This window comes from Erigeron canadensis, chromosome 9, assembly GCF_010389155.1.
Source record: "Erigeron canadensis isolate Cc75 chromosome 9, C_canadensis_v1, whole genome shotgun sequence".
Classification (NCBI taxonomy): domain Eukaryota; kingdom Viridiplantae; phylum Streptophyta; class Magnoliopsida; order Asterales; family Asteraceae; genus Erigeron; species Erigeron canadensis.
Genome location: NC_057769.1, coordinates 6,719,361 through 6,863,539, shown reverse-complemented (window position 1 = coordinate 6,863,539; position 144,179 = coordinate 6,719,361). Strand labels below are relative to the sequence as shown.

The window sequence follows — 144,179 nt, the reverse complement described above, 5'->3', positions numbered from 1 at the left end:
TTTTAGGGTTTGGATTTTGTTAATCTTATATGTAATGATTTGGGTATTTTTGTTTATCATGTTTACAGCCTTGACCCCTTTTTGCCCATTAATGGTATTTGATTTATAAAGGTACATATACACACACACACATATATATATCTATTTGTATATATGTATATATTTCAAGAAAGTGAATCTTGATGTGTCCAATAAGAAAAAGATACCATTTTTAGGGTGAAGTGTTTGGCTTGGTTTGGGAATGCAATCATGGCTGCAACAAATGAATTTATGCATCATTTATCGATGGCGTGTTGCGAATGGTTTTTGATGTTTTTAATGTTTATGGATGGTGCATTGGGATTTATTGCCTCGAAATTTGCTCATCGTTGTGAATTACAAAAACCATGTATGTTTTGCTCAAGAATTGATCATGTTTTTGGTGAAAAGCCTGGATCTTTTTTGAATTTGTTTTGTGATAAGCATCGGGCAGAAGTTTCTTGTTTGATATCTTGTGAACTTCATGATAAGCTTGCTGATGTTAAGGAAATGTGTGATGCGTGTTTTATGTCGGCAATGAAACAAAAACAAATTATGGAAGGGAAATTGGGATACCCTAAAGGTTATTTAAATAAAAATTTTGTTCGTGTACCTTCAAGTATGGGGACGTGTTCGTGTTGTAAAAAACAATGGAAACCAAAACCTAGAGGTGGAGTAAAATTGGGAGTTTCTAAAGTAACCATGAAACCTCCAATGCCGCGAGTTGGTGCTCGTGGGCGTGGCCAGTATCGTCGTCGGAATGATTTTAGAAGGGTCCGGGGTAGGATTTCTGGGACTTCGACTCCTTGCCTTGTTGAGAATAGTATAGGTATGGATGTGAATGCGGATTTGGACATGGATGCCTTATCTGATTCAGGTTGTCCTAATGTTGGGTTCAATTCCTTTTATGATTTTGACTCTGAATCTGACTCCGAAGACTCATTTTTTGAGGTTGATTGTGGTGCAACTGAGTGTTTAATGGATGATTCTTGGGTCATAAACAAAATGGGTATACAGAATCAAGATCACGTTCGACCTGAGAAATTTCACAGTTTCTCTAATCCCGAGTTTTCACTTCCCAATGGGACCAACAATGAAACTGACACGAGTCCTCTATCTTTGACATCCACTGGTTCGATAGGGCATGATGCAAAAGAAAACGGGCATCTAGAAGTCAGTAAGGAAACAAGGGTTCCTAATCAAAATATTCATACAATCAATGACTGTCAGGTGTCCACTTCCTCAGATAAACACGAAGGTTTTGAATCTCCGAGATCAACAGGTTTGAGTGAAATTGAGGGTGAAAGTTATGTGGAAAAGCTCAAGCGGCAGGTGGAGCATGATCAAGAACAGTTACGTTTATTGCACAAGGAATTAGAGGAAGAAAGAAATGCTGCTGCAATAGCTGCAGATGAGACAATGGCCATGATTACAAGGCTACAAGAAGAGAAAGCAGCTCTCCATATGGAGGCGTCACAATATTTGAGAATGATGGACGAGCAGGCAGAGTATGATATGGAAGCTCTTGATAAGGCTAATGATCTCATTGCCGAGAAAGAAAAAGAAATTCAAGATATGGAAGCTGAGCTGGAATATTTCAGAAACCGATATGAAGATGAATTGTTCATGGGGAATGCAACTGATACATCAAAAGAAAATCATATGGAAAACGGGATAATTGATGTTACTTCTTCTGACTCAAAATCGACGAAGGAATTGAAATCAACGGCTATCAGTCATCCTGATTTAGGACTTGAGGATGAAAAGGAATACATTTTGCATTCTCTATCAGAGTTAGAGAAGAAGTTTCACCAAGCTTCTAATGGTAATATAGCGAACAACGGTTTTTCCAGACATGATGAAATTGATGTTGGTACCCTTGAAAACGAAATTTCGGATCTTAATGAGAGGTTAAAAGCATTTGAGGCTGATCGACAGTTCCTTGAGCATGCTTGTAATATGCTTCAGAGTAACGGGGGATTAGAATTTATTCAAGAAATAGCTCATCACCTACATGATTTGAGAAAGGATAGGTTTGATAGAAGATGTCAATCAGTCACTTGAAGCTACATCCTTCAACAAAATTAAGGTATGTGACATTTTTGTAGAATAATATGTTTGGTATGGAAATAGATTTTTATTATGCGACAATTGGTAAATGTTCTTTGTTAACAATTGATCATTTTACTTCGATCATACTCGGATGCAATTTTTATGATAATCTTGATTGAATTCTTCTATAAGGGTCCTATGAACCAATTACCTTATCATGGATCGATGTCTGCTCCTTGCTTTATTATTTGTTTTTTAACATATATTTGTTGGTGGCACTTATATGATGCAAGAGTACAAGGATGTGTATGATAAGAGTCCCAATGTCCTGTTAACTTGGTGATATATTAGTCATAAAATGAAGCATGGATTATTAAACAGAAAGTGTATAAAAGAATGGAACCTAATCCTCAAGTAATATTACATTTAGGAGTCGACTGGCGTATGTGCTTACTATAAAAAACTTCTGTAGGGTAATGCCTTTTTTTGTTTTTTTTTTAATTAAATGTTTTTATTAAAAATCGTAGTGTATTACACTATTACTTGAAAACAGTTTTGTGTAATTCACTTCCGGGTCAGATATCTTCTAGACACCATGTATGCATGCGGTTGCCCATGTTAATGTGTCCTTTTTTGCGTTTTCTCTAGAATTTTAGGGTTCATGGCAGAAGATCATGACACCGGATCTTTGCTCTTAGTTCTTCATGTTCACTATGTTGCCATGATAAAAGTTGTTATCGTTTAACTAATATGGAGTTCTTAATGTCAAAGTTGAATCCTGGAACCATTATCTTATCTTCCAAATTAACTAGTCTGACCAAGGACTTTATTAAAAACTACCCCTAACATGTCATTTTTTCAAGAAATTATATGCTCACATCAGCCCGAAACTCTTCAAACTACTACTCGTATGATTTTTCTTCTCTTGACACATTAACTGATGTTTCAGATGTATGCTGAGGTGGACATGGATATAATCGCCATATTGCTTATGATTCTTGACGCAATGATCTTGTTTCATAAAAAGATCGTTGCTTTTTTGATCAAGAAGAAGTTAGGATCAAGTAGGGAAAAGACTCTACATTGTTTTTGATCCGTTGCAGCTGTTATACACTTATACACTCCAAAATGGTTATTTAAGTATATACATCATTTGAAAGATAGTTGTGTAATTTTTGTGATATCAAGTGTTCTCCATATTTTAGTACCAGGCTTCTGTCATATTTGAGAATGATATGCACGCGGGTGCATATACGATGTATCTATATACAAATTTTTTCTTTTTCGTCAAGAATCAAAAGTCTTCTTGAGTGAAACATATGTTATACATTTGATATGCTTGTTGGCACCAGATTTAGTTTTTCATTTACAAGGCTTATGATTACTTAATGTAACTCAATTATAGAATGATCATTATGAAGATGTCCTCCTTTGGAAAGTCAAAAAACTGGTGGGAGTGCTCAGTTTTCAATTTTAGAAAGTCAACAATTGTGGCAATTCTGATTTTTGCCAACCCATATGGAAGTTGGGAACTGTTGAAAAAGCTCAAATGTGAAAGCACAACCCTTGAAGCAAACCGTACAACCTTTACTCTATCCCTTTTTTAAGCCTTTACATCTATAAATAGCCCACATTGTTCATGTTAATCAGCACTCATACAAGAATGTCAGACTGCAAAGGTAAATCTAGTTTCTTTCTTCTATTTTGTTAATATTTGTGGTTTAGAGTATGAACTAAACAAAGTTGTATTTGGATATTTGATTCAGGAAAGAGTTCATGGCCAGAGCTGGTTGGGGAGACTGGAGAAGCTGCAGCCGCCAAGATCGAGAAAGAGAATCCATTGGTTGATGCCATGGTGATACTCGATGGAACTCCAACGCCTAGGGATTTTAGGTGCGACCGTGTTTGGGTGTGGGTGGACTCTCATGGGGTTGTCATTCGAACTCCTATTATTACTTAAGCTCAATATGAAGCCAGGGGCTATCTATCTATATAAATAATGTACCTCTTGTAAATGTGTTTTCTGGCTATACGGTTGTTTAAGTTTCTTGTGTTGTTTCGAGACACGATGTATACATAAATAAATGAATAAATGTGTGATTAAAACATGATATTCTTTACCAGTTATGTAATAAATCCAGAATGGTAGCAAGTTTAGGCACATCTATTTATTTGGTTCATTCTTGTTGTATGACGGCTGTTATTAGTCCCAGTAAGATATCCGAAACAGCAGTAAATTTCAGCTGGGTTAATCCAGTCAATATCCAACGCGTCTTGTTGAAGCTCGATAACCTTGTATGATCCAAGCTTGCATGTATCACAACTTTCAATAACTCTATAAACTTTGGAACTGACGGTTATGCAGATGACGTTAGGCCATGAGTCCATGACAGAACCAACTGACCCATGCTCGGTCCGAAAGAAAGTGTCAACCTAGTAATGGTCTTATATAATTGGGATCCCAACAAATTAAGGTGAATATCACTTGGGTTGTATAATTCATCTTTCATAATCTTTAACTCTATATTAGATGCCAGAAAGTGAAATAATAGCCACATGGTAGCTTTGATATAGGAAGACAATAGAAGACATTTTAAAACAAAGAGACTTGTTTTATCTTCCGATACAAAGATTTCTCTTGGTTGATTTGAGCACGTGTGACATGTGTAAAATTTCTTTTTTAAGAAGTCTTAACAGGTATGTAGCTATCACCGGGTCAATGGATGGGTGGCAATGTTGCAATACTCCGTCCGAAATAAACTCGACTCCCCACTTTGACGAGTCGAGTCCAAATTCCGAATTCTCCAAACTTTGATAGAGACACAGTGATGGAGAAGTGTAAATCTATCCACTATCAATTAATATCATGTTTAATTTTCGAGGTTAACTTAAAATATTATGTTATTGTTTTTAAAAAAAATATGTTTAAGTTTGAAGCTTCCTAATATATTTTTAAAATTCTATTGCATATAATTTCAAAAATAATTATGTTTATGTAGAAAAATATTCGAGTACTTCCGAGTCGAGTCCGAGTCTTCATAATCTCCCGACTACCCTCGTCTAGCCAAACCCGAATCATGATTTTTCCAACCTTAAAGAGTGGTGAGTTTTATGTCTTATTTTCGTTTGTTATGATTGAGTATTATTAAGATGATAGGATATTAAAATAGGGATTAGTATCATGGAATGTAACAATCTTTGGACGATTATCTATAATGGAAAATAACTAAAGTCGTGTGTATTATATGTAAACAACCCGAAATTATATTTATTGTATGTAAGAGAACATACGTGGCAACCATGTATAGCTGCCACTTGTCAGATTATGATTGGCCGGATACATTTTCTTACATACAATAAACATAATTTCGAGTTGTGTACCTACAATACACACGACTTTAATTATTTCGTACTATAGACATTTATCCAAAGTTTGTTACATTTTAGGATACTTATCCCTAATAAAATATGTAAATTTAATAATGATTGGGTTTAACTTGAGGGTAGTGAATTGAGAGTAAAAAAGGGTGGTACGATTTGAAGGTGGTGGTGACATGATAATACATTTGGGGTAATGAATTAGGAACGATGTTTTTAAACCGTTTAAATTACGATTAAATCAGGTGTTTAAGAAAATATAAGCTCAATAACTATTGTTTTGTTCATTGTAGCTGAACCATATTGAACCATTTGAATTGATATGGTCGCATTTGGTTCAATTCATTTTTGGACCATTGAAAGCTAGTCAAATGTTTTATTTATATATCCTTATTTTTTTAAATGTATTTAGTTAGTAAATGTTGTTTTAGTTGTTATATTTAAGTTGTTGTTTAGTTTATTGAGTAAAAATTTGGTTTTATTTTTAGATGATTGATGCTAAACTTTGATATAAATGAACTTATTTTATGTATTTATATATGCTTAATTTAAAATCTTTCTTATATATTTAATTTAATTAATAGACCTGAATCCCTGATCCAATAAATTAAAGAATGTATCGGTCGAGAATGATCTCTCTTTCTTCACAAACTCCCCCTTTATAAAAATGTATTTGACTATTTTTTTAAACCCGTTTTTTTGTGATGATTTTAAGATTAGAACGATATATCCTAATTTAAAATGTCAAATATTGGTGGATTATCCAAAGTTTACAAATATCAAAAGTCAATAGACGTAGCAATTTTGATTCGTGCCAAACCTAAACGGGGAATTGTTGAAAAAAGCTTATAGGTGAAAATTCAACTATTGATAAAGTGATAAGATAAAATGTACAGCCCGTACTTTAGAGTTTAGACTTCACATCTATCTATAGCCCATGTTGTCCAGCAAATGTACAACCAATTCAAGAATGTCATACTGCAAAGGTATATCTTGTGTTATGTCTTTTACTTACGTTAACATTTTTTATTAGTGTTAGCTAACTTTTGTCATCCCACAACTTTCTAAGACTATGAGGAGGGGGGACTTTGAGGCTCTCTAGGTGAATTCTGCCATGTAGCGGGAGTTCCCTTAAATAAATGTCCTTCTTTTTTTTTAGAGTGAGACTTCTCTTTTGGGGAACCTCATTTAATTTTTTTTCTTAATAAATTTAAATAATATATAAGTTAACAAATTTTATCAAAAATGAAACCCAACACATGCTCTCATATTTTATTTTCCCTTTCACTCCCTACCACTCAGTTTTCGAGTTCAATTTTTAAAGAAAGGAGAAGAAAAGAAGAAGGGTGAATGAAAAAGAAGTGGATTTTCCATCCTTTAATTCCCAATCATCTCAAAAATAGGAAGAAAGTTTCCTACCTAAAATCTATTGTATTCTCCTTTTAAATCTTTTCTTTTCTTTTCTCTTCTTCTCATAAATGAAACTTAAGAACACAAATATTTTTAAGATTCTTCACGATCTTTTGCATTCCTTCCAACAAAAAAACTCTAGAACTTAGTGTACATGTTCTCTCCACCGCCACCTAACCACCGCCACACCTAACCGGAACCACCACGAAATCAAGTATGTGTGTATATCACCTGTCGATTGAAACCAACACATCTTTGCCCATTGAAAACACACACACATCTCTATTCTCTCTACCTCTCTCTACCGATTGAAAAACTAAAAACACACAAACACATCTCTATTCTCTCTCTCTCTATTGAAAAACTAAACACACACATCTCTATTCTATACACACATCTTTATTCTATCCATCGATATCTATCTCGATCTGCTAAAGAAAGCTTCGTCGAAAAGCTCGTCGGAAAGGGGTTTCAAGTATGTGTATATGGATATATATATGTGTGTGTGTGTGTGTGGACGATCAATTTCTGCCGGGGTTTTTTTTATATAGCTTTGTTGCACCTCGGGCCGGTGTGCTGGGCGGAAGTCGGGCGGCGTCGGGGCAAGTTCCGCCTCACTCTTGACAGTCTAACAACTCCTCTTATATCAATTCATTTATCCATTATTTATACTACCAGAATTTATTATTTTGATGGCAACCTATTACTTCACAACTCACATCACACTATATCGTATAATAGAGGTGAACATGAGTCGTTTTGGTCGGTTTTTTGCCTAAAACCGAAACTCGAACTGATCCGTTCGGTTTAAAAAACCAAAAGCGTTGGATTCGGTTTTAATTGGGTTCATTTTTTGGTTCGGTTTAGATCGGTTTCGGTTTTGTTTTTTTTTTACAATTTCTATTTATTTTCTTATAAATTTAACTTTTAATTGTTAAGGAAAAATATGATATAGAAACTAAAATATACAGATACTTCTATTAATTAATTATCTTTTCTAGATGTTAATCTTGGTATAATTTTTTATAAAATGAATTGATTTTGTTGTGCGTTTTTCATTTAAAAAATACAATTTCTATCGGTTTGTACATTAAAAAGACGAAACGTATAAATATATTACCATATTTACTAATATAAGTAACAGATATAAATGCAATATGATATACAAAATAAAAAAAATAAAAATATATTTGATTCGGTTCAGTTCGGTTTTTGATCAGTGTTTTGCATATGAAACCAAAATCCGAACCGATCCGTTCGATTTTCAGTTTTTTTTTTCGGTTTTTGGTTTTCCAGTTCGGTTTTTGCTCACCCCTACCTTATGTTTCAAATGAATGGTTCTTCTTTTTGTTGGCAGTGTTGTTCAAAGTGTGGCACCACACCCACCACTCACCTATAATCCATACGTTGTCAACCCTTTAGGGTGATGGCAACCGATTCACTCACCACTCACTTCCAACCAATCACCTTATGACACCTTAAATCCACCACTCACTCACCACTCACCCAAATTTCGTTGGTATTGCGACCACTCACCCACCACTCACTACAACTTTATTTTTATTTTAAAACTAAAGTTACATTAAACATAAAAAACATTACATAATTCACTAAAACCAATAAAATACCTTACATAATACTAAAAAAATCATTAAAAAACTTACATAATACTTAAAGAAACATAAAAAAAATCGTACCTAATACTAAAAAAAATAAAAATAAAAACATTACATAATACTAACATTCGGAATAGTTCGATTCTACAATACTGTCGTCGTCGTTGCGATAAATGTACCGATACGGTTCAACAGACTTGGCAGCGTCGCCGGGTTGAGGAGATACACACTCCTCCCCTGGATTAGTATGATAATCTACATACCGATCACCACTGACACTGCCTTGCCAGAATACCGCGTGGTCTAGCGTGGCTTTTAACGTGGTAGAGGCAACGGTAAGGTTGAAAATAGTTTGATCCAGCCAATCGATCTTCTGTCGAAGATATACAACATGCTCATTTTTGGCGGCGCTACGAATCCGACATGTACCTTTAATTCGTTCATTTTTGACTATGAAAGCCGCCTTGTTGTCGGTTATGCTTTGGATCACGTTGTTCACTTTAGTTCTATGTCGGGCATCGTTATTCATGTGGGTTTGCATCTCCATTTTAACATCAAAAAAGGTCATATTTTGCTTGTTGTGTGCCATGATTTGAAGTATAGAAAGTGTGTCTGTGTTGATTTTTTAGAAAGGAAAGTGTGTTTGTGTACGTGTGTTTGAACTATGTGTGTGTAGTACGTTTGTGTGTAACCATTGGGTAATAACCATTGGGTAATAGCCCAGTAGCCACAAGCCGCCACTTTCCAGGGGAGATCTTGGGTTCGAGTCTTTTCAAAGGCAAACTTGAGATAATCAGGGGATTATTAAGTGGTTGAGAATCACCTGGACACTAGCCTTGCTGGAGGATTAGTGGGTACCATATGGTACATGGGATCAAGGGGTTTCCATCCAATTACTCTTTTTCTGGGAAAAAAAAGAAGCAAATAGCCGTTGCACACCTTGAACTTTGCACCACTCATTTCTTCCACTGAGTGCTCCCACCACTCAATTTCCACCACTCACGAGTGGTTAGGTGTCGGCGGCGGTGTTCAACCAAGGGGCCGCACCACTCACTCACTCTCTTCTCCACGCCTCAATGCCATCGCCCTAAACGAGTTTAGTTATAGTTGGATATTTGATAGAAATTAGAGTTTATGCCATGAGCTAGTAGGGGCGACTAGAGAAGCCGCAGAGGCTAAGATAGAGAAAGAGATTCCATGGGTGGATGTGATCGTGTTATTGGATAGAAGGGATAAAACAACTGCGGAATTCTGGTGTGACCGTGTGTGGGTGTGGTTGGATCTCATCATGTTGTTCTTTGAACTCCTTTCATTAGCTAAGCTTGTGATATGAAGCCAAGGGTTGTTCTATATGATGGACCTCTTGTAAAATGTTTGTAGCTCTACTATACTACGGATTTTATTTTTTTTTATCAAGTTGTTTTGTTTTGTTTAAAGAACATATATAATGTGATGCACAAAAAGAATTTTATAATGTACACTGCAAAAGTAAATAAATGGGGCATATTATACTAATACTCTGCAAAAATATATAATGTAGTTTTTTCAATCCGTATGGTATTTTAGTATTTTGGTTATAAAATTTTGCAAAACTAGTAGTTAAATTTGATGTTTAAAAAGCCAGAGTTCTTCAAGTCAACCAAAAGTGGCGTACCCAATGCCTCGCTTCACTTCAAAAAGTTTAATGTTAGTAGTTGCATTAAATACATAAGTTGAAGGACGTGGAAAAAGACGATATATTTGAAGTCCGGCATTTGGAATGCCATTCTTGGCTGATTTGAAGGACTCCGACGTTTAGAACACCGGATTTACTAGTTTACAAAAACTTTTTGGCCAAAACATTAAAAACAACATATAATTTGAAAAAGTTACTATCCATACAATTTATTCAGTAATCTTGTAGTTATGAACATGGCTTGAGAGCGGTTATTCACGTCACAGTCATGGACTTGGGTCGAATATGGTTATTGATTTTTGTTGTGACAAAACTATTGCAAGGTATGTCATCATTAAAGACTTATTGCAAGGACATTTAGATCAATTGTACAGATATGTGCCCTCACAAAAATGATTTTCTTTTGTACGATTACATGATAGTATCGGAAATTCTAAGAAATATTTACGAAGTCTCAAAACAATTTAACAAAGAGATCTTATTATTTGTAGTTAGTAGGTTTATCTTATATTAAACAAAACACAGGAATACAGGATCATATCATTGGCTCCTCGCAAAGCCATCAGCCTTACCCCCTTACCCATAACCCATGCTAATATGCTATCATACATATAGGCCCAGACCCAACTCTGATACAGGACCACCAGGTCACCAGGGTTAGCCCAGGCCCCAGGGTAGCAACATATGTTAGGTCATCGAATTTTAATTTAGTCCTATTAATATATACTAGTCCTAGTTTAACTTTTGAATATCTATTAGCCCATTAAAACCTTAGATAACATAAAAACACAAGCCAAATTCGACCGAATTTCTTTGCATGTTTAAAAGATATGTTAAGTAATTTTATATTAAGAATTCTATTGGATATTGGTTCACTCTAATTTTTTTTGTAAACTTTTGAAAAATTAAGAGTTGAAACTTTGTTATATGTGTGACTAATTTAACTTTTACATTCATATTCGTATATAAGCTATATAGCAATTGGATTAGTAGTTAGTTGTTGGTGAGAAACTATAAATTACATTTTCTATTAATTTTATATATTTAGCTAAAAGTTCTTTTAATTATTCTATCTATTGTTTATTATATATATATTTTTTAAAATAACCTGTACACATTCAAAATATATTTGTTGCTCGGTTTAGATGTACATGTTTCTAGAAGTCCGAGGTAGGGGTGTAAGAAATGAACCGGAAAACCGAAAAACCGATCCGAACCGTGTGATCCGAAACCGAAAAAACCAAAACCCGAAAAAACCAATGTGTAACGGTTCGGTGACGGTTTTCAATATTTATTACCCGCGGTTAACCGAACCGAACCGAATTTTGATATATACCTACATATAATCATATATATTTATATTTACTCATATATGTATTACATGAATACATCACTTACATATCTATTTAGTTAAATTTTTGTATTTGTTGCCTAAAATATTAACAATTTTATTAACTTTCTTTCACAATCTATGATTAGTTTTGGATATTCTAAGTAATTTTCTTATATATATACTCTTTTTAAGAAAAGTTGTTAACTTTGTTTAAAATATTTATAAAAAATATTAGTAACATCATATATATAGAAAACATTTTAAGTAATAAATCATGATACTCTTAAATATAAACTTGCATTCCATAAATATAACGTTAGAAAAAAGTAATTCAAAATTAAATGTAATGTATATTTATTTATAAAATAAAGTATTAATGTAGTTAAATACCTATTGTACATTGAAAAATCAATTAATACAATGTAAATTGACTATTATAATTGAAAACTTAAACTTTATATTAGCATAACTTTAATAAATGGTTAACCGAAAATAAAACCGAAATAAACCGATTTCCGGGTAACCGAAAGTAACGGTTCAAAATTTTTAGCTAACCGAACCGAACCATAACCCGAAAAACGGTTCAGAATTTCTAGCTAACCGAACCGTTTACAGCCCTAGTCCGAGGTCCTTAAAATGACACTACCAATACTTCGGCGATAAAGAAGATTTTCGGAAATCAAACAGCCTAGGAATCTAGGATGTTAGAAGATTAAGCCATGACAAAAATAGTGACTAAAAACACTTGCCTAAAAAAAGCACACTTTATAATGTATAAATAAATACTACTCTAGTAAAGAAAACTTGGTCGTATTGAAGTATGAAAAACCACACTTTCATAGTTTCGTGAATAATTATTAAAGTGTAAGTAGATTAATGTCTTTATTAAGTACAAAGTCAATTATGACAACTTCTTGATTGTTAACATGATTATTGCCTTTCCTTGATTTTAACGGGAAACCCATCTTTCATTTTCGACGTAAGTGCTGACATAAAAACAGGTGAATCACCATCGTCATTCAACACCGGAACAATTTTAAAATGTTGTAAAACACCTGACACCACCCTTTTCATTTGTAAAAACGCCATATCTTTGCCTAAACAAATCCTCGGACCAGCCTGAAACACCGGATATATATATGGATCTTTTGCCACAAACCTCAATTTCTTTGTTGTTTCATCCTTCTCCATCCACCGCTCTGGTCGAAACTCCCTCCAATCTGCACCCCAAAGCTTTTCTGCCCTTCCCATTGCATACGGATGGTAATTCACCATCATACCTGCAATTTGGTATACATCCTCATGGTAATTGTAATTGAAAAAATATTTATTGGTTAAGTATATACATAACATTTTAGATGATGAAAAAAATAAATGCTATGTCTAAAAAATACTAATAAGGAAATCTTTTTATATATCTATAACTCCTTATAAAGTACATTGACCTCTTCTATTTTAGAAAATTAAACATTTTTTTATACCCAAAATACTAGGGGTGAGTATGGATCGGTTTGGTTCGGTTTTTGCCTAAAACCGAAACCAAAACCATTTGGTTTTTTGAAAACCAAAACCATTGGATTCGGTTTTTGTTCGGTTCGGTTTCTCAGTTTTCCGGTTCGGTTTGGATCGGTTTCGGTTTTTTTTCCGTTTTTTTAATAAATTTTGTTTTTTAAGTTTTTTTTTTTAAATATTATGTTACAAATTTAACTTTCAATTGTTAAGAAAAAAATATGATATAAAAATTCAAATATAGAGAAACTTTTTATTAAGTATTATATTTTTTAGGTGTTAAAATTTGTATAACTTTTATAAAACGAATTGTTTTTACTGCACGTTTTTATTAAAAATGTACAATTTGTATTGATTTGTACAATAAAAAGATAAAATTATTAACATATTTATAAATTATAAGTAGTAAATATAAATGTAATATGATATAAAAATAAAATAAATTAAAATATATTTAGTTCGGTTCAGTTTTGATCGGTTTTTTTGGCATATGAAACCGAAAACCGAACCGATCCGTTCGGTTTTTAGAAAACGAAAACCAAACCAATGGATTTCGTTCGGTTTTTGGTTTTTTCGGTTTGGTTTTGTCGGTTTTTTTCGGTTTTTGGTTTTCCGGTTCGGTTTTTGCTCACCCCTACAAAATACCCTTATTTCTTAATCTTTATTCCCCTATACACCTAATCTATATTTGTATATTATTTAATAATTAAAAACCACCTTCTATTTAAAAGTTATGGAGAAATTATCTAAAATACCATTAATGATTAAATTACATTATCAATCATTTATCCAAAATATTTCTATTAACCTTTTACATCAATTACATTTACATCAATTATCTACACCACTCGACGCCACATCCATCACCAACAGTCACCTCCACCACCACACCGTTACCGCCACAACCACCGCCACATTGTGCGGGTACCGTGCTAGTCATTCAAAGGCAACTTGAGGTTTACTAAAATCATGATAATCGATTGTTTTAATGATTTAATCAAATCTATATCACGTTCTCGTTGAATAGGCATACAAGGAGAAGACCCACAGCTCTTATTAAATAACATTAACTAGGATCGAATTTTCAAAATAAGGTATTAAAGTAGTTGAGCTAGAGCATTGACTATATATATGGTTATTATTAATTAAGATGGTGATTTATACACTACTATCGCAGTGGTCGACGACTTGGCTGGGGTAGATCTTCACTCATTATCCTTTTTCGAACCTTTTGAGATGTAGTTTAGTTATTGGTGTCCACGCAATGCAAAGACGATAATGGTGACGATGATGGTGTGGTTGTTGACGTAAAAATAATTTCATTGTCGTCGGAGATGTGAAGAAAGGGGGGAGGAGGGTGACTAATTTTGAGTTAGGGTTTTTGCTATGTGTTTCTGTGTGAGGAAGAGATAAATGTTGAATTTTTTTGAAGGGCATTTTAGTCACAGTCTATAAAATAGAAAATAAAGATGTATTAAGATGGAGGGTAAATGTGTCATTTCATGTTCTTAAAATTAAGGAGAGAGAAGGGAAGTTTGTTTTATAAAGGAGTATAGATATTTGGTGATGGAGCAATTTAAATTAAAGAAAATTATTGACAGAGCAAAACCATATATGAACCTAAATATATGCCTAATATTTTAGATGTTTGATACATGTCAAATGAGTTTTTTCTCTTTGAATTGTTACCAATTCATCATGCAAGGTGTCATTATCTTATTATTAAGTCTATCTATACTTTTCTATAAAGCATATTGTTTTTTTTATTTTTGGAAATTCAGCATTTTTTCAGTATTCTCATAATACCCTTACACCCCTACCTTCTTTCTAATCATTACACTCATTGGTCTTCTATCACCCTCCGCCGCCGCCCTCCTTCTTCACCACCGTCATCGATCTCCACCACCGCCTCCCTTTTATATTGTCCTCGCCTTCTAGTCGCTGTAACGCGCGGGCACTATGCTCGTCTTTAATCATATTAATTAAGCCTATTAATCATTATCCTTAAATTAAACGAACACTTGTCGTTTAAACATTTAATATTGGACGTTTGAATTCGGATTACTAGAAAAAAGGTTTTAATTAATAATTAATAGGAACCAAATTCAAATTAACACAATACCTTTCTTTACGACCGTCCCATCCGGCAAGACATCGTCCTCATTAGCCATCTTCGAGTCAACCGGAACCGGTGGGTATAACCTCATACTTTCACAAAGAGCAGCATGAGTATAAACCATGTCTTTCACTTCATCATAAATCGGGGAATCCGATTTCCCTTTAACTTCTTTCACAACTTCATTTTCAACATCCGGATTCTTGTAAAGCAACCAAAAAAACCATGTCAACGCGGCCGAGGTTGAATCCTTCCCCGCGAGTATAAAACTAATCACAATATCCGTCACAAATTTTTCATCCAAGTGACCCAAACTTATAAACCTTGACAACAAATCAACCGATTGCATAGATGGTGAATTGTGAGCAAGCTCCTGTTTCTTTTCGTTCATAATTTTTGTAGCAAATTCACGAATTTCATAAACAGCTTCCTTTAGTCTTTTCTCTGACCCGATATTTAAAAACCTTTTTACTTTCCATAACAAAGGCGTAATCATACGAAACCTTGTGCTACTAATACGAACCGCATCTTCAAATGCAACCGCGAATTTAGATTGGGGTAAAGAAGGTGTTAAATATTTAGGATCGTAACCGAAAGCTATTCTACAAATATTATCAAACGCAAATCTTTGTAATAAATCTTGGAGATCAAGAATAGTATCATTAGTAGCCGCGATACGTAATATAGGAATTAAACGTTCGTTAAGTTCATTATCTACAACATTTTCCACAAAATGTCGTAAAGACTTTGTATTAAATTCATGACTAGAAAGTTGTCTTTGAAATTTCCATTCATCCCCATCAACGTTAAATATTCCGTCTCCTAGTAAATCATAAAGAGTTGAATGAAAAATATCACCTTTTCCGTATGATGAAAACTTTGTCTTGAGAATGTGTTGAACGATATCAGGGTTACCGGTTATGACACGGGTCTGCCCAAATGGACGTTTGAGTAGGAAGGTCAAGGAGGGTGAGTTGTTGACGCATTCTGATGTCCATTGAGTAAGACGGTGGCGATTGGTGTAGATTGAGAGATAGTTTCCGATAAAAGGATATGACTTGAGTGATGATTTTGAGCTGAATGTGGGTTTTATGAAGATGAATATGATCGAAAGAACACAAATGAGAAGTGAAACTTCAACTAACATTTTTTTTTTTTATGTTTGATCACACATACCATATACTATGATTGAATGAATAATTGTGCAAAGCTGATATATATATATATATTTATGGAGACTAGAAAGTGAATCCCTTTGTTTTTGACTTTTAATCTGTGGTCTATTCAGGATTAGATATTTTTTGACAATGAATTAAGTAAAGTATGACATATATATGGCCATGGACACAAGAAAGTGAGCCAGTATATTTGTCAACTTTTTATTTATATTCAGGACACAAAAAAGCCTTTTAGAAAAAATAAAAAAATAAATAAATTAATGTATGATTTTAACCAAAAGAAAAAAAAAAAGAAGAAAACCAACTCGGTTGGATAAGTGATTGGAGCTGTTGCCTCTGAAAACAGAGGTCATGAGTTTGATCCTCATGCCCAGTAATGCTGGAGATCCTTTTCTACCTTTGGTAGAATTGAAAGCAGCCTCTCTACCTTTGGATATCAACCTCCTCCATACACCGTCGAATACGGTATTGGAACCTTAAACCCGTGAAAGACGTCTTTTACTTTACTTTAAAAAAAAACACACTAAATAGACATCTTTTAGTCACATCCTTTACGATCTTTCTATGTATAATATAAACAATCTTACAATTACGGGAAAAGTGCTATCATATATAATAGAACCAAGATTTTGTTTCTCTATAAGACTATAAGTCTATAACAAACGATAAAAAGCCTACTGATCAATTCAAAAGTATCACTCAACTCACTAAGCAAATCTATGTTCACGGTTATATTTAATTTAGAAAATATCTTTGATCCCTAACAATCAAAACTAAAGCTACCTTTAACTTCCGAAATCTAATGGTTTTTGGTGACCCACAATCTAACAAGCAACTTCGATAATATACTATTCAAGCTAGGAATTTTATGTAAGTATATAACGATTTGATGTAATGAGTTAATTATGTGTGTGTAAAATGAGAATCAAACTTTCAAATTAAGATATCTAATTTAAATACCACCATCATCTTTTGCATGGCGGATTACGATCCTTTAAAGTTCAAATAAACTTTATAGGTGAAATTGATAAATTGTAACCATTAAATTAAAGTCAATAGTTAAGATTAAAAGATCATCCACTAAAAACAATATTGCATTTGTTCACACTTTTAGGTGAGTGTGAACAAATTAAAAATTTTGTCACGCTTTTTAGTGTATAGAAATATATTGAGTTAAAAGTGTATGGACATTTCTACATACTAAAAAGTGTGTTGAAATAAAAGTTCACACTTTTTAGTGTGAACTTTTATTTGTACACACTTTTTAGTATGGAGAAATTTTCACACACTTTTTTTTCAATATATTTCTATACACTAAAAAGCGTGTCAAAAATTTTAATTTCACACTTACCTAAAAGTGTAAACAAATGTAATATAATTTATAGTGATCTTTTGAATTTTAACTATTCATTTTAATGTAATAATCAAAATTCTCTTAATTTCACTTATAAAATTATTGGAACTTTAAAAGATCTTTAATCATACCGTTGACTTATTATTTGTTACTCCTCCTCGTATGGGCATTCATACCCTGGATCTATGTTTTAATTAATGCCAATTATACAAGTTTGAGAACTAACTTCAAGACCACATCAACTAGATTAATATCTGGTCAGTGACCGGGTTTTTCAATAAACTTAAAAACCTTTTACTCAAAAATAAAGTTTATTATAAATTTGATCGAACATAATGTTAAAATAAAGTCTTAAATCTTGTATAGTTAACATATATAGAGTCAGTTTTGATATATATTATGATTGTCAATAATCGACCTTACCCGAAATTCGACTTGAAATCGACTCGAAAAACTGGGTGAGGGTTGTAAAGTCTTGACTGATAACCCGTCAACTTATTTTATTGGGTCGGGTCGGGTGACCTCTTGCGTTAATAGGTCAACCCGTCAACCCAAATATATTTAAATTTAATTTATATGATACTTTTAATTAGGCCGACACACTAACTCAAATGATCTGACAAGTGACAACTCACAACCCATGTGACTTGAAATCAACCCGCCAACTATATGGCCTGAGATCAACCCACCAACTCATTTAACGCGTCTGTAACATCCGTGAATTTTGACCCTTTGACTTCTATGAAAATTGCTTATTAAATTCAATTAATGATGGATTTAGCTCCTTTGAGATTATATGATGGGCAAAACGCTTAACGGGTCACATGACTACTTGTTGGACAATACGGTATTAGATGACTTACGACGACGATTTAATTAAGCTAGTAATGTGTGAAGCGGGTCAACCCATGACCCATGACCCAACCCCACCCCCTTATCCTCCCTCCCATCCATTCATTCTCCATTTTCTCCCCCTCTCTTGAATTCTTACAAGAACACACACACACACACACACACACACACACACTTCTCTCTCTCTCTAGATTTCTATCACCTTTAATGAAGCTTAAGCAAGATTAAAAACAAGAATAATAATCCTCATCATCTTCTTATCATCATATCAAAAAGTCGGGTTTCGAAGTGTAGGAAATCGCCCACTTTCGGGTCAAATTCGGGTTTGAGCACTTGGTGAAGGTTTAGGTAAGTTAAATTCATCCCATAATTATCATTTCATGTTTATTTACATGTTTCTAGTTGATTGCAAACGAATTCGGGTCACAAATCGGGCAAAATCGAATTAGGGTTCAATTAGGGTTTGAAATGGGTCAAAATGAATTTGGAACTAGATTTGATGTTTTGAGAGAAGATTATGAGATGGGTTATGTTGGTTTATATTTATATATGTGTATTTATGCTTAAAAACGAGTTGGAAAGGTCCTTGGGTCGATCTTGGGTCAAAAATGGGGTTTTGGGATGTTTTGGATCGTTTTTGGCCAAGTTTCTGCTGCAGATTAGGCTCACTGCGGCGCAGTGGGAGGTGCCAGACCCCACTGCGGCGCAGTGAAAAGTTGCTGAACCAGCGATTCTTCGTCAACTTCAAACGCTTATAACTTTTGATCCGTAAGTTCAATCGAGTCATATGACCTATCGTTGGAACCGTATAAGAGTCTACTTTCTTGTAGTAACATTAATTTTTCATGAATCTTTCTCCATATTTAAAAATGTCAAGTCGAATGTGTCTTGTTCTTACGCGGGAAAGCGGTTAGACGTCTAAGAGTTGTGACTCGACCCTAATCTTACTAAACCAACTTGTTTAGGATTATAGAAGTTGACTTTGATGATAATATGATATTTATTGCTAGGTTGCGGACTCGTAGCGGTTGTTGAGCATTTATAACTCGTTATTAACTCGTAATCGTAGCTTGGAAGCCAAGGTGAGTTCCGTAGTTCCTTACTCGCTTGAGATTTAGGCTGGAAAGTGCACCCTTACGTGTTTAATTGTTTGATTGATTTATTGATGGTTGATGATTTTATTTAATTTATTTTCACTTGTTATGATTAAATATTGTGTGATCGAATGTTGATTGAATTGTGGATTGATTGATGGATTGTTTGATGAATTGTTAGATGGATTATGCATATGTTTGGAATATTGTGGTTATTTAGGATAGATGTACATACATGGAAGTCAACTTTGCTCTCAAAAGGTTTGAGATGTGGTGGGAAGGCTGTGGGTGACCCTGTATACAAGCATCAAGGACTCTTTGAAAGCAAGCCCTCTTAAGTGTATATATGTATACTTCGGTTAGATGGTTGGATTGATGGATGATTATTGATGAAATTGTGATAGAGGCAACACACTTAAGCTTGGATATGGATATTGGCTAGTTTGTTGGTCTTTGTGGTAAACTAAGGCTTGGGGCGGTTCGGGGAAATGCATTTGGGATTGCATTGGTTGGTTATTGTTGAGATGTACGTAGCCCCACTTGTATGGGAAACGTGAGCGAGAATGTTCGCACCCCTGCGGGGAATCGTGTGCGAGGCCGTTCGCTACCCGGGGTATGTAAGCATGCATTTGATGAGATGATTGTCTGTTGAGACAAATGTTTATCCGGGGAATAGACGTATGCACCGGTGTTGATCGGGTATATAGACGTATATACGCCGAAGCATTTTTGAGATACCACATTGGTCATGATGACATGTGGGTATCGTTACATAGATGGCCATACATATCATACGCATCACGACATTGGCATGCATATCATACGCATTATGACTTTGACATGCATACGATTCCTATTTGGCATTGGCATTATATATGTTTACCATTACACGCTTGTTTATATTGTGAAATCTTGATGTGTTGTTAGTGCGGCACGTGAAGGCTACTGGTATGTTTGATCTTCCTCATATGTATTGTGATTATTGGCGATGGCTTCATGTGATCCATCACTACGAACTTACCAACTTAGTGTTGACCTTGTTTAGTGCACTTTTTAGGTATCCATGTGAAGTTGGAGTATTGATTGGCTACGTGTCGTTTCTGCTAGAGCTTGGACTGGGACTTTCATGGATCCGTGATCCGTTGTCCATTTAGGGTTCATGTTTAGCACTTATGAAATTAGTTGTAATGACCCGTTTCATTTCTCATTCATGGCTTCTTGTTTACTTTGTATCTTACACCTTAAATGTTGGTTTGGAATCTCCGAATCCTTTATTTTCATGTAGTATATATTCTACGATAATTCTACTGTATGCTATATAATTTCAGTGATATTTCGGGTTCTAGCCCGGGGTGTTACAGCGTCAACCTACTAGCTCATGTGACCTGAAATTAACTCACCAACCCATTTAACTTGCTGGTCCGAATTTTTGGGGGTTAGTGGTTGAGTTCGGGTTGACGGGTTGGAAATTGTTAGCCTAAACCCGTTATAGTTATATTATAATAATATTATAATTATACTAATTATATGTATTTAATTTTATGTTCCAGGGTTGTATTCATATGAATCCTTAAAAAATGGTGGAAACCAAGGGATTAATCCCAGCCCTTGGATCAACCATCATCAAAATCCCATCAAACATGATTGGTTACTCCGGTGAATTACTCCGGCGACTGTGCAATCATATTTGATTGGTCTAGCCAATCAAGCTTGATTGGTTACTCCGGCGACATTGTCCAATCATATTTGATTGGTCAAGCCAATCAAGCTTGATTGGTAATTACTAAGACACTAACGCCGTCGAATCTTCTTCGGCGACTTCTCCGGTTAATCAATTTCGTTCTCGGGTGGATACGGAACGGGCCAGAGGCCCTTATCCGTTCTAAACTGACCGTCAAGGGATGCATATGGGAATGGTATGGATTTGATGGGCGGCGATCCAAGAGATGGTGGATTGTGATTTTTCTGGCGACACTGTGATTTTTCCGGCGAGTTCGAAAACAGTGTTTATTGGCTAGGGTTTGTGCGGAATTCGAAGAAACACTGAGTGATTTGGCACAAGTTTCATGCATTAATTCGAAGAAACAACAAAGATATAGTGTTTTTTAATTTTTCCGGTGAGTTTTTCAAGTTTTCCGGCGAGTATAGATCGGATTAATTTTTGGTCAGGGTTTGTTCGCGGTGTGATTGTGAGTGTTTTGGTGTAAGTTTGATGTTCTAATTCGAAGGAACGAAGGTTTTATCGGCGTTTGAAGTTTTTCCGGCGAAGTTGTTGCATTTTCCGGCGGTTGTCTTGCCGGAGAAGAAGGAGAAGGAGTTGGTCGTCGTCGTCGTCATCGTCGCCGGTCAGAGATAAAGGTGGAGATGGCGGTGGTTCAAGATTCCGTCGCCGATCAGATTGTGTGTGTGTTTGTGTGTGTGTGTGTGTGTGTGGTGGCCTGGTGGGGGGAAAGAGACGAGAGGAAGGGGAAGGGAAGGATAAAGGGTTGAGATTTATTTTTGAGAGGATAATCTAATGGCTAGGATTTGTCCCCTAGTTTCCAAAGAAAATTTAAGACTCAAATAAACAAAGTTCTTATGTTCCATATGAAAGTTATTTAAAGTTAACTGTATTATAATTAACTTTGGAAAAGGTGATTATAACAATGATATTAGTTTTTTGTCAACTCGAACCCACTAACTCGAAATCGAACCATTGATAGCCTTATTCAAAAGCAATACAATATTTAGCTTATTTATTCGATTGGTAAATGAGTATATTTATGTAGTTGTATATTTACATTTTATAGTATAACCACTATATAAACGAATATAAAACTGATATATATTGAAATAAAAAAAGGAGCATCATCACAGTACACAATAATCTATTAGCAATATATTACTTTGAAACATAAAAACTATATATGTTTATGCCTCCATATTACGTAAAGGATAATATTAATAAGATATACTACAAACTATGGTTGTACATTAATTAACAAATATCAATATAAAATCAGTTAAAAACCAGAATCAGACATCCACTGCATGCCGCATTACACAATGACAGTGGTTTTTATGTATAAACTGGAATAACAATGAGACTGGTTCTTACGTAATACAATTTCGATCCACATCTCACTTAATTAAGATTGCATTGTCTAAATATATACAACCTTTTAGTATTAGAAATTTGACTTTTTTTTTTTTATTAATGTGACTTTGATTTTAAAAGGCCATGATTAATTTTAAATAGTTACCATAATTGTAAAAGTAAACATTAAATAAGATAAAAGGGTTACCATATTTAAAATAATCAAAGTTGACTTCAATTTCAATGGCGAAGATTATTTTGCTTATGAATTTCAATGGTCAAGATCAAAACTTAGGCTTAATTTTTTTCTCTCTGCCGACAATATATATATATATATGCCACCAATATATATATATGTATATAATATCTATATCTACACTAGTTTTTAACATTAATAATTAAATTACACTATCAATCATTGATCTTTTAAAATATCTCTATTAACCTTTTACATCAATAATTATCACCACTCGACAACGCATCCGCCACAAACAATCGCTCCACCATCACACATTCGTCGCAACAACCACCGCCGCTTTGCGTGAGTACTGTGCTAGCATGTGTGTGTTATATTGAAATAAAAAATGGTATATTTATATACTATATTATAAAAAGAATATTTTTTAATTTTTTTTTTTGGAAATGATGAAATTTGTATAATATTTAGACATAATCTTCCTTAAAAATTAAAATATTCAGACATACTCCTTGAAATTTGGCGAATAAAGGAATTGACATCTCTTCGGTTCTTTGTCCTCTATGTGCGTCCGAGACTGAAACTGCTTGTCATCTATTTTCAAATTGTAAGATTGGAGATAAGCTTTGGAGATTAGTGGCTATTTGGCTAGATATTCCATCCATTCGACAACAGACATTGGATGAAGTTTTCTTACGACTTGATAGACATGAATATTAAAATGAACAAGAAGCATTGCATTGGGGCTATTATCTTTTGTTTTATATGGGTTGTTTGGAAACATCGCAATGATAAGGTGTTCTTTATGGGTCATAACAAATCGGATCTCCTTTTTGATGTCATCGTCTCTCAATTGCATCTATGGGTTACTAGCAGATGCAAGAAAAATTGCTGTTTCGCGGGTAGTGGTTTCAAAATCCATTTATGTTTTTGCACTGATTGGTTGTTGTGTTTGGTATATATGCTCATGGTTGTTGGTTTGCTTGCTTCATATTTTCGTTTGTTCCCTTGAGACTTATTTGGGTTTGCATCAAAAACATGGATGAAAACCAGTGGCTCGGCCCCTGTTGGTGAGGATTTTTTCTCGTGTCTTGTAATTGGCACGAGTTTTTACCCTTTTTGCATTCCTCACAGTTCAAGTCTCAAAATGTATCTAGGATATTATTTGTCGTCTATCCTTGATACTTGTAATTGTAACTATACCTTTGTTCACGGTATCTAATGCTTTGCTGGATACCGTTCGTTCTATTGTATAATATAATGTTTTTCTAAAAAAAAACTCCTTTAACATTAATAACTAATTACACTAATAATTATATAGCAATTATTATATCTATGCAATCTAATCAAAAGAAATAAACCCCGTTGAAAGTGATGTGAAAATTATTTAAAACACAATTAATGATTAAATATATAATCTACTTATTTATCTTATAAAATATCTTGATTAACCATTACATCACTTATTTACGTTATTTCAATGTCGCCTCCACCACCAACAATTGTCTCCATCACTAAACTGTCACTGCCAAAACTATCACCATTTACACGGATCCATGCTAGTATCAATTATATTTTTTCCATGTTTATTATTTTTGAATTTGGTAAGCAAAACATTTTTAAATCACAATTGTTAAACGGTCGTGTATGGTTTTATACATTAATTAAATTAAGGGAAATGATAATCATAGCCTCAGGGGCTATGTTTAATACGTTATTACATGCATCAAAGGTTATACATTGGATATCAATCTGTAAATATAGGAGGTGGTTACGTTCAATGTACAAGTCTTTTATACATGTAATAACATATTAAACGTAGCCCCTAGGCCTATGTTTATCATTTCAAATTAGCATTAGAACATATTTAAAACCAACATTACAACATCTATACTTTTCTTTATATTTATATTGAAGACTTTCAAATTTAAAACTTAAATAACGTAATTTTTATATTTACTATTAATAAATGATTTTACCTTAGATCTCTGACGAATATCTACATATAACAATAAACATGTTAATAATAATAATCAAAATACAAAAAATATATATATAAAAAAAGCAATTAGGTATATTAAAATAAACTTTATCATTTTTACAAACCAATATTAAAGCATCCATATTTTACTTTTTATTTATGTTGAAGACTTTTTTAAATATAGAAGTTAAATAACGTTATGTTTATATTGACCATTGATAAAAACACAAATATTAACAAATTCATTTAAAAGAATTAAGGAAAAAAATTAATTAACAAATTCATTTAAAAGAATTAAGGAAAAAAATTAAGTAACAAATTCATTTAAAAGCCATAATTATTACTCGTTTTGCTCAGCAAGATCATAAAGAGCAATAAAGTAAGAGAGAATCAAGTCAAATTTAAAAAATTTGACTTTACAAGGTTGACTTTTAGTTTAGATGGTTAAGATTGAAAGTTAATCTTATTTTTAATGGTTAAGATTATAAGTTCATTTTATTTTTTTATCTCAATGAAAAATTATTTTGAAAACCATTTTTTTGCGAGAACCTTTGAGAACTTATCAAATCAAGTCCAACCGATAATTATTCTTTACATGAAAATTGTTTTTTGATTATACTCTGAATAACTTATGTGTAATTTTGAAGTTTATAATTGTGTGGAGGCATGGATTATCATCCGTTATACAATTATGTAGAGATTTAGATTATTGATCACATGTGCACGAATATTGCTATGATTACATGTGATCGACTTGCATATATATGATCATAGCAATATTCGAGCACATGTGATCAAGAATCCAAATCTCCACATAATTATATAACGGATGATAATCCATGTCTCCACACAATTATAAACTTCAAAATTACACAAGTTATTCAGAAAACAATCAAAAAACAATTTTCATGTAAAGAACAATCATCGGTTAGGCTTGATTTGAAAAGTTCTCAAAGGTTCTCGCAAAAAAAATAGTTCTTAAAATAACTTTACCCTATATAAAAGTAACTCCCAATGCCGTCTTCCACGGGTTTTGGGTCCCAATATCGTTTTCGACGGTGTATGGGGGAGGTTGATATGTAGACAGCCTTACCCCTACCAAAGGTAGAGAGGCTGCTTCTAGGTTCTACCATAGTCCATAGGTAGAAAAGGACCTCCAGCCTTGCTGGGTATGAGGATCGAATCCATGACCTTTGTTTCCAGAGGCATGAGCTCCAACCACTGATCCAACTCAGTTTGTTTTAACTTTACCCTATATATATATATATATATATATATATATATATATATATATATATATATATATATATATTAAAATAGTAGGAATCATAGCCTTTTTAAATCATCCTCAACTTTAAACTATCTTAAAACATTGCCATGTAGGATTTTATCCCACGTGGCATCTCCATGTTTTTTTACAACATTTATAATACATAAATAAATAAAATTAGATTAAGAAATTTGGCAACAAAATTTTAATCCCAATTAAGTATAACAACATATTAAAAATAAATTAAAGATATTATCTAATCTTATATTAAATTACGTACTAACTGTAAAAAATCATAGAAAAGAATATTTATTTTTATATCCATAATTACATATGAATTGTTGCTTAAATAATATTACAAAACTATAAAAATAAAAGCATCTACCGCAATTTCGTTTCCTGTGCTTACATATCTAACTTCACAGATAAATCACTTTTTAATATCTTTATTAATTATGTTTTCTAATAATTTTGATGTTGCATTTTTTTATACATATACATATACATATTTATCTATATGTAGAGATATAAAACGATTACGAGATGATGTATTTGGTAGTAATTATTATTGTTATTTTTTTTTAACGGCATTCTAATCTACTCCTACTTCTAAATCACACGTATGCTTGGGATGAAACCTAGGACTCTCAAAAAATCCCTATTAATCCACCCCACAAATGTGAGAAGTGAGATTCGAACTCAGGTGGATCCCCCCAAGGTCAAAGACCTCACCAATGGACCACCAACCCCCTATTATTATTGCAATTATTATGTTACTATTATTATTACTATAGTTTATTTTCATACGTATACATCATAAAAAAATATTTAAAGTAGTTTTTTTCTCAATTTTGTCGATATTCTTTTTGTTCCCTTACAATATGAAAGGTAATTGTTCATCATGCGTTACATTTTTTTTCTCTTACTTTTCTTAATTGATTAGCCATGGGCATGTAATCTGGTTTTACATATTGTATAATCACTTATATATTTAGAGCTTGCTTCTAAATATAATATTTTCATCAGTTACACTTTGGTTCAACATAATTATAATAGACATCGTTATATATATTTCAATTGTGGAATAAACTACACAATAAAATTATGCTAACTAAACTAATTTTTTGGTTATCAGTATCAGTATTACAAACTTTAAAAAATTAATTCAATAACCGCACAACATGCGGGTAAGAAATCTAGTATATTTATATATATATATACATATAATATAATTCGTAATATCAAGCTTTTCGTGGATCACCTTATCATTACCCATCGATTAAAAAAAATTTCTTTTTTTTTTCAATTTGGATTACATAAACCATATGGTCATCTCTTGCTACTTGAAGAAGCATTTTCAACTCTCATATTACCCAAGCCTAGTAAATATCTAAAATCAAATTGTATTTGGATATTGGCATGACTTTTTTTAAAATGCAATTTTCTCTAATCTATAATATAACTAAGAGAGTGGTTAGGGGTACACTACCCCTAATTTCCCTGCTTTAGCCTAATACCCCCTCTTTATTAATCCTCTAATTTTTAATATTTATCTAATAAAAAATGGCCAACCTTTAATAACAAAAATCTTTATTATTAAAAAACCTACGACAAAAAAAAAGAGGAAGCTATCATCGACTACCAAAAAGGTTTTTGTTTATCTTTTTATTTAACTAAAGTTGAAAAAATAAGATAAACTGAAATCAATATTTATATGAAGTTAATTTTCATATGTTTGTTATTTAGCTTTCGTATTCATTAAGTTGTGATATTGATTATACACTTTTTATTTCACAATTATTATAAGATTTATATGGCTTGAGACTACCCGTCCAATAAACGGCCTGAGAACTAGTATAATATAAATCTTGAACCAATGATGACACGTGACTATATTATGTGATCCATTTCTCACCTTAAAGTCACAAAGTGTTGTTAACTTGAACATGTCTACATTATGTATATCATGACCCCGCTCTACATAATGATCTATTAATTTTCTCGCAATTATGGCCTTTACTACACAAGATTGCGAAATCATATAAGGCGTTAGTAGGCGAATTGGTTAGTTTCCAATAAAACTAGACAAGAGAAGTGACAAGCTTTTGGGGAATATTCTATATATTATCCTTTCGTTTTATTCTAGTATTTCACTAAACTTCATGAAATGAAAAAACGCGAACAAAGTGGAATGCAGGGAAAACGGGATAAGGGGAACATGGTGAAAAAAGAAAAAAAGTGGCACAATCAGTTATAAAACTTGTACATTATGATACATATATCAAAAATTGTGATATCGTTTCGCATTTCTCAATCCTCCTATCACTTGGGCAGTTGGGCTTCTTGATGATTCTTGCCTTCTCGGCTTTCTTGCAAGTTTTGTTGATGGGCCTAGGTCAATTCCAATTTCATCTGGGCTTGGACTGGTACCTAAAGTGTCCAAAATTCGTGACTCGTGAGCACTTTAGCAACATGGGCCTCGGTTTGCGTAGACAGTTGTGTTCATTTTGAATTGAGATCGTTGAAAAATTTAAACCAATAATTGCTTATTAAGGGGTTCAACTGGGGCTGTAAAAGACCGAACAAACACAAATGTGGTCTTGTTCATGTTTTTTTTTTTTAATTTTAATCTGAATGAATTGTTCATGAACAGATAAACAAACATAATGTTGTGTTCACAAACGGAAAAACGAATATAATAGCTTGTTCATCAGTTCATGTTCGTTTGATAGATTAATGAACGAACGAACGGAATATTTATAAACAAAGTATTTTTACATATATAAACGTAATTAAATTCAATACCGAATATATCAACTTTTTTACAAAAGTTTGCAGTATTTAATAGAAAACTATGTGGGTCAGGTGACCACAGGATCACTTTCCAACCAATATATTCTTAGGGAAGAAGAAAACAAACGCTGCCATTGTGGCAAACAATTGTTATTTTGGTATTTTTAATTCAACAAAATTGTTTGACTTTGACAGTTTCTTGATCTTTGTCTTCGATCGATATTAAAAAAAAAATATATGTGACTTGACTGACGCGTTTGATAATTCATATAGAGAGACATGATTACTATTACAGTATTACTGCATATTGTTTATGTTTTTTTTTTAGTTTGGTAAACGAGCCAATATGACTTCCGGTTATGTAATTTGAATAGTATGCAAGTTATACTTATACTTGTTCTTGCTGGAAATGAAGTATAATTAATTTTTCAAAAATGCGATAATAGGTTTTTGACCATTATGTATATAGAAATAGGAACCAGTGACGCTCAGTCCAAGCATTATAGGAGATGGGTTGAAGTCTCACATGTGACCAAAATATAGGTTACGTGTACAAAGACGGTACCAAAAAAAAATCTTAAAGGAGGCAAAATTAAAAAACTCATGAAAAACAAATCAAAAAGAGGCAAAATTAAAAAACTCATGAAAAACAAATTCAAAAAAGGGCAAAATATGAAAAACCTATAAGAAAATTTAAAAAATCCATGACATTTTTTATTTTTTTGAGGGGGGCATTAGCCCCCTTTGCCCCCCCTCTTAGTACCGCCCTTGTACGTGTCAGAACAGATTTTTCTCACCACTAACGAGTTTCCTACTGTGAAGATTATAGGAGAAGCTAATAGTCCATCAATGATCTCAATTTGTTATTAAACGAAAAATATACCGAAATCATATAGTGTCTGAGTTTTATGCAGAATTTATTATAACAAATGAATTATAAAAACAACTATAGTGAAGTTATTTTTTTTAAGACAAATTTACTTTGATTTTAATTTATTCTAAATAATACTAAAATCTGTTGGAATATGATCACGTAAAATGAACGTATGTCCGAAAAGTATTTAAGCCTACGGGGTCACACCTCAACGTGAATATAACTATAAATTGATTAATATATTAAATGTAATTTATTAATTAATTTGATCACGAAAAACTAACGGAGGTTCGTTAAAAGAGTTAAAAGTTAACGGTACTTAATTAACGGACTTAACGGAGAAGAGTTGGAATTAGGAAACAATTAGGAAACCCCTCTAGAATGTTCTAAGGGGGGGACGGTCGACCAAAGGGTTCCAAAACCCTCAAGACTTGGCCATTAAGTTTCCTAAGCCTATAAATAGAAGCCTAGGTTAATTGTTTTTCATATACAATTAATTAGGTTTTCTAAAACCCTAAAAATCTCTTCTCTCTTCCTCTCTCTTGTTTCGGTCGACTAGCACAAGAAAAACAAAGGGTTTTGGGTTTTGTTTGGGTCGAAATTCAAGAGCAAAAACAAAGGGTTGTTCGGTTCGTGATCAAGTACTAGCATACATACGTTCCAACGTTGAGTGTGCAATCGTAGAGAGGTTAAGTTAAACCTTATTCTTATCTTCAATCTCTCCATTATAAGATACAAATTCTATACTTTGGTTAATTAATTAAACTACATAGATCTTGTCTTCCGTTGCGTGCTTTGTGATTTGTTGTGATAATTAGTTATATAACCCAACGGTGGTATCACGAGCCTAGTATGTATGTTTTTTGATTACCAAAAGATCAAAACTTGAAGGGGGGTTAGGGTTCTTGATCTTCAAATTTTCGAATATATATATATATATATATATATATAGTTAAATTGTTTTTGCAATTTAATTACATTATTTAATTAGAAAAAGGTTTTATTTAATATATATATATATATATGGTTCGAAATTTTTTTTCAGAAAATAAAAAAAAAAGTTTTTTTTAAGGGTTCTTAATCCAAGTTTTGATTAAATTACATGTTTATGTGATAAATTGTATGTAATTATGTGTTGTACCTTTAATTTTAATTGATAAAAAGAAGTAAAAATCATGAATTTTTCATGTAAATCATTCATGATTCTTACTTAGATATATTGATAGGAAATCTTGATCATTAGGGTTAATTATGCTAGATAATTGTATAATTAATTGTGTGACAATGTGAATTTTTCGTATAAACTTTCTGTTTTGCGACAGTGTACTAAAAAATTCATATCTTTTAATCCATAATGCGTTAGAGGTCGTGCTTTGAACTGTAGATTCTCAACACATAGTTCTAAAACTTTGTAGTTCTGGTTGAAATCTGAATCGGACCAGAAACAGGTCTAAACAGGTCAACTGGAATTTCCAGAAAGCAAACTATGTGGTTATATGATAATTGTTTTTGATATACATGTTTAAGGCTTACACAATCAAGGCAACTTGATGTATGTGGTCCTCTTCTTTGAAGGGGAGCTAGATTAGACATGAATAAACCATAGTGACATGTTTAGGTGGCCTACCATAACTCGTTGCATGCTTAATAGTTATAGTTTATAATTTTGCATATTTATTGAGATATAAATTGTGATGTAAAATTGTTTTGAGAAAATATAAACTTTTGAGTCGATTGGTGGTAGTTTCAAGTCTTAATTCAAATAAACAACAAAGTTATCGCGATTTTAATTTTTCCGACGAGTGTTGGACTAGTGAGGATGATGATGATGATGATGGAAACCCGATAGAAACCTATTGTAGCAGGTTGCTTGCGTTGAATAACTCAAAAAACGTAGTTGGTTACACTGAATAGCAAGTCGAGTAATAGGGTACATTACATAGCCTTTTTGCCATAGTTGGGTACATTCCCATGCTTTTATCCCTATAGTTAATGGCTAACAGTTGAAATACTATAAGGTACAGATAGTTCATTTTGAAGGAGGGTGTCCTCTTTGATATCGACCATGATTCGTGTTTTCATCTTGATATGTCCATTTATATATGTAACAGCTGTGACTTTGACCATTTGACCCCTCGTACCATTTGAATAATTATTGAGTTGGCCAATATAGTTCAAGTGCAATTTGGAGTTCATGTAAGTGCAATGTGTCCAAATAGATCAATTTATCGTTTAATTTAGGACTCATGTGCTAGTCGATATCATCGTTGGTGCAAATCAAACCTAAACCTTGAGATGACATTTATATCTAATTGGCTTTACGGTACTAGATGACATTAAATCTAGTTAGCAACATGAAATGGATCCTCCATGGGTCAAACCCATGACCCATCACCCAACTAACTTTCTTATTTTTCCACCCATCCGTTCATTCCTTCCCTTATCTTTTCTTCCTTCCTTTCTTCTTACAAGAACAAAACACACACACACAAATGTCTTTCTCTCTCTCTAAGATTCTTACACCAAGATTATGGTTTCAAATTGGATTAGTGCTAGAAACATCATTTATTACATCTCATTTGCATCATCGTGTCAAAATTTAGGTTTCTCAAAGTGCAAGACTTCTCCTTTTAGGTTCAAATTCGGGTTCATTGTTTGGTGGAAGTTTTGGTAAGTAATTTCTAACTCAAAATCACTATTTTATATTGTTAATCATGTTTCTTAGTCCAATCTAAGTGTTCTTGGTAAAATTTGGGTTCAAAATGGAATTGGGTCAAAATTAGGGTTTGGATGGATTTTGGTGTAATTTGAGTCAAGATTGATGTTATGAATCAAGATTATGATGTGGGTTATGTTTAATGATGTTAAAATATGTTGATTTATGCATAAAAATGTGTCTTGGAGCTTCCTTAGTCGATCTTGAAGTCAAAAATCTGCCCAGTCGGAGCACGACCGCTCAGACAGCCGCGTTGTGCTTGTGGCCGTACTACGTGCCCAGTTACTGCAGACGCTCACACGGCCGACCGTGCGAGCGGCCGCACTCTTTCTGTCATTTCCTCAAGTTTTTCGTTCGGTTATTGGTCGACTTTTAATGATCCAAAACTTGTTTATTAGTCTTATATTATCATTTTAAGGTCAACAAAATTGATTAAACACATTCCTAAACACTTTGATTTTTACGTCAAATTTTGGTGCTAAGTCATTGGACCTTATTTAGCCAAAACTCTTCAAGTATTGTTTAAACGTTCTTAAGTCACTTCTAATGCCTTTGGGGATTGTGTCATAATATAGAAAGTTAGGCCTCATTGTTGGAATGCATGTGTGATGATGTGATGTTGTAAAGTAGGTTGAGATCATTGTTGAAGTTTCGGTTGTGAACATTTGACGCTCGTTGGACATTTATAGCTCGATATTAACTTGTCGTTTTGCTTGGAAGTCAAGGTGAGTTCGTAGCTCCCTACTCGTTTGAGATTCGGGCTGAAAAGTGTACCACCTTTGTGTGTTAACTTGTTTGTTTGTGCAATTATGTGTTGCCTTGATTGATGACATAGTTCAATTGTACATACGTTTGATTTCCTTGATGATGGCATGACTTGATTGTGCATATGTTTGAGTGTTTTGAGTGATGACATTGTCTGATTGATGGATTTATTGACGTGTAAATACGTGGTTGTTACATGATTATTGTATGTGCATTTTTGGTTGATTATTAGGTTAGTTGTGCATACATGGAAGACGGTAATACTTTCGAAAGGTTGGAAATGTGGTGGGAAGGCTGCGGGTGACCCTATATATAAGCATCAAAGGCCTTTCAAAAGTAGTATCGTACGAAGTATATACACATAGTTTTTGTTTCTGGGTGGACATTGATGGTCATGGTGCAATTGAGTACAATGAATTACATTACGCGCAATTGAGTACAATCAGGTACATTACGTGAAATTGAGTGCAATTGAGGGACATTGATAGACATGTTGGGCATTATAGAACTTGTTAGATACTTCCTGATATCATTATTACTTGTTCTTGTTTACTATGCGTATTCTAAATACCTTGCGTAGTTCATTATGTGAGTACATATGTGAGGGTCATTGATGGACATTGATTGATTATGTATTGTTTGAGTATGATTGATTTATTTATGATTAGGATAGTTGTACATACATGGAAGACGATGATACATTTAATGAGTTGGAGATGTGGTGGGAGGGCTGCGGGTGACCCTGTATACAAACATCTAAGATTCCTTAAATGTAAAGTCGTATGAAATGTATGTGCATTGTGCATGGTTGAGTTGATGGACATGATGACATTAAACGGGTACTTACGTACTTGATGACATTAAACGGGTACTTACATACTTGATGACATTAAACGGGTACTTACGTACTTGATGACATTAAACGGGTACTTACATACTTGATGACATTTAACGGGTACTTACGTACTTGATGACATTAAACGGGTACTTACGTACTTGATGACATTAAACGGGTACTTACGTACTTGATGACATTAAGCGGGTACTTATGTACTTGATGACATTAAACGGGTACTTATGTACTTTATGACAATATCGATGACAATAGAGGGACAATGTGTGCATGTGCAATAAACGGGTGCTATACGTACTTGATGACAATTGGATGACATGAGAACAATCGAGGGACATTGATGAACATGTTTGACATTTTAGAACTTGATGGATATTTGTTGATGTCGACATTCAGTGTTCTTGTGCATTATGTGCGTTCTAGCTATGGTATAATTGTGAAATGGATACGTGTGGGTCTAGGTTGCGCTACGAGCTAACCTAATTTGAGTACTTGTGCCTTTTAAGGACTTACTGTAAGTGTGTTCTTGCTCATTATCTTTGTTCATATTGTGAATGGCTTTGGCATTAGATCCTTGTCATTCGCTCCTACGAACTCACCAACCTAGTGTTGACCTTGTTTAGTACACTTTTCAGGTAACCTTGTGAATCCAAGATGTAATGTTTGATGGATGCTTGCGCTAGAGTTTGGGCTTGGTCTTATATGGATCAAGGATTCATTTGCCCCTATTTTCATTATGCCTTATGTACTTGTTTGTTGATGATGGATTCACCGAATTCCTTTATTTTCATATAGTTCATGTTCTACGATAATCCCATGCATACGCTATATCCTTTGAGTAGTATTTCGAGCCTAGCTCGGGGTATTACAATATATACATTCCCATATCGTTTCTAAGTAGTTTTAAGCTTAATTATGTGCAAATTACATATATATTCGATGCTTTGATGATATTGTTAGTGATTGCAGGCTTAGAACAAGTAAAATGGTTAGAAACAGCTTTCAGATGATTAAAAGATGCATTAGGATGGTTCGTAGACGTGTAGTACAAGTTTTGGTTGAAAACAGAGCTGGTGCGTCGCACCTGAAAAGCTGGTGCGGAGCATTTTTTGATCAGAGAGTTAGAAGATATGAGAAAACAGGGAGGTGCGTCGCATAACGGGCAGAGATATTTTTGGAAACAAGGCCAGGTGCGTCGCACCTGATGCTTGGTGCATCGCACCTGTAGGTCGGTTTGTGAAGACTTTTGCAAAGCACTATAAATACAAGACCAAAACCCTCCCATTCACCACACATTCACTTCCAGTCGATTTTAGGGTTCTTTGAGGCAATATTCAGCAGCTTTTCCGTCCACCAAGATCTAAGGGTTGCTCGTGAGTTTCAAAGCATTCAAACGTCGATTTTCTTAGCTTTTCATTCTCTTTCGCACTTTGGTACAAGATGTTTACTCTTTCTTTTACTATTTGTGACTTAATTATGATTATGTCTAGCTAAATAACTTCATTATCCACTGAGATGAAGTGACACATTGAATAATGGTTGCATAATCTTTTGAATTAAAGTTGATTGTTAAACGTTTTGTTGTAATCTTAATGTTTTGAGTTCTTGTGCTCTTATCTACTGTTTTGTTGATAATGAATGAATGATTTAGAGGTATCTAAGTTTAGGAGTACATTGTTTTAGTTAATTGGGTACAATTAATAGGTGTTGACTTGTGGTAACAAGACAATAAACGGCAATAGATAATAGAATTCGAAGTGTTAACGGTTTGGTAAAATCGATAGACAAGATTGTTTACAATAACAATACAAATTCGTCAATTTAGTAGGTCTTGATAGTGAAGGTGGTCACCGGAACTTAAGGGTCGAAAGATTGGTTAATGGGTTGGATAGGGTAATAAGCTAGGTGTACAACTAGTGAGTTCTTTATTTAACCTCGTTATAAAATCAACAAGTTGAATTGGTTTTAATATAGATGCAACCTAAATAATGTGTGTCATGGAGTCGAAGTAGATGATCTTTTAATTCTATTTGATATACAACAATTCTCTTTTCGATAAATTCTTCGGAATTTCTAACTCTTTCAATCAAATAACTTTTCAACATAAAAATCAAGATGACGTCCAAACTCTTTTAGCTACTTAAAACTCGCTAGCTCTTTGTAGTCTTTGTGGAACGAACCTGGACTTACTTTAGTCTATATTGCTTACGGACGGGTCCACTGCCCGATTGTGTGTGGTATTTGATTTGGAGTATTTCTAGTATTTGAATTTAACTCGATTTTTCACACATCACATCTCATCTTTGGTGAGACGAGGTCGGTGAACGTTCTTCTTTGATGATGATGAAGCCATTTGGAATATTGAGTGAGTTAGCAGTTGAAACAAGTTTGTAGATTAAACAGAAGTGGTATGGTGATGAAACTGGTAAATGCTCTGGGTAGCTATTTATAGATTGATAATGTAGCTAGCCGTTAAGGCACTGTAAATGTAAATTTTTTTGAATTTTTGGCCGTTTAAGGGACCGTAATTGTAAATCTTTTGAAGTGAACGTTGGAGGGGGTGTAATTGTAAATATTTTGAATTTTGAATGTTAGAGGAGCGTCTTTGACTTCAGCTATAAATACTGCCTCCTTACCAGATATTTCATTTTAAAACTCAAACTTTTATACATCTGCAATGGCTTCTTCATCAAATGCCCCTTACCGAAAACGACCAATGACTGTCGATCAATTGAATGACAGTATTATGGCTGATATCCTCGACCACCAAATGTTCAAAGACCAACTTGTTGAAATTGGTATAAAACTTCAAGCGAAAAAGAAATGGTGTCAAGATCAAATCAATTATATACAAACGGGACATTGTACTGAGCTTGAGTGTCAATACTTTACTTATTTGCAGGGGAAGTTTGACAAGATTCAAGAAACTGTGGAAGAAATTGCTTGTGCGATCATCACCTTGAATGAGTTCATCAACACTGCCAAAGCAGTTTATGCCCAAAAGAAATAAGTAGCCTCTTTTAATATTATGTTGTATGTTTTATGCCATAAGTTTGTAATGTTTTTAAAATTATGAATAAATTTATGTTCTTAAAGTAGACTTATTTATTAAAATACTTAAAAACATTACAATTGTAAAAGACAACACATAATTTAAACTGCTAAATCACACTTAAAAAAAAAACAAAAGCACACTTAATCAAACTAAAAAGTCTACTTCATAATCCATAACAATTAAAAAGGAACAAAGATAAGCTGCCTGAAGCAGTGCTTGTATCTGAAGCCCCTGCCATGCTTCTCCCGATATATCTGATGCGCCGTTGCATAATATTGCTCATCATCATTGCCGGCCATCTCCTGTGCATTCAACTGCGAGCAAATTGCCTAAAACTGTTTGCATTCATTCTGAATCCTAGTCCAGTGACCTTGCAGTTGAGTCTTGCTTCGTGGTCCTCCGGTAGTCTCCGTGTTGAACATTTCGGTAACGTCGTCCCAAAAGGATACGCCGGGATTATTCATTTCACACCTACCCGTAACAGGGTCCGGTGTCCTCATCACCCAACACCGACAAACAAAGATCTTTTGATTGAGTCCATACACTTCTAGACATTGTGAATGGAATGGTTTATGAAAAATGGTATATGAAATGGTTTATGGAAGATGAAAAAGAGTAGAAAGAAGTAATGTGTGAAATGATAATGTGAAGTTAGGAATAAATAAAGGTTTGAAAAAAAAAATTAAAAAGTAGCCGTTTGATTTTGAAATGGGAATAAAAAAATGTTTTTTTTTAATTTGGGCCCCACATCACTCCCTTAACGCGCATCTGATTTTGGAAGTGGGCTCCCGGACGCACCAAAAACGCAACCCGTGCTAATAGGTTCTTCCACCCTGCCGGCGTCTGATGCAGCCAGACGCAGAGGGAAGAAGCCTATAAGCACCGGTCTTAGTATCACAAACATTGATTTATTACCACACTGTATAACTTTTCTAAGAGACTGTAAAAGTCAGTAAAACATATATATGGTAAATATATCAATTTTTATGTTACGAATATCACTTCTCGTATAATATATCTTTTATCAATTATCTATAAATAAATGTGAAAAATCTTTAGTGAAATTCATGATGTAATATGATTTTCAGTAGCTAGCAAGTACCAAATTCGTTCTGCGTTAACAACTTTTTGTAGTTGTATGGTCGGTGTGATTGTTCATTCTAACATTTTGGCTAAAGAATCATGTGGCATGTATTTTTATTCATGAAATTCAACTTCTCCGTATAAACGATGACCCAAACTAAAAGATTCACTTTTGTTTCCATATAATCCTAGTACGACCTATTCATATTACAAATTCCAAACTTCAATTAACTTAAAGAATAGAAATATAATTTTCAAAGTCTAAGCCATAACATGCGGTGTCTAATTAACTTGCCTATAAATAACACTCTTTTCTTCATCCAAAATTTGTCATCAATACCCTTAACACTTTTACCACCTTATCCTATTATCAACTCCCTTAATTTGTTCATTCTTTTTAATTGTGCTTTCAAATTAAAGCAACTTAACACACAACATGAAACAAGAAGCCAAGAAGTTAGCCGTAATCGCAGTGTTTTTACTGCTTTTCATGAGTTTCCAACTAAATGGAGCATGTAGATTACTAGATGGAGAGTTTGAAGAACCGTGGATGAAGAGAGGAAACCTTCTTTTATCATCTTTACAACGAGGCCAGGTTCCACCACCAGGAAACGGATGTTGTAAAACAGGTGGTTGTGGCAATCCTTGTGTCGGTTCCAAGAAGTTCGCCGGCCATCCAGGTCGTAGCGTTGATCCATCAGCGACATTTATTGTAACTTCAATGGATCATTAGTGAATATACCAAGACAGTGTATATTGTCAATGCAGATATAAGATTAACAACCTTAAAATAACATTTATTGTACTTTTTATTGTTTGAACAAATTGTAGTCATATACGATCCGAATATATATACATTCATTATTTTTATCATGATTTCATCAATTGTCTTATTTTTTTTATAAACAATCAATAAACATTGTATATGGTTCCAGTATTAATTTATAATGGCTATTATACATGCTTCAAGAATATCCTAATTAACTCACACATGGACAACAAAAATCTCTCTAAGACACACTATATGGAATGATAAATATACATGAAAATGTAAAATAAGCATGTATATAATCCAATAAAATTTTCTATATACTTAATTGTGTAATTCCTCTAGACCTATGATTTACGGTCAAATCGAATTGAATGGTGATCACGCAATCCATCTTGGAAAGAAAATCTGATATTTGAAGTGATTTGTTGGATTCCGATATTGCTAAATGCAATGCAACTCTAAATTGCCAATGATGACTAGACCAACTGGTGAGAGACATCCCAGGTTTTACTCAAGATCTTGAGTTTGATCTTTAGCGATAGCAAGTTTTAGGGTTTTTTTCCTCCGAATACTTGTAACGGCCCATAGTCAACATCTCGTTGTCTAGGATACGTGCAAGATTTCACCATTATACAATAAAGTTTCCCTGATATCACATACCGACTATATGTTAAAAAAAAAATTGTAAATGTAACATCTAATGTTATTGTTATGGGTTTTGGGTCTTAATTCTCGATGTTATATAGGGGGATTTAGACAGTTTTACTTTTATTTTAGCAAAAAAAAAATGTTTTCGAGTTCTATTTAAATGATAGAAAAATACCTCTTGATTTTTATGTTCGGTTAGTCTGCTTCCACGTCAAAAACTAATTTCCACAAAGAGATATAATTAGGACTTTGAGATTAAAATTCTATCTTTACCTTAGACTACTTGTCTACTTTTACTCCTTCAAACCTCGGATAACATCGGTTTTTGCCCGCTTTGACCAACACTTAATTTCTTGATGTTCTACCTTCTTTTATGCATGGAATTTAATAACTAAGTCCTGACACACGCCCTTTAGTTTCTTTATTCAATATATTTGACATTGACATATATGCGGCTTTCATAATTCTTCACACACATATTTATAGAATACAGTATTTACAACAAGACTGTGTAGAGTCCTCCGTGAAAAGGGAATTAATATTGTACCAGAGAATTTCATAAATTTACCATACTTATACTTGTACATTATAAATTTTTACCATACTTATACTTGTATAATATGTTATAAAACATATAAAATGTAGTAAATGCAGCAAAATATGTGGTACGGTTCTCACTTTCTCTGTAAAAAGAAATAATTACTGATATTTTGAGGTATTAGATCGATCTGTTGAATTCGGTATGGCATTTTTCAAATTTACAGTAATAATAATATTTCTCTGGTTTTGTCCCTATCTTTACTGATAATATTTCTCTGATATATTTTGAGATTGTGATTTAATTTGTGAGTAATTATATACACATACCACACAAGGACTTATCAACCTATCTATGAGTATCAAGTCATGTATATATTTGACATACATGTAGCCATCAATAAAAACGGCCATGTCATCTATGTAATCGGCCACGTCATCCATTAATAAAAAAGGTCATGTCATCCACGTAATAAAAAACGGCTTCGTCATCTATGTTATCCTCCATGTCATCCATGTTGTTATTTTGTAACAATAAATCGGAGTTGATTCCTACTATCATTGGTAGATCTTTTTATAAGTGGTTACCAAAATTCATCCGATTTTACTGATCATTTATCTCTACTTTTTCATATATGAAACCAATGATTTAAATTTGGTCACATTATGTAGGTAATAGTATTACTATTTGACACTAGATATACCCCTGTGATTTCGATTCCTTCATTAGTACTGATCAATACCAGCCAAAAGATTATTGAAGACATTATAGTGAGCCATTTCTTAATTTCTTCTATTGGTTAGAATTAGCTTAATTTCTGTTAATTTAACTGCTGAGAAACAATATACATACTTGCATACACTTTGCAACAATTTGTAAAGAATGCATATTTGTTACTTTCTTTTTTAATTTCATATCTCTTTTATGATGAATGTTTCTAACATGCAAACAGAACTCAAAGTCGCTAATCTATCTATCTGCTGGGTGATACACCGCCAATAGGTTTGGCCACCTGGCCAGGCTGATCTTGCAGATCGAAGGAGTACCAAATACGTGATACAAATAAATATTGATGTTTCAATTCGTCTCTTTACATATTCACGAACATAATGATGTCTTATTCGTTTTTGATTTACATTATATATACTCTCTCTGTCCCACTGAAAATATGTAGTTTTGAATTTTTAAAGTCTTTATATTGAAAATTCGACCTTAAATATATTTGTTTATGTTATAGGGATTAGTTTCCTGAAATGTAAGAAACTTTGAACGAATGTCTACAGTAGGAAATAACTAAAGTTGTGTGTATTGTATGTAAACAATTCGAAAATAACGTTTATTGTATGTAAGAATTTCGTTTCAACCAATTAAAATCTGACAAGTGGCACCTGTATATGGTTGCCACGTATGTTTTCTTACATACAATAAATATTTTTTCGAGTTGCTTACATACAATATACACAACTTTATTTTTTTCCTAATATAGACATTCGGTCAAAGATAGTTACATTCCAGGAAACTAATCTCTATGTTATATAATACTTATAAAAATTATAGGGATTAGTTTCCGGTAATGTAAGAAACTTTGAACAAATGTCTATAGTAGGAAATAACTAAAGTTGTGTATATTGTATGTAAGCAACTCGAAAAAATGTTTATTGTATGTAAGAATTTTGTTTCAACCAATTAAAATCTGACAAGTGGTACCTGTAGATGGTTGCCACATATGTTTTTTTACATACAATAAATATTTTTTTAAGTTGCTTACATACAATACACACAACTTTAGTTATTTTCTACTATAGACATTTGGTCAAAGATAATTACATTTCAAGAAACTAATCTCTTAGTTATATGAAGTTTTCAATGGGTAAAGTTTTCATCAAACACCATATAATACAATTAAAATTATTTAAGGTCATAGTTATAAATAAAAAACTTTAAAAATTCAAAGCTAGACATTTTCAATGGAATGGATGAGAATATCACTATCATATATTTTTGTATGTCTTTATGGCATAAATGCTTATACTTTATAATGGTTATAACCATTAAACAGTTATTTTTGTATTTGAAAGAAAAAATGCAAACATTAATAATTGTTTATTTAACAGTGAGTTAAAATGTTCTTTTTATAATATAGAAATAAAATAAAAAGAAACACATCATATTTTGCGTGTTTAATTATATAATTTTTTAAAGGTTAATATGAACATGAACATATAGAGATATAGAGATATATTTACTCATGAAATGGAATAGTATCAATGTTCATATACAATGAGTATGACCATCAGACTAAAACGTTCACATTTATATATTATTTTATTTCATAAAATATATATAATTAATTCTACTACATGTACGACCTATTCATATTCCAAAGCGCGCCCAAATAAACATTACTTGACATGTTCAAGCTAAAAGTCATAACATGCGGTTTGTAACTAATTGCTATAAATAACCATCATCTACTCTATCTTCAAACATAATTTTCATATATCATAGTGATCTACTTACACAATTTTATTCCTTCATCAACTTTCTTTATTCATACTTTATATTATTTATTCAATTCATTCTTTTTGTTCTAAAATTAATTAACTTGAAGCAAACATCATAATTAAGAAACATGAGAACAACAGAAACCAAAAAATTAGCCACAAGTGCATTATTTATAATGCTAATTTTCATAAGCTTGGAACTGAATGGAGCATGTCGACTACTTAATGGAGAGTTCGAAGAAACGTGGATGATGAAGAGATCAGAAAACCTTTTATTGTCGTCTCTACAACGAGGCCCGGTTCGACCACCAGGAAATGGATGCAATGCGACAGGTAATGGAGGTAATCCTTGTGTCGGTTCCAGGAAGTTCGCCGGCCGCCATCATAGTGCTGCTGCTGCTCCACCACCACCACCATTGACCATTCCTACTTCAACTGATCATTAAGATACTAGCTGGCACATGATCATAGCACGCATATACATACATATAGGATTAACAGCTACAACCTTACAAGAACTTTTATTATTATTTATGTTTTTTTTATTACTTAATGTAATTATTTCTTAATTAGTAATCATTCTTTTATTTATTATTTTGATTGTAATTGTAACTTTTAACTTAATTTAGATGTAATTTGACATAGAATTATGGAGTAATACATATATGCATGGTTTCGTTTAATAAATGTTCTTAATATTGTCTTTATGCATATCCCACAACAAAGACTTCTTCAAAAGTGGGGGGAAAAACAACTATGCATAATCATGTACAAATAACTTTTGGACGAAATAAACATGACAAGGATATATATTTATATCACCGGCTAAGTATATCTCACTTTTTCATATCTCGTCTTATTTGACATAATTGGGTACTGTTGTTATTATTTTTCGGTAAAAGGCCATCACCCCTGTTAACTTTTTATATCCTTCACAAAATAAAACAGACAACTTGGCTGAAATACCAAGCTGGCTTTACAAATTGTCCATGCTAATCAAGCTAGCAACATCACTTGGGGGCGACAAACCACCCCCAAGTGATGTTATTGTTAAGTTATTTTTAGAACTTAATTAACGGAAGATTTGAAGGTAAGTGTAGTTTGTTTATTTAGAATCTTATCATATCAACATTGATTGATATTAACTTACGGGTTTTGCTAAACGAAACTCTAAGGGCTTTCGTTAATGTACATTAAATAGTTGTACACTTACCATAAAAATCAGCAGGCCGGTGGACTTTTGATATGGAAACGTATAACTTTTTTATGCACGTTAAGTGAAGCCCTGAGGGGTTCATTTAGCATTTTCCTTAACTTAATTACGAACACGCTGTGTTTGAATATGAATATAGCATTTTAAGAATTAATCTTGAAAATACATATAAGTATATGAAAATATTTTGAAATGGCTAAATGCATAATTAATGAAGTCAGTCAAAAACCATTTCCCATGCATTGAAAAGATTAATTACTTTCAACTTTTAGTTACGAAAGACGACGATCATCAGATATGATTCTTTTCAAACTGCATGTAAAAATTTAGTCTATCATTAAACAATTAATTTCAACATATTTAGTCTAAAACCACTGGATTTTCGAAAGAAACTTGTTCATGAGGTTTTTTTTTTCATGATTTTTCTAAATTGTTTATAAGAATGCATGCCTAAAGAATTTTAATTTAGCATAAATAACTGATAAAGAACGTACTATTAATACCGAGTATGTAATTATATCATTCAAGGATAATCGTACAATCGTCATCATTAAAAATAAGATTGACCAATTATAAATTTAATGGTCAAACGTATCATGCATCTTACAAGAAAAAAATGAATCAATTAATGACTACTTATACATATGAAGAATTAAAGAATGGTCATGTGTAACATAAATCTACAATTTTAATTTGTTGGAAATTAAGGTGTTAATTAGCTGATGCTATATATTGATGCATGCCATTAATTAATCGTTGGCATGATCGAGCTTCCTTTATTTTACGCATCAGTAGTAGAAGAAAAAGTACTACTAGTCTTGAACAGTTGTGGAGGTGGTGGAGGCGATGACGCAGTTACATGACCTCTACGATGACCGGCTATCTTCCTGGATCCGACACAAGGATTACCTCCATTACCTGTCGCATTGCATCCATTTCCAGGCGGTCTAACAGGACCTCGAGGTAGAAATGGTAATAAAAGGTTTGATCCCTTCTTTATCATCAAGCTTGTGTCTTCAATCTCTCCGTTTAAAAGCCTAGATGCATCATTCGGTTCAAAACTCATGAACAAAAAAGCCATCGCTACGAGTATGGCTAAAATTTTGGTTTCTCTTCTCATTTCTCTCGCGAACCTAGCTTGATCAAAGCAAGTTCAATAAAACGACGAAAATTAAATAGGCCGGGTTAATGTACGTAGGTAAAAAAAGATTGTAATATATTTGGTTTCGAATGAATGAATTATATATTTGCATGATGAATAAGGGGGAGGGGGTTATTTATAGGCTAAGTTGATGACCAGATGGTTTAATGTTGACTTGAAATGTTCTTTGTCTTTTAGGGTGGCTAATAGTATTACATTGTAAGCGAATGATATTTGAAGATTGAATAATAAAATATGGACTCAAGTCTGGTCAACATATATTCGTTTGACTTTTACTATTAAAAAAAAAGAGGATGTGCAACTCATTAAAGTGATGATTACATATGTTAATATCCGAGATTACATAATAGCTTATGCCATAATTAGTTTAATTTAATCTTGTTTCCCAAGTACTCGTATTTAATTACGCCACGTAATACTCGCTGTCTTGACCTTGATGATCAAGGTCGTATGTTTTTTTTTTGTTTGTTTCTTTTTCATCAACGACTAATATTTGCTTAAAACTTCAAGTCTCTATAAGCGTTTAACATGATGTGAAATCAACCTTAGTTCCATTACTACTTCAAACGCACATGTACACACTTTTCATTTCATGTTTAATTAAAGTTTGAAAATGTATTTGATTATTATAGTATAAAACTAGATTTGTAGACTCCTTCATAAGTGCTTGATAAATATGTATTATATATTTATATTTTATATATCAAAAAATTGGATTAGTTCCCTTACAAAGTACAAAATACAGGGTTAATAGTTCAATCCTTATTCTTATATGGATAAACATCTCACCTCCATATACCTTATGTGAGTAACTCTAACTCTTGACATATATTTTATATATTTTAGTTAATTTTCTTTAGTTAATTATATGTATTATATTTGTGATAATATCTTGTAAGTCTCCGAAAAAATTGAATGAGACTATTTTCGGATCACGTGGTGTTTCCAGGAACTTCTTCCAAAACATTTGTAAACATAAAAAGTCCTATATTTTAGATACCGGTCTTAAAGAAAAACAAGCAAAGCTGGCAACTCCATCAGTCTTCAACGTAGCATGGTGGCAAGCTAAACCTGGTGTTTAAGACACCGGTCTTAGTTCCTTACATCAATATTGCAATTTTTGAGTAGCTTATACTTATAAATCTCGTGGGAAGTTATATCTTTTCAGAAGGCCGGTGATGAAGTCACCGGTCTTGGTGTACTTTATGGCAGAAACAGTGTCGGCTTTACTATATAAGAAGGTTAGGCATGGACCTAAGACCCCCAAAATACAAAGACCTCTATTTTTATATTTTGGGTTTAATGTTTTAAACTTTAAACTTTTGGGTTTAATTGTGTAAATGTGAATACAAATCTGTAAATGTGGAATAAAATTCATTCATAGACTAATTAATCATAGGTTGCAAGGTCATCTAAAGAAGTGTTTCAAGCTACATGATCATGTTAAAGAATTTACCAACATAAACATGAAAACGTAAAATTAGATTCAATATTACTAATTTTATACCAAATTGAGGAGCTGAAATATATAAAGCCAAGCAACGATTTCGTTCACTTTTTATTCTTCAAGATAGGGTTGGTCCTAGAGTAAAATGCAACACAGATGAAAAACTGAGTAATAACTAAAATACATAGAACACGGAACACACATACACACATATATATAACATTCTGGAAAAGGGAGTGTGGGGTTGTCACACACCCAACTTAGATGAAAAACTCCCTCGCATACTCTATTTTAAATATATTTTTGTATAATTAATAAATGATTGGGATCAATCAAGCACTCCCTAGCCCCCCTAGCTCCACCCTGTGGGGGAAGCTTCTGTGTGAAAACGAGTTTCTATAGGGAGGTTTTATTCACTTTTTTACTGTTGTATGCTTTCTTCTGTTTTCAAGCTATAAACAATTTGGTTTGAAGTTTTTTTTTTAAATTTATGAACAATTTATTTTGAAGTTTAAGGTTAGAATGGTTTACAGGTTTTGAATGGTATTTGGTCATTTGAATGTCATTTGGTTTTTTCTACCTAAGACTAAACGGTACAAGGCTTTATAGGGCGCTATTGTTCCAACTTTTTGCTACAAGAAGCCATAAGAAGCCCAAGAAAACTATGTATATTGCCCCAAAGGGTGCTATTGGACAAAAAAAGCTAGTAGGCTCCTTTCAATGCTCCAAAAATATTCGTTGTCAAATGAACCCCACACCAAAGGCCCAAGTTTGGCCCACAAGAAGGGCTTCCTTTGAGAAGTTTTGCTCCAAAATAAAATGAGAGGAAACGCCACTTTTCAAAAGATGCCCCTATGAGGGGCTTCCTCATAAAGCCTTGCTCCCATTAGCCCAAGTGCACTTTTTTTCCCTGGGTCCGCGCAACATCCAGCCTGGCGCAATTAGAGGCATTTGAACATTGAGAGTGCTTGCACCTCTGAAACTGGGCTATTCAGTTATTATATAGGGGCTATTCAATAATTTCTAAAGGTATCCGTTTTTGTTATTATATGAAAAAACGGATGATAAGTAGTTGAAAATATTAGTTTGTTGTTTTGGAGTTAAAACTGTTACTACTAAATAACCAATTGATTAATGATGGAAAAGAAAATAGGCGGTGTACCGGATTGAAAAAGTGGTGCCCGGAAGAGACGGAATCCAGGGGGTGCACAAATCTGCAACTCCAACAAAAATAAAAAATAAAAACAACGTCGAACGAAGTCGGAGTTAAAGGGTTTTTTTTTCCTTTTATAATCGACAGAAGTTAAGGTTTATCGGTTTGCAAGACTAACAAACAAGCCTTATCAAGTACAATCTCTATCACGATCACCTCTATATATTTATATATATATATTTTTTAAATCAATTTTTAATAGTCGATTGAGTCTTAATCTTAATCTTAGTCGAAGGGAAAATAATAATTGGGCCTGGAACTGGATACGAACCTTATAGGACTGATCGCGAAAATGAAATGCTTACACGTACAGTTGATTGTTGACATAATAGTTTGCAAACGAGATGGAACAAACTTGTTCCTAAGAAGATGAACCTCTTTCATATGGAGACTTAGAAGAGATTGTCTTCCTACCAATATTAATAATAATCTTTTTGCCAAAGGAATACGAGTAGATGATAATTCCTTTAATTGCCAGCTTTGTAATGATGGGGCTGAGTTTAATGATCACATTTTTTTTTATAGACATCTCATTTCATCTTGATTGAGGTGTTCCATCCCCAATGCGCCACCTGAAGGTATTTTTGGTGTTACACTTTAGATAAGCCAGTCAAAGTTTGATACAGGATAGCTATCATCGGTATATTTCAAAGGCAAAAAGCGACGTGATACGTAAGGATATTTTAAAGTGGTATTATCGGGGTTGGGCTACTTTTACCACGTCACGCCATATGACATTGTAGGTTGTTGCGGGTTGCCTGGGAAAAAAAAGGAGAGTGGAGTTGCCTGGAAGATGGGGCAGCCTTTTATGACATGTGACAATTAAATTATTAATATTAATAATTAAACCCACTAAAATTCAAAAAAATGTGGTAGTAAATGTGGACTTTGGTGGGTGTGTCAGATCAAAATGAATTTTGCAAGCGGGATATGTGGGAATTGCTCATTTTATGTATTGCCTGGGTGGAATGGTGTGGGTAACAACTTGGGGGCGACGAGAGGTGGATTGCCGGGGAAAGTTGCTCACTACTTGCTCCACTCCGGATAACCTAATGATGCTTGAGAAAGCATTCGTAACATCTTTAATTCTATTGTCACGTGCTCGCATCTTTGGATTGATATTGGAGATAGAAAATCTCACTTTTCTTGGTAAAGTGAGGGATATTTGTTTTTTAACCATTAAATGATATGATTAAGTTAAAAGGCAACGGAAGAGATAAATATTTATATTTATATAAATTAAATTAATACAGTTATTTTTTATTTATTATGTTATTTATTTTTAAGTTAGATTCGATTCAGAAGTGTTGGGGGCTATTTTAACCAGCGATTTGCCGGACAAGACTTTCAAGCCTAATGATGAAGATACAGAATGTCAAATACACAATGTGTATTATATATATACTAGAAGGTTGTCCGCACGTTACAGCGGGGTTTATAACGAGTGAGATGTCGTAACGGTAATACAAGTTGTTTAGGTTACTTTCATGATATGCGACGATGAGACATCTAACTATGGTTATCATTCTAAAATCTAAATATAAGTAGATGATTAAATGCAAAAAATAATAAGGTGCAAAAATTAACCATTTTAAAAATATTTATTAGGGTTATTTAGGGATAGTTTGGGGATATTGAAAAAAGTGATGAATTCCTAATATATGGAGGTCTGTTTGTTTTATAAGAGATTATAAATTATAGATTATATATATTTTAGGGATGGATACACACATAGTTAGGATTAGGAAAAAAGAAAAATGTCGGACATTCTGTCTTTTGGTATATATACTAGATTATAACCCGCGTGAAACGTGGAAAAAATTTATGAAAAAATCTATATAAAGTTAACATAATGGTATAATAAATACTTAAAAGCTATTAAAATTTACAAAACAATAAATAAAATAAGAATAATGAAAATAAACCGTTTGATTTTTTCATAAATCAACTATACTGTAAATATAATTTCAAAGACTAAGGTTTGACATTGGTTTCCCATCTACCTGACAAGTGTTTTTTAGTTTTATGTAGTATCACAAATGATTATATTTTTAAATATTACAACACACGTTTTTTTCCAGAGAATTAAAAGCTAAAACGGTTGGTCCAATGCATGGAGGTAGTTAACTATGTATAGTATAAAAAGTTCTAAGAATTAACGGTATCCACAAAATAATTGAATACACAAATAGTAGTGGTTTTGTAGAAGCTGATTTTATGTCTATGATCCATAAGCATGTAATCTCTTTCATTGAAGCTATAACGAAGATATTGATTTCCCTAACGCCTCCTTCATTAAATAGGGGCTAGAATGGGACAATTTTTTGGTTGTACGTATACGCTTGCTTCCAAAGTAAGACAATTTTAACGAATGCATCGATGTCAACCATCCTATTGCACAAAACTTGATCAGCTATGATATTGTATATAGTGATATGGAAGCAACTATGAAATCTTTATTATGCTAATGTATAGTTGATGTATAATACTCATACATTTTTCATATCACGGTAATGACTGTTTGTCACAATATTTCAATTCCTACCAGCTCATTCAAATGATTCACTATAAACAATAACAACCTTATATTTCAACCTTAATCATATATTATCAAGTGTTTAGTTATACTTCATAACATAAGGTTAATTTAAACCATACAATACAAAATTATTTGCTATTAATTATTTGTAAGTAAATCAAATACGAAAAATAAACTATAATGGAAGGATCATAATATTACTTGACACAAGTTAAGCAACTGCAAATATAAATGCTAATACTTATTAAAAAATCAATTATCCAAAAAGTTATAACATGGATCGACATAGCTTTTTGAAACAATCATTATTTGTTAACAAATCAAAAAAACGTATTATTTTTATAAATAATATTAATCTATAAGAAGATTTATAAAAAAATCAATAATAAAATTAAAATAAAATTAAAAGAAAGATAGATGATGATGTGAATCAAAAAGGGTATCTAAAATGTTAGACATATTAAAATTGATATGATTAGTAGAATATTAATTATTAATATGTATTGTTAGAACATTTTATTCATAGTTGAAGGATTAAAAGAATATTTGATTATATGTTGAGTCAATGATGATGTCATCATTTTGATCTAAGAGTAGAAAAATAAGAAATAAATTGTATAAAGGGTCTAGATTACTCCATTTTTAATTTAAGGGTTCTCTTTTAGTATTTATTAAAGTTTTTTACTTAAGTAGATTTTTATACAATTTTTAATTTAAATATTTAGTATTCACTAGAGAGAATCTAAATATTTTAGAGATAAATACATACATAGTTAGAATTAAGAAAAAAGAAAAAACTAGCCATTGTCAACCGCTACTCCCCTTTTCTTTCTTTTTCTTTCTTTTTTTCCTAATCCTTACACTTTTATCACCATTTGTACACATTCCTCCGTAAGCTAAAAGCCTCACCTTATTTGGCATGTTATCTTTTTTACTTTCTTCTTCGTTCTACAAAATAAAAACATAAGAATAAAAAGTAACTTATTAGTACTAGAGCCGGTAAGGAAAAAAAAAACAAACATGCCCGCCATGTTGCTCTTTTTGTTGCTCATTACAGCAAATTTTTTATGAACTCAATATAAGGTATCTTTGGCACATTTATACTAGTAGTATGCCTATACTATTGAAGATCATAACCTAACTATATTTAAAATTTTAAATATTGATTAAAGTAGATTAAAATACTTAACAAACAAGTAACCAACATAAATATAATAATTAAATTAATACATAACCTAAATTAATTAGTAAAGCAACAATATCAATTTCAGTCGACTTGATTATTCAACATATGAAGTCCAAACCGAAAACTACGTGTAATCCTTTTAAATACTAGTAACTCTAATTGGGACGGGCCAGATCGCATGTATTTTCACACGACTAAATTCTTAGTCGAAGAATCTTTCATTAATTTTTTTTTTTAAATAGATTTGACCGTTTCACATTCAATTAAACATCTAATAAAGAAGAAAGCATTACCATATGTAATTCAACCTGTTTGTTACCATCAGGTTGTGCCTTTAAGGTATGCTTGACATACGGTCGTTGGTTCGAGATACAACGAACGTGTCGTGAATACTTGACCGACGACTTATTTGGGTAGCCTACCAATGGTGGTGAAACCAAAGGACTCGATGAACGAGGAAGAAAATCGCAGCTTGCTAACATGTTTGCGATCAAACAAAGAGAGGGAATAGGTAAAAAGCTTGGTGAACCGGCCAATTTAAGCTAGATATATAGGTGTGGATTGTTGACTGGCTTAGTAGTTTTGTTGGGCCGGATAAATGGGCCTTCAATGGGCCCTAATTTTGCGATCAAACTATACATGTATTATTTCATGCAATATTAATGAAGAAACGGAGTTTGAATCGTTGACGTCGCCAAATGCCGTATTTCGGATTCTTATTGTTGTTACTTTTTTTTTTTTTTTTTTTGGCTTGTTATCTATATCAGTATATGCATCATTTCAAACTGACTAAAATCTGTTCAATAAAAAATAACTAGCTAAAATATTGTTGGTCAAATATAACAGGCTACATACATAATATCAAAATCAAAATTAAGGTAATTAATTAATCTATATCATATTCATCTTAAGTAATCTATATCATAATTGGTTATGAAAGATTGAAAAGTTACACAATATATTGTACGTACTCGATCATAATTGGTATTGGATCGGAATAAATAATCAATTAATTAAATTGTGAACCAATAATTAGTATTATTTCATTTATAATGTGTCTTCACGCATATATGCAATGCAGGGCATGCACGACTATTATCTTAGGCATCGTATGATGTGGCAGGCTCCATATCAACTAGAACCCTTGGCCGGTCCAACTTCATCAACATTATTCTCTTGAGGGTATGCACGAGTCAACGGTGGTGGTAATGCATTAGCAACATCACCATGTCGAGCCACGAACTTCTTCGAACCAACACAATGGTTACCACCATTATCAGTGGCACCACAACCATTTCCCGGTGGCCTAACAGGGCCTCGTTGTAGAGACGACAAAAGAAGATTTCCGGTATTCATCCATGGCTCTTCGAATCCTCCATCGAGAAGTCTACAACCTTCACTCATTTCAAGACTTGTGAATATCAAGAGTAAAGTTGCAATTGCGGCTAAAGTTCTGATTATTTGTGTGCTCCTCATGTTTTGTTGCATTAAGGTAGAAAGAAAGACAGAAAGTATATAAATGGAGATTTGGTGGTCTTGCATAAAGGAGTGCATACATATTTATAGGGACATTAAGGTTGGTCAAAATATGGATGACTTTAATTTTGACTTGAATTTTTCTTGCGAATAAGGATGGCTACTATAATACATGTGTATAAATATTGAATATTTCTAGTGAACAAATATGATACATGTTCCGACTTGAATAGTCGAATAGAATTTATTTATTTTTTTATTTGAAAGATGTGAATGACTTGTGAAAGTTTAGCATATGTTGTATTAATCTGGCTTGCGGTAGAGAACCCCTCGTAAATAAATCTGTATTTTAAATCTTTTGATAAGAAAGTCATATTATTTACCGATATAGAGGAACTCACTCAGACCCATCATAAGTAGAAATTAAATACACCTTTGACCTATCTATACTCCCTTATAAAATGAACTAACTTTAAGTAATTAAAAATCTAATAAGTCTAAAATGCTCATTTAACTTACTATATTTTTCTATACTCATCTCTGCAGTTGGACTAAACTACCCTTACAAAAACTTTACACCCGTAATTTTTATCCTCCAAATCTATCTCTCTATCACACACACACACAAAAAAAACCTAGCTTTCTCAGACGATCATTTTCCCTCAAACTGTAGCAACGTGCGGACACAAGGCTAGTTGTGACAAAAGAAACGTTCTTACCGCTAGACAATTTGAAGATGATTAGTCAAATAGATAGTATATGTGATTGTGTATTATTAATACTTTATTATAAAACAAATAACTTTATTTAATATTTTAAGTTTTAACATTTCATCAAGACTAAATTAAATTAATAACCCACATTACTCATCGTCGTCGTCGCTGGCACCAATCTCCATCGTCGCCACCACCACCCGTCACCGCCACCACTACCATCGCCGTTACACCACTACCAACGACGCCAACTCCATGGTCGTCACAACATGCGGGTACCGTTCTCGTCGTATTATATAGCGGAATCATATGCTCGTAGTTGAGTTATAAAACATATTGAATTCTTTTATTTTAAGAAATTCAACACTTTTTTATACCTTTCAGCACTATTATATACCCAAAATACCCTATTTCTTAATCATAAATCCCTTATACATTTAATCTATACTTTTATACTACCTAATAAAAAAAACAACTCTCTCTTTAAATGTTACTTAAGGAAATAATCTAAAATAACATTAATGATTAAATTACACTACCAGTTCTTTATCTTTTAAAATATTTTCATTAACCTTTTAAATCAATTACTTTTACATCAATTATATACACCACTTGACGCCGCCTCCACCACCAACAGTCGCTCCCGTCACCACACCGTCACCGTCACGACCACCGCTGCATTGCGTAAGTACCGTGCTAATAACATATTTAGTCTTATTCTCAATGTAAAACTTAACTAAGTATTTGACTTTCGTAAATAAAGTATTATTATTCACATTATATATTTGGTTGAATAGGACGTGTACATACATCAATTAGCGTGTTGATGACTTGATGGATTTTCGATTTAAAATTAAGTAATACTCGTAAGTATTATACTTTTCTTCTAATTTCAAAGACTTGGTAAATACACAAACTTGGTAAAGTACACGAAGAGTCACTATTTCTAGCTTAAAAAACTTCGAAAAACAGTTACGCATTGCTTATTATTATTATTATTATTATTATTATTATTATATTATTATTATTATTATTATTATTATTATTATTATTATTATTATTATTATTATTATTATTATTCAATATATATGTGGAAACATTTGTAAATCTTAACATATTATAATATGATATTTTGTAACGTTAAGTTAGTTATCCGATGATTCAAAAATCCAGATGACATCCAAAGAGATAGACCTCGAACCCACACTCCATACCATATGTTATACTCGTTACTACTGTCAAAAGCTACCATTGAGGACTGACATTATTAAGAGGAAAAAAAACCTTTGATGTAAAGTTTAATGGTATAATTTCAAAGACTTGTAATAAAAAGAAAGAAGAAAAAACACTCCATGACGTCTTTCTAACTGATATATCTTCGAAATCACTAAGAAGATAAAAACATCTGAATGGGACTTAGAAGCAATTTGACACACACACAAAATACAAACCTAGTGATAGTCAATAATATTATATTTAAATTATAATTAGGCAGCCTATTTTCCTTCGGGTGTGGTATGACAAAATAAAGTGTGATTGTTATCCATTAGGTAGCTTACACCTTAAAGTTTGAACATTAAGTAAACGAACATAATACCCGCACGTTGTTGCGGAATTTTATAACTACTTTTTTGGATGAATACATTAGTTACAGAGTGTGTCAAAAATATAAATTATGAGATTCTGTCAATTGTTTTAAAACCATATAAAAAGATCAATGTTAATTAAATGAGAATCAATTACAATTAATAATAAAAATAGTAAACTAATATAATAAAGTAAAAAACAAACCAATATAATATTTATACATATACTAAATAGTGTTGTGTATGGAGAAGCATTTTAGAAACCATAAAGATGTTGAAAGGGACATTTGGAGGGAAAAATAAGAATTAAAGAAGTATAGATATATATAGATATAGATAGATATAGAAGAGTTGGGGAGGAGTATTTTAGGAATATTAAGAAAAATGCTTAATTACATAATATAGGAATCCAATATCTCTACTCTTTTATAAAGTAAAAGGGTCCTTTTTATTTTTAGTAATTTCTGTCTTTGAATTACCAGAATTGCATTTGACATTTATTTTAATAATTAACACTTTAAGCCTTAATTTTTTTAAATATTCCACTATCACCTTTACATCAACCTACACCATTTGAGACTTGACACCGCCACCACCAAAAATAATACCGTTACCGACAATACTAGACCGTCGTGCCCACTACCGTCGTCACATTGCGCGGATACCATGTTCGTGCATTATAAATGAGTTTAACTAGAAAATTTGTAACTAAAATGTATTTATTTTTTTGTGCAATTTCTTTTCTCGAATTTATATATATTTAACATGAAAACAACAACCAAAAAAAAAAAGTTCAACAAGTTACGTTGTTAACGTTTATATCAGAACCAAAACATTATAATGATATCATAACTTTACTGTATATGACCCATTGAACTAAAAAGTATTATTTGATTATTGTTGGAGTTCAAATTTTACGTGCTCTACAAGTATAAAGATAAGAAGGCGAGTAGAAGTTTAAAACGTAGCCACTTAAAAAAAAAAAGTTGTTTAAAACGTAAAGTTGTTGATTTTAATTTTGAATATAGTTTAATCAGAAAGTGATATAACTATCCCAAACGTAATGACAATATTAGATTAATAAAAAGGTAACTTCGTCATATGCAACAAATAATTAAATACTCACATTTGCACCATTACCATATACGAGTACTAATATTTACGATGACATATTCCATTACCAAATCAAACCACCAACTAAAACCACAATTCTTATATGCAGTTTTTTTAGATTAGCAATGCTTGGTCACGGTGGGAATGGTTGAGCATGAAACCCATGTTACCATTTTTTCTGCTATATATAAAAAAAAAATGATTCGTACTGTAAACTTTACCTAAGTTTATGTATTGTCACATTGAAAAAAGATACATGTTACACTTTTAAATTTGATAAACATACATCACCCCTTCTGAATTTTACATAAACCTCCCCTTAATTTTACATAATCCCCCCTGCTTTACCTAAGATAGGTACTGCATGCTTTACCTAATTTTTCTCCATATAAAAATTATCTTATCATTCCGTTTTTATAAATAGTTATAACAAAATTAAGTTAGACATGACCCAATTGTCTTTAATGGAACTTCTATTTTGAAATTAGTTATAAGAAAATTACCGAATTTGCTTTTAATGAACTAATTTATAGAGTTAAACTATTATCTTATTAATTTACATCATAAACTCTTACCTTTTAAATATCTCAATCATCTTTTTTACATCAACCTACACCACTCGATGCAGTCATTACCAATATTGCCGTCACCACCAGACTGTTGTCATTATCACTGTTGCCACATTATATAAGTACCGTGCTAGTTGGAAAAAAAATAGTTTAAGCTAGGTATATAAATTTGTTGCTTACTCTTCTTATCATTAATAATTGGTTTAGCATAGATCTATATCAATTTAATATTAGCGTTGATGATTTAGAATGAAAAAGGTCTCAAAATATAATATCAAGGCTACTAGGCTAGTAGGCTACGGTTGTAGCCCAGTGCTAATCTAAATGGGATCCTTGATAATTTTCAGTTCCGTATATAATGTGTTATATAGCTTATCTTGTTTCGATACTAGAATTATAGAGTTCAATCTAAAGAGGTTTTACATCATTAAATGGTGGGCCAATATGATATTTGGGTTTTAGATAATTCTTTGGGTATATAACCAGATTCTCACGGTAAAAACTCTTAGCAATTTTTAAATGAGTAGCAATTCGTTTAAAACTAGATATTAGACCCGTGTCCAACACTGGACACGAGATTTACGATATTATTAATATTAGATTTTTATATATTCAATCTATAAAAACTTATAATTTCGAAGATATATTGTTCTAAGTATTGTTATACTTTGCAAATTATAGTACAATAATCACAAGTTCGTCATTTGATCATGATGCAACCCATAACATGAATATGTTTATTATCAATCACTTGTCCTATGATAATTAAACAACAATTCGGATTAATATAAATATAATATAATAATATATTTGGAAAACAAAAAAATATAAATTAATGATATTTTTTTTACAAATTAATATATATACTAATATAATAATATATTTGGATAATGATTATTAGGATTTTTTAATTTATAGTTTATCTAAATGATGACATAAACAAGAGACAATTTGATAAAATTAAACGATTTGATTGGTTAATAAGTCATTAGTTTAACTGTCTTATAGTATATATTAGTATAGTATTAGTATATATTAAAATTAAGATACTCCATAACATTGTATATTTACTTACACTGAATTGAAATTGATAAGCGGAGCTTGATAAAGAATACAAACATGATTATTGATAATTTAAGTTTAATTATTTTCCATAATATCTTTGATTATAAAAGAACTTAATAAATGATTTATTGGTGGGTCACAGAGGTCAAGACACAAAATTGGGTGGTGCCAAGCTTCCTCAATTGGCGCAAATACAACTATAGTTTGGTTGGAAATTTTCGAGGTCTATAGTATAACTTCTTCCAATGAATCAAAAAATTATATTCTGCTTTCATCACTGGTTGGTTATAACTATATTTCTTCCATGATCTCAAAATTGTTTAAAAATTATTTTATTTTCACTTATATTATAAGACAATTAAAAATTTGATAAAACCAAAACTTTTATGTCATATTATTAATATAATAGTGCATTATATAGTGCTTGAAAAATCTAAGCACATGACATCAGTGTTTTAAATTATTGATCGATATCATGTTATATTCTGATAGATAAAATTTTAACTTTTATTTCAATGTTTAAAAACTATAATTGAGTAAATGTATCATCAATATCGTGTTATATTCTAATTGATAAAATCCTACGTTCAAATACGACAATTAAATAATTGTATCATGTTTCTTTTAGGACCGTCTCAACTTAAAATAAAAGAGATTTCAACTTTTAAATCCAAACAAGAAAAAGGTATTTGCACGTTGCGACGGTGATGGAGATGACGGCGAGGTGGTGATGTAATGACGGTGACGGCGATGGCGGCGACGATGATGGGGTAATCTACCTGACGGGTTCCACCATTGGCCGTACGGGCTTCAACCTCGGATTTAAAATTTCGTCGAAAGTATATCGAATGACCCCTCTAATGAAAGAACATGAAATTTTAAGAACACCTATATAATTTTTATAATTTATTGATGTACGATTTTTGAGATAAAAGATTTTGAATAAATTAGAGAAATAAAATGATTTATGGGGGAGAATGAATATTAATAAGTGGTTGAGATTAAAGAAGAAAGAAAAAGTGTGATAGTTTTTTCAGGTAAAAGAAATGATTAATCATCCTGACTCATCTTTTTAAAAATCCTCTTAATACCTCAACTCAATGCCAAATGTTATCCATTAATTCTATCTCATAATTCATCATTTGATTGCAACATATGTCATGATCATATTATTAGGAGGATAGATCATTTTTTCTTTAGGTAAATATAGTATAGATAAGAGGGGTATTTTAAAAAAATAAATGTTGAAACTTAAAATTTAGACATAAACTATTTGCTTTATAATATAGTATCTACCAATAAATTAAAACATGATTGAGATGTTTTTAAAACGACACGTGACATATTCCTTGATCGACATGTGTCTTTTTAATTTATTAATTTTATTAAATTAAATTAGTTTTTTAATTGTATACTCACGAATCATGTATAAGACATAACTGAAATTTTTTATGATACAATTTATATAGCTACGTACATTGTAGATATGTATATAGATGATAACTTTTTGATTTGAATGTAAGGGTTCGTAATCAAAATCATTAAAAAAAAAAAAGAAACAAAGTCATTTAATGATACCAAAAAATATTTAAATTTTTGCATAACACGAAGAACAAAAATAGAAAAAAAAAAGCCTGTGAGTTGGCGCGAATTCAACGGATCCGAAAAGAAAAAGAAGGCACAGCCACAAGAAAGCTCTCTCAATTCTGTGGCGAATTTTATACACTGTTTCAAAACTGCTCCGAAACCCTAGGCCATTCTCCCAAACCATCCAACACCAATTTCCAAATCCTCCTCCTCCTCCTCATCACCATCCTGCCGTCCGTACCCTCGCCGGACCGTGTATTTTTTCCGATTTCCGATCCACATTTCTGGTACTCAACGTTTTATCATTATTTATTGATTTTTTTTTCTAATTTGTTTTGTTTCACGCGCCAATTCGATATTTCGTGGACGTTCCGTTTGATTTTCTGGAAGGTTTTCAAGTGTCCGAACAACGGTCGATTTTGAACATTGTTATCGTATGTGCATTTTAAAAATTTCTTTTCAATTATATATATATATATATATATATTTGATGTATATATGGTTGTGATTGAGCTAATGTTGTTGAGTTTATTTGATTTGTCAGGGTGGATGTATTGACATTGCTGCTATAATTATAAAATATTGTTATGGAATGAAACCGATTAATGATTTGATTGCATATGAATGGTGGAGAGAATTGAAATCCGATAGCTGTCCGGATTATCGGGGAGTCTTTTAGCTTAGTGATGAAGGAATTTGTAATGATAGAGTTTCACATTTGATACTCATTCTCATGGTATGCATTTTCTTATATTATTTTTTCTTGTCTTTTTTTGTTTTTTTGTTAGTAGTTAGCATTCGAGACACCACAGTGACATCCAATTGGGCAGTATGCGGAGCTCAAACCACGCTTGCCTGGGATGAAACCAGGACTCTCGAAAACCCCCCTAACAATCCACTCCTACAAATGTAGGAAGTAGGATTTGAACCCTGGTGGTCCGCAAAACATTATTTGTTTTCATGAACTTTGTTTGCCTATTTATAGGTCTTGTTTTGACCCGTGAGGATATATTGAAGTATTATTCTATGTATGAAGTACACATATTGCCAAATGTACTGTAGGATATGGCTTTGTTGCAATGAAAGTCACGTTGTTTGAGATTACGACAGGGGTACTGCCTTTAATATGTTATGCTTGTTTAGTGCTTACGCAGTTAAAGTATATTACGCAAGGCTTATAGATGATATTTTCACATGCGTAAGTCCAATCGTGTTAGTAGAAAATGCTTTGATAATGTTTAATGGGGAGCACACTAGTTAAGTTTAAGACTTCAATATAAATTTGCTTGTAATTTGAAGGCCAAATCGATTTTGAACTACAGTTTGATTATTAAACATAACATATATACATTTACACCATGATCTTCTCTTCCCTTTTTTGTTGTAAATACGATAACCTTTAATTTATGCTTTTACTTGTTGATATTGACGATTGCGGATGATTCTTAAAAATCAGCTTGAAGTAGTAGGTGCATTTTTTATATATATTATGTTTGGTAATAAAGGTGTTTACTTGTCATGTCTCGAATTTTTTTTCTTGCTCTTCTTTGTGATGCATCTTTTTCCATATTATCCTACTTCTGAATTTGACAATCCTTATCAATATGCAGGAGACTACGGAAAAGATAACCGTAGGCTCTCTGGTATGGGTGACAGACCCATCAGTGGCTTGGATTGATGGAGAAGTGTTAAAAATAGAAGGAACGGAAGCTGAGATCCGAACTACTGATGGGAAGAAAGTAAGTTGTCATATACTCTTCTCAAGTGTCAATCAGTTCGTTATGGTTTTTGCCAGTTTTTGGGGAAAAAGCTGGTAGTCATAGTGTTTGATTGGTAGCCTGAAGACTTTAAGTTGATAAATGAGGCTAAATGAAATGCTTGTTACCATGATTTTATAATACTAACAAAGAATACAGCTCACTTTTACACTTACCTTCAATGTAATAAGCTTTAGTGCTGTCATCCGTGAACAAGATTGGAGAAAGAGAATGCAAAAACTTCTCCCCTTAAGTGTAGCCTTTACATTTTACAGGTTGTCACGAAACTATCAAAAATACACCCCAAAGAGATGGACTATCCAGATGGTGGAGTTGATGACATGACCAAGCTTTCTTATTTGCATGAGCCTGGAGTTTTACATAACCTATCTATCAGATATCAACGAGATAAAATCTATGTAAGAGGATGTCCAACTTTAGTTTCGTTTTTCTGTTAAAATATTGCTCAGTCTGGTGAGAAAAAACATTGGATTACTGCAGCTATGAGAGGCTCAGTCATAATGTTGTATCCTACTCTGACATTGTGGCAGACTTATACAGGCAATATTCTCATCGCCGTTAACCCGTTTCAAAGTTTGCCTCACTTGTATGATGGTCACATAATGGAAAAATACAAAGGAGCACAATTTGGGGCTCTAAGTCCTCATGTATTTGCTATTGCAGAACTTGCTTTCAGGTATTCTCTTATATTTTACAGATTATCTAAAGGATCATAAAGTCATTCTTACTTGGGATAAACCAGGGAAATGGTTAATGGAGGAAAAAGCAACTCAATCTTAGTCAGTGGTGAAAGTGGTGCGGGTAAGACTGAGACTACTAAAATGCTTATGCGTTATCTTGCATATGTTGGTGGTCACAAAGGCACGGAAGGACGAACCGTTGAACAACAAGTTCTTGAAGTAAGATGACATAACTTCAGCTCTTTTTTTGTTGTATGTCTTTCAAAGTCAATAATTCAGAAAATTGGACATGCTGTATAGATGCTTATTTAATAGACTATTTTTTCATATAATTTCACATACATTTTCTTCAGTGCTAAAGATGTAGATTGTTGGTTAATTGTTACTTTCTCTTTTGGTAGGCTAACCTTTTCAAGTTTTTTGATTTAATGTTGCAACCGCAGTCAAATCCAGTTCTGGAAGCATTTGGGAATGCAAAAACCGTTAGAAATAACAATTCCAGGTGCAGAACTGTTAAAGTTATTGTGCAAGAAACTTGGTACTCGTTCAATATTAGTTTCATTGGCTGAAAGTATCCAGATGCTTATATTCTTTCTTTACGCAGCCGTTTTGGAAAATTTGTTGAGATTCAGTTTGATAAACATGGAAGAATATCTGGAGCAGCCATCAGAACATACCTTCTAGAAAGATCTCGTGTTTGCCAAATTTCAGATCCTGAACGGAACTATCACTGCTTCTATCTCCTTTGTGCAGCACCTGCAGAGGTATTTTTAATGCGTCATGTAATCTATAACTGTGAGATTAAGCTACCTGAGTGTGTTAACTTTTTTGATAACTTTCAAGGAAATCAAAAAGTATAAATTGGGAGATCCTAAGTCATTTCACTATCTTAATCAATCAAACTGCTATGAGCTTGTTGGTGTAAACGATGCCCATGATTATCTTGCCACTCGGAGAGCCATGGATATTGTTGGAATAAGCAAAAAGGAACAGGTTGGAGCATCATCAAACTGAACTGTTATTTTGATTTATTCAATAATAGCTGACAACTACGCCTATTTATCAGGATGCAATATTCCGAGTTGTGGCTTCAATTCTCCATCTTGGTAATCTTGAGTTCGCTAAAGGAGAAGAGATTGATTCATCAGTTCTGAAGGACGATAAATCCAAGTTTCATCTTCAGATGACAGCAGAGCTGCTAATGTGCGTTTCTTTGTACTTCCAAATTTGTGAATATATGCAGACGTGTGTGTGTGTGTGTGTTTATGTATGCGCATGTTCTGAATTGCCTCATGCATTTTCAGGTGTGATCCACATGCTCTAGAAGATGCACTAATGAAGCGTTTGATGGTTACTCCAGAAGAAGTTATCAAGAGAAGCCTTGATCCTGAGCGGGCAACCTTTAGCAGGGATGGTTTGGCTAAGACCTTATATTCTCGCTTGTTTGATTGGTAACTTTAGCCTTTTGTGTTGATCTTATTTCCGACAGTTCACATTATGCATGTAAATCTCTAATTGTTCCAAGGGTAGTTATTCAACTTGCCTGCTTGATTACATTGGCTTATGGAGATGCATGATCATCCATATTTACAGGTTGGTAGATAAAATTAATGTGTCAATTGGGCAAGATTCAAAGTCAACTTCTCTGATTGGCGTCCTTGACATATATGGTTTTGAGAGCTTTAAAACCAATAGGTAATATATCTGTGTGATATAATCATTCAAATGACTGCTTCACTGATTTGATTGTGTTGAAGTCATAATTCTGTTTAAATTTTGCAGTTTTGAACAGTTTTGTATTAATTTCACTAATGAAAAGCTGCAACAACACTTCAATCAGGTGTGGCATAAGGTTTCTTTGCAATTTTATGTTTTATGTCTTTGCATAAGGTGAATATATACTTGATTTCTTATTATTTGTTCCCTCTGAACAGCATGTCTTCAGGATGCAGCAAGAGACGTATTCCAAAGAGGAAATTGACTGGAGCTACATAGAATTTGTAGACAACAAGGACATCCTAGATCTTATTGAAAAGGTTCTATTTGGAAAAACAATTTATGATGCTCTCAACTCATTCTTTTGACAACTAAAAATATTTTGCTTGACGTATGATCAGTGGATCTTGTAATCAAGCGCAAAATATATGTAAAAGGTTTGAATTTAGCTCCACCTTTTGCTTTATATCGTTCTCAATAGTGATCAATCATTATTTGTCATTGGCCACAGTGACCATTCTGGGAATCAGTATGAGCATCCTTGTATTTGTCAAATGTCAAGTGTGTAGATTTAGGACGCCAGTGGAGAAGGGATAGGCCTAAGCTTAGGTGAGGATTGACTTAAGACTGACCTGAAGGAGCTTTGCCTGTATGAGGATATGGGCCTCAGATAGAAATACTTGGAAGACTAGAAATATGGTAAATGTGTAGGAAAGATACACTGTATTTCGTTTGACGAAGTTGTTTCCTTTAGGCTTCCTAGGAGACTTGGCTTTCCATGCAGAGATACTTGACTCTGCTTCTAGGTATAGATATACTAATAAGGTATATGAATAGAATAGGATGATAGGTGTTTTGTTTGTGGGGTAGTTTTTATTTAGACTGTTTGGAATTACATGAGTAGATCCTTGCTTCTGCTTCTAGGCTTAGATATACTCATATACTAACATTCATCTAGCGTAGGTAATATAGTAGCTCTGGCACTGACTATACAGGCTTACCATGATTACATTCTCATAGTGTATGCTTGTATGTTTAGCATGCTTGATTCCTTATATGCTTTTCATTTTAGACATATATACCTTATGCCTGCATAAGTTCACTCTCACTTAAGTGTGTAAATGCACGCACACAAACATGCATCCCCTCTCCACACACATTATTTACTCACACATGCTCTGTCCATGAGGTTCTTTTAGAAGCAGTTTTCTTACCCTTGGGTAGTGGTAAGATTGTCTATTTCCACACCCCTGTACCCAGCTTATGGCAGAATTGGGTATCGTGGTGGCTGTTTTTGTCCGTACGTTTAATAATGCATGTCCGGCCAACGGTTGGTGGCCCATTGGTAAGGTTTTTGACTTTGGGAGGATCCACTTGGGTTCGAGTCCCACTTCCTACATTTGTGGGGTGGAGGTTTTTCGAGACTTATGGGTTTCATCCTAGGCATTTGTGTACTGTAGGAGTAAGAGTAGAATAGTATGCTGTGCTTAATTAAAAAAAAAAAATTGTATGTCCGCAAAGCTTTCAGGATGATCCATTAAATTAATTTTGTATCGTGTTTGCAGAAGCCTGGGGGAATCATTGCTCTACTTGATGAAGCCTGGTAAGCAATGTTATGCCATCTACACAAAAAGACTAATTCTTGTTCTAGTATATGTGCATTTACTTTCTTTTTTCAAAAAATATATGCATTTACTTTCAGCTACGCTATATTTCTGTTGGGAAAGCCTCAATTATTCAAAACATGCACATGTGTGTGTTTTCAAGTTCATGTACTTTACGTGTTTACATTTTTGTGAAGTTCTAGGCATTCGGAATTTGACACCATTTCTTTGTATTTCATGTTGAAGAAGTTTCTTATAGCTCATGCCTAACTATTATTTTATTTTCCCAGTATGTTTCCCAAGTCAACTCCTGAAACATTTTCACAGAAGCTTTATCAGACATTCAAAACACACCGGAGATTTATTAAACCAAAATTATCACAGTCGGATTTTATTATTGCTCATTATGCCGGTGAGGTAATGTCAATTATTAGATCTTTTGGGCAAGAACCCTGCTAATGTTTCTCCAGGTTTAACGTATGTTTTTTTTTGTCAATACTCAGGTACACTATCAGTCTGATCAGTTCTTGGACAAAAACAAAGATTATCTTGTTCCCGAACACCAAGATTTGTTGAGTACTTCCAAGTGCTCTTTTGTAGCAGGGCTTTTTCCTCCACTACGTGAGGATGCAACCAAGTCATCCAAGTTCTCATCTATTGGTTCTCGCTTCAAAGTAATCTTCTTTCAGTTAAATATTCAGTAGTTTAACTTTTTTATAAATTTAATATGATGTTCCAAGTCCTTTTCTTTTTAATTCAACGCAGCTACAACTTCAGCAGTTGATGGAAACTTTGAACTCCACAGAGCCCCATTACATTAGATGTGTGAAACCAAATAATCTTCTAAAGCCTGCCATATTTGAGAATGTCAACATTATCCATCAGTTACGTTGTGGGGTGAGTAGATTGCACATAAGTACATAACCGAGTTTGAACTTCACTTGTAGTTTCTTGAACTCATTCAAAGTGTTTTTTACGCCTCATTCAGGGAGTTCTAGAGGCAATTCGTATCAGCTGTGCTGGATACCCTACCAATAAGTGTTTCGCTGATTTTGTTAGTCGATTTGGTCTTTTAGTTCCAGAGGTTTTGAAAGCAAAGTAAGTACGGTTCATTATAATACCTATCTATAGACAATTGGATCTGCATATGTATTAATAGCAGTTGTACCAACAGTTACAACAGGAAGGATGCATGTAGGAAGATACTGGACAAGGCGGGGATCCGGGGGTATCAGGTAATGAAGTCTTTGTTGCTTCTGAAGGGACCTTAAATTTTAGCTTATAAATGTAATAAACTAATAATATACCTAGTCTGCTATCTTTCTTTTTACTTCAGTTTGTTTCTCTAAAAGTTATATTGATATAGGCAATTAGGCATTGTCCCTGTTATGATGTTTTCTCATGAATCTCAGAACAGGGTTGTGTCCACCATTTCTTGGCCTATTAAACGAATATATGGTGTACCTAAATCTGTAGAGATTTTTCCAACTCCTGATTAAAAGGAACCTTAAGGTTGATTTACTATTTTATAGGCTTGACATTGAGAATTCAAGTTACAACAGGGGAGATAAAATGTTCCCTGGAACGTGATTTTCACGACTCAAATTACTATCCTCCCTGGCATTCTTCTTTCATTCTTTTGTGTTGAGAGAAGAAAAACAAAATAAGGAATGATGTTTAACTATTGGAACCTGAACCACTTGATTTAGCTTAAGTGGCCACCTGCCTCTCTTAAATGGGGCCCCCATATGTGGGGGGTGTGGTGACAAAACAATCCACTCGGGTTTGAGGTGTGAAAACCCTCAACTGACTCCATCATGGGCATTCTTCATAGGAATATTTACCTGATGCACCAAGGCTTGTGGGGGCTATGTGTAGGTACCAGTGCGGTACATGGGACTAAGGGGTTCCCATCAATCTACCTCTTTTTATAATATATATTTTTTTTATTGGAACCTGGACATGATAGACAGTAGCTGTTATTAACAAACAGGCTTAATTTACTGATTATCTGTTCTTTTTTTTTTCTTTTTTAACTGATTATGTTGATCTTTATGTTAATTTGGGCTAGTTCATACTTATAAGGTGTGTGTATGTATGTGTGTGAATCTGCAGATAGGGAAAACAAAAGTTTTTCTTCGAGCTGGTCACATGGCTGCATTAGATGCACGGAGAGCGGATAGAATTAGCAATGCAGTTATTGTTATTCAGAGAATGACAAGAAGTTTTATTATTAGGAAGCGTTTTCTTGCTATGGCGAATCTTGCAGTTGCGTTGCAAACTTTATGCAGAGGTTTGTCTTTGCATTAAACTGTCACATGAAATTTTCATCTTTTATAATTTGAGTTCTTAACTGAGTATAAATATAAACTATTTCATTTCTCGTACACATGGCCTGTTCCTGCATCGCTTTCTTAATTTATATCGTGTGTAATGTCTCTGTGCCTCACTCTTTCTCGGATTCATATTAGGAAAGCTTGCTACTAAGATGTATGAAGATATGAGAAAGACAATTGTCTCAACTAAAATCCAGACTAATTTTCGGCGGTATACGTTGAGGACGTCCTACACCAGACTAAGGCATGCAGTTGTACTCATCCAAGCAGGTCTGAGAGCAATGGCTGCTCGTTGTGAATTCAGATACAGGAGGCGGCACAAGGCAGCTACTAAATTAGAAGTCTGTACCTGGTACTCTTGTATTTTGTATCTATCTAGATGCTGTCAAATGTTCTAATGTAAGTCAGTTCTTATAGGCGAAATGGCGTGGACATAGAGACTATAAACGCTATAAGAAACTGACAAAGGCAACAGTTGCCACACAATCTGGATGGAGGGGGAGAGTCGCTAGGAGAGAGCTCCGGAGATTAAAGACGGTATGTCTTCTTTTTCTAATGCATTGCAAGTACAGGTAATTATATACCGTTTTTTTCGGGTAAAAACGGGAAGCGGTGTCCTGTTTATGTTTTAATAGTAAATACATTAAGAAAGTATATAGTTTTAGCGATTTGATATTGTATATGACGTTGAAGATATTTATCATGCAATGCTCTAGAAACCAAAGTTTCTCATTGTTGTTTTTCTCCAATCCTCTTAATCCAAAAGTTCTGCTGCAACACTTTCCATTCTTCATATCATTAGTCGTTTACCTTGAACATATATAGGCTGCAAAGGATACTGGTGCTCTCCAACTAGCAAAGGCGAATCTTGAAAAGCAAGTACGAGAGCTCACACAACGTCTAGAGCTAGAAACACGGTTGAAGGTAACATTACTCTGTTTTATAGTTATTCTCTCAACCATTTTTATTGCTTTGTACTTTCTTTCCATTTATGGCTGTCAAGTTGCATTGCTTTTTAAATGGAAAAGGGTGGTCGTTGGATAAGTTACGCGGCATTTTCTGGATCTTTAGGATAAGTTCTGTTTGGATAGAACATAGTTTTGAATCATCAAGGAGGTATTTTGTCAAGATTAGGATCACTTTTATCTTGTATGGGCCAATTCTGCACACAATAGAGAGCATTCAAGAAACTTTTTATAATTTATTTTGTGATATTATGAAGGCAAACTATCAATTTATTGAAGGAAATGAGAAAGTGGGATACAAGCAGTATGTGAATTGATTTCTTATCTCCATAACTAGCAATGCTCTGGCAAGAAATGTGCTTTGAATACAAGTCTTAAAAATACATTTGAAGTTGCAACTTTATGTAGAATTACCAAACATCCCGATAACATAGCCGGGATAAGTAATATTCAGTTCATAGGAATTAACTAGTCTCCTCTTTGTCCTGTAAATGGTAATGGTGGGAACTAGATATGAGCTTAAAAGGCTCAACTCACCAGGATATGAAGGACTATATGTTTCAGCTAATGAAGTTTACCTTAATAGATGCAATAGGTAATGCTATCTTGAACTAGTTTTAGTTTTGAACTAACTGTCATTCCACATTATTGTTTTCTTTGCTTTTGGCATTTGTGCTGTAAATCTTTCCTTACATCGTTCCCTACGACACTTCACTTGTGTTGTCCTGACTCCTGAGTACCTGTGTATTCCAGACATGCATAAACATGAGTTTGGTTCATTAACTTAAAATTTTGCCTGGCTTTGCACAATATTCCTTTCTAAATTTTTCGTCATTTCTATTTATTTCACTCCACTTCATGCTTTTACAAAGGTTGAAAACTTGATGAATAATTTTGGGTATCTGTAAACTCTTTATTAACCATGATCATCGTAAGACAAAAAGACATTAGTCAATTGGGACTTATTTTAACCCCAGATTCTTGATATACATGTACGTTATTGTGCAGACTGAACTGGAAGAAGCTTTGCGTGCCAAGGAACATGAGCTTGCAGCTAAAGCTTCTACCGGCGAAGTGGAAAAGATTAACGGTTTAATTGCAGAAGTAGAGAACTTGACGGTAATGTTCGTTTACTTTAAAATTTCTACTCTCCCACATGTGTGATCTGTATGTGTTACAATGATGTAATACATGTTAAAACCAGTTGATTCTGAATTTATCTGTGTGTGAGAGCTCTTGGTGTTCTTTTATCTTATTGATATCTTCCATTATCAAGGTATAAGGGCGTTAAGTTACAACATAAAATTATAAGGGGGAATGTTGGCAAAGTTCAAGATCTTTTAAATTTGAGCTACAACTTGAAAACCAACATGCCTTTGGCGTGAAGGTATTCAGATGTATTAGTGGGGCTCCCCACCGAGTAGTTCATGGCTCCAGTCCCAACTGGTCAAAGATCTAGGGTATATGGGTGTGTGAGTTTGCTGTTCATATAAAACAGTTAGAACATGGAGACTCATCTAACTGCCATATGTGCTTCATAGGGGCTGCAGCAACATTAGTTTTAGAAACAATTATGGTTTTCTTAATCTGTTTCCACCTTTTGGTACTTTATTTTCTTCTCTTCTCTCTTGATCTGTAAATCCATCTTATGTGCGCATATTGGCATGCAGGCTTTGCTTGAATCAGAGAGGAAACGTGCTGATGAATCTGAGAGGAAGTACGCTGAAGCCCAAGAAACAATTAAAATTATGAAATTGGAGGAAAATGAAAGAAAGGTACTTCAAATTCAAGACTTTAGATACCCATTATTGTTAACAAGAGATGTATCACATTATGAAACTAAACTAGCAAAATAAATCAACGCACATGGGAAGTAAATAAAATTTATGTGGGTAACTGGATGCAAAGTTTTATAAAACATATGAAGTTTCAAAGTTTGTTTGTATATTTGAAGCACCCCAGTTGGATAGCTACTATAAGAAGTATTCTGTTCATATGCCGTACATGCTCTCTTCGATGGGTGAACACATCATATTAGATTACATAATCGCAGTTAGCGTTAATTCTAAAGCTTTAGCTAATTTCTATTCTCAATCAGATGTTATATAAACATTTACTTTCTTTCCTTAAAAACAACTAATGTTGCATAATATTTTAGGAATCATGATCCATGTTTAACTCAGCTTACACTTGCTGAGTATCTTTAAAACAATTGTTTGCGCTTTTCTTGTATGGTCAACACTGTTCCCTTTATGTAGTATCATGTATGCTGCTGTGTGCTTTCTGTCTAATACCAAGAACTCAAGCTTGTTTTTCTTTAGCTGGAAGTTGAATTAGGACTGGAATAAATCACATCTTCTCATTTAATTTGCAAATGTCATTAAAATAGGGCATTGTTTTTATCAAATGAATGATGGTCATATGATGCCTGAATATATGATATGGACTATAGGGGGAAAACAAATGGATTTAAATTGGGTATGGCCCATGCATGAAAATAACGTTTTTATTGGCACAAGATGTTTTATTTCTTTCAGTTGCTAGATCTTGAATGCAAGAGTGTCAGGCTTACTTCACTCTCTCTCTCTCTCTTGATTTTCAAATTGCCAATCTTAAGTTATTGCAATGCAGGCTCTTATAGAATCAGAGAGGCAACGGGCCGACGACTCTGAGAAAAAGTATGCTGAAGCCCAGGTAACTATATGATTAGCGTGAAACTTAAAAGGAAGGTTCTTGAATATAATTGTTTTTTTTGGTCCACCACAAAGTAGTGACATTTATACCCTTTATAAACAAGTTATTGCAGATAAGTCATAACTATGACACACATGATACAATGAAACCAAACTAGCAATATATTGTTTGTGAGAAATGAAATATAATAAGCATGGGAATTTATGTGCGTTAGTAACCCTGCATAAATGAGAGGGAAATAAGTTCTTTTGCCAATCAAGTCTTAAAGCACATTTGAAGTTTCAAATGTTGTGTGCAATTTTTGTATATCATCTGGTGGTACTGTCCATATATCTGTCAATTACCTGTCCTGTATACTTACTGTCATGCAGGCTCTTTTAAAATCAGAGAGACTACAAGCTATCAAATCGGACAATCACATTGAAGCGTTTGAGAGGATTGAAGATACAAGTTTTGAAGGAACTGAAAGAAGGGTACATTAACTTTGACAATATGGTTATTTTTGTCTACTGTGCTATATAAATAGTTGCAAACAGTTACATTTAATTTGTCCCAAATATGTATAATAATGAAGGCAAACATGTACACTCACATAAGTAGCTAGTATAATAAGCATGGGAATCAATCTTGAGCCATCATATATTCTCTTTGGGCTTCAAGTCTTATTTATGCATTTGAATTACAAGCTTTTTTGTATCACCAGATATATAACTTTACCTAATCATTCAGGCTGAATCGAATGACACATTGCTTGTTAAAGAACGTGAGTCTGCAACAGAAGCATCTGATGCAACTTTGTCCATTGTCAAAGAAGCCATAACATCTATGAAGGACATTGATAACATTGATGGTTCAGCCGCAGAACAGGAGAACCAAAAGGTAATACCGATAAAAAATATATGCTAGAATTACTACCATGTGGTGGTTCTTATCGGATTACCCCCAGAACATCCTAATGTGATATCTTCTGGAGCTTTTAGAGACATTTGGTTAAGGGTGTGTAGTGGCGACTTAAGCTTTAACCACTGGCTAGACTTATCTATGTACATTAACAACAGTTGGAACCAATCTCACCCTTGGTGGGGTATGCCGGGATGTGGGATTTAGGCAGTCTTATTTCTTTCCGAGGTTAGGGAATAAATGACTTTTTTGTTACATGGCTATAAAACATCTAAATCTCAGTTTATCCTCAAAATCTTGCACACCCTTGGTTGGTTATTACCACTAGTATGGATTTTAATATAATTCTAAAGAAGCATCCAAATACATTATGTTATCTTCTCACGCAGACTGGATTAGAGGATGGCTTTCTTGTCAAGGAACGTGAGTATCCAACGGAATTAGCTGATGAAGCTTTGTCTGTTTTAGATAACTCTTCAATATCCACGGAAGATGGTGAAAAGATTGGCAGTCTAACTCCAGAAGTGAAACAGCTGAAGGTAATCTTGACTTAGTTTAAATTTACTCGTCTCTCTTTCCCCCTTGGTTTGTATGTTTAAGAAGTCTTCAAGCTCTTTGCTTCCAATTAATTCTTTGGTTTATTACATGTTTATGTAATTATAAATGGAATGCTAGATGCATATAATAGTTTGATCTAAATAACCTCAAACACCTGAAATATATACGTGTGAGCTGTTACTCTTAACGTAACTGTTAAATCTGAGTGTTTTAGCAAACATGAAAAGACATTGTGTTTGTATCATCAGAAATATAAAGTTACCTTATCATGCAGACGGAAATGGAAGACGATTTGCTTGCCAAGGAACACGAGTCTGCAGCAGAAGCATCTGATGAAGCTTCGTCTATTGTGAACATGCAGTAATGTAAAACGCTAAACTGTATACCAAAATTACTGACAATAACTGTAAGATAAAATAAAATTGAGTAGACATGTTGGGGGTCCAATATCATCAGATATTACGAATTATTTAGATGCCATATATGCTTCAAGGAAGTACCTTGACTCTGATCAAAGGAACAACATATGTAATTCACAACTTTGATCCATGTATGACAATTTCAGTTTATTACTCAATAGATCATTTATGTACTCAAGCAATCATCAAAAAAGATGTTGAGCACAAAGTAATTTGGCCTGAGTTTAAACCTCATATATCTAACTACATGCTACCTGTGGATTGTCATTGTGATTAATTTAATAAAAGGCAAATACATTGTGTTCATATCTTAAGATGTTAAATATATGCAATCATGCAGACTGAATTGGAAGATGGATTGCTTAATAAGGAACACGAGTCTGCAGCTAGAGCATCTGATATTGGAAGTTTAACCACAGAAGTGGAAAACCTCAAGGTAATGCTGATTATTATTTAATAAACATTATCTGGTCTCTCTCAATCTGCATTAGGCTAGGTGGATTTTGAGTTTTGAGATAATTCTCACCTGCTTGATGAACTTTTGTGGTGGTAGATTCTGAGAACAAAATCTTTGGTTTTTGAAAGTCTGTTAGATCTTTGATCTGATAATAACCCAACTCATATACTCATCTAAATACAGGCTTTATTAGAATCAGAGAGACAACGAGCTGATGATTTGGAAAGGAAATTTTCCGAATCCTTGGAAAAAATCGAAGTTATACGTGTCAAGTTGGAAGAGGCAGAAAGAAGAGCACTTCAACTTCAGGAAGCAGAAAGAAGGGTACTTCAACTTCAAGACTATGATTGCTATTGTTTGTTCCACCATAAAATAGTGGCAACTATGTACATTTTAGAGATAATTTATTGCAAGTAAGTACGAGCTGTGTGATAAAATGAAGGAATACTAGAGATATATCAAAGCACAAGAGAAGTGAGATATAATAGACACGTGAATCGATCTTGATTTGGCTTAAGTAACGATGTTTCACTGAAAGATAAACAAACTTTCTTGGTCACTTAGTCTTAAAATATATTTCAAATGCTTTAGCTTTTGATGTGAACATCATCATATGACTATACTATTGCATGTTCAGTAGTCACCGAAGGAATTTAGACGCATGAGATAACCTCAAATACATCACATTGATGTGAATTGTAACTGTAATTGTTCTAACTAATATGAAAAATGTCGTCACAAATATGAAGTTACATTATCATGTAGACTGAATTCAATGAAGCAATGCTTGTCAAGGAACATGACTCTGCAATGGAAGCATCTGATAAAGGTTCGTCTGTTGTTAACGATGCAACACTTGATGAGGGCAATGCCAAGATTGACGTTTTGACCGCGGAGGTAAAAAACCTTCAGGTAAATTTCCCAATCCTTTTAGTTTATTTATGTATTATGGTGATGCATTATTATCAATTTATGAACATGCAGTATTATGAGATACTGAATTGTATACCAAAACCAATACATTATTTAAAGATTGTATCAGGGAATTTATGTGATTTTCTTCTAGCTATAACTTGAAATAAACCTTCTATTGATCAAATCTGCTAGCTTTTGTTGAAAAAGAATTGTGAGCGGGTCAAATAGTGATACTTTTATGATGATTGAACATAATAGAAAGTATGTGCAAAAAGGTGAATGGATGCTACTATGACTATCTTACTTATTTTTGATTTTCTATTAATTTTTTAGAGCTTGAATGCAATGTTTTCAGATCTGTGATTGTTCTCTCCATCTTATATACATATTGGCTTGCAGGCTTTAGTAGAATCAGAGAGACAACGAGCTGATGAATGTGAAAAGAAGTATGATGAAGCCCTGGAGTCGATCAAAACATTGCGTCTAAAGTTGGAAGAAACTGAAAGAAAGGTATTTTATCTTACACTATCAAAAAAGGTCAAATATGTACACAGTAGAGTAAATAATGTCATAAATTACACATACTGACAGATTTGATAAACGCGAGCTGGTATCAGAACTTATAAAAAGTAGGATATACCAAGTGAAGAAATCCTATTTTGTTGTCCACCAGTAAACTCGTTTAGTTCATCCTTATTTAATTTTCAAAAGACTTGTGACCCATTAAATAATAGGGACTATGTCTAACATAATATCCTGAACAGAAGTAGCAACTAATGTGGATTGTAATTTGATTGTTTTGTCATCCATAAAGACATGATCAATCATGACCAAACATAAAGTTATCTAATTTATCAGGCTGAATTAGATGATGGAATGCATGTAAATGAACGTGAATATCCAGCGGGAGCACCTGATGAAGCATTGTCTAGTCAGGAAAAAGCCACAGTTTCTGTCGCGGACACTGAAAAGATTGAAAGTTTAACTGCAGAAGTGGAGAATTTGAAGGTAGTGTTGATCTCATATCAGAATCAAGTTTTTTGCTACAATGATGCATTTGTCATTGCAATGTGGCGGTTCCTTGGTTGTAAGCAGTTTATTATTACAATATTGTAGTGTTATAGCTTCTGATGCTTAATATATGTGATATTTGTGGTGGTCGAATCGAAGGGTTTCTAGTGGTGACTGTATCTATGCAAGTCAGTATGCTCAGATATATACCAGGTCGTGTTTGGGTTGCTTGTATAATTGTTTATCTGCTTATTGTTTTTTATTAAGCAGGTAGGCAATTACAGACACTCTGTGAAAACTGCTTATTTTATAAGTTATAAGCAGATAAAAGGCTGAATTTTTCAGTAATACATTCCCAAAGTCATTCTAGAATTGAGTCATAATTAATGTAGGATTCTATGTTACCATATCTCCAAAATTATCTAGTTTTTGAATCCTTATGTACATGTATGCATGCAGGTTTTACTAGATTCAGAGAGACAAAGAGCCAATGAATGTGAAAAGAAGTACACTGAAGCCCTGGAATCAGGCGAAATTAAGCGACAAAAGTTGGAAGAAACTGAAAAAAGGGTGCATCAACTTCAGGATGACTTGAATAGGTAATATTATAGCTGAATCCATCACATAAGAATGTTATCTGGTTATTATGGAGGAATGAAATACATGTGAAATCACATTAATATAAATCATGAACTCAAAACTCGTCTTATATTCATATAAGCTGAAGTATCATAGCTGAATTTGAAACTCGTTTTGTGGCATTAGTTTTCTGGGATTTGTTGACGATGTGTTTTTCCTGATCTTACAGATACAGTTCAAATTTTGCTTCCCTATATGATGAATGTAATGCATAATGATCGTATATATTCCTATTTCTTAGGTTTGATGAGCACCATCTATCATACTCTACATTAAAGCCTCAATTTTTCACTTCCATAACTATGTAGATATAAGTTCCATACCCTTTTTCCATGGCTTCTGTGATTCTAGAAAGGAACATTTGCCTTGTTATGTTAGTATAGCATTAAGTATAATATTCAATTGACACTTGTTTATTCACATCATTTTTAGTCTTCTTGTATACGAAATTTCACCTTGATGCCACTGGCTTAATCTAAATTATTGTTTTTCCTTCTAAACGGCTTTAAGACTAGTGCTTAATGCGCTTTTGCAAGCACAGGAAGTCCACAATCATTAATTCTTTGATAGGAAATGTTAGCAAGAAACTTGTGGCAAGCCTCATTATTATTTTTATTAGTATATACCTCTTCCAGTACCTCTTTGATTGGGAAGTAAGGTTATATGAGATGAGTAGCTAAAAAAGAGGTGCCCAAAACAAGGTTATGGTTTTAAGGACATGAGAGAAGGAAAGGAGGTTAGGATGAAATGAACTAATCTAGAACCTTTTATTATCTTTTGAATACCTTCTAAAGTTTATTGGAAGTAAAGATTGAACGTCTGATATGTCATTTAACTAATGCCACATGTGTCTAGTGTGCCTCAGGATGATATACAGCATGTCAGACCAATTTTCGGAGCTAAAAAGTATTTTGTGTGCTTCTTCCAGTTCGAGTGTAACTTCAGGATTTATTATTAGAGATGCTTCTAGTGATGGTACATCTAGCTCCTCTGATGTCACATCCATCGATTCTGATTTAACTTTCCCAGCTCCCACTACTACTCCAGAGACCGTCACACCTCTCACTCCTGCTGATTTCCGGATGATACTTCATGATCTTTCTGTGCCTCAAAAACAACCAGGTCAGTCTAGTTTCTCTTGAAGTTTGTTGTCCGTGCTTAAACATTCATACTTTTCCACTCATTTTGTCAAACTCTCCCAATCATCCTTGGCGGCGTGTCAGTTTGTTGAATCAAGAAACGTTGAAAAAAACTGTATTATATATTTCTTTTTTTTCCTCGATGGTTGCTTTGTGCAGGATCTGAAAACTGGGAAAGTGATCGGGAGGGGGCCTTTGATGACTTCTTCTGATGGAACTTGCTTTTTCCAAACTTTTACCCCAATTTTCTTCTTCTTAGATAGTTTGACGTGTGGATTTTGGCATTGACTAGTAGGTATTTCTCTGACTTCCCAAATATAGAGTTGGCTTTATAAGGTTATAGTTTGGTTGTCACATTTTACGTTAATCAACTCAAGGCTGCTTCATGTATGTGATTCATGCATAGTTTAACACTATCCTTATGTTGATATTTTTATTTTGCATGAATTTTAGAAATATATCTGCCGTATCAGTGTGCATTTATCAAAGTTCCCCAAAAGAGAAGGGACTTGTATACCTAGAGTTTTGTCTGTCAAACATACTACACTTATGAAGATTATCATATGACCTGCTGTTATAAATCATTGATTTTCATACACGGTGCACTTATTCTAATAAAAGCATTCATCTTAGCTTCTAAGCTATTCTGATTTATGTTGGGAGAATATTCCATACTTAGTGTATTCAAAGTAGGTGTCTGCTTTAAGTGAAAGTACAAGAACAGGGCCTTCTGCTACTATCTATTTGGTGCTTGAAAGTTTTGTTTGTCTTATCTTAATTTATGTAGTCCTTGTCTGGAAATATGATTGTGATTATAATCCTAGCACCGCGAGAGAAAGATAGATTCCCCCTCCTACACCAGTACCAGTAGAAGGCCTGTGTAAAGCAGCAACACTCTATTCACCTTCATCAGCTCTTCTCTCCCGTTTCTCACCTTTGGTAAGACTCCAAACACCTTGTTCTCATATACCCAAAAGTTTCATACTTCTACAACTCATTTTGTCAGTTATCCCTCTTCATTATTGTGACTCTGTGTTCAACACAATACATTGGTGGATGTGGAAGAACGGGAAATTGTGGATATATGACAGAAGTAAGAAGGGAAGAATTGAAATAACATGTGTTGCAAATTGATGATTGTATCGTGGATATATATATATATATATGGCAGCAAGAAAGATATAGCTCTTTATCTAATCAAATTGATGATTGTATCGTGGATTGTGGACATGATTGCTATCTTATAGGAAAAATAGTTTTAAGAAAGAAACATTAAATACCTTATTTTAGGGTGGAATTTGTTCAAAATACCTACATTAAATACCTTATTTTAGGGTGTATCTTCTATAATGAAATACTGTCAAAGCCTATCTTGAGGATGGAAACACGTCACTAAGTAAACCCCTGAGTAATGAAAGTCTAACAGCAGGCTTGACTGGACAGAATATTGGTGCGTCACATTTTGAATACTTCCTAGATCATATTGGTAATAGAGCTTGTTTATTCCATAGCGGCTGTTAGCTCTGGCTGAATAAAAGATCCCTTAGTGTCCATCTGTATAGCTCACTTTGACTTGTAAACAAGATGATTAACATTGTGCGTATGTTGTTATATAAAGTATTTGATTTAATTGGAATGCTTCTTTTCATATTTTCATTGTTAATATTTCTTCTGTTAACAAGACTAACGTTTTTCAGAGATTCTCTGTCTTCCAAATATAATGTAACACTGCTTATTCTTCTGAACTTGTGCCTGCAGTAGTAGTCCCAGGATGACAGTTTAGTTGCCGAGAGAACTTCTAAATTTTCTAGGTAAACATCCCATCGATATATTTTTGCTTTCTATATGAAAATCTCATTAGAACTACAGTATGTTATTTTGCCTTAGATTCCAATCATATATGCAAGAGAAAAATGTTGATAATGAAGTCATAATAAGCAAACTATTAGCGTAATAGTAAACGAACTAAGTAGCAACTGTTTCCGAGAGATGGAATAACTCTTCTAGATGTAGGTCTACTTTTAAGAAAAAATAATAATGCGTTCTCCAGAGAATGTAATGACATTTTTTCGTTCTCAGGAAACATGTGACCACTGCAATTCTCATACATTGGGGCAGCAAGAGGACTGAAAATGAGTAAGAAACAAGCTCACAGATTTTCAGACACTAGGGCTCTTCGAGGTTTTCTAATACGATATCAGATCAGTATCTAACTCAGTTAACAGGTTTTCAAAATGTAATAGGCAGCATGAATTTAGTGTACTCTACAGAATTTAGACTTTATGTGTAGGCACTATATGATATCGCATAAAAGGTTAAGCATTCCTCTCTCTAGGATTTTGTACCCGTTTTGCTACATCTTTTATAAATAAACATGTACATGTTTAGCTTTTACATTTCGTGCATATGCTTACCTTTCAAGCTCATTTTGTACATCTTTGTACCTCTTGTGTTGTCCTTCAGTTAGTGTTAGCCCTTAGAAACTCACAACATGGAGTTTAAAATTAGAATTCTTCACCAGCAGGTTTTAACTGGTGAAAGGAAAATGTTACAAGCTAAACCCAACCTGTGTAGATTCATATATACGTCTCACAATGTTTCGATGACTAAATAACAACTGACATGTTTAGTTTTTTCTTTTTGGGTTTTTCTAAACATTGCCCCTAAGGCAATGGTTTATCATCTTATTTAACTGGTGAAAGGAAAATGTTACAAGCTAAACCCAACCTGTGTAGATTCATATATACGTCTCATATATACATTTTGTGCATATGCTACTAGATAAGGATGCTACTAGCTGAAATTCAAGTAAATGCGTAATGCTACTAATAATTCTGCATAATGTTGGATGGTAACCAATTTCCTTCTATATAGTAATGTCATCACTCACCAGTCACCACCATCTTATCTCCCTAAATTATTGGAAACTCAATTCAAATTAAATACACATCCTTTTCTTTATAAACTTCAATAGCTATGTAATTTATTGAAAGAAATGAATTAACCATTCAAATGTATACATAGTAGAAAGAAACGTGTAATTGATTACGTAGTACTGTAGTAATAGAAGAATTTAATGTTGGGTTATATAACAATTTATCAAATCACTGTTGAGTTATATAACAATTTATCAAATCAAATCATAAGGACGCAGCAGAAAATAGATCGATGTAGTTAATTGATTAACCAAGAAAGAAAGCATGTACCTTTAATTGAAGATGAAAAGTAAGAAACTTTATGAGGATTTGAAGTAAATCTCTCTACGTTTGCACACACGACACAAGGATGTATGTATGCTAGTACTTGATCACAAACCGGCAACGATTGACTTCTCCTTTTACTTGCTTTGATCGAATCACCAAGAACCCTAAAAGAGGGTTGAGAATTTTCGGCCACTAGGACCGAAAGAGAGAGAGGGAGAGTGTTTTAGGGTTTTAGAAAACCTTATGATTTGTTGTATGTAAAAAACAATTAGGTTAGACCTCTATTTATAGGATTAGGTAACTTGTTTACAAAGTTTAGGGTTTTCGAAAACCCTTTCCCTTCTCCTTGTATCCGTCCCCTCTAGAGAACATTATAGAGGGTTTCCTAATTGTTCTCTCAATTACAATTATCTCCTCCGTTAAGTCCGTCAGTTGAGTACCGTTAACTATTAACATTTTAACGGATGACCGTTAGTTTTTCGTGATCTTTAATTAATTAATAAATTACATTAATTATACTAACTATTTATAGTTACATTCATGTCGAGACGTGTGACCCCGTAGGCTTAAATCATTTCTGGACATACGTTCATTTTACGTGATCAAATACTAACATTTAATTAATTGACAAAATTTAGCAGAATAATTGAAAGCAAAAATCATGTGACATCCATTTATACTCAATACTAAAATATGCTCGTAAACATGGTGACCACTTAGAGCATCCACAATGGTTATAAGTCATTAAAAGGTTTTTTCTTTTCCCACTTCACAAATTCATTAACTTTAACCTATTAAAAAGTCTTCATTGCAATGGAAAAGCTTTTTTGGTTTTTTTTTTATTAAATTGATATTTTATACAAATAATATACAACATCTCCTCACATATTAGAAAAAAGCTTTTGGTCAATAACTTGAGATTTCTCAATCTATTGATCAAATAAGTCTTTGTACCTAATGGTAAAAGCTTTTTTTTCTAAAATAAGTCATTTCTTTTTGTTCATTGGAAATGCCTTTAGTTTCATGATTAGGGCAAACAACAATTCATCTTTAATCTGTACTGAAAATACAAACTGAATTGTATAGAGGATTTATAAAATCGCATACAACTTAACAAACAAAAGCACCAGTGGTCTAGTGGTAGAATAGTACCCTGCCACGGTACAGACCCGGGTTCGATTCCCGGCTGGTGCATGTGCCTTTTTTAAATATTTATGAAAGCTATTTCTCTATCATTTTGGTTGCTTTTGTTCGTTCTCAATAAACATTCATGATATGTACTTTATCAAAATTTCAACTATATTCAATTCTCTTAGCAACGACTAAACAACATGCCAATGATGAATGAAGTGGAGGTACAAATTACAATGAACATGAAAAGATGATAACCGAATACACAAAAGTACAAAACATATGAAGTTAATATCATATTTGTCAAACCCAGAACAACAAATCTCTATTTCCACGACTTTTTTCTTTTTACAGAATGACCACAAGTAAGAGCATCCTCTATGCAAGTTCCAAACATCTGACATTTCACTTAAGGGTGGTAATTTCGGGTTCATACAAAACCCAAATTACCTAGTAAGATAGTATATGACCAGGAAACCAACGACAAATGATGCCACAAGTGAAAACATCCTTCGGCTTGATTTAGTCTCAAATACCTGCAGAAATCCCACTCTTGTAGTTATAACATAAAGTATACCTCATTGAATGAGCCCGAACTTCGAAACATAATACATGTGGCATTTTCAATTCATTTACTTATGATAGGTCAAATCGGGTTTACTTATGTTATATCTTAAAAGAATCAAACACAATCAAAATGTCACATGGCCCAGACGGGTGAAGCAAAACAAAGTGTATCTGTTTGGCGCATCAAAATTCCTAATCAAACATGAAAAAAATGGGCTTTTTAAGAGAACAAGTCACATGGGTCAGACGGGTTGAAGCCACACTGTATTTGTTTAGCGCATAAAACCTCCTAAATCATGTATTCATGTTACGTGAAAAGTTACAGTATCCTTGAAATATACTACTTAGGATAAAAATAATTTTTGGGAAAAAGAGAAATGCTTCAGATCAACCCATTTATACCAACACAAAAATAAAACAGTCAGTTTTGACTACTTACCCAGCCCACTACCCACCAAATTTGCCTTCTCTACTTGAAAACGGAACATAGAAGTGAGTGTTGATGAAGAAAACTATGGCAGTTGGATACTGGAGTTCATATACATACCGTCTTGAATTTATCCATAGTTCCAGAGAGGATACCTCTTGACGAATCCATATCATTCCCCTGAAGAGAAAAATAAAAATCATTGTAATACATCAGAAAAAGTACAGGTAACAACTAACAAGATTCATATATGCAGGCATTGGGTAGCACATACCATTCTATCCAACATACGGTTATGACCCTCCACTTCTTCATGTATATCGCCCGTCAACTGTTGAGAAGATTGAGATTAGTATTTACTTGATATACATCTTGAAATAAAAGAACAGGGGTCCTTTCTTCAATGTATAAATCACACTTGTGATATTTACTTGGGAGTGGTGTTATGATTTGGTGAAATATTACACAATTACACCGAACAATTTTCTTGACGCGAGCACAAATAAGATCAAGATAAGAGAATGCATATGAAAAATAATTATTGGTCCCCATAAATTAAACAATCTCATTTAATGTGAACTATACTTTTGGCATGGAACTAGATATATATTAAGGAAAGACGTGGATACATATACGAGGAGATATATTTTAAGGACATACGGAATAAGGAATATAAACTTAAAGAACCACAATTCTGCTCCGATCATAGATACTAATATCGGCTTCTATTAAAACGTTAATTGTTTTTACATGACCCATGCAATAAAAAGAAACAAGTTACCCTTTTCAGCATAAGAACTCTATCTTGCAGTCCATCCATTGCTCTCTCATTCTCATGTTCATCAATTTCATGGGAGGAGTAAGAAGAAGTGGCCCTAATTCCACCATCTTCAATGTCATCAAAGAGAGCAGGCCTGCCTCCACGGACATCCCTGCATTAGAAGTATGTTAGTAATTAGTAAAGAAGATAGGATGAAACCAACATAACCAGTATACAATTAACCGACACTTAACTAAACTGAAAAGCATAAGAGCACAATTTATATTAATGGTACAAGAGTAGACTTAAAACAACTGCTTATCACATAACTTAAACAAATGAAATCAAAAGGGTCAAAACTCAAGCCTTCACTTCCAAAACAAGGCCCACCGAGGCACCAACGCATAGTATTTAACACAAAATGAAAACACTAGCAGCTGAGAACTAATATTGGACACAGCTTCATGCAGATGTAAGTATGTAACACTATCTAATAAGAGTGCACTGTGCAGACAAGAAGTTACGTAACGTATGACTAACATCAATTTAAATGTGCAAAATGTTGAAGATAGTTATACCAATAATTTAAAACTTTTGCAAGTGGGCAAATCACAAGCAACACCTTATAAGATAAGCCTCGAGAAGTGGGAAACCATAACATATATGAGTATTCAGCAACAAATGAGTCACAATCAGAAGCTCCAACTATAATATAAAGTGCCTTGTCAGAAATGAAAATAAAGCATTGTTGCTTTTTCATTCTATACAGATATTGATATGCCACCAAAACATGGAGACTCCTATGCTTTGACATTACTGGAATTTCATCTTTACACTTTCTTCCTAGAGCCTTGAAAAATCACTTGCAGTTTTAATTCCTGCCATACTTCTATTAAGTAAAAACACTAAACAAATTTGGCATTTCTCATTTGCTGTCTAGTAGTCAGATTCATTAGGGCAGTATTTCATTAATAGATAAAATCAATTTTGATAAGCAACGATGCATGAAGGCATGCACAACAGCACAAGACTAAAATCAAGTCACATTGATGGTTGATTTTTCACAGGCAACGAGTGGAGATTTACTTAGAAAAAAAAAACGTAGTATCCCTCATTCCAATTCCAAACCCCGAACCCCATTAATCCGATCTCAATGATACAACTGAATCCACACGGCTTGAGGCATATACAAAACTATGCTCAACTATATCTCGAATAAACAGCAAAATCCCACAAAACGTAAACTTATATTCAAACCGGATCACCAAAATGGCAAAAATGTATAACCTAATTCAAGTGCATCAAGCATAACAACAAGCAATTATCACCTAACATTAATCAAAAGTTCAACTTCTTACTCTCGAATGCTAACTACTAGCGACTAACTCGCTGATTTAAAATAAAAAAAAAAAAACAGTTGATGCAAGTCAGGACCCGGTTACAACCGCTTCTCACACGGTGGCCCAACCAACTGATCTATTCTCAGAATTTTTCCGATAAATTCTATAAAAATGCCGTGTCGGCATCTCGTAAACTAACTAACCTAACTATCTACAATTTTAAATCATCATTATTCCTAAATTTCCATTACATCAGATCTCAAAAAAACCACAAAACTAGCAATTGCACATATAAAAAATATAATAAATTTAACAATAATAAAAAATTACTGATCTAAGCATAAAAATAATGATAATTTATGATTATTAAACAATGAATAAAAAAGATATAGCAAACCTTCGAGTATTCATAGCTGAATCTGTTGATGCAACCAACTGTTAAAAAATATATAAAATGAAATTAGCAATAATAAAAATGACAAAAAGAAAAGTGAAATATAGATTTGAAAATTAACTGAAATTAAAAAAAAAAAAAAAGGGAGAGTGAATGATCGGTTGGTTGCTTACCTGTTGAAAAACCCCACTGTCTGTCCAGTGTCCACTTTTATTTTTATCAAATTTAAAAGTCCTTATATATATTTGTGAGTACTCTATATTTGTCTATCTATATCTATATCTATTAAAATAATTTTTTTTTGGTGGATTTATTAATATATTGTATTTTACGTCTTATTTAAATATTTTTTTGATATTTATTATGAGGAAAATGATTAATGTTTTTAATAAATTAACCTAAAAATCCTTTCAATCACATGATCATCATATCATATGAAAAAAATGAGATAAAAAAAATAAAAATAATAGACATGTCAATTTTTTATAAAATTAATAGAAGTTTTAAGCCATTACTTTAAAAAAATAATCATTTCCCTTATCATGATTGTGATTAGCATATTAGATTCGATAAATAAAAATATATTATAAAAAATACAAGTGTTTTATCTACATCTATTAACTATATTTATAATCTATATCTATATTTATACTATTTTATAAAGCATTTTACCCATTTTTAAAATCTTAAAACATGATTTTAAAATCTCTACCTAATATTACCTATAATACCCTTAAATCTCAACCACTTATTTTCTTCTCCCTTCTCAAATCTCAACCACTCATTTTTTCTCTCTCCTCCATAAATTATTTTATTCCTCTAATTCATTCAAAATCGTTTATCTCAAAAACCGTTTATCGATAAATTATAAAAATTGTATGTGTGTTCTTAAAATTTTATGCTATTTCATTAGAGATGTCATTTGATATACCTTCGACGAATTTTTAAATCCGAGGGCGGAACCTGTACGGCTAAAACATTTGGCTATCACACTCTATGACTTATCACTTCCTATCACCTATCACACTCACCATCTCACTGCCGCAACGTGCGGACACTATCCCTCGTACATTATAAAGGATGAACCCCTTTTTTAAAATTCTCAAAATATGATTTAAAGTACCTAATATACCCTTCTTCTTTATTCACTACTTTAAACATCTCTACCTAATATACCGATAATACTAGGGGTGATCAACATACGGGTCAACCTGTCAAACCCGTTTAATTAGCCCGAAAAAAACCGAGTCCGACCCAACCCATTAAGTATATGGTCCGGTCCACGGGTCTATACTTTATGAAATCTCGGGTTTCGAGCCGGATTGGGCTAACCCGGGGAAAAACCCGAAAACCCGCCAACCCGGCCAACATTGGTATTACATTGTTATAGGACTCATGTAAACTCACGTAAATATATTTTATATATTATAATAATATTTTTACTCGTATTTTAATATATTTATATATGTATCTCAGTATTTGATTTGGTTTTCATTTCCATCCAACAAACTGTTTTTTTTATGTAAAATCATGTTAATAATGTAATTAGAAATTTCTCACATAATTTATTAATGTTGTTGATCGTTAAAGTACAGTCAAAACGAGAACCATAATGAGATATTGTATTGTAGTTAAACAATTATTACGAAAACCATAAGAACACTTGAAGAACCATGAAATATATTGTTGTTATCCGGGTTAAGGGTTGACCCGCAAAAAACCCGAGCCCGCGTGCTAACCCGGACCGCACCGATCCAATGAAACATAGGCCGGTCCTCGGTCCACATATTCTGTATTTTTCGGGTCACGGGTCGGGCCGGGTTGAGCCCATGATCACCCTATTTAATACCCTTAAATCCCAACCACTCATTTTCAACTTTCTCTTCAAATTTCAACCACTCATTTTTTGTTCTCTCTCATACATAATCCATTTTATTTCCTCTAATTCATTCAAAATCTTTTATATCAAAAACCGTATATCGATAAATTATAAAAATTGTAAGGGTGTTCTTAGAATTTCATGTTTTTTCATTAGAAATGTCATTCGATATACTTTTGACAAATTTTTAAATTTGAGAGCGGAACCAATACGGCTAAGACATTTGGCTATCACACTCTATGAATTTTCACCTCCTGTGACCTATCACCTCCACCATCTCACTACCGCAACGCGCGGATACTTTCTCACGTTTATTTGAAATAAGTTATAACAATTAAAGTGTTCTTAACTACAATGAGTTTTAAATTTTTATTTTGACCACATTTTTTTTATTTTTCTATTTTTATCAAAAAAGTTTTTAATTTATATTTTTATCACAAATTTTCATATTCTTTAGAATTAGTCATTTAATTACAATTTTATGCCACAAACTTTTAGTTTTCTAAGTTTGGTCACTAAATTTACCATAACTTATTTTTTTCAACTTTTTAGCCCTTCAATTTTCGAAATGCATTTTGTACTAACTTCAATTTTTTATTCCATCAACACCACCACCACAATTCGATTATGTTACATCAACGTACATTTATCGTCATGTATGTAATACACGATATATATAAAATTTTAAATTAGAAAAACTACATAAAATAAAAACTAATACAAACAAAACATTAAAACTGAAATTAAAAAAAAAGGAAAAAAAAAGTAAAAGACTAGTAGAGTAGTAGTCAAATACACGACCCCAACCAAAAACAAAAATTAAATAAAATACACACTTTATCTACTCCACCACTGCACAACACACACAAACAAATACAAACAGACACATATACATAATTTATGTATATATATATATACACACATAAAAGGTTTTTTATTTTTTTACTCAAACCGGACCCTCGCATGTTCTTCCTCACTCGGTGACTAGACGGAGGAAGAGGTGGTTGACGAGCCGCTGCCATCCTTGGAAGAGAGGAAGAGCTCCACGCCAAGTCTAGGAAGAGTGAGTTGGCACTGGCTAAGACTTCACTATCAAAGTTAATAAATATATCACTTTTTTATTTATTTGAATTTAATAAGATTCGACAATAATAACTCTGCAGCGAAGCACGAGCAAAATTTAACTCCAGTTATCAGTATTAATTGTAATGTTGTATAAGTATCAATCTTTTCTATATTTTATTTATTTCAAAAACAAGATACAATAAAATCAAAAATTACCCAAAAAAACACTAAAAACATTTAAATAGTTTAGATGGTTCTTTTTTTCTTTAACAATTGGTAGAATCATATATGTGTTGGGCTATGTGCATTTCAATCTCTGCATCCTCTACCTAAATAAAGGTAAGTCTGTCTATACCTCGGCCTATCTCACACATCGTTGAATTATTGGGACCAAAACCCATGAAACACGATCTTAGGTGTAACATATTATCTATATATATATATGTGTGTGTGTGTGTGTATTATATTGCACCATACCATATAATTTTAAAATGATGGAATGAAAATATCGTCACATTTCGAGTCATCTTATGATGAATATGTATTACCGCAATTACTAGATGAAAATATTCATCACCGTACTCAATATGCTCTAACGGAAAACCTATCATTTTAAGACTTGTCATATCTCAGTAACATAGATGAGATGAGTAGTTGAGTGGTTTTACTATTTATATTTTAGTCTTTTTCAAATGTTTTGTAAAGATAGTTTTTTTTTTATTATTATTATGAAATGCCTTTAACTAAAACTAAAATCAAATTGATTGATTTAAGAAATTTCTTATCTAAGTAAATAAAGATTTACCAACAAGTAAATAACTCAATGTTACATGGTTTTATACTAATTAAATATTGTGTCTTTAGGCAGTTTAATTGAGAGATTTTTCCTTCTACAAGGTATTGAGGGTGAGGAGACTCTTTAATGCAGAACCGGTTAAAACAACGTAAGCTAGATCTCATGTTGCGAGCAAATGATCCGCACCTTAAAAAAAGTAAATAAGGATATAGATGGAATTATAATCTATAATCTATATCTCTAATCTATCTATAATCTATATCTAAATCTATAACTACTTATAATACAAACTATGTATTTTATTTTTAGAATCTTTTAATCTCTTAAAATATATATTTATAGCATACATCTTTTATCTACTAAATTACTTTCATTAATCTATAATCTATAACTACTTATAATACAAACTATATATTTTATTTTTATAATCTCTTAAAATATTTATAACATACATCTTTTATCTACTAAATTACTTTCGTTAACTCCTTAAATCACATGAATTATTTTATATCAATTATTTATTTTACTCCTTGAATAATTACTTTCATTAATCTCAAACATAATAATGTGATATGATTTACATGGGTATGTTTTACTTTTTGTTACTCACTTTGTAAAACATACCTATGATTTACTTTCATTAATCTCAAAATAACTACTTTCTTACAAAGAGAGTACAATGAGATATGATTCTTTTAATAATTTAAGATTCAGTACAATATTACCCTTAACCCTTAATTATATCAAAAAGACCATAATACCTCTAGAAATATTACATCCATCACATCCCATTCACTCGATCTACCAAAAATACCTCAAACGATTTCAAGCCCAAAAAACCCCGCCATCAAACCCTAACCTATCTCATATCTCTTTACACACAAAAACCACCACCGCATCCCCAACAACACCGGTGGTCGCCACATTGCACTTCTCTCACACTCATTATCATCATCATCAACTTTTTGTAGGTTGTATGTAAAGTTACATCCTTTTGCACAGAAGACACATAACACACACTCAAATAGAAAGCTTTCACCTAAGCACTTTGGACCATTCCCAATTGCATAACACCTTTAATTTCTTGCCACATGGTCCAAGGTTCCTATTGCAGCTTAGAGTTGTGATTGATGGGGGTATTGTTAAGAGATGTAATCAGGGTGCAGTCAAGATACTTGTTCATTGGGAGAGACTTCCAGTTGCTGAAGCTACTTGGGAATCATTTCTTATCATGAAATGAAGTGCATATTTCCTCATTTCCAAATTTAAGGACAAAACACTTTAGAACCAGAAGGTAATACTTGAGCGACTATTAGCGTAATTATTCAAATGGTTGTTACATAGGAAATAGGCAGGAAAGTTTGTTATATTGTGTATAATTGGCATGAATCTAAATGAAGGGATGAGTTGTTGATTGCTATATTCATTTTTCTTTTGAATTTCTATTTTTTTCTCTAACAAATTGGGTTGTACCATTCGATCGAAATTGTCCCATTTATTTAATTTTTGTACATTTTTGAATAATAAAAAGGTTTGTTGATGTTTGATCGAGTTTCATGCAAGTTTACCGGATCCTTAAGTTGATTTAGATTTTTTTTTTGTTTTTCACGTTGCTATGTAAAAGGCTATATATAGCCTTTAGCTAGTTTGTTGAATAATAGATAAGTTTTCTTCTTTTTCCTGCACAAACAATTTCTTTACGTTCACTTTTATTTTGTTCTATCACATAAAGTTTTTATCTAACAATTCTTGGAGGTAATTGGGTAAATCTAATGTACTGGGCAGTACAACCCGATTAACCCAACAATCACCCCCTTAATCGGGTTGTTCTTACTACTTCACCGCAACAGTACCTCTTCTTCGGTCAAATTCGCTTCTTGTTTCTCTCACTTTTGGCACTCGTTGTTGTAGTGACCCATTTCACGACATTTGTAACATTTTACGTGGCTTTGAAAAACAAAGACACGGTTTTTCTTGGTTGCTAATAACAAACCACCTTGGTTTTTCAAAACCACGTGAAATGTCATAAGTGTGGTGAAATGGGTCATTACAACAACGAGTAACCTAATCAATCGAGAGAAACAAGAGACGAATTTGTTTCACTAGAAGGGATTGCTAAACATTTGCCTACCCAGTCCGCCTGCACACTCTCTGTCTGGGAATTCAACAAGAACTGGTATAATTGTTCAAGATTTCATAGGCTTAGAAAAATACTAAATACTAAATACTATGCCAATAATCTCACAACTACAAGTAGGGATACCATTCAAACTCCACGACTCATCTCAATACTTTTTCAAATAAACCAACATAAAATTAATTAAAAAGATAAAAAAAACTGTGCTAGAATATCAAATCAAAAAGCAATTATTGAAATCCAAATAAAAAATCAAAAACGTTTATAAACTTTTCTCACAAGGAAAAGATTACTATGCACAAGAAATAGATTATCAAATGAATTCAATGCCCCTAATCCTATTTTTACTAAACCCCCTTATACTTATACACTTTGATCTTAATTTTGTATTGTTAGTCCCCGGTTTACATTTGAGATGATGACAAGGGTTCATGCTCACATGTTACTGTACAAAACAAAATATGAAAATGAATAAAAATAAGATGATTTAATCTATTTTCTCAAACAAAGCAAATTATATATTACAACGTTAAAAAGATGGGAAAAAAAAACAAGTTAACTTAACCGACCATAAAGTGTGGCCAAAACCATAACATATGAATCTAATGACAGTAGTCCTATAAACAGCTAAATCACCTTTAAGTAAATAATCTTAGTACTTTTTAAATATAATACATGTAGTATCAATAAAATTAAAATATATATAAATATATATATATATATATATATATATATATCAACAATTATCTATACATATATAAGGAGTTAAATGAAATCATTAATAAAATAGTAATATTGTATATGCAATCATTAATAAAATAAGATTAGGGGCATTGAAGGTCATTTGATAATTTAATCCTTGTGCATAGTATTTTTTTTCTAGAGCAAATCAACTCCCTTTTAGTATACATGTTATCGTTATACTAAGTATCGACCCATAATAATAATATGCAAAAGAATAACATGCAACCGCAACTGCTATAAATATTACAAGCGAATATTAGGACACTAATGTCATAGAGAGTTGATAATATCTTGATAATATCAACTTATCAAGTCTTAATGGATTGGCGATGATAGCTAGATGTGGGTAAAAAAACGGGTTCCAAAAAAACCGATTGGGATAATCTTAGAACCAGAACCGATTGGAACCGGTTCCGATTCCTGAAGAACCAATAGATAGGAACCGGTTCCACTTTTGGATCCAACAATCGATTCCTTCCCGGTTCCAAACCTGTTCCGAACCGAAAAAAACCGGTCAAACTTTGACCAATAACCGGTTCTGAACCGGTTCTGAACCGGTTCTTCGTTACGTTGACTGGAACCGGTTCTGATCCAATGCCCACCTGTGATGATAGTTATTAAGAATGGAATCTTAGAGAGTATAGATAGCGAAGAGCTAATTAACCAATTCGCTATGAAGAATGCTATATGAGCTTCTCGAATAATTGATTATCTACTTTGGTATGTACTAGTATTATGTAGTTCTGTACTATCATTTTGTTATTTTTTATAATGTCTCAATCATATAAAAAAAATTTTGCTTATATAATTGGATTTTTAAGAGTTAAGGACACTTTTTTTTCTCGGCTTGGACTAGGCACTTGAATTCTTAGGGCCGTCATTGTTTACAAGGATTGAATCCATAACCACTCAATGAAAGGATGAAAGCCGAAATCAAAATCACTTAGTCAGAACTCAAAAGTATATTTCATTTTTGGGAAAATGATAAATTCTATTAAAATAAATCTTTTTAAATATGAGATTATAACACTTGGTATAATCAACATATAAGATTAAATTAGAAAAACAGTATATTACATTTGTCATGTTTTTAAATTTTCTATAAAAATTATTATATTATTTATTTAAAAGTATATCAATTTCATTTATTTTATGACTTTATTCAAAAACAATACAACAAAACAAGCCAATTATGTCTAGTACAACTGGTCAGAGGTACTCTCAAGTTTTATCCAAAGTCTTGATTTCGATACTTAGTGATGACAAGTTTTGGGGGTTTTTTTCTTAGAATACTTGTAACGGCTCATGATCAATATCTCGTTGTCTAAGATATGTACAAGCCTTCACCATTATATGGTGAGATTTCTTAGATTTTTTATTATAACTAAATGTTCGAAAAGAAATACGAGTATTTATATAACAGTACAACCATAGTAAAAGTTGATTTAATATAAAATACATATATTTACTTTTTTGTATAAACCAAAATAAAATTAAAGGGTTTTGTTAATGACAGCTTTTAGAGTTGTCAGTAAAAATTAATGTTAGTAAAAATTAATTAGGTACATATAATTTTGTATTTTACTGTTAGAAAAATCAATGGGCAATTTTTAAATATATAATTTATAAGTTTTAAAGCATGTAATAAGTTGTTAGTGATAGATCGTCATTATCATTTTCCAGAATTAAAAGGTTACTCGCCAAGCATAGGAAGCAAATGAAAAACTAAAAACGTTTATATAAACTTTATTCTATCACACCACTCAATCACCCTCAACATCACTCTCCCACGTCATCACAATGACCGTCCTTTCTTTTCGGACAACCGTCACCGGGAAACTATCCATTTTTCCGGCAACATCAAAACCTACCATTCTTTCTCGCCGACCATCTTCTCTTCGACTCACATTCCCCATTCCTTCAAACAAACAATCACTTTCATCCAAACCCCGAAAAATCTATGCCATCTCCGGCGAACAAAAACCCCCTCCCTCAAAAAATGTAAAAAATGACTTTTGGAAAAGGATATTACAGAGGGTTGAAGCTGAGGTGTCAAAAATGGTGATAAGAACCATTTTGACAACGATGCAGAGCCGGCCCTGAGTAATTGGACGTTCAGGTCGAGATGATCAAAATATGCCCATTAAATTTTCTTAATACCAAGTTACCAACAACTTATTTTTGAAAGTTAAACCTGATCAACTTACACAACTTTTTCCAACGTAAACTAGATTTAAATAACTTGCAAAGAAAAAAACTTTATAAAGGTCTTTCGTATTTTCATCATTTCCAAACATGCTAAATTGCTAGCATATTTTTTTTCACCACCATACAAATTTTTATTATTCGTTTAAGAATTTTATATATTTAACATATTTATATTTATGTAAGTTAACTTTAAAAAAGAAAAAAATTTTAAACATATTTATGTTTATATATTAAGATTTTGATGAATTTTAGTGTCATCATACTAAAAATATCCCTTTTAATTAAGTTATATCTAATAAGTGATAACATAAAAATAGTTTTTTGTTGTATTCCATTGATGTGTTTAATATGTTATTTCATACGATATATGATTAACCAAAGGTAATAATGTATGTATTTATTTTGAAAATACGAGTAGTATGTTTATTTTATATCAAACTAAGTAGAAGAACTACAAAAGTACAAAGTCAAGGAGTTATATTTGATCATGTACTTAAAAAAAGAGGACCTTTAATGAAACTAAAAGGTCATAAAGTGTGTAAGGCAACTAGTGGCAAAATAGGCAGCCACACACAAAAAATAATGTTTGCAGACTATCGTCTTCTTCGCTGCCCACTGAATTAAAAGACAATTTCTCAAATCTCCATTAAAACACAACCTGCAAGTTTTTTTATTTATATATTCAGTTATTAATTTTCAACCTGCAGTCAAGTGTATTTTTGATTTGTTCGCATATATATGTGTAAGGTACATCAGAAAATTGTTGCCCTTTACTTGTTTGCTGCTCAGATCCGTCGCCCGCATCGCCTGGTACCAGGGCCGGCCCTGCAATGATGATGTTGGTCTTGTGTTATCGAGGTTTACCATCATTTGGGTTATTCACTTATTCCTCAGCCGAATTGGGGTCTTCAAGATCATGGTAGAAGGTATCATATGTTAATGTTTTATAATAATTTTTTTTTGTTGATTTCTTTTTACCCATATATATATATATATATATATATTACTGTATGTATTTATAATTTAATTATTTTTGAATGTATTGTAAGTATATGTGTAAGTGATTGATTTTCATATTAATTAATTGATTGATTAAAATGTAGATTTGGATCTTTTTGACTTGGATGGTTATGAAAAAAAAGTGATGAAGAAAGTTGAAGAGCTGAGAAAAAGAAAGTAATTCTATTGATGAAAGGAATTAAGGAATTGAGAGTTAGTGACGATTTCGATTTTGAAAATATATTTGGGATTTTATAGTCAGAAGATATGTTATTAGTACTTAGCATTTTCTTTGTGTTTTTGGAGATTTTTAGTTTTATTAATTGAGATTTTACTTGGCTTATATATACCTATATCTTTATATCTATAGTTACGGGTATGGTACCCACGTAATGCGGCGGCGGCGGTGTAGCGGTGATGGTACTGTTGGTAGTGGTGGCGGTGTCAAGTGGTGTAGGTTGATGTAATTGTGATAGTGAAAAATTTTAGAAGATAAGGGTTTAAAGTGTTAAGTATTAAAATAAGGGTTTATGGTGTAAATTAGTTAATTAAGGACAAAGTTGGTAATTTATAAAACACTTTTCATAGTGGGTTTTTATTAAGGGGCAATTTGGTAAATTCTCCTGTGACATTTGAGTAACTATTTCTAAAAATGAAAGGGGTGATAATCTTTTGATATGAGATTTTGGGGATGCAAGTGTGAATTATTTTGGGGTGGAAGGTGTTTGTGTCACCATGGATACGTGGCCGGTTGGATGAATGGTGGGGCCAAATATTATATTGTTATTTTTAAATCAAATATTTGATATTTTTATAAAAAAAATAAAAAAAAATGATAATGACAATCCTTATTACATACATAAAAAATAGTACTTTATATATCAATAATCGCCTCTGAATTTTCGCAAGACAAAATACAAATTTTAATGTATCAAATTAACTAATACTGACAGCCTTAACAAAACTCAAAAATAAATTGATGTAGTAAATAAAACTTTTCTTGCCTGTTTTACCAAATGGATAAAATTGGTCTTTGAAGTACGGAGAAAAAGCCAAAGATGAGTTGTTTACTATGTTTGTTAAGTAAGAATATCCGTTGGGCTTGTTACGATAAAAGAAAATAAGATTAAATGAGTAAAAATGACATAGCGAACAAGGATCAACCTCCAAAACGATGGTGGTTGGAGGTCCTTGAGACCTTGACTCGAATTCTTGGTTAAGATAGAATATAATGAGTCGAGTTGGGTTGTCTATACTGCTATATAAAAATTATACACCTTTATTGAAAAAAAAAGTTACGAAATGATCAATTTACCCCTAATGAATTAATTTACACTACGAGTCCTTTATTTTTATAAAATAATTCTACCACCATCTTTACATCAGTTTCATTTACATTAAAATACAACGCTTGACACCTTCATCACCAAGGCACCAATAGGCACCGCCACTACACCCATCGACGACACCACCAAACCGTCCTCACAGCCACCACTGTTGCATTGTGCGAGTTCTGTGTTAATAATAATAACATAAAATCATAAACCATAGATACAGAAATACTATTAGGATGCAGACAAGGCTTGAGACTTTAATTTGTTTCATAAGCTTCACATTTCATTAAAAACAATTTGACATGACAAACACCAAAAATCAAATAAAACTTGAATTTTGTGCTATAATTTTTGGACTTCGGAATTACTCGTATGAAAAATCACAATTTCATAAAAGATCCAAAATATAAATAACTTAACAAAACATTGATAGTTTTAGTATATATGTTAATTATCTTGAGAGTTGTATTCATTCAAAAAATAGGATTTTTGTGAAAACTAGGAAACAAATCTAGACCATTGGATCAGATCTAATCTAAGGTCAGGATCATTTAACAAAAAATAACACGGAGGGGTAAAAACGTAAATTTAGATAGCCTATATAAACAAAAAAAAAAAAACACACTGCTCCTCCTTCACGCCCGTTCTCCTCCGTTGACTAAAACCCTACCTCCACAAACCACCGCCGGCCGTCATCTTTATTATACTAACATTGTTCATCTCCATCGGTAATCAACTTCAAACACTCCCGCCGCTGTCATCTTCATATTCGTTGCTTCTATTTGTACGATCTAAGGCTCATCGACGCGGAATTCAACATCAATTAACCTCGCCGACGTCAATTAAAACACTAACTTTTGATTTCGTTTCCTTAATCAATAGAGGGAGAAGTTTTTCGTAATTTAGCTTTCTACATTCACCTAAACTGTTACAATGAGATAAATTAATGGGTCATGAGGTAATCTTAACGTACCATAAAAAACCATTTTAAAATAGTATTGAAAATAAAGAAAAAAGATGATTGCTGACATCAAAAAATGGTGCTGGTTGTGGATCCACATAATCCACATATAAACACAAAGCATAGACATGTAGTAGAATGCGTTTTGGTGAGATTTTTATAAAGGGATTTGTTAACTAGTGCCCCTAGTACACTAGTTAAGAAACATTTAATGAACATGTTATTTTCTTATTAATTAAAAATTGTCTTTAATGTGTATTAATTCAACTTAACAATTTCTATTTTTAAATCAATAATTAATACATATTTTCATATTTTATGAAAGTTGGACTTCATTAAATGCTTCTTAACTAGTGCACTAGTTAGCAAAGTGGTAATTGGTTAAAAAGTTTTCCAATGCGCCGTTTGTGTCTTCATTAAATGCTTCATTAAATGGTTAGACTTCATTAAAGGCTTCATTAAATGCTTGATATAAAAATGTTTGGCATCTGGTAACCCGACAAGACTTTTTGCAGCGACCTAGAGAGGGGGCCCGCTTTTATTCTGTCATATTTACCATTATAGATATGGGGGCCCGCTTTTTTTCCACTTTTTGCAGCGAGGGTCGCTGCAAAAAGTGGTAGTGGTCTAAATACTAAAAATGGCTGGTTGGGATATGGGGGGCGAAATGTTTTCCAATGCGCAATTTTGGCTTCATCTAAGTGGTAATCTGGTATTGCAATACCAGTTAAAAAGTTTTAAATGGGCCATTTCTAAACAAATTTCAGTGGGCCATTTTTTTGGCAAAGCTCCCTAGCCCAAAGTTTCCTGACCCATCGTCTTATCCGACTTATTCTTTTAAAACATATACATGTATGATATATCCTCATTTCATATAATGTTACCTCATCTTCTCCAAAATAATATCTTATTTGTTTATCTATCTCACTGGTTTGGTCTCATTTACTTCTTTAGAAGCATATATCATTATCTCAAATTTTAGATCCAACTCATTCAGAGATCCCATGCATATGAGAGGAAAGAGAAGCGTCGGTGACTTTCAACCGACACTGGATTCTAGACATAAGAGGGGTTGTTTGTGACCCAAACGAATCATGATATGGGTCGATTCGGTCCGAGTCAAATGATGAATCGTACACAAGATCATAAAATCAAAAAATGTCCGATTCTATGTTCGAGCCGTCTCTCTTTCTCTCTGTTTTGACTTGTCTCTTTTGTGACTGTACGAACTTAATTAACAACTATGTCGTATTGGTTTTAAGAAAAAAAGTGAATTTGAACAAGGCTAATAGGCATTAGGCTTACCTTTTTTTTTTTATATATATAATTTACATGCCACGTGATATTGTCCAGCTGTAATATTTAACAAGGCTTATAAGTATGGGAGGGGATTCCCTCAAATTAGTTCCTCAACTTGAGTCAAATTGAAGAAATTTTGGCTTTTAAACAAAAATTAAGGGCTAAAATTCAAAGATTGTTTTTGAATTTGATGCTAGGAGCGTTAAGGATACGCCCATAGGCAGATAATTCATTGGCTTTCTAATCATAAACCAAAGTTTAGCTTCTTTTTGGCGAGATTATGGGGTTTAAAAACGACAAAGTGAACACGGTTATAAACTACAATACTTTAGTACATATTTACTTGACTATTTTATGAAACTTAAGGTAACGATTTCCTTTTACACAAAGTTACAAACAATCAAAGTCTGAAGTCAAAGGAAACATTATTTACTTTGTACCACATGTCCTTTTTATGATATGTACTATTTATCTATATCTACACTTTCTATATAAATAAACTACCCCTCTCCAAATTAAACACTCTATCTTTAAATTCCCTATTTTATCTTTTTAATTTACACTACCACCAAACACTTTAATCCTGAAATATCAAAAATACCCTTAAGAAAACCTTACGCCCAATTTGTCTCTCCTCTCTTCCACTGCAGCTGCTCACATATTATACCAAAAAACACACCCATATATCCCCCCCACCCAACCCAAGAACAAAAGACATACATACATCCCCTCATGACCGCTTCCCTCTAAAACACATATAGCCATCCCCCCTCAAAACCGCCGTCATTTCCGCCGTCTAAAACACACATAGCCATAGGTAAGGTGATCTGGTAACCGCGTTAGCACCGCTAATTAATCAGTTCTTTTTTTCCTATGCTCCAACACATCATGCAGGTACAAAGTTAGTACGTATAAAAGAAATATAAACCCATTTAATGTTACATATCGTTTAGCAAATATTAAAATCCAACAACCGGAAACACATATCTTTTGTCATACAAATTAAATGGCGCATTGTAAACAAGAAGCATTGAAGTCACCATTTGATATAGTCAAACAAGACCTCTGTTAAGCCAATATAAACTCTCATTTAAGATGACCTCCTCCTCAATTTCCAATTTTAGTATTTTCTTTTTTATTTCCTTGTTTTTTTTTTTCCTTACGAAAAGTAGAATATTAAGCTCAATAAAACCCTTTTATGGTCAAAAATTAGGTTTTCAAAGTGAAGGAGTCACTTTAATAGTTTAATCCACTTCTGATAGAAACCATTGTTTAATAACCTCTTTGACCACTCTTAATTTGACTCCCTTCTTGGTTGTGAGACTTTGAGAAAATACTCTCTTATAAGAAAAAATATATATATATTTCGAATTACACTCCAACTTACCACTCTGGATATATTAAGTTGTCATAAACGGACTCACACTACCACAGCGTGACATCTCAAAAAAAAAAAAAAAAAAACTATACTTGGTCAAAGTTGTAACTTAAGTAAATAAAAATAAAACACCACTTTAATTAGTTAATACGAGAGTCATTTCCTCACATATATATAGTGTTCTTTTTAATTTGGAGAAGTCTTCATTAGAGTATCTTCAAGGGATTTCCCTTTCACAATGATATCCACGAGGGTTCGGGGCTTACATGCTGACGGTTTGAATGTCATTTGACTATTTGGGTATTGGATCACTTACAATTAACTCGTTGTTTAATAAAGAAAAAGAAAATAGCCATTCTAAATTTGAATCTTTATCGGTCTTGTCTAATCATGCTTTTACTTCTATAAGATTAAGTACCCGTGGTCTAGAGGCTCATATATACGGTATCATAGGATATCTGTTGGTGTTACCCACCCAGTCTCACTACGGAGCCTACACGCAGACTACCTTGGATCCGATAATTATGGAAAGGATATACATTCTCCCAATATGAAAATCTGGACTTATCTCTTAGACAACTGGCTACGCAGAAGATAACTATGAATCGCCTAAAGGCGGCAACAAATCTATTCCAAAAGGAAAAAACCCTACTTGGAGGACACGATACATTTACCCTATAAAAGGAATACAATATACACAACTGACACTACTACAAATTTAGGACAATAGAGACCGGTCAAATAAATAGAGACCGGTTGTTTTCTAAAGCAATGGTCTCTAAAGTTATACAACGACCAGTTGAAAAAAGAATAGAGACCAGTTGAGTATAAAACAAGTGGTCTCTATTCTTTAAGACCGGTTATTTTATACCCAACCAGTCTCTATTCCTTGGATAAAATGCATGCTCCTACCTCTCATTCAATCCAGTAAAATCTTTTTTGGCTAAAAAAAATAGAGATCAATTTATTTGTAATTGAACGGTCTCTATTCGTCAAAATTTATTATATTTCAAATTTTCAATAACTATGATAACATTTAATGTTATTATAATGTCAAATATATATTATATACTTAAATTAAACATCTTTACATATTTTTTAAAATTTTGTTATGTTAATCACGTATATAGATTTTTGACAACATCTATGTTTATAAATATATCTTTTTTATTGTATGATATAAAATCATCATTTTATTTTAATTAAAACGTTTTTTTTTTTAATATATAGACTCATTTAAAGATTGTTGCGGTATATAACTGTTGGATTCATTAACATATATGTTGGTACATTTTTGTTGCTGGTTACATTTTTGTTTTTCATGCTCATTCTTGGAGTTCAACTGATATTAATAGCTTATCATAGTTAAGGTTTGCATTTTAAATCTTAAATGAAGGTGGATTCGTTGATGTTGTGATAAGGAAAGTAGTAATTTTGAGTCAAGTTTCCCAAAATGTTGGTACTGTTCATATTTAGCTGCTGATTTGTTTTGACTATATATAGTGTGATCTTTTATGTTTGATGCTAACTTCTTGCTGTATTACAATATTAGATAAAGAAAAGAAGTTCTTGTCAAAAGATGAAACTTCCAAGCAATGGGAAAGTAATCAGTAGAAACTTCCAAGCACCTCCACTACTGTACTGAATCGTTTGCAAAGACATCATCTCACGGGGTTAGAAAAGGTATGTGTAACTGTCAAATTATTTTTTAAAATCAATTTATTCCAGATTGGATGTAGCTATTGAGTGAGGATGGTTAATATGGAAGTCTAACATGTAACCCAACCCGAGCAGCTTTTCTAGGCCATGTTGCTTGTTTGTTTACAAGATGACTTACCATGTATATGCACTTGTTTTACCGTTTAGAATTTTTAATAGTCATTTTTTTTTATCAAGAGTAATTTCAACCGCGTGTAAATTTAATGTCACCTTATTGATAGTTTTGTAGGAATGTTCGATCAATGTAAAGCTCACATTTTTGTTGTATTTCATTGTTTAATTTAGCTTGTACAACTGTTCCATTGCTTTTATCAAGTCATATAACATATTACACATATCATATATAATGCTACGATATCTCGCGCGCTATGAATTGAAGCCGCTGTAACGTGCGGGTACTAAACTAGTATATATATAACTAATAATGTTAAACTTTTTTTTTCTTTTATTTTTGTAGATACCTGGAATAATACAAGACCTTACGAGCACTCACAATTAGATGCTATGGTTCGTTTTTGGACCAGTGCAATTTCGATTCCAAACGACTAAAGTATGGATTATCCATTGAACTTTAACTTTATGATTAGGAATTTTATCACTTTAGGAACTTTAGCCTTGTTTAGTTTTAGAAAGATATTTAGTTTTTATACTCTATTTTTAGTGATTTGATTTAGTACTAGTTTGATTGAGCATTTCCTTTTTGGCATTGGATGTTTTGGTATGAATGTTGAGATTGAGAGGAGGTTTTGTTTTGGAGTGTTTTGGTAGCATTTTGGTATAATATAGCAGGAGCAGGTTTTGATGGTAGCATTTTGGTATAATATAGTAGTAGCAGTTTTTGATGAGAAGCAACTGTTTTTTTTTAATTAAAAAAAACGAATAGAGACCGGTTGGATATAAAAAAAACTGGTTTATATAAAAAAGAATAAAGACCGCTTAGATTATAAAAAACTGGTCTCTATGGGTTTGGCGGGAAGATATTATATAAACGGGAACAAAGAATAGAGACCAGTTAATTAGAATGAAACTGGTCTCTATTCTTAGAATAGAGACCGGTTGTCAACCGGTCTCTATTAGAAAAACTAGTAGTCACAGAGACCGGTTGTTAAACTGGTCTCTAAAGCCATTTTAACAGGTCTCTATTGTATTATTTTGTACTAGTGTGAGATCATTCTCTACACATACTACACATAATTGGCGTACAAAAGGTTTTGCCTTACCGCAAGGGAATCGCCAGCATACAACCTTAAACCCCTCATCCTCTCCGTTCTAGGATTCCGGCTCAGTGTACAAACACTATTTCTTATACAAAGAATTACACAGACAAACATTGTAATAGTGAAGCTAGTGTAATGAAACCATAAGTCTAAAGCAAGGTATAATGATAATAAGCTTTTTTATATTTTATGAAAGTATTACAGTTCATTTTAGCTTATGCATCAAAGCATAAATGAGAAAAACCCAAAAGAATGTGGTAAAATGTTTAGTGCAAGTTGTGACATATGTCCACGTGTGTATGAAATATTTATAAGTGTAAAAACGACAAAGAGGAAAACTTCCCAGGTGCGGCGTTCGGCGGAAAACTATTTGTTTAAACTCTCCCTTTCAAAACTAAACTATCACATTATGGACCCACTTTTCTTTTGATAATTTCGCACGAACAAACCTTTTATCTTTTTCTACGAGTATTTTATTTCTGACATATTTTCAACTACACTATAGGACAACGAGTAGAAACATCTTCATAGTTTTATTTCTAAAGAAAACAATATGTATCTACAATTCGAACTAAATGTGAGACCGGTCGATAACAGTCACATTTGTCACATTATATATTTTCACTTATTGTACTACATAAAATATTTCTATATTATCACTTATACAACACGCATGAATATAATTATTAAACAGAAGATGGTGAAGAAAAAGGCCAATACAAAAGGGTAAGTAAACTAGCATATTAAATACTCATGTTGGAATAGTCTAAGCTTCATTAAAGAAGCAAATTCCAAAATCGAACAAACCATTACTACTTGTCTCTATACACCCCTACATACAAACCTTCTTTGTCCCCCCTTCCCTACCTTTAAAAATTCACATTTTTATCACCATTTTCTAGCCCCCTCGTGTGCACTTATTTCTTTCTTAATTTCTACAAACACAATCACTAAAAAAAATTTAAGTTTTTTTTTCATGGCAACTATCTCAGGAACTGGCTCACCTTGTGGTGCATGCAAGTTTCTAAGACGAAAATGCACTGCTGATTGCATCTTTGCCCCTTATTTTTGCTCAGAACAAGGCCCGGCTCGATTTGCAGCCATTCATAAGGTATTTGGTGCAAGCAATGTCTCGAAATTGTTGCATCATGTTGCGGTGGCTGACCGCTGCGAGGCAGTGGTCACCATTGCTTATGAAGCTCAAGCTAGGATCAGAGATCCTGTTTATGGCTGTGTTGCACATATCTTTGCCTTACAACAACAGGTATTCAAGAAAAATTACTTATTTTGTCATAAAATTATATAGCTTGTATAGTATGTTAACCATACTAGCTCTCATATTGTTTATATATCATAATATGAAATAATAACTTATAGAATTTCCTCCTAAATAAGCAACAAGTTATGTCTAACATTTGATTAAATACTTACCTTTTATTAATTACTATTAGGTACATATATATAGAGTACATTATTTCTATATATATGATGATGTCATTCATTAAGAGTGTAATTTCTCCTATTTTTAAATGAATCTTAAATTAGGTTGCATGTTTACAAGCACAATTGATGCAAGTGAAAGCTCAAATGGGACAAAGCTACATGGATTCAAGAAATGTTGAAACTCAATGGAGTACCTCAAACATGGATGGAGCAATGGCTTATCAGAATTACATGAATGCTACAAATAATTTCAAGAACATCATCAACACATCACCACAAAGTTCGATGGAGTCGATAAATTACACCAATGAAGGGCCTTCGATTCAAAGCCAAAATGATCATAATTATGAGTTGTACAAGAGGAGACTTTCTGAAAGTGATTTTGATGAGCTTCAAGAACTTGCGGTTAGAATGATGAGGAACTAATTAATATTTTATAATCTAGATTAATTAGATGTAGTTTGATCTTGTCATCCAATATATGTGACTTTATGGGATCAATATATGTATATAGCTAGAGTAATTAACTAGTTAGATATATAAGACTAAAATATAAAGCATGGATCTTTATAATTTTCTTGAAATTGCGTATGATGAATTTGATAATTAACTTGGTGACAATTTTTTACACTAAGAGTCAAAGTTCAATTATCTTGATTTTTAAATGTTGAATTTGAATTTTAATCCAATTAAAGATTGAAAATCCTCAAATTGGGAGAATTATTTGAGATGATTCTTATCCAAAATAAATTTAGTTGACGCATGCAGTAGATCGATATACTTTTCACAAACGTAATTAAACATATATATTTTAACAACCTTATTAACAAGCTAGTCTAAATGGGTGATTCAACCTTTTGAAATATATATTCATGGAAAGCATATGTATTATTATTGTTCACTAAGGTGTCCTAACTGATTTAGCTAGTTAGGACGCAGTTAAGTCAATTTTTACTTCAAGCTAGACTTGCCTCAATTCACCTTTTCGTTGTTCATCAAAAAACATGTTTGGTAATTAAGTCTCATGACCCTTACTTTTAATTGTTTTTGCAATAATACATTGGGCTGAGAAAACATGTTCTCCATTTAGCAGCTTTTATGTATTGCCTGAGTTACTTATACTATTCTGTATATTAAAATTAAGGCCCCTATCTTGATCAACAGTTAGTTATGTAAATAACCATAATAGATTAATTGATGGACGGGGATTACCCTGACATCCTGCTCGGGCTAGTACTAGTAGCGCTAACTTGACTGGATGTCAAATGCGCTTAGCTTGCGAACGTGGGCCAAACAAACTAGTATATGTTAAGGTTTCGGCTTCAAGTAGAGCTTAAGGCTATAGTGATACTTTTATAATGGGGTTTGCTAAATACAGCCCTTAGGGCTGTGTTTAAGGTGTATAAACTGTTTGTACATTTACCATAAAAATCAGGGGGCGGACATTTAATATGGAAGGTATAAGTTTTTTTATACACGTTAAATACAGCCCTAAGTATTTAGCATTTCTCTTTTATAATATCGTGATAATGCAATAATCTATGAAATTTTGTGGTCCTTGGAACCAGTTTGGTAATAATAAACATTAAATATCTGAGTCCACCAACTTTATTTTGACTCGTTTTAACATGTTATTCTCATATCGTTAAAATGTGTCGTTGGATAAATTTTTAGGCATCATACTTGGAGTCACAAGTTTTGAAGTCATGGAATGTCAGAGATTTTTATGCATAACGAATAGTTACGTTATTTTGGTCATATACGAAATTCTTTGTTCTATAATTAGCAGTGAGCTCTAAAAGCATGATAATTTGGATGTGCGTGAAATTTTTTTTTTTTTTTATCATGGTGTTTTTTGTGACTTATTTGGAGGTCGCTAGATGTAATATGTGACTGATTCATGAAAGTCCCAATCTGTGATAAACTGATAATCCACCATGGCAAGGTATGACAGTATGACACTTTAACAATCGTGTGTGCACCTGTAGTTCGCTATAAACTAATCACTAAGCTTTCTGAAATAATGAACGGTTTATAATATATATCGAGTATTATTATATTTTTCTTAACTTGCTTAATAATTGCCATCACTATTTAGGTATGGCGTAGAGGTTTTGGTATATCATAGAAAAGAACAAGATTCAAATTCTGGTAATATAGTATTATGGAGTTTATAGATTATAATAGAAATATATTAGGATTTGATTTTTAAGGAAAAAAAAAAAAAGAAACTTGCTTAATAATTAAATAATTATTTCCCAAACGTATAATTAATAATGTTTACTTTAAAACTAGCATGTTGCCCGCCATAATGCGGCGGTGGTAATGTAGTGGTGATGACGGCGACAAGTGGTGGTAACGACGACTATAATTTATTTCTTTAAGGGTATTTTAGGTATATCTGTGGAGATAATTAAATTAGTGAATGAAAAATAGGGTATTTAGAAAAAAGAAGAGAGGGGTATTTTTGTAATATTGTACGGTGTAACATTCAACATTTCCTAAAATAAAAAAGGCTATTTTTTATAAGTAACGAGCATGGTACCCGCGCAATGCTGCGGTGATGACATTAGTTGCGATGTGGTGGCGTCGATGGATGGTGGTAGCATCGTCAAGTGATTTATGTAATTGATACAAAAATATTTGATTTTTAGGGATAATGAACATTCATTAAAAGATTATGGAATGATTGTGTAAGGTAAGTAATTAAGGGTAAAATGGTAATTTTGCATGTTCCAATATTATAAACTTTTAAATATAAAACTATATAATTTTTATATATTAGTGTAGATATAGAAGTACTTGTAAAACTTAGGAAAACCAAAAATTAGTTGACATTTTCTTGAGGTGAAACCCTTGAATTTTGGGTCGACCCATTGGATCCCGCGTAGAAATTAAAGAAGATACAAATGGGAGTATTTTTAATTTTTTAATATTAAGTTACAAAGATAAATATATTTATTTATTTAATAGTTTATGCTTGGTGTTGTTTTAAACTCTCATCTAGTGCCTTGTTAGCTAGTAAATAAATGATAGAACGATTTTGGTGGCCGTTAAATAATAAAAAACTTTTGAAATGCTTTTTAGCAAAGGAGAAATAAACGAATATCAATCTAACTTATCTGTAATTTTTTTTTTTTTTTTGCTGGAGGACAAATTTAAAGAAAGGACGGATGGAGTATTTACTTTGTAACGTTAAAAATGATTAAAAAACATGTCAATGATGGTCCTGCATAAATAAACATTGAGTTAATAAGCAGGTTCACCTAATCTAACCCCTTGTTAACCTTTTAAAGTAAATAAATCGACAAAATGTCTCCTTGATTGACTGCAAATCATTGGTTTACTACCATAACCCAATTATTTGTACTTCTTTAATCTATTTTTTATAGCATCTTTAATAACATTATTCGACAACACATAATTTGCAAGAAACAAGTATGTATTCTTAATCATTTTGCTAACACTATAACACGAGTGCATAATAAAGTACATGTTCATTTGGATCCTTCAAATTACTTTAATAAAAAGATTAACAATAAACAATGTAAATTGTTGTGTTTTAGAAAGTATATAAGAGTAGAATTATTTGACAGTACCGTATCTTAGAAATTAATTAGCTTGAAGCGTTATTTTTTTCGGATGACTGTATATGAAATACAATGTGGTTTGTACATAATGTCAAAGTTAAGTAGATATATTTATATCGTTATTATAAACTTAAAGATATAGTTATCATTAATGTGTTGAAAAATGTTGTAAATAATGATGCATGAGATATATTTTGGGGGTTAACTATTCCTATGTACAATATTTTTTTTCTTTTGTCTTACAAGTTTACATGATTCACTCGTTTTGCAAGCAGATTAATCTTAAAACGACTCGCTATGTGAATAACTAGTAAAGTAATCTTAAAACGACTCATTATACGAATCCAAAATTATAGTTGGTGTGATTTCCGTGACCAGTGACATTAACACGTACAGATAAAATACACAATTTATTGTCAATAAACCACCATCTTAGTGGTTCTTTTATAGATACCAAGTATAACACAAGAATCATATATGGTTAACAAAATCATAGTAAAAATGTAATTTAATAAGTTCATTACTAAAGTTAATATATATATATATATATTTTTTTGCCCCATAAAAGGTACATATATAAGAAGTTAGAAACATATATATGTGGATTATATAACATTTTTCTGTTAATTTTTCAACATATGTTTTAATCTATAACGTTTTAAGTATTCTTATTCTTAATATAATGAATCGGTTTTTTCGGTCTGACCCGGTTGAACGATAAACCGACCAATTTTAAGCCAGTTCAATGTCCGGTGCGACTCATGCGAGACCGATAGCATTACTACAAGGCTACAAGCTACATTCCTAGTTTCCTACTATAGGACCTACATAAAACAAAAGCCCATATATTTCAATGGGCCGCAAAACACAGATCCACAAGTTAGGTGTTTTTTATGGAATTGAATGGAACTTGAAACAGGATGATGTCCTTTCTTTCTTTTTATCATTTTTTTTGGGGAAAGATTTCTTTCTATCGATTAGTTTATTTCTTTTTCAGGTTCTTTATATCAACTATTAAACTTTCTAGTTCTGAGTGTATTAATTATTATATTCTGTTGTATTAGTGTAAGAAAACCAATTAGATGAAGTTATATATATAGATTGATATATGATGGATTATAAGATTGAGAGGTCTAGGGTTCAAAATATGATGAGCACAAAATGCTCTTGACAGAGATTTTCTTTAGAGTTTATATATGAAGAGACATTCTGCCAAGCCCATGTAAATTCGCCGTTAAAAAAAATGAAGTTAATCAACTTGGAACCAAGTGTCTAATCATCTTTAAAATGTGCGAATAACACGAAAAAGTGAAAAGATGTCGTTGTGTGTAACTATTTATCACCGGAAATTTTGAAAATAGGGTACGTAAATTTAGTTTAATTTAGGAGTTGTAACATTCTTCTTTTCTTTCTATGTAAAGAGTCAAATAGTACATTAGTAGTCATTAGTCACTCCCCTGAAATCTATTTAAATGTATAGTCAAATTACAGCTTTTCTTTTTATGATATATATAGTAATAATATGTTTAAGTTGTAACATGTTTTTTAAAAAACTTTATCGGTTCACGCTGCCAGCTAAAGGGATGGCAAAACTATGGAGTGAGTTAACATGTTTTTACTTTCTATATAAAGAAACTTTTATATAAACTATTTGACTTTTCCAAATTGAATTTCCCCATAGACATAGAGTTGCAATGTAGGACCAATTGTCCAATTGTAATTGTAATTAGCAATATATTATCGAAATCATTGGATCGACCAAGCTTCTTATTCTTTTAACCATTTTAAACTTCTAGAACTTACACAAAAGTATAATAATAATTGTGAGTTGTGAGAGTGATCGAGACCACCATTTTCAAACTTTTCAGCTCCATGTGAAGGTGGGTGGTCGTGCAAGTATTTGTTTAATGAGTTTCAGTTGGTAATCGTGTGCATACTATATTTTAGACATGAAACACTAATTAATGTGATGTGGCCAACCACTTTATTATGATTTATTTATGAAGAGGAATTTATATACACAACTTATTTAAGTACTTGCTTTACATCTAGCACAAACATATCCTCGACAGCCAATCAATTAACAATTACTGCAACCCAAAAGATAGAAGAACCAAAAATACAAGTTACAAAAGTGATACATAGGGTGATGCCAATAGGCGCATTGGTAATTGCCTTGTCAGTGGCTCATCGGTGTACCGATGAGTTCTTGATGAGGGAAGTGGGCCGCGCGCGTATGATTTCTTTTCTTTTTTCTCAATCGTGGCTTTATTTGTGTAAAAGTTAATCAAAATGATGAAGCAAGTATTAGGTCTTTGTCAATAGAAATGCTGATAGTGTTTATCAACCGATGAGGCAACCGATCGATGATCCCAATTCGGAGCCCTTTAATTGGGACACTGCGAGCATGGTTCTCGCGCAATACGCCGGCGATGACAGAGACAGTGATGTGGTGGCATCGACGGATGGTGACGGTCGTTAATTCATTAAGGGTAAAATAGTAATTTCATATGTCTCAAAAATCTTAATTAATTTTTCAACACGAAGGTATAATTTTTTTATAGTACTATAGATAAACATTTCCTTAAAATATATGCAATCATTTGATTGAGGGGTACCTATCTTGGATACCGTACGTGTACATCATGTCACAAGCTAGCTAGCCTCTTGATCATAGATCGATGATGTGAAAGTTCGATATATATGTTACATGGATCATCAAACTTAATTGGGAACAAAGAAAATCAACAACTACTCATTAGTCACAATATGTGAATTGATAGATAATAAGTGATGCATACCAACAACAAAATATGACGATATATATGATGCCAAGTGCTCCCCTTTTTTAGTAGGTGCTAGCCCAATGCCTCAATAATTGACAGTTATGTTGTATGAACTTGAAATTAATAAACATGTGACCGAAGTTAATTCACTTAATTGACAATCATACACACACGTACATATATATATCACCATCATATATATATATATATATATATCATTCCCTAGCTGGCTAGTCTAAATTATAACAAGAGCGTTTGAAACATCTCTATCATCACTGAAGTAGTAGTAATTAAGGTTAATTGCTTAATTAAACACTAGATTGCGTAACATTAATTATTCAATCCCATGGCTCATTGATATCTAGAATTGAAATTCAAGTGAAGATGATGAATCCATTGCAAATATTGCCACTATAAAATGAAACTGCAATATCGAAATTTGAGCTTGTTTAAATGCATCCCTTCAATTCATAATTCCATTGCCTAAAGTTTTGTGAAAAAATGCAAGAACCGATAGAAATTTGAGCATTAAAATTGCTTCGTATGTACTAGCTAATCCAAACTATGTGAACATTTCTTAATTGGATGTCCTGTAAACTAGTTTAACTTAACTAGCTAGTTAGAACTAATAGGCAAATTAATTTAGGCATGTCTCTGGATTGAGGAGCATGTGGATATAAATTTGACAATCTTCATGAACTCACTCATTAAAAAATTTATATTGATTTTCGTCGGGATGGTATGATCCCAAAGATGCATGATCGATCAATAACGATTATGAATAATCTAGTTATAATTATAACCAAAAGCAACTGATTGAAGGTCTTCACCATGGTCTCCATAACTACCCCATTGCTGTTGGCTGCTACTTATTTGCATGTCCAAAGAATCAATGGAGTAGCTTGAACCTTCTTCAAAGCTAGAAAACGACCCATCTTCTTCTTTCGGAAGAAGTGGGTTCTCGTAGCTTTCTGCCATGGATTTGTAGTTTGTGACATCGTTTGTTGTGTTCGTCGTGAATTGAGGCATGTTCATGCACGAATCATCGGTTTGATGAAACCAATTCTTGATTTCTTGTGATTGTTGGTAAGAAGGGTGTCTTCCATAATTAGTTGGATTAGTATAATTATCCGAATTACACATGGGCACATTTACTAGTCTTTGTGATGCTAGTTCCTTTAGAGAAGCCAATTGTGTTTGTAAGCTAACCACCTGAAAAATTTAAAAACAAATTAGTAATGAACATTTACTTTGGGACAATCTAAAATCTTAAGATCGACAATTATTTTGGGACAGATGGAGTATTCGATCAATAGCTAGATTAGGGTTTTTAGTTGAAGTGATCAACTATGATTGAACAAGATTAATTAGAATTTTGATTTCAATTCGAATTTTCCTTCTTGTCATGTTAGGTTAACATAAAAAATTCTAAATCTCATTCCACCAAATGCTCATATATTCTGAAAACCAAACGCCCATTGACTTGGAAATCATGAGAAAGATTATGATTAATTTCCATACAAAGCCATATAATTAAGAGCATGAACTACGTTTAATTACAATTTTTGGTATAAACTCATGAATTAAAAAGGCTCGGCCTGGATTAAGACGATTGACACTCGACTTGTAGATTCAACAAACAATATATATATACCTGTTGTTGAAGAGCAAAAATATGAGAAACACAACCATAAATGGGATCTTGAAGCCTAGCTTGTGCTTCATAAGCGATGGTAACCGCGGCTTCAGATCGATCACTAATAGGCAATTGAGAAAGAAGCTTAGAGACATTACTTGCACCAAAAACCCTATGAATGGCTGAAAAATGTGAAGCTCCTTGTTCATGACAAAAATAAGGTGCAAACACACAACCCTTTATACATTTCCTTCTCAAGAATTTGCAGGCACCACAAGGAGAACCTGATCCTGTCATCATATAATAATGAAAATCAATAGAATTCTTGATGATATGATGAAGTTTATAAATAGGGTTTGTTAGTTTTTGTTTTGGTGTTGGTGAAAGCATTATGATCACCATCTTTATAAATACAAAAGAAGAAGGGGGATGGATGGTATTGTAGTGAATAATTTAATTCCCAATGGTTCCCTTGATGGCCTACAATATAATTCATTTTAAGTTTATTTATTAAGATAGAAAAATGAGCCAAAAATGTTTTTTCAATATTTAAGCCCACAACCAAAAGTACCAAAGTCCCTTTAATAAATTAGTTATCTCTTTTATATTATCTTATTTCAAGATTCCAATTTAACCCCTTAAAGGACAATACATATAACATGTATCAAACACCCCTCTGATCCTCTTCTAATTGTAGCTATGCGATGACTTGAAAACTTCTCTTAATATATTGACATCCAAATGATTAAGACCAAGGCTCTTAGATATGATAGACTACAGAACTCTGAAAATGAATTATATGTACTTTTATGATAAAATGTGTTAATATGCATCAAATCTATTGTATTTGTAAAAGGAAATAAACTTTGAAATGATATGTATTAAGCATGTACAGTATATTTTTAATTGATAAAGTACACGTATGTATATAATATACTTAATTGCATATATACATTTCAATAATTGAAAAGTAGAAGCTAGGCATGTGCAACACAAAGAGAGATCCATTTGATAGATTTGATTCCTAGGATAATCTGATCAGGTGTTTTTGAGTGATAGGACTCATATAAAAATGATGCATTAATTTTGAATATATGATATTACAATATATATATATATAAATTAATCATAAGCTCACAAACCATCAAATTCTCAAATTACAGCAGTAGGTTTGTTTACCATTGCCTCTAATACCAATTGTTATATTCTAAACTTGAGTAATTGATGAGTTACAAAATTATATTAGTTTGGTTAAAAAATGAGAAAGAGAGAAAATGAGAGAAATTAAATATAAGATGTTTTATATCAAAAATTTTATACATTTTATCTACAATGTATTTTGGGGGTTTTGTACGCAGTATGCATTTGATGTGAGAATTTTTTAGGCTAATTGATCCTTTCATTTTAATTTTATACATTGATGCAATTATGATAGTGATTAAGGTTTTTATTTTTTTTTCTCGAATACATTATCTGTTACATACTACTGCGGAAAATTAGCTTTCGCTCATGTGTGCTTGTTGGCCACTTTAATTAATTGGCCCGAAAGAAAGTTATTGAGTGTTTTTGGAGACAAAAACAAAAAGTGAAAAAAAGTAAGGGAATAATTAAGTAATAGTAGTTGTATTCAATAGTTATGTTTAGACAATAATGTAAGGAAGGGGTTTCAACTAATTTTAAATTATTACTATGCCATTATTTAAATGTAAGGGAGTGCAAAAATTTTAAAAGATATTTTAGAAAAAATAAACAAAAAATCCCTTGAAGTGGTTTTGGCATTTGCTTATATATTTAAATGATCGATTATGTGCAATTGTTCTAAGGAGTAAGGCTAAAATGAGTGGGGCAAGATGGAGAGGGGGGATATCCGTCATGTAGAGCTATGTAAGCAATAAGATTTTGATAGAAAAAAGGAGGAGCGAGACACGTTTTGAGGTTGGGGGGACTTGTGACATTTGTCACATTCCAATCATTAATTTTTTTATTTTTATTTTTCACCTCTATTTTTTTAAAAAAAAATAAACATCTTACTATAAATAAAAAATACAAACAAAATAGAATAAAAACTCATTATTAAAGTTCAAATACATGATTAATAAAGTTCAAATACACACTAATACACTATACAACAAAATAGAATAAAAACTAGTCGTCATCGCTAAAGTAGGACTCAACGGTAGGCGGCACGTATTCTTCCTCATTCGCCCTTGTGCGGTTCTCCCATACATGATCCACCAAATCAGCCAATAACATGTTATGTGTTTCCCTGCCGCATTTGAGTTATCTATCCGCTTCTCCATTGGAGTTTCTTGCATCCAATAATCCTAGTCCAAAGTCGGGTCATGCTCGTAGAAGTCTTGACAGTAAACTTTGTCTTCATCCTGCAAAATCATGTTATGTAAAATAATACATGTATATAACACGTCAACCGGGTTGTCAACAAAGCAAAAATGCATCAACCGTTCGTTTGCCTCATGCCGTCTATGATCTAGGACCACCCTTCGCCTAAAACCGGGAACACGCGGTATTGGTGCGCCCCACTCCTCGTCTTCTTCTTCTCTTGCGGCTTCTAACATCGTGTTTATCGTCAAAACGATTGTATCCTCGATAGCCTCATCTAGATTGGTCGAACCACCACTTGATGACGAACTAGAAGATGAAAAATCATCGATATCTTCCATAATTGTTAAATAATGTAGTGTGTGATTTATATAATTTTGGGAGGAGTGTTGGTACTGTTTTGGTTTTGTGTTGGTTGTATGTAAAAAGGATGTGGGTTTATGTATATATAGAAAGAACACAAAAAAAAATAAAAAAATTGAAAACTATCCGTTGGAAAGGTTTGGGGACGGAAAACAAGGAATGGTCAATGGAGTTTTCGGGCGAAAAAAAATCCGCCGGGAGGGGTGTTTGGGCGCAATCGTCGAGAGGGGATAGTGTGGAGGGTGAAATTTGGGCGAAAAAAAGGGGTATCTCGCCCCACTCCATTTAGACTAAGGACACACGCCAATAGGTACAAATTTATGCCCGACGCCCGCACATGATACACATATCATACGTCAAGTTTATTGGCTTTATCCACCCATGACGTAGGGGTGTTGATGGCTCGGGTTATTTGGGTTTTGGGTTATTCGGTTTGGGTTATTTGGGTTTTGAAAAATTATAAAGAAACCGTAACCCAAACCGTATAAGATTTGGGTTATTTGGGCTTGGGTTCTTCGAGTTCGGGTATTTTGAGTCAGGTTTTGGGTGACCCAAATAAAATGTGATTTAATAGGCGTGCAATTTAGAAGATTTTGTTGGTTCCGCAACATGGTAACAATCTAATTTTAATTTCAAAAACTTGAATAATAGTGATAATCATGTATCCAAAAGTGTGGAAACACTTTTATTTATTATGCGTTTTTTGAATTCTTCCATAAAAAAATAATTATATTATCACAAGATAAGTTATAAACAAAACAAACAAATTACAAACATATAAAAGTAATTAAAACTATTGATATTAAATATATTAATTTTGACAATATATAAATTCATGTTCTTATCATTTGACATATTTATGTATTTTTAAACATTCTTTATTATTTAACCTTGTACGCTTTTAATTTCTATATATGAAAACTTAATATTTAAACAATATATACTATAAGCAAATTTGATGTGTTATAATAGTATATATAAAACAGATAAACATCTTATTTGGGTATACCCAAATTATAAAGTTTCACCCGTAACCCAAACCGATTAAACTTTGGGTTATTTGGGTCAACCCAAACAATGACCCATAACCAGAATAACCAAACCCGTTTCACCCAAACCCATTCGGGTAAGTCGGGTGAAAGGACTAGACTCGATAACTGAAAACACGAAAAAAAAAAAAAATTTTTACAGCAACTACCCACTGCAGCGCAGTGGGGGTTGAACATACCCTCTGCGGCGCAGTGGGATATGTCTGATCTGCACCACGAAAACCTCCACTGCGGCGCAACGAAGCTGCACAAGCCCACTGCGGCGCAGTGGAAACCTGCTGAACAAAAACTCATTTTCTGAACCACCATTTTTGCCACTTAGAACCACCCATATCATTCTAACTTCAACCAAACTTCAAAAAAAAAAACAACTTTGTCAGAGATTACAACCAATTACAATGCATTACTTATATGATTTAGTTTTCATGTACAAAAATCAAATGGGTCATTACCCAAGTTGCTACTTTGTTAATTCAACCGAAACTAGTTTGCAAACCATAAGACTACACATGACCCATTTCTAAAATATTTAAAAGACAATTTACCAAGATTCGAATGTACCAAGAGCCACAATGAGGTGGGATATCTAAGTATTTATACCAAAAGCACCATACATCCAAGTATGGTCAAACCTTCTACCTTTTTCCCAAAAGCAACTTCTATCACTTCAAGCTTTAAATCCACAACTAGTTCCTTCTTCCGGAACCGCCTATAAGAAAATATGAACAACTAAAATATAAGGAAAAGCTTAGTGAATATACTTGCATACATTTATAAACACGAAGGAGAGCAACGTACAAAGGACTATTACATGTAACCTATGACATCGTCATGCCACATTTACATGTTCACCTTTGCACACTAAACGCTATACATGGATCCATATAAGCAACAACATAAACAATATCAACTATCGGGATTCTTAGGTCCCGGAGGTTCTTAGGCCTCATAACTATGCCCTACATGGGCATAACGCCGAATCAATTACCACACATGGATAACAAAACTTCAACATCATGTGGTAATTGACCCAACGTATACACAAAGGTATGCAAATATAGTCACATCCTCCGCTACTTGAACAATAACTCAATAAAATGGCAATGCACAAACAAGCTTCAACCTATAATCATGTCATAATATGCATAAGCTTACATTCACAAACTTGGTTAACTCAACTTAGTCATACTCATCAATCACTAGTCTTTCTAAGTTCAAACCCAACTTATTTGTTATTGAGTTACTTTCAATATCAATAAATCACTTGGTAGCTCAATCTACCACTCTCATCATTATTTCATCAACTAGTAAAAATCAACTTTTCACACAAACCAACACTTTCAAGTGAACATATATATTTCTAAATCAAACTCAACATATTACTCAATGACAAACTAGGTTATCTAAGGAATTTGGGAAAAATTTATACAAAACTCATTTTCTTGCAAAAACCCCCAAATTGAAAGTCTCAAGAACCCTAAATCTCAAAAGTAAGTAAAAACTAGGGTAATGAAAATCAATATCTCAACAATGGAAGATAATAGCTTAGGGTTTTCAATTCACAATTCTTTCCCATTTTCTCTTAAATTTTCGGCCACCACCACCACAAACCCTAACTTCTCAATTTTGCTTGATAAAAATTATTGGTGATGATTATTATTATAATTTCTATCTTCAATTGAAGGAATTAAGCTTTGATTTTGAAAGAAATGAGAAGGAATGCATGAAGAGGTGAAGAAGAAGAGAAGTGGGGAATGACTCATAAATCAAATGGATGGCTGGCACTCTTTGGAGATGCCACGACCCATCCCATTTTTTTGTGTGGGTATTTTACCCGCTATTCGCTAAAGTTCCAACTAAATTAACCCCATATCTAAAAATAAAATACTAGGCAGTTAATTTAATGTCAAAACTATAAAAAAAGGTTAATTTTTTTACCTTAAAAACTTTGGGATGTTATATCGGGTTATTTGGGTTTGATTATTTTCAACACCCCTACCATGACGAATGGTTATCCGTAAATCATAGTTTTTTTACGCTCATTGCCATTTAGGACAGATTCTAATAAAAAGTACATTTCGGAGAAAAGAATTGATAAAGTCATACGGTGAGGTAAATAATTTAAGTCCAATCAAGATTCCAATTATTTTACTTGTACTTGGTTGTAATACTTTTTCTAAAACTTACGAAGCCACCAAAAATTAGACTCAAAATGGAACATAAATTACTTTGTGATTGAGTATTTTTAGTAAAAAAAAAATAACTGTCAATGTCGTCTTCTACGGATTTTGGGTCCTAATATCGTCTTCGACGCTGTATGGGGGAGTTTGATATGTATACAGACTTACCACCACCAAAGGTAGAAAGACTAATTGCAAGTTCTACTAAAAATAAAAAAAAAGACTCCAACCACTGATCCAATCTAGTTGGGTTGTGAGTGAGTATTTTTAGTAAAGTAAATTTACTCCATCAACTTTACCCAAACTTTTAAAGTGGTTGGGTCAAGCCCATTTTGTTATTCTCTCCGCATGTGTTCTTATTACTATTTTTATACTATATTATAAAGCAAAATTTCCCATGTTAAAATTTTAAGTTTCAACATTTACTTACCAAAAATGCCTTAAATCTATTCTATATTTATCTAAAATAACTATAATACCTTTTCTCTCTCCTTAAATCTCAACCAATCATTTTTTTCTCTCTCTGCTCCATTAATCATTTATTGCTTCAATTCATTCAAAATATTTTCTCTCAAAAGTCGTACATCGATTTTATAAAAATTATATAGGTGTTCTTAAAATTTCATACTCTTTCATTAGAGATGTCATTCGATATACTTTCGACAAATTTTTAAATCCAAGGTCGGAACCCGTACGGTTAAGGTATCTGGCTATCACACTCTATGACCTATCACACTTTATGACCTATCACCCCCACCATCTCACCGCCGCAACGCGCAGGTTCTTACTCTCGTTCACTTTAAATATAGTTTTAGGTCTTTCCAGTGTGGCGACAAATTATAAATTTTAAAAGTTATCGATTTAGCAGACCCGTAGCACAGACTAATTAACCCTAATATTAAGGTAGTTCTGCCTATGCACATACATACATAATTACAAACGTATTATCCGCCAAAATAGGAAGAAAAAAAAACGAACATAATAAGTTTAAACAAGTATCAACAATCGATAATGTGGAATTGTGGTTGGTGATGTCTAACTTATGAAAGAAAATAAATTAAGCACCAAATCACCAATATTCATTCAAATCAAGAAGATTAAAAAAAAAAGAATAAACACATGTATTTTTTGAGAAGAACAAAAAAAAAAGAAGACAATATTAACGAAATATAAAAAATGGAATTGATAAAGATGATTACTCATTTGTTAATCAAAAACGAATGAAAGGAATAAGTTTTGGATCACCACAGCCTGAAACCACCTCAAACTCCATCATCTTTGTCTCACTTCCGTACCATTCTAGTTTTCAACCAACTCATCGTGTACAAAGTTTGTCGGACCCTATGTCCATATCCATATTAATTTCATCCCATGTATATATACTTTTTGAATGTCTTCATACCAATTATCTGTACTATAAAGCATATCAAACATTTTTAGTTTTTAGAGGGGTGGAGTGCGGGGAACCCCGGCCCCGCGCAGGCACACCGCCGCCCAGGGGTTTGGGGTGGGGTAAAATGGAAGGGAATTGGTGTAGTGAGCCCGAGGAGAGAGAAGAGGAGGTGAGGACCGCGTGCAGGAAAAAGGCGAATGGGGGTTGGACATGTGGAAATTGGGGTTGGGGTAAGTGGCGCCACCATTTTGGGGTGATTTGGGGTGAATTGAGGAAGTTTGAGGTGGAGAGTTTTTATTGGAAGATGGTGATATGGATATTTGGAGAAGTTTGGGGTTGGGGAAACCACTCCCTCCCCCCTTATAATATGAAACTAGTTGACGTTAGAAACTGGTCTAAAGGACAAAGTCAAAAATCATAATCAAATGGGATGTTTTGGCATAGTTATTAAAATCATATGAGTCACAAGTCGAATCGTATAAGTCAAGTTAAAACAAAATGAAAACAAAATGATTCGGTGAAAATGACTCGACTTTGCTACAGACTCGACTGAGTTGATACGAGCCACATTCCAAAACAATGCAAGTTACATTCCGAGTCGCAATTAAAAAAAGATTAAAAAAAAACAGAAATTGAACTTTTATATATTTTTTTATTTCTAAACAATAATTTATTTATGGGTTTGGCTTGGATGATGTTATTAATTTTTCCTTTATTTATATGCTTTTAATTTTGATTTTGTTTCAATAGTAATCTTTAGATTTTATCTTAATATATGCTTTTAATATTGCGTATATTAGTTCAAGTATTTAGAAGCTCCAGGACTAAATATGTAACTATTTTGAATTATTGGTCGTTTCAAGGACTAAAAATGTAATTACTTTGAATTATATCTGCTAAGAGATTAAAAGTGTAAATCAATTTGGTATATTTTGGTACTACACCACAGCTTTTGACCAATTTTACTCGTCCTTCTTTATGGCAAGAAAAGTAGTGAAATACATGACGCGTTCTTATTGGATAATCCATTTGCAAAAACTTATAAGATTTTATCAAATTGGCACGACACCTTTATTTCTTAGGCCTTTGAGTTTTCTATGTGTTTTCATAATTAATTTTTTTCCCCACCTAACAAACTTTTATATTCGAAACAAAAAAAGTTTATACAATGAATGAATTGAATGTTAAACTTTATGTTTTCCGGCTGTGAACACGAGTGGGACCGGGAAGTAGGACTTTGAAGGTGACATGCCGCACGAGTGGAACATCATCAATGCTACTTTACAACCCCAACGAGGGCCGTTTTGCATATATAGTCTCTAGCTACTCTCTAGTGCACTGCACCGTGTGAAGTTATATTCAAATTTTCATTTTATTTTTAAATATAAGTATAGGGATAATTTAAATTCTCATCATCTTTTGTATATTATTATAAATTCACTCTTAACATAGAATAACTGAATAAGAGATCTTACCAAGAGGTTTAAATTGTAAATGTATATATTATGCGAGTTTTTAGCATGTATCCAGTTAAAACGATGTATCTTATACTTCGAGTAATTTACACGTACCGTTCAAGAAGAAAAATAATAGATAAGAGAAGGGGAAAAAATTCAATTAATGTATCCTCTAATGAGAGATTTACATATACTTTAAAGAAAGAATAATGTCATTTTTACTTACTTTAATTTTAAGAACAATTAAATTTCACACATTGTTCCTATGTATTTACAAAATATCTATTATAAGACTAATTTTATGGGTTATCACGACATCACGCATAACACATGATCCAAGGTTCAAAGTTAATAAGTTTTAGCCGGTTACTGAAAACATTGAATACGGCCACCTATGTATGTTGCAAACACAAATTGTGTAACTAAAATATGCAACTCATAATTAAAAACTTCCCACAAAAATTGAACACATCTAGCTTGCAACTCGATACATCCAACCTGCATATATTTTGCATCCTCGACCACATGAAATAATGTAGCTACGTACCATATATGCAACTTGTCGTATACAACGGACCAACCGACGTATTTATGGTCTTTAATTACTTTATCTCATATACGCGTACACACGTACATATATATACGCATTTGTATAATCCTTTAACATATTATTCTTTTAGAGATTTATGCCATGACGACGTACGTACAATGGTATACTTTCTTCGACTCAAAGCTATCGTTTATTAGACAAACACATACATATTATTAATTTTTTGGACGAAAAGTTGGACATGTTGAATTTAGCTAGTCAAACTATTATTGATCATTGCCCGTGGCCAGTAGCGAAACTAGATATGAAGAGTAGTCGATCAGGCCGAAAGTTACAAGATCGAGCTATAAATAACATTAAGAAAAATAATCAAAAGGAAACAAAAATCATAGGATCAAGAAATAAAAATAAATTTTAAAAATAAAACTACACAAACTATATATACAAGCAAATTAAGGCTCAGCAGGGCCCTTTCAAAGTTTCGTCCCTAGCCTTACAGTTTCAAAAAAACATGACATCAATCATATCATAATCATCTATTACTTACGAAAACAACCATAGTATAAAATATAACGACACTAGACAAAACTATAGGCATATGTCACTCATGTCGCTTATAATTGGGTTCACTCAACACAAAATAAGCAAAGATGTGTCGTATCTAAAACTAATTAAGACTGGTCAAAGTCCCCAATAACCACCCCTCGACTTGCACGTGGGGTCGCCACACGTGTATGATCGGGACTTCTGTTCTACAACAAAATCCATATTCAAATGAACGAATTTGTATGATATGTATATGTATATATTCTCCAACACAACTTGGGTTTGTTGTGTATTTTTAATAATAAAATAATGGTAAAATCATGTTTGCATGTGAATCCTGGTTTGCATTCTACACGAAACAAGATTTTGTGAATTTATGAAAATCGGATGTTTCAACTAACAACCAATTAATAATGTATTAGATATCATAATTAACGAAAACTTGCATTTTGTGCACCTGAAAATTAATATTATATAAATTTTCTTCTGAAAAATAATAGTACATAAATTTTCTTCTGAAAAATCATAGTATATAAATTTTCTTTCTTTTTAACAGAAAAAATTTATATATTTCAATGTTTTATATAGTAACTAGTAGTATAGATAGGGAATTGAAGTCAGAATGCAGATGTATAATAACGTATAGGGATAAGGTTTATGTGAAAATTATTCACATATGAACATATATAGATAATATTAAGTATAACTTGATATGTTCATATACGGACGGATTTGTTCACATATATATATATATCCTTCATTTATAAACATCAAGTTTTAACTTAAAGGTTCTTATGGTTCTTCGAATTCAAATGGTTCTCACATGAACCTTTTTTATAAGGTATATTACCAGTTATCCTACCTCGAATAATTACAACACCAAACAAACTAAAATAGAAAATCCATTTCAATGTTACGAGAATATAAAGAGCTGGTTTTAGAAAGATATATAAGTACAAATTAAAGGTCAAAAATTATCTGACAATTAAAGGTGTAGCCTAGGGTGGATGCACGCGGAGAAAAGTGATTCACTGGAGTTTGTCTTTGAAAATGGTTTGTACGGCAACTCGCAGTGGATGATTGTTGATAGTCGCGGTATAAGGGATATCTGGACAGGAAGTTATGTACGGGATATCTGACAATTAATATGTTGAGCGATGACGTTTTTTATATTTATAGCCGATATCACATGTTATTCTTCACAACACACAATAATCGTGTCAGCATATAGCGGAAAATGAGATGCAATCAACGAATCATCATTATATGTTGAGTATCGAAAAGCACAAATGTCTCGATTTTCCACTAGTTTTAGCAACTGTACGGCGTTAATTAACTTGACTCGAAAAATTAATGTGTGTGGTTGATATATTTTTAGACCATTTTAAGTTTGTACATATATACTACCAATTCTGTATAGGGGTTTGCTAAATACAGCCTTTGGGGTTGTGTTTAAGGTGCATAAATTGTTTGTATATTTACCATGAAAATCAGGGGAAGAGCTTTTAATATGAAAGGTACAAATTTTTTTATGCACGTTAAATACAGCCCTTATGGGACAAAATTATTGGTAATGATGTTAAAAACTAGTTTTATCCCAAAATACAAAAGCCAAATCATATACATAGCATCTCTAAAACATGTCATTTTCGATTTAAGTAAGTGAATCAAACAATATTCGTTTAATAAATAAATCAAACATATGGCATTTTGATAGATAAGTAGTAGCTAAAAGGGGACAAAACATACACCTTTAAAATCTAGAGCTCCTAAAACACACATGCCAGTCATTGTCAAAGATTACTTATGCAGACTTAATCAAGGATTCAAAGCCGATCTTGACGTATCGATATAATTATATGTATTATTAATACACTATATAGAAAGAAGAAAAAAAAAGCTCATTTTCAGGTAAGTGACAAACCAAAAAAAGTTTATTATTCTAAGAGATGCTTAATAAGTATTTTTCTTAATTAGTATACTTAACAAGTTAACAATAATTCAATACTGATAATAAGTTAAAATGGCCCCAAAGAATCCACTAAATGCATTTCTATTAATGGTGTAGTTTGAACGGGAGGCAATTGTTCAAAGTCCTAACCATAAAATAGGGATAAATGTATGTAGTTTATGTAATAATCTATTCTTTCTAATCAAATGACAATAACATCACTTTGATTTTTGTGGGTTCACGGGAGTTTTATCATGAACATACGCAAGAAGTTTATTAACGTTGAACGCTAAGATCATTGAATTCGTACGAAGTTTAATTCAATTAGATCCTAGACAAGTATTGATGAAATTGTTTGTCGTGGTCATTCCTGTTTGTACAACGGATTAGGTTATAAGATTTGGAGGTGTTTGATGGGTTGGACGGCGATTCCCTACTGGTAAGGTGTGAGAACCTTTTGTACGCCGGTTTAGATGTGTTTTAGATCTCTTAGGGTTTTGCCCGTGGATCTTGTATGTGTTTTAGGGTATTGGCCGTAGTAGGCCTCATGATAATGATTAGGGTTTTTCTTATGATGATCATGATGATGATCATTTAGGGTTTTTGGTATTTAGGGTTTTCCTCCGTGATAAAGATCATGTCTTCTCTCTTTTTTTCCTCCTCCTTTTATAGTGCAAATATGACTTGGAAGGGAGGAAATAGGATCAGAACGAATCTCTTATTGCTGATGGAGATTTCCTCTAATTTAAGAAGTGATATGATCGTATCTTTTTGTGTTTATCTTCTTTTCCCCAGGCTATGTGATACCCTGGGTGATCTTTTTAGCCTACCTAGGGTGAGGCTTTATCATGGGTGACGGTGGGTACACCATCAATTCCACAAGGCACATGTTATAATAATTTTTCTATTATATAACATGGGGTTGGGTATTGTAATTCAAATATTAAAGTAAAACAAATAGGAGAATATCTTGACCCTTAGATCATAGTTAAATTGATGCACAAAGATTCACGAAGCAATTGATGCACAATGACTTTCATGATACATGGTGATTTTTAGTGGAAAAAACCTATTGTTTTATTTGTTTTACTTTAATACTTGTTTTATTTTACCTAAAACCTATATAATATTTTGAAACCAGTTGTACTCATAATGTGATATTATTATGAAAGATAATTAGGAATTAAAATATAAATATACTTGTGATCTTATACTTGACATTTATGTATATGTATTTGATTATGATGCTGGCCCATAGCATGTATAGTTTATTTTTAATCATCTAGCCTATGATAATTAGATAACAATTAAGATTATTTTTATAATCTTTAATAACAATTAGGGCTCTTGATTTGAGTGACAACTGTAACTTTAAACAATAATATGCAAAACTAATATATAAAAAAGGAGAATATTATGTACCTTTTTAATTGAGAGATAGAATAAATCTTGAATGAAGCTCATAATGATTTGGATTTAGTATTCAAATAACAATCTGTTTGTAAATCGTGTTTTGTTCTATGATCGTTAATAAGTCATTAGATTTCGAAATAATTTTTTATAGACAATATTTCATATGTTGAAATTCTTTTAATTAATTAAAGAGTTAATTACTGAAATGGTACCTCACGTTTGCGCCATATTACTGGTTTCATACCTTTCCTTTCGAAATTACGCTGATCATACCCAACGTATGCAAATCTCCACTTGGGCCATACTGGAGGCTAACGCCGTCAGCTGGCCGTTAAAACCTCTCCCACGTGACTTGCACGTGAGGGGTAAATATGTAATATCGCGTTTCCTAATTACTGAAATGGTACCTAACGTTTGCACGATATTGCTGGTTTCATGCCTATATGTTTCTTAATTACTTAAATTGTACTTAATGTTTAGTTATTAATTTATTTTTTTTATTTTTTTTTTTAATTTGTTTTATTTTTCTTTTATAAAAATTCTCCAAAACTTGTTACAATTTAATGAAAATAGTCAGAATACACTTATAATCCACTCAAAAATAATACCAAATAGCTATTTCATAACAAAATATAAGTTTTAAAGTTCACAAATAACCAAAAATAGCAATAAAGTATCATAAAACAATTTTAAAAAAATTTGCGAGAAAATTTTTTTTTTTGAAAAAATTCCAGAAATACCGCAATGGTAATACCAGAAATACAAGTCAGTATTTACTGTGACACGAAGCTTAAAGCAATGTTTTAAATACCCGTAAATACCGGCTGATATTTCTGGTATTCCTGGATATTTCTGGTATTACCGTTGCGGTATTTCCAAAATTTTTAAAAAAGAAAATTTTATCTTTTTTAAAAAATTATTTTTATGATACTAATTTATTACTATTTTGGTTATTCGTGAACTTTAAACTTATATTTTGTTATGAAATAACTATTTGGTATTATTTTTTAGTGGATTATAGGTGCATTTTGACTATTTTCATTAAATTATAACAAGTTTTGGAGAATTTTTATAAAAGAAAAATAAAACAAATTAAAAAAAAATAAAAAAATTAATAACTAAACATTAAGTACCATTTAAGTAATTAAGAAACATATAGGTATGAAACCAGCAATATCGTGCAAATGTTAGGTACCATTTCAGTAATTAGGAAACGCGATATTACATATTTACCCCTCACGTGCAAGTCACGTGGGGGGGTTTTAACGGCCAGCTGACGGCGTTAGCCTCCAGTATGATCCGAGTGGAGATTTGCATACGTTGGGTATGATCAGCGTAATTTCGAAAGGAAAGGTATGAAACCAGTAATATGGCACAAACGTGAGGTACCATTTCAGTAATTAACTCTTAATTAAATGATTGTAAATATTAAAAAATTCTCTCAAGTTGATGGCTAAAAATAAATATAAATTAATCAAAGGCTAAAAAGTGTAAATTATTGATGGAAAACAAAAAAATATAAATTAATGTGACTTTTTCTACAAATTAATATAAATACTAATATAATAATATATTTGGATAATGATTATTAGGATTTTTAATTTATAATTAATCTAAATGATGACATAAGCGAGAATCAATTTGATGAAATTGATCGATTTAATTGGTTAATAAGTCATTAGTTCAACTGTCTTATAATGTCACCTTTATATATAGTTTATACTGTGCTTTGGTCAATATAAGATGATGTAAACATGCTTTTGAAAATCACGACCACACTTACATGATACACAATACGACGACGGAGAAAGAGGAAAAAGCCCACCGGCGTGAGGGTCCATGACTGGGAACTAGTGATGGTAAAATAATCAGAAACTACTTAAAGTCTTCTTAATTAATCATTCACAGGTGTAATCCAAATTGGCAAGACTATATATAGGAAATGCCTTATGATATTTGGTCCAAGCTAAAGACAATGACATATACATGTTTAAGATATCTTATTATCTCCATGTGAAGGAATGTTTGACCAGGTTTTATCACTTTGCATTTTGGAAGCACTGTCTTGCAAATTAGACGTTTTCGTCTCACGCGTAAATTGGCAAAACTATATAATTACCACTTTGCATTCTCTACAGTTACTTATATTATATTATTGGTAGATGAAAGATACGAGTATCGTTCTTATTTCAAGATACACTTTGCATTATGTATGAGTATGTTCATTAATGTTAGTTCATGTTTGTTCACTTCACGAACAAGCAAATTTTTTAAATAAGAGTTTATGTTAGTTTATTTTTTCACAAACTGTTTATTAAATTTAATTAAAAAAAAAATGAATAATTTATGTCTAGTTCATGTTCCTTTGATTCGTTTACAGGCCTATTCACAATATCCTCTTTCTTCCTCAAAAAAATTAAAATTCAGTCTACTTCACTCGTTTTCATTTGCAAGTATTTAATATGCACATAAAATGTACTGATAATGCCGCACTGCATACCCGCTTATGGCGGAATTGGGTACTCTTGATGATAATACATGTGTACCAGCCAACTCATAGTACATAGTAAGTTAGTAACCAAATTGAAGAGGCTTTTAAATTGTCATAAACAATGTTGTCATTTGTGTCGCATAGATGGAGCACTGTGTGCAAAAGGGAGTTGGCATAGAATTATAAACAAAGATAGGACAACATAAAACAATTGTAAAGTGTGAAAATGTTTTCTCCTGGTGTATATACTTACAAAGGAAGATGGATATATGTACTGGTTGACATGTTATGAGTACTGGGATAGGAGCATTTAATTGTTTATGTTAAGAAAACACAACTTTTCATTTGCACTAAAAAGGTAGAACATTGCTGTCTTCCTTTAGAATATTTTTGGCGATTATTTCTTTATAAAACCAACTTTAACTTACCTGTCTCATACATTAGTCTAATAGTTTTGTGGTGGAAGTACAGAGAGTACAAAAAGGGGTTGCCAGATGTTAGACAGGATGATATCGTGGTAAGCTAGCTTGAACATTACATTGTTACATACATGGTCGGGTTGGTCTGGATACTAATGGGTCGGGTATTATAGTTGTTTTGGATTGAAATCAGCGGCTTATTAAATTAGCACACAGATGTAAAGCCCAACTAGACAGCCATCCTTTGTCTTATTATGACTAAATATTTCTAAAAGAATCAAAGATGATTACTAATGTTACTCGTACATTATGAAATTACAAGAAACTTGTCAAAATTGCATATAGTGAAAACAAATGGGTGTTTTATACATTTAGTATTTTTCATTTCGCGGGTCCGACTAACCAGGACTTTTAAAATGAAAAACGGATAATGAAGTTTGGAGGACATCATTTTTGAGGCGCGGGAATACCTTTGAGGACATCCCTTAGAGCGTAGTAATGGCTGTCACACTTATGGTCCGCAATCAAGTTGTTTGACAGTAGTATTCTCTGAAAATGTTCACCCGTATGTCTCTTCCAAAGAGTGAACTTGTTCACTTTGTTGCCGTTGTGTTTTTCTTCCTTTCTCTTCAGATAATAAACAGTACCCGGAATAAATAATTCCTCCTTAGGATATGCTAAATCGTGTATTTTCTCTTTAATGTCTTCAGCTTTTGCTACATCCAGCTTGGAGGTCGAAGGGATGCCACTTCGTACTGCCACTGAATCTTTGCTACTGGGAACATCTGTTATATTAGATTAAAACAGTACTGAAGTCAAACCTTTTGGTTAAATGTGAGGTAATGGAAGGTAAATCGATAATAACTCAATCAATAAAACACTCCAAGAGATGAAAGAAATAAAGGTTTGAAAGAAAACTCAATTTCGTAAGAGTACGTAAATGTAGAAATTGGTTGGTTCTGTAGCTAATCAAGACGGTAATTATTTTGGTACATGTCAATATCAGTTGGCCTGAAACATATTTTGGTCAAATATACATATACTAGTAATAGAAAATTGGTATGGCAAAAGTTAATCTCCATCCAGTCCAAGTAAGTAAAACAGAAAAAGAGAGTTCATGCTTTCAAATAATAGATTACTCAAAAGACCTGTTCTTATTCAAGTATTCACTATTCAGAGAGGACCAAACAAAGCTTTACTGATTCAGCTCTCGTTACTTTCATTCGGTCTCCTTGCACAAGGGTATGGATATAACTGTTTACATCAAAGGGACTGGTTTTTCTTGCTATTTGTTTATTCAATTATGATATAAATGAATTAAGAATTTTGTGAGTAGTCTACTTCCCATCTAATGATGAATCCAATAATTCTTGCGGGGAACTTACATGTATAGCTTAGATTAGTTCAACATACAACACGAGTAAAGTGATTAAGGAGGTTTTTAAGGATAGAAAATACACTTCAGGTGACATTTGGACCATTTGACCTTTTTCCTTTTTTAGCCAAACGGCAAATAGATGAGGTTGTTTTAGAGAAAAAGCATAAATAACCAAAAATCATCTTAAACATATACCAAAAAACTCAAGTTTTTCACAAAATTGCAACTACCTAAGTCAAATATTTTTGGTTCAAAAAAATTCAAAATTAGCATTTTATATCAAGGACATCCTCAGGTTCAAAAGATTTTTGGTTATAGTTACTCAAGTAACCAATTCATTTCAACTTTTAATAACTAAACATAAGAATCTACTTCTTGAAAAGCAGAGCTTAGTCAGCTTACCAATTAATTTTGCCTCGTTTCCGAACTTGGTATAATCAACTAGCTTCCTAGCTGCATCTTGTACAGAAGACACGACCTGTTTTGCGTTTGTAACTAAATCCACAACACTTCTCCAGTCCTCCTTCTCAAAGATGGTTTTCCTGCAAATGAAAGGCGAAATTTAACAAAAATATCATCATAATCTTGTAATCCCCGTCATATTATCCACAAAAACTCATACTTGAATTGATAGGTTACCTTACTCATCTTTTTGGGTAAATTACATAAAAGGTAACCAACTTGGGTCAAATTTCTGTTTCGGACAACCGACTTATAATTCACCAAAAAGGCTGAAACTTTCAAAGATTTTGATTGGAAGGCTTGAACTTTCATTTAGGGTATTTCAATTACCCAGTCGAAACAATGAGACGGCATGTGGTGTGTTGTAAATTTTGACAATATGGACTTTTTACTAAAGTGGTATATGACAACAGGATTAACTTACAAGACAGCATAAATGATATATTCTGATAGTTTGGGCCTTCATATGGATGGTAACAAAGTTGGTTACAGAAATAAAATTTGACCCAAAAGTGGTTATTTATACAATTAGCCGTTTAAAAGTCTCAACTCGGGTAAACTCAAACAACAAACAGAAATTTGGAATTGTGCTATTTGACCAAAAGCGGCCGCCTTAAAGCAGGCTCAATGATATGTGTCATTTGCCATGCTAGTAAAGTTTTACTGGTAAAGTCTGTAGTGATAAATGTTACTTACCAATCAGTCTGAAGAATTTCATTCCTCAATCTCATCAGTGTAGCTACACTCAGCCTCGGGATTATATCATCCTGTAAGTGGGAAAACCACATATCTAAAACTAGGATGTACCAATAACAGCAATAGATACTTTAGCAAGTTCGATAATATGGATGCTCAAAGTATATACCAAACCTGCATACAAACTGTTGTGACATAATCTGAGCAGCATTCTGCAAGCTCTTTGGAAACACAAGGCGGTGTGCCATATCCAACTGCCGTAACAATTTCAGGGTTAAAACCCAACTCTTCACTTGATTTTCTACGAAGCATTATAGCTAACATTGAAGCAATTGCACCTCCAAGTGAATGGCCCACCAGCCTTAACCTAAACCCCTGTAGACAAATTAGTATTACACCATAAAGAACACATGAAGTAAATAAAGCAAAAAATTAGAAGTCACAATATGGTTCTGTCAAGTAACTGGTCTACACAGGAAATTTTTTGGTACGCTTTAAGCTAAGCTAGGTTGTCCACTTACCCGAAACACTTTCTAGAAAAATATAAATTAGTTTTTCATAAGTAAACGGTAATGTCTGTCTTTGGCAAAAACAGGACTGATTAATTATCATGAAAGGAAGATTCTCGCCACCTCATGCTTCTCAAGATACTTTTTAATGGTTCCTATCTCATGAGTGAGAAACCAACGTGCAGCCTCGGCAGTACCAAAATGAGTTGAATAGCCTTCATAATTGACTTCCACGTCACTGGAAGAAACTATGTCAGTGATAAGGTCAGAGACTGTATGTGTTCCACGAATTCCAAAAATCACAAGTTTATTGCGTGTATCAATTCCAATGTAGTAGCCTGGTCGCAGCATGCTAGAATTTTTCACAAATTTCATAATATTGCTCTCTCGAAGCATGCTGTTTTTTGCTAGACCAGCAGCACTATCCCTATATGCTCCTTTTGCTAGTTCCACGTGATATATAAGATCCTGGATCTGCAGAAAAGAAAGATCAAGTAAGAACGATATGAAGGTAGCTAGTTTTGTTAATTGCAATGTTTTCAGTAATTACCACGGCGTCAGATGAAATTTTTACTCCATTAACATCCTCAAATGGATTTGCAGATGCTTGCTTAAGGTAAATAAGGTATAAACCTATGGTAAGATCACTCAAGCTCCAATCTTTGACTCCAAGTTTACTCCGTTGGATGCTTGAAAGGATCTCCGCAAGCGTTCGACTACTAGGTGGGATTTTGTTTCCATGTGCATCTACTGTGAGATAGATATATAATGGATATACGACGGGTTATGTACATATCAAGCTCCGAAAAACACAATCACACATAAAATGTAAACAAACCTGTGGGAAAAGGCCACCTCCACAATTGCACAGCAGGATCAAGTGCTTTGCTAAGCCAATCAAGTTCTAACTTCCACTTATTATTAATTGCATCATCATCGTCAGAATTGTATTTGATCCCGGATTTCGAATCTGTTTGGTTTCCTTGTTGAGATGTTTTAGGTGATACAGATGCATCCTTTGTGTCCTTGTCAGATTTTTCTACCTTTGACCATTGTGATTGATAGCGGTTGAGAGTATCATATACAGACCATTGATATGATTCTCTTCGTCTTATCAGCTTGAAACTCAAATCTACCACAAAAAATAGAAGGAAATAAATAAATACGACATACAAACTAGTCCAAAAAACTAAGATTATGCAATACAGGGCAAAATATTAATGCAGATAAGATTCTCTCTGTTTGTGATACAAGTTGCTACATGTTTTGATCAACTAAACACTTATATCTAAAGTAATAAACGCAAAGCATTGTAGTAACCTCTAGTATCACCCACAAACTTTAATGTTCGTTATTCAAGAAGTGATATGATGTTAACTTCTAGAGGAGAGACTGCGCCTTAAGTCGCTTGCTTTTTCTACAAAAAGAGTTTATAGTGAGTTTGATGGTGCTTTGCTGGCTAAAATAGATCTAAGTCTTGTCCAAATTCTAAAATTGCTCCACACACCCAAGGGAAGGTTCCTAGTTCAACTTCTATGCACTAATATTCACCATCCTTGATGAAAAAAATGACAAAATCTTCGCTTTGAGAAAGCCTATAGCTTAGTTAACGATAATACTTGAAATACTTTAAAAATTGAAATCTAAAATCCCTGCCCCAGAATAATGTTTCTTGAACTTTGAAAGTGATACCCTATATTTTCACTTTTAAGTGATACAGACACATGTTCTTCCTAAAACATGTTTGCATCTATTGTAATTTAGAAAGCCAACTGGCCTACACCATACGGCCCAGATCCATCACATGAGAGGCATGCTTCTCCCCAAGAGTGAGACGATTCCCTCCAGCATGTAGCCTAGTTGAATCCGAAGACGTAGGGAATCAGAAATCAGGTTCTAAAACACCATATGGCCAAAGAGGAACCTAAATTGTACTTCTATCCTCAAAAACTATAAAAGCTTTTATAAATGTCTCCCTAAAACTGAGACAGAAACTTGTTAGCGTCTAAGGCACATCAATATTTACAGTACATGAAACGGAAAATAACAAATTTGTACTCGCCTCCATAACGTATCCTAGTTGGTTACAGAGGCTGAAGCATTTCAAAGTATCCGAAATCAATCCACAACATAACCAAAATGGAACCTACTTTATGAAGAAAGAAAATCAGTTGGTGTACTTAATTTACCTCTCAGTGTAACGGGTCTAAGGCGGTTTTACCACGGGCCAATAAGGGTTGCAGAAAAATCTAACCTTTTTAACAATTCACACTAAAAAACCTTTTTTCAAGAAAATCTTGAAAACCATTCTCCTATATATCAAACTTCTATAAAATGGGCCCAAAATAACTAACTAAATAAACATAATCAATATGCAACAAAAATCATCAAAAACTTATAAACTAATCACATAGGGGTTCATAATAAAAGATATTAATATTTTGTATAAAATGATGATACATAAAAGGATGAAATATAAAATGAATCAATAGATACATACATACCAATGTTATGTAACAGGCGTTTCATGTATATATTAGTAGCAGCCATTTTTGATTAATAAATCATTACTTTGATGTGTTAAAAATAGAAAGCATGAACAGGGGAAGGAAGAAAGGAAGAGGTTCTATTAGTTTCTAAAGAGGTGGGTTTTTTGCTTTTTTTTTTCTAAATATATTAAACAAAGCGACTAACTAACTTGGTTGGTCAATTGGGTTATTTTTTGGGAAATGGGTTGGGTCATCAGAAGTGGGCTACTTTTTATTTCTTATAAGGTGGATTAAATTCATTCATGAATTAAAGATTACTACCCATATTGTTTTGTTATTGGTATTTTAGTGATTATGGTGGGCTAAATTGGGTCATTAATTAAAGGGCTTACAAAATTGAGATTGGGTCATCTTAGGGTAGTTTGGAGAATTTGTGTTTACAAAAACATGTTTAAAAATTGATTGTAGATTGCAATTCTCCCTTTGATTGTAATCGAGATAAGTCCAGTTAATATATAGGTAGATTCGAGTTGGAGTTTGATTTGACCCAATTCAAGTCAATTTTGAACTAGACGTATGCATGCACGATACAGTGATGATGGTGATAGCGGTGGTGGTTATGGCGACGTTGATGGTGGTGGTGGCGGCGGCGTTGGTGGTGGTGGCGGTGTGGTGATGAATGTAAATTTAATTTATGTAAAAAGAGTTAGTATGGTTATATAAGATTGGAGTATCTATGTAGTAAGTTATTTCATTAAAGGAATTATAAGTATATACATATATATCAGATAAAGATGTTTAAATTAGCAAATAAAGAGGAGTGATAATATGATCATTTTAAATTCTAAATTGCTTAAAAGAAGAATGAGTAGTTTGTTACATAGTTTTTTCTCCTAAAGGTAATTATCATTCATAACGCTTACCCCTAAAAGAGCGAGATTAGCTATTGGCCCGTGTTAAAATCGGCTGAGACCCGTTAAACTTATACCACTTAGTGTTATGGGTCTAAGTCCATTTTAATTTTAACCTTTTTTCAATATTTGGTTTGGATAATCACACAAGCTTTAAGTAAACCATATTATGATTTAACCTTGGTTTTAGTTTTCAAGTTAAGCTTATAGTGTGACCAAGAATCGCATATCAATATTGATTGATTAAAAATAACAATATGAATTGAATCTCATGACCAGCAAACGACATTTTCTCTTTCCTTTTTAATCTATTTTTAGAAAGAAATTTTATTAATTGCGTTGCAACTTATTAAGCTTTTCTTAGCAACCACTTCTCGAATTCGAATATAACATTACATATTTAGACCAAACTTCATATGAAAATAATAATAATTGCATAGCCAATATGGTCATACTATTTTCTTGAGGGACTGAATCTTAACATGTTTATTGCATACAAAATTCTCAGCTTTCAAACATGAAAACAACTCATTTAAAACTTGTCTTTAATAATCTGAGTGTGACAGTTATTTATTTTATGTATCAAAAAAGTTAAATCTTGAACTTTAGAATACTAAAAATATTATTTTTAAAAATAGAAAAAGTTACTTAGTACATTTTTGCTTAACGATTAAAGTAACAGATCTTACAACAAACACTTAATGTTGTATTCTATGTTAGAAATACATGTATAGGGCTATTCAAAAATAAAAATATACATACATACATGTCTATAATATAAATCAAGATAGAGATAAATAATACAATTTATAATATATGAATCAAGTCAAGATCTTAACTCCAATATCAAAATTGCAAAATAAAGCACTACAATGATATGACTATACAAGACACTCTACATAGCACAAAAAGGATGGCACAAGTAAGCACAAAAAGGCAACAATGTCCTTCCAAAATTTATTAACAAAAAACAAGAAAAATATTACAGTTTGAATCAAAGTTAAGTCTTTGCCTTTGATTGCAATATCTGAACAAGTAACCAAAGTATATCCATCCGATGCACGTTTCTGTTATTTTGTCCCTGCAAACATCATCAAATAGCTTACAACCCCAGACAGAAACATTAAAGCAATCGCTGGGCAAGATTTAAAACGAAGGTGGCAATTTCGACCCATTTCCATATGGATTTCGAATAACTTTAAGAGTCGAACGTGTCAAGTAAAAGAATTGGATAAAAGGGACTGAGTCATACAAGTTAAGCCTGAAGTGTAACTTTAGTGAAAACCTCCATAATCGTTTTATTCATTTACTTAGATTACTATCAGATAAAAAGGTACCTTCGACCAACTCAACTCGACCCGACCCAACTAAAAACGATAGGTTTGCTGTAAGCTTCACTTAATGTATTACCCAACCGCCCATCTCCCCGCCTCTAACTATATAATATGCATTATTAAATTATACCTCGACAACAAAACACATCCACGTCTTATCACCGTCAGGTTCTGTGACACCTTTTAAAATGGTGAGACCCAAGCTCCGTATGGCATCTGCTATCTCGAGAAAATGGATGCCTTCCTCACACATCATCTGCATCAATACAATGGAAATTTCAGATTTCTTTGTAGTAGTGAAAAAATCAATATTTTAATATAGCACCATCAATCGCCACCATACCTCTACCAGCATTTGGCCATTTGTACCAATATTTTCTACAGTTACAGGACAAACTTTCATGTTATTCCCAACCTCCATTGCCCAACTCGAACCTTGCTCGTGACTTGAGCTTCCTCGTACACCAGTGTCCTTGCCAAGCAACTGCAATGTGCTAATTTAGTCAAAATTTGAACCACATGAATCGGTATATAAAAAAGGATAGCAAACACAAGCATGACACAAGCCTAATAATGCTTGATTATTATTACTATTGACATCAGTGTGTTGACTCTTCTTTATGGTCTGTGTGAAAAGTATACAAAGCACTACCAATCTTTCCAGTCTTCGATATAATAATAAAAAATAAGCGAAGCTAGATGTGCCGTAGGCATGTCATTTCCCCCTATTTTAAATATTTAGATCATACATTCCATAAGCCTAATACATCTTATAAATAGTAATACACTTCATTTATTTTAATAGTCACAAAATATTCGAGTAAACATCAACCATTTACTTACTAATGAGCCAATTTTGGTTTTTATATCTAACATGTCAAATGTGCAAGACATAAAATACCTGCAAGGGTTAAGGGTCAAAGGGGTCAAAAGCCGCTCAAAGTATATTTATAGGCATACAAGATACAACTTCTGCTATTGTAATCATACAATTCTTGTGGTCAAATTTAACAAACTACTCGTATTATTTTTAAAAACAATTATATATTCTTCAAAGAGAAAGAGTGTCAATCTGACCCAAAGTGAAAAGGTACACGTTTTTATACATTATCCAACCCATCCATTCTACCACTTCTACAAATGATCATCACAAAACTGATATAGCAAATCCGTACCTTCGATTCAGCATATTTATCAATTTTGTCGGCATGCTTAGTAACAGATTGCATGAATAGCATGTGTTTGATTGTCCTTTCAAGAAGCGAGTCAATGCTGCACTGTATCACTACCCATTTCAGTACTCTTAAAATCTACATATTTGAGAACGAGAAAATAATATATGCATACTACCTTCGATCCATTAGGAACAAGCTCACGAAGTTCCTTAATACGATCTTGAATAAGTTGTCGATCCCGTGGCCTAGGCCTACTACTTTCCCCAGGTTTAGCTCGTTTCTTGGTGACATTAACCGGTTCTTTCGACCTCTCTAACGGCTCACTACATCTACTTTGACTTGCTGACGAGAACCCTAATGAACTTTCGAACGAGTAACAACCTGAATTACTAGTTTGCATATCATTAAAATGAGTCTCAACCCACTTCACAGAGTTACTATACTCACTATCACTTTGACAAACATTAGCTACAACTGCTTCTAGAAGATGTTCCGAGCCTGAGTTTGGTAACAAAAGATTGCTACTGCTTGTTCCCGGCATCTCATCTGCTTTTTGCCAACTGTGAATATTGTTTTGCTGATAAAAAGCGGGCCCTAGTGCTTCAAACAGCTCATACCCGGCAGGAAATTTGTTTATAGTGTCCATTTCACTTTGTGATTCTATATTTTCACCTAGCATTTGAACGTTTGACGAGACGGGAATACCTAGATTTGCTGTTGGATCAAGATCTGATAATGTGTATGAATTGTTAATTTCATAATTTGTGGAAGTAATGGTATCATTATATGAACTAGTATTGCTGGGTGCACATCCTATCAAAGAATTTTGTAGCTCAAGAAATATCTCGCGGATGTGATTCACCATCTTCAAATCCTCGCCAATCTGTTCATTTAAGATATATACAAATTATTTCATGCAACAAATTTATAATGCACTGATTTGAAGTATCATCAAATGCATAAAAAAAATAGTAGAGGTGTCAATTTTGACCCATTTTCTTATGAATGGGTCAACGCTGATTATGTTTAATCTAAAATGGGTCAGATTAAAGTATTTAGTAGTGAACTTAAACAGGACAAATGTTACCTAAAATGTAAATTTAATGCATACCACCTAAATCGTTTTAATATAAATTTTATTATTGTTGTAATAGTATCGGCGTTGTAAACAGATGTTCTTGATGAATACAAAAAGATAAAATTATCTTACATTACTTATTGAACCAAGTTGTATGACTCCATGAGGAACAACATCCACAACAGCAACTGTCTGCATAACACAAATGTCCATTAATTTCATGAGTCGCAAACCTATTAGAGGATAAAAGTGTACTGCTGAGATGGAATCAAATATATTTGGATGGTTTAACTAAATGGAAAGAATAGAAACCAAAACATTTATTACTGTTATCGAAGGGTTAACCAGGTCATTTCAAGCCAAACCAAATATATCCTAACAAAATACTGTATTTATAATGCCAACGAACAATTATATGTTAACATGTTTTCTGATGATTAGTTCCTGTAACCTAGTTCTGAAAGAGGCTAAAAATTGCTAGTCCACAAATTTATTTCCCCGTCTTTTCCTACTAGTTTGACCTCCCCTTTTTCTTGCCCAGCATTTCAAACTACAGCCCAAACTAGTCAAACTACCCAAAGTGAACTCTAGAACTTTCAGATGCAGCTTATTGGTTGTCTGGTTTAACAGACACTTTGCATATAAACCAGTCAAACAAAATCATCCACATGTAGACTTCTTTTTAGGCCTAGTAATAATGCATTAAACGTTTGTAGTTGGACGATTCTATTCATACGACGGTAATCACACAATTGGTTTTGGGAAGAAGAAAGACAACATACCCTTATCCCAGCTGCAAACTGAGTTTTCCATCCATCATGATCCTAAAACAATAATATAAATTGTGACATACGACACATTGACCACTAATATAAAATTTAATATGATACAAATTTGTTTGTACTAAAACTATCCCTTACCTCAAAGCAGGGAAGCTGGTCCTCAGATATCCACATGTGTTTACCCGCAACAGCAACTTGACCAATGATTCTGCCAAACAAAGGTAACTTCAGATATTATCGAGAACAAAAACAGTATTTTTAAGTGTAGGTGGATAACTCAAGCCATTGCTCCTCTGAATGGGTCGTCTCGGTTCTGTTTTATCTCCAATAGGTCAAATACAAAGATAAGTAAAAAGCAATGACTCAAAGCAGTCAAGAAGACCAAAAATCACCTAATGTAAATATTAGCGTACTAACTCATGAATCCTTTTAAGAAATTAGACTAATTTGTACAATATAATTAATACTACCTTTTTATTAAGAAAATGTGATCTTTTTAACAAAATGAGATTTCTGGTCATCTCAACCCGAGTACCCCAATTGGGCTTTGTCACTGTATAATTTTTTTTTACATATTTTAACCCCTTACATAATCCGACGTCCTGACTAACCAGCTCTTTTGCAACATTATTTTTTATGTGAAAATATGACAAATTAACGTAGAACATACCCTTCTCCAAGAGAATATTGATGATAAGACATCTTTGCAACTGCTAGGCCCAGAAGGTCTTGTCCAAACTGTTCATCCGATAAACTATCAGTCATTTTCCCAAATCGTTTGCTTCCTGAAGGATCATTTTTGTCACAATAAGCATCTTCGCAAATCAACATCCTACAAGAAGTTCATATCACGGGCAACAGTAAACAACCTAAGGTATATCATTATCTTCAAAACACAAATTAATACTGATATAAAATCAATGATTTATGCAAGGACTATTCAATTTCAAGGCCCGAAGAGTATGATGCTCCAAAAAACATTTGAACTTAAGGGGGTGTTCGGACTTTGGATGTTTGTTCTTCTAATTGATAGGTGTGACTTCATAATAAGAACCAGTTGATTATAACTGATAACAGTTAGATAATTTCACATGTATCTTAATAATCAGTTTTCTTACAACTCCTTACTCAAACGCACTTTGAGGCACAGGAAAAGCCCACAATTACCGAAACAAAAAAGATCCTAAAGACCAATCCACTAATTACTCTATTTTTGATACGGTCAAACTACTATTACATACTAATAAACTGATAAATTGCATCACTAGTGTCCTGTCATGACTTGAACCCACACCAACGGATTGTGAGGAATTACCACATCAAACCATTCATAAGTAAATGGATTAAATTGCCGCCTCTACAAATTTAATAAAACACGAAACATTCAATATGTAAGATCATAGGATATCAAGAAGCTTATCTCAACAGTACAAAGTTTAATCATTATATACAACTCTAGTGCACATCAACTACTACTAACAGCCTGATTTAGATATATTTATATTCATCAACCGAAAACTACAAATCCTAAACCAAATATACTAAACACTTGTATATAAAATCCCTCTTGTATATGTGCTTTCAAAAAGCTAAATACTACAGATCCCAAAACAATTCCGTGGTATATGAAAGTTAAGCAATCAGCTGGTTATGATATATGCAAAAACAAACATGTATAAAGAAAAAGTTCTTCAAAATGATCTTACATTCGAGCAAGAGCATCTAGTTTCCAAAAAACAGCATAATTCCAATCAGTGTTAAGACAAATTGTCTTGAGTGCTTGATGCAATGCTTTACTCCCCATCTTCTCTAAATAAAATTTTTAAAAACACTTTTTCACTATAACTTCACCCGAAAACTAATCAATTATGATCCCCGAACACACGAAAACCTCTCAAAACAAAAACTAAACCTAAAAATGTGATCTTTTATACTTTTTTCAAACCCTAACTAGCTAACTGCCCCTGTAAGAACCTCTCCCAGCTTGTTTTCTCCTTAACCCTGCTCGCCGTTTTATCGGTGGGTCTACTGTAAGATTTAACAAACTATCTATTCCCATTATCTTTCCCCCAATTCTTATAACCCTGATCCTAACACAAACTTTTTTTTAAAAAATCAAATTTCACAAAATTCAACTATATAATCTATTGAAAATATCAAGAAATACACAATTTAAGAAAATACCCATCAAAATTCAAGAAATTTGTACTGGTAAGAAGCTAAAAAAGTATATTATAAAAAGCCCTTTTTTTGTGTGGATCTTGTGATCAAGAATTTTCAAGAATTTAACTAATATCAAAAGACATTGATGAAATGTATATAAAAATCAAAACTTTTTTCAATACCCAGCATAAATTTTACTTCGATTTTAGTAAAGATTTGAACTTTTTATGAAATAAAGAGATGTTTATGTGGGTGTGTTTCAAATAGTTATAAACAGAAATCAAGTAGTGTTGTTTTTCTGAAAAAGTTCAAAAATCCACCCCAAAGTTTTAAAGTTTTGCAAAATGGCATAAGTTTTGGAAACATATTTGCAAATTGACCCAATTTTCCTCAAATTCTTTTTTTTTTTTCTTAAAGAATACTCGTAATATGGATGGATGGCATGCTAGAAAGTAAAGTGTTTTAGTTTGTACAATTTGTTGGCTTCTCTTTAGTTATCATTTTTGTGAAGTTATGAGTAGCTTTTTATAGATGGTCTTCATTCTTATGGCAAACAATATGATCTTAAAGATTAAAAATGTTTCCTATTTCCCTACCATCTTTCTTGCTCATATTTTCACATAAAATACTATTCACCAATGATTTTTATAGTTAAAAGTTAGGACACCAACAAAACACTTCAATTGCCACACTTCATTTACAATATATGTGTCTAGTAATTTCATTTGTATGATGCTTTTGCCTAGGGGTTATATATAAAACTTTATGTACTCTAATAATTAAAGTATACTTTTTACAAGTAAAATTAAAAACTTTAGTACGTACTCAAGTTAAGAAATTGATTCGACCTCTTGTCAGTATCTTAACTTAGATGGAGTGACAATATTAATTTAGATTCAAAACAAAGATTCGTAGTTGGTATGAGGTTTTTGATTTGTTTATAATTATCGCAGTTCAAGCCCCGAGAAGTATCAATGATCGTGTTGATTTGTTTTGATCTAGACAGTGTAATGTAATCATTGTAGTTGTACATTGTCTCATTCTTCAACATACCCAAAGAATTCAATTAAAGTACAAACGAAATTCATAACTCTTATACATTCCAGAAAGAAATGTTCTATCTTACAAACCAACAAATCAGGATCTCAAGTCTTCATAATCCCAAAATTAGTGCTAGAAGAGGACCATAAAACTATTTGAAACATTAATGCTTGGATCATCTCTTTAATTATGGAAAGAAACCAAACATTACCAAATATGAAAGTTGTTTGCATAAAAATGGAAAACAAAATGATACTTGCCGGAACTTTCTTAGAATTACTAAACCTTGTCTAAAACATGCTCAAATGTCAACGTCTCAAATGGTTATGGGATTAGAAAAATGGTTTAGTGTTCCTATTTTGCTAACATTTAATCATTATTATATGTCATCGTTTAAATTGAGTTGATATGACCTAAAATTAATATTTGTTCTATCCTCCCTCCATTAAATTTAAACTCCGTATATTTTCAAATCCAAGTTACAATATGTCCCATGGGTAAGAATGTAAGATTTATTTTGGTAATTATGAGAAGCTTTATGAGTTACTTTGGGTATTATTTTACCATGAACTGATCATATAATGAATACTCCCAACTTTTTTGTTTGTTGTAAAATTAATTTCACTCTTTAATTGATTTTTTTTTGTTTGTCAAAAAAATAAGTTTACTCTTTAATTGCCTTAAAACTGACCGATAACTCATTTGTTTGTCTTTAATAGTAATCTTTTATTAAGAATAAATTTAAGTTAACTACTTTTTTTCTTAGTAATTTGTTTTGGGGTTTGTTAAATACAGCCCTTAGGCTGTGTTTAAGGTGCATAAATCGTTTGTACATTAACATGAAAATCAGGATGCAGGCTTTTGGAAGGTACAAGTTTTTTTATGCACATTAAAAATACAGCCCTAATCTAGCATTTCCCATTTGTTTTTCTTTAGAAATACCTCGTGATTATCAAAGTACATAATTATTAAGTTTGATTTGCTAATCTTCTTTGATTAGTCCAACTGAGCTCCCTAATTAGTTTAATACAAGAAGATATACAAAAGATATGATCAGTTTAAAATAGTTTAAACACCTTATTATTTGTTTCCATCTTTTTTATCATATTGTGTTTCATATATTCAAATAAGTCGATGAAAAGGATGACAACATAAGAAACAATAAACTAGGTTTTGTTGAATGAAAATATATTCCAGAAAATAATGGTCAATTATTTATAAATTTACCAAAATACTTATGGATTGGACGGCGTGGTTAGTGATGCTAATGATGATGGGTTATTTTTATTATGCTTATACATGAAAAGATTGTGGCCGAAATATAATTGTAATCCATAAAGTACAATGATGTCCTGCTTTTCAATTAATCACGATTGTTAATTACTTTGGTCAAAAAAATTGTTGAGATTTCCATTAGATTTTGGCCACGTCTAATCAACCGATCTTCTTAATCTTGCATGACGTAATTTAATTTCGAAGGAAATGAAATTTTGAATGCATTTCTGCTATTTTCAATTTTCACCTTATCCCACTAACTTTGTAATTTTCGACCCCAAATTTTAAGAAGTATTTAGACGTTGAATCTCGTAACTTTAATAAGCAATCAC

General features: G+C 32.7%; 8 protein-coding genes, 1 long non-coding RNA gene and 1 other non-coding gene across 11 annotated transcripts in view; 5 read left to right on the top strand and 5 right to left on the bottom strand.

Annotated features, from left to right (window-relative positions):
* LOC122581166 (myosin-binding protein 1-like) overlaps window positions 1–3,386 on the top strand; it is a 3,702-nt gene extending 316 nt beyond the window's left edge. The window contains exons 2-4 of the mRNA XM_043753332.1: window positions 69–111; window positions 216–2,107; window positions 3,020–3,386. Coding sequence (XP_043609267.1) covers window positions 250–2,082 — 1,833 coding nt within the window. The 5' untranslated portion in view covers window positions 69–111; window positions 216–249 and the 3' untranslated portion in view covers window positions 2,083–2,107; window positions 3,020–3,386. The remainder of the gene's footprint in view (window positions 1–68; window positions 112–215; window positions 2,108–3,019) is intronic.
* Window positions 3,387–12,276: 8,890 nt separating this feature from the next.
* Window positions 12,277–16,279, bottom strand: LOC122582834 (cytochrome P450 94A1-like). The gene is made up of 2 exons (XM_043755269.1): window positions 15,114–16,279; window positions 12,277–12,762 (listed from the first exon to the last, which is right to left on the bottom strand). Exons 1-2 carry the CDS (start codon window positions 16,252–16,254, stop codon window positions 12,413–12,415), a joined length of 1,491 nt encoding a protein of 496 aa, XP_043611204.1. The 5' UTR covers window positions 16,255–16,279; the 3' UTR covers window positions 12,277–12,412.
* Window positions 16,280–61,182: 44,903 nt separating this feature from the next.
* Window positions 61,183–77,775, top strand: LOC122583115 (myosin-11). The gene is made up of 36 exons (XM_043755550.1): window positions 61,183–61,317; window positions 61,611–61,754; window positions 61,887–62,032; window positions 62,099–62,255; window positions 62,480–62,538; window positions 62,641–62,800; window positions 62,880–63,029; window positions 63,103–63,239; window positions 63,341–63,487; window positions 63,630–63,731; window positions 63,819–63,876; window positions 63,971–64,072; window positions 65,318–65,355; window positions 65,647–65,773; window positions 65,860–66,030; window positions 66,122–66,253; window positions 66,345–66,454; window positions 66,531–66,591; window positions 67,472–67,649; window positions 67,828–68,033; window positions 68,110–68,229; window positions 68,518–68,616; window positions 69,666–69,776; window positions 70,328–70,432; window positions 71,289–71,351; window positions 71,723–71,824; window positions 72,081–72,230; window positions 72,641–72,790; window positions 73,569–73,664; window positions 73,869–74,009; window positions 74,451–74,597; window positions 75,000–75,110; window positions 75,459–75,608; window positions 76,071–76,210; window positions 77,116–77,372; window positions 77,549–77,775. The coding sequence occupies exons 1-36, from the start codon at window positions 61,183–61,185 to the stop codon at window positions 77,599–77,601; spliced, it is 4,515 nt and encodes a 1,504-aa protein (XP_043611485.1). The 3' UTR covers window positions 77,602–77,775.
* A 416-nt stretch (window positions 77,776–78,191) lies between these two features.
* Window positions 78,192–79,731, top strand: LOC122583995. The gene is made up of 3 exons (XR_006321369.1): window positions 78,192–78,328; window positions 79,148–79,200; window positions 79,469–79,731. It is a non-coding gene; the product is annotated as an uncharacterized LOC122583995 (long non-coding RNA).
* Window positions 79,732–81,715: 1,984 nt separating this feature from the next.
* On the top strand, window positions 81,716–81,786 carry TRNAG-GCC. Its single transcript has one exon. It is a non-coding gene; the product is annotated as a tRNA-Gly (tRNA).
* Window positions 81,787–81,960: 174 nt separating this feature from the next.
* LOC122583994 (bet1-like SNARE 1-1) lies at window positions 81,961–85,442 on the bottom strand. Its single transcript, XM_043756364.1, has 6 exons — window positions 85,385–85,442; window positions 85,215–85,252; window positions 83,499–83,649; window positions 82,992–83,048; window positions 82,838–82,897; window positions 81,961–82,259 (listed from the first exon to the last, which is right to left on the bottom strand). Exons 2-6 carry the CDS (start codon window positions 85,226–85,228, stop codon window positions 82,170–82,172), a joined length of 372 nt encoding a protein of 123 aa, XP_043612299.1. The 5' UTR covers window positions 85,229–85,252; window positions 85,385–85,442; the 3' UTR covers window positions 81,961–82,169.
* An 18,424-nt stretch (window positions 85,443–103,866) lies between these two features.
* On the top strand, window positions 103,867–105,011 carry LOC122582736 (LOB domain-containing protein 16-like). The gene is made up of 2 exons (XM_043755157.1): window positions 103,867–104,211; window positions 104,493–105,011. The coding sequence occupies exons 1-2, from the start codon at window positions 103,924–103,926 to the stop codon at window positions 104,814–104,816; spliced, it is 612 nt and encodes a 203-aa protein (XP_043611092.1). The 5' UTR covers window positions 103,867–103,923; the 3' UTR covers window positions 104,817–105,011.
* A 6,450-nt stretch (window positions 105,012–111,461) lies between these two features.
* On the bottom strand, window positions 111,462–112,757 carry LOC122583844 (LOB domain-containing protein 29-like). Its single transcript, XM_043756223.1, has 2 exons — window positions 112,421–112,757; window positions 111,462–111,978 (listed from the first exon to the last, which is right to left on the bottom strand). Exons 1-2 carry the CDS (start codon window positions 112,700–112,702, stop codon window positions 111,553–111,555), a joined length of 708 nt encoding a protein of 235 aa, XP_043612158.1. The 5' UTR covers window positions 112,703–112,757; the 3' UTR covers window positions 111,462–111,552.
* Window positions 112,758–128,797: 16,040 nt separating this feature from the next.
* Window positions 128,798–134,227, bottom strand: LOC122581770. Its single transcript, XM_043754046.1, has 8 exons — window positions 134,104–134,227; window positions 132,438–132,731; window positions 132,150–132,349; window positions 131,723–132,073; window positions 131,265–131,465; window positions 131,091–131,161; window positions 130,335–130,474; window positions 128,798–129,339 (listed from the first exon to the last, which is right to left on the bottom strand). Exons 1-8 carry the CDS (start codon window positions 134,147–134,149, stop codon window positions 129,002–129,004), a joined length of 1,641 nt encoding a protein of 546 aa, XP_043609981.1. The 5' UTR covers window positions 134,150–134,227; the 3' UTR covers window positions 128,798–129,001.
* Window positions 134,228–135,789: 1,562 nt separating this feature from the next.
* Window positions 135,790–141,685, bottom strand: LOC122581268 (transcription factor bHLH155-like). 2 transcript variants are annotated; one of them, XM_043753458.1, is made up of 10 exons: window positions 141,075–141,685; window positions 140,039–140,200; window positions 139,507–139,576; window positions 139,369–139,410; window positions 138,719–138,778; window positions 137,684–138,391; window positions 137,509–137,610; window positions 136,677–136,817; window positions 136,464–136,589; window positions 135,790–136,080 (listed from the first exon to the last, which is right to left on the bottom strand). In XM_043753458.1, exons 1-10 carry the CDS (start codon window positions 141,170–141,172, stop codon window positions 136,000–136,002), a joined length of 1,590 nt encoding a protein of 529 aa, XP_043609393.1. In that variant the 5' UTR covers window positions 141,173–141,685; the 3' UTR covers window positions 135,790–135,999. The 2 variants fall into 2 exon arrangements, with proteins under 2 accessions (XP_043609393.1, XP_043609394.1); XM_043753459.1 differs by having other exon boundaries at window positions 140,039–140,153; window positions 141,075–141,128.
* Window positions 141,686–144,179: the final 2,494 nt, after the last annotated feature.

Coding starts and splice junctions, on each gene's coding strand:
- LOC122583994 (XM_043756364.1), bottom strand. Junction 82,898..82,991: donor ACCGTATGTTGGATAGAATG/GTATGTGCTACC, acceptor TTTTCTCTTCAG/GGGAATGATATGGATTCGTC. Junction 82,260..82,837: donor CTATGGATAAATTCAAGACG/GTATGTATATGA, acceptor GGATTTCTGCAG/GTATTTGAGACTAAATCAAG.
- LOC122581268 (XM_043753458.1), bottom strand. CDS start 141,172: ATGGGGAGTAAAGCATTGCATCAAGCACTCAAGACAATTTGTCTTAAC. Junction 140,201..141,074: donor CTAGATGCTCTTGCTCGAAT/GTAAGATCATTT, acceptor AACTTCTTGTAG/GATGTTGATTTGCGAAGATG. Junction 138,779..139,368: donor AGTTTGCAGCTGGGATAAGG/GTATGTTGTCTT, acceptor TGTGTTATGCAG/ACAGTTGCTGTTGTGGATGT.
- LOC122583115 (XM_043755550.1), top strand. CDS start 61,183: ATGCAGGAGACTACGGAAAAGATAACCGTAGGCTCTCTGGTATGGGTG. Junction 71,825..72,080: donor TTGAAGGAACTGAAAGAAGG/GTACATTAACTT, acceptor CTAATCATTCAG/GCTGAATCGAATGACACATT. Junction 73,665..73,868: donor CAGAAGTGGAAAACCTCAAG/GTAATGCTGATT, acceptor ATCTAAATACAG/GCTTTATTAGAATCAGAGAG.
- LOC122583844 (XM_043756223.1), bottom strand. CDS start 112,702: ATGATGACAGGATCAGGTTCTCCTTGTGGTGCCTGCAAATTCTTGAGA. Junction 111,979..112,420: donor TTTTTGCTCTTCAACAACAG/GTATATATATAT, acceptor TAAATTTTTCAG/GTGGTTAGCTTACAAACACA.
- LOC122582736 (XM_043755157.1), top strand. CDS start 103,924: ATGGCAACTATCTCAGGAACTGGCTCACCTTGTGGTGCATGCAAGTTT. Junction 104,212..104,492: donor TCTTTGCCTTACAACAACAG/GTATTCAAGAAA, acceptor ATCTTAAATTAG/GTTGCATGTTTACAAGCACA.
- LOC122582834 (XM_043755269.1), bottom strand. CDS start 16,254: ATGTTAGTTGAAGTTTCACTTCTCATTTGTGTTCTTTCGATCATATTC. Junction 12,763..15,113: donor TGGGACGGTCGTAAAGAAAG/GTATTGTGTTAA, acceptor ACCAAATTGCAG/GTATGATGGTGAATTACCAT.
- LOC122581770 (XM_043754046.1), bottom strand. CDS start 134,149: ATGGCTGCTACTAATATATACATGAAACGCCTGTTACATAACATTG. Junction 132,732..134,103: donor ACGCCTGTTACATAACATTG/GTATGTATGTAT, acceptor TTTTTGTGGTAG/ATTTGAGTTTCAAGCTGATA. Junction 131,162..131,264: donor TCACAACAGTTTGTATGCAG/GTTTGGTATATA, acceptor TCCCACTTACAG/GATGATATAATCCCGAGGCT.